General features: G+C 41.3%; 2 protein-coding genes and 1 long non-coding RNA gene across 5 annotated transcripts in view; 1 reads left to right on the top strand and 2 right to left on the bottom strand.

Annotated features, from left to right (window-relative positions):
* akap1b (A kinase (PRKA) anchor protein 1b) overlaps nucleotides 1-2877 on the bottom strand; it is a 15256-nt gene extending 12379 nt beyond the window's left edge. The window contains exon 1 of the mRNA XM_041047142.1: nucleotides 2757-2877. The gene's annotated coding sequence lies outside the window, so the exon portion shown is untranslated. The remainder of the gene's footprint in view (nucleotides 1-2756) is intronic.
* Nucleotides 2878-5923: 3046 nt separating this feature from the next.
* LOC121187144 (ATP-binding cassette sub-family G member 4-like) lies at nucleotides 5924-23585 on the bottom strand. The gene is made up of 15 exons (XM_041046273.1): nucleotides 23455-23585; nucleotides 17359-17633; nucleotides 14622-14739; nucleotides 14275-14407; nucleotides 13992-14042; nucleotides 11676-11821; nucleotides 9912-10035; nucleotides 9633-9747; nucleotides 9393-9535; nucleotides 8960-9058; nucleotides 8663-8831; nucleotides 8410-8510; nucleotides 7741-7899; nucleotides 7534-7652; nucleotides 5924-7231 (listed from the first exon to the last, which is right to left on the bottom strand). Exons 2-15 carry the CDS (start codon nucleotides 17618-17620, stop codon nucleotides 7006-7008), a joined length of 1965 nt encoding a protein of 654 aa, XP_040902207.1. The 5' UTR covers nucleotides 17621-17633; nucleotides 23455-23585; the 3' UTR covers nucleotides 5924-7005.
* A 19002-nt stretch (nucleotides 23586-42587) lies between these two features.
* LOC121187776 lies at nucleotides 42588-141702 on the top strand. 3 transcript variants are annotated; one of them, XR_005894626.1, is made up of 6 exons: nucleotides 42588-42907; nucleotides 81344-81395; nucleotides 104141-104200; nucleotides 122237-122326; nucleotides 133324-133374; nucleotides 141457-141702. It is a non-coding gene; the product is annotated as an uncharacterized LOC121187776 (long non-coding RNA). The 3 variants fall into 3 exon arrangements; XR_005894625.1 differs by having other exon boundaries at nucleotides 138196-141702; XR_005894627.1 differs by lacking the exon at nucleotides 133324-133374 and having other exon boundaries at nucleotides 138196-141702.
* Nucleotides 141703-142483: the final 781 nt, after the last annotated feature.

Genomic DNA, 142483 nt, shown 5'->3' with positions numbered 1-142483 from the left:
AAAGCTTTTCTTAAATTAAGAAAGGCAGCTTTTGTGAAAAGTGGACCTGGGCTTATTCTTCAACTTCTGTGCACTACGTAGAGAAACAAAATCATATTGGAGTTCAGCCGCCAACAACAAGTGAACTGGGTCTCAACAGGAGGTGCAGGGGTCCTCTAACACCATATTTAGTAAAAACTATTTCTTTAAGGATGTTTAAAAATTGAATGCAGTGTCCAATGCACAATACAATTCAATGCTAAATCAGCAACTGAAATGGGCACCTAAACTAAAACAGAAAGCTGGTGCCGATAAGCCTGTTTATGTATGTGCCTATGAAATGGTGGCCCACACCACATTCACCTTGGACAAGGTTAAAACAGAAGTTACAAGCAGTCAAACCAATCTAGAGCACTCTTAACAGGACAGACTGGTGTTCTTTGGTGCTTTTCTTGACCTTACAGTCAAGACTCAGACTGTGACCTTGGCGGTTCAGATAGAGGAGTGGTCAGGCTGTATATTTACGTTGGAAACCCTGCAACATGCTGAGTACAGGCAACATAAGAAGCTTGCGCAATAGATACTGCCCTAGTCTGCCGTACATTCTAGCAGCTCCCTGTCACTCAGTACTAACATGACATACAGTCACTCAGTCTCTACCTGTGTTTTATGTCCTCAACGCTTTTCTGTACAACTCGCGATTTCATTTCCTCGTACCCATCAGTACACGCGCGTTGCTAATCGCACAGCATGACTTATGATTTAACGTTATCAGCATTGGGTCAATCGCTGATTAGTTAAATCTGACATATGAACAACTCTGGGTACGGTATATCTGTGAAACTCGACTTTGTTATTATTCGCACACGCCGTTTGCTGGCAGAGGCGTGTGGTGTTTTACGGACACCCAATCACATTTTATAACCACTAACAAAAATGTGTGAATTGCCTGTAAGCCGATAAGGCATCGGCACCCCGTCTAATTTAGCATGCTGTCTGTCCAAGAGGTTACAGTGCTCCTCTGCTACAGTCAAGTTTCAACTTAACCAGCCTTAATGTTAGCTACAACAACAAGCTAATCCTTCAATTTAGTTGACAGAGAACCAAAGCCCAACGAAAATGTTATTATTGCCGTTTACAATCCACTGACGCGATGGGAAATTGCACAGTGACTTTACATGAGGGTCAGAAAATCTACTTTCTGCGACGGCTTAGCTAATGCTGCCCGTTTCAGCTAGCTACGTGCTGATAATACCGACAATGGGACTATTTGTGGCTCGCAATGAATAATCCCGTTGGCGTTGTCTCGTGCCGTGTGTAGCTCAATACTATCTTGAAAAACCCGTCGTGTACGACTATCCCACCACAACACAGACCGGCTAATGGAATTAGCTAGCCAGCAAGTATGAGGAGAACAACGTGGAACTGCACTTAGAAAGCTGCCAGTTTAATGTTACCTTGCAGAGAGGTAGGGAAGGCGACGTTAAGAAAATCAAAATAAGACTAAAGACATTCCCCTCGCAACCCACGAGTCTCTTCACCTTTTCGTGTCTCAATACACCAACTCTGCTGCAAAACTGTGTGCCTTAGCTAACCTAGTGATGTACAGCGCAACTTTGGGAGAAAATAAACAAAACTGTTGTGCGGCAAGTAAACAGGCAATGAAAGCAATTTTTAGAAACTAGAACTTAATATGTGCCGCTGCCGCTAGGTGACTAATTTGAATGCCGAATTTATCAGAAGACAATGCACATCCACACAAGAACGCATGTCAAGTGATAACATGCGCTATGTTTTGCCAGTAAGATGCTAAAAGTTAAATGACAGATGCATGAAGGGAGTTCGGCGAAATATTGTATGGAATGAAATCCGGTACAAGAGGTGGCTGTGACCTAAAGCTAACGTTACACTACTGGGAATAAAGCATGGCTGGTTGGGAGGCCGCGGTGGAGGATAATAAGTATTGAGTTAGCAGGCTACCCCAGTATAATTGTTATAATGCCACAACGTCTATGACCATAAACCCGAAATAAAATGTCAAGGCAGTTGAGCGCACATGTCCTCCACCGCATTATTTTTGGCCCAATGACCATGACCATTGGTTGGTTACACGATTAAAGCCTCGTGTTTTAGACGACTTTAGAGTTTCATTTTGCCAACTGACCACCGCGGTAGGCCACAACATAAAGGAATTGCATAACGCAGCTTTAAAAGCAACCAAATGCACCACCGAGGGCAAGTACCAGACTGACGCAGGGTTAAAGGACATTTTAAGCCAAAGAGTGCTTCTGTCCTGCCTGGGCCTCAGACCTCCACGTTAGCTTGCTAGCCGGCCTGGGGTAAATGATAGCCAAGTGCATTCTAACTGCTGACAACCTATAAGTATTTGTTACTATTCAAGATACACGACCGTGTTGTTAGTAAGTGCATGGAGACCACGGTAGAGAAGGAATTGGGGTAATTTAAGTTACACAACAGGAGCAGAGGCTAGCTGGAGTGTGCTGACTGTTAAGTTGGAGAAAGATGTGTAGGCTAGTTGTTCAATGACATGGGATTACTGCACTCATTTGGTGACACGGTAAGCTGCAGAAAGCTCACAGAGACGCGTGGAAATGTCCATAGATGGGTGTTTTACACTGTGCTTGTGTTAGACCCCTGTGAATGGATTTGAACTAAGTCATACTGTGTGAACATGGTGCAGATGGCTACAGGCTAGCATGCTCTTCCCCCTTAGTTGCTAAATGCGCTCTTACCTCGCGAGGATTTTGTTTACTTACAGTATTTTAGGTTCCTCGGTGCCGCCACGATGAGAGCGATGCTGATAATGTGAGTTTTTCAAACGTGTTCCCGTGAAAAGTCAATCTCTCCTCCCCACGTGTTGACCGACTAGCATCAGTCTAAAAAAAACACACAGACTAAACAGCTGGTCAAATCTCGCGATACTCGCGACGTTCAAGATGTCTGTGGTCTCGCGTTAGCTGAGAATGCAGCAAAGAAACCTATTTCAGACATGCACCCATTTGTGTTTACACTATGGTAATCTAACATGTAGGTCTCATGCATGAATAAGCAGCCTGCTAACTTTTACGTGAAAGTCTTGTCGGCAGTCATACTTGGTTACTTGGACTAAGTAACATGTAATGTTGGCATGACACAAATCTGAACTCAATACTGTCTGATTAACAAAGAGCAGCAGGAGGTTAAACATGCAGAATGATAACTGTAAATAATGGAATATTTCAATCATCAACTCTTATGCACAAAATTAGAAAAAGATACCAGAAAACACTATTAATGAGCAAATTTTAAGTTGGTGATGAGACTAATATCTTCTAATACCTAATCAGTCAGTAAGAACAATTTTCATCTTCCTTTTGGGCTGTGACTGGAGCAGAAGAGATTTTTTAAGCCTTCTTTCAATTCCGTTTCTTCAAATCAATTACATCTTATATATTTGGCTCCAAATCATAATATGCATTATCTCAAGGCACTTTACAGAGTAAGTTCTAGACCTTACAATGTTATAGAGAGAAATCAAACAGTTCCCACCATGGGCAAGCACTTGGCGACAGTAGAGAGGAAAATCTCCCCTTTAACAGGAAGAAACCTCCAAAGGAACCAGACTGAGGGCGGGCCGCCGTCTGCCCTGCTTTGACCGGTTGGGTTGAGAGGCGAGAGATATGGGGGAGAAAGGAAAAAGAGAGAGGGGCAGAGAAGAGAAGAGAGGAGAAGAGAAGAGATAGAAACTACCAGTAACCCAGAGATCAACTAACTCTGGGCTGGATCAGCATTAATAATAACAGATGCATGTTACAGTCACATCTGTTTTACTACACAGTTCCAGACACGGCCGGGTGCAGGCTGTGCGTAACATTTGGACCTCACAGTCAGTCAGCAGAATCAAAATAGATGTGAGCCAGGCTCGTGGGAACTAATACAAAATAATCCGCATCCATTTTGCCTCTGGTCCAAAAACACTTGTTTTCATCTGTTTTAACCCGTTGGGCCAAAAGACACCAGGCAAAGATTTCACCTGTATTGTCCAGAACTTATGGGGACTCTAGGACTGATTCGGCCATGTGATTTTGGCTGTCAGTGAAGTAGACCAGCACGCCCTCTTTAAATGTTCAAATACCATTCAAGTCAAATGTTTAACAAATGAATATCCAGCAAAACCCTTTATGCAGCATATGAACATATTACAAATTAAAGGAGGACCCCACCTGTTATCTTAGGATGGGAGGAAGGCAGTGTGTAAGTGAGAGCTTGGGGCCACAGGTCTTGTGTTCCACTTGGTAAATCTTATTTTTTTTGACACCCCAGGCCCTATCAAAGAATACTACCTGTATCTGTCCAACAGGTGGCAGTAGTGTAGGCCTACCATAACAGAACTCTGATATATATTTCTCAGATGAATCTAAATATAAACAGAGGAATCTCTGTCTGTCCATTTGTATTGCAGTTTTTTCCACAACCACTCATCTGCTCAACTTCAGACTTGGCATGTGTATATTGCTCAGGACTCCAGGAAGTGTAGTGTTGACTACAAGTTTTTTTTTGGACAAGTGTCGAAAATCTTGGTCTCATCAATAAGACATAAATGAATGAACTACTAAATCAGGTGGAAATGTCCTTGATTTGCGGCTGAAAGAGGGAAGTGTGGTCACTCACTCGCTCACCCACACCCTGGGCTTTATCTGATAAGAATGCCATGAAATGTCAGTGAATTTTATTAAAGCTGCATGTCATGTAATTTCTGAAAGTCCATGTCTTGTGTACATGAAAAGACCCTGGGAACCCTTGTAATGTAATGAAATGAATTTCAAACAAGGCCAGCTGGTGCAAAAACAAGTTTATTAGTGAACTGTGAAAAAAGCTAACATTTGCAAATAAAAACCAGCTATTTTTGTGTGTGGTGGTGAAAGAGGAGTAACCCAGAGGGGAAGCTAAAAAACAATGGAGAATGACATGGTTGCTTGTGTCAGTTTCTGAGAGGAAGGCTTTGACCATTGTCTGTGCTTATGCACTGAACACAACATCTGAGTATTCAGCCTTCTTGCAGCCTCTGGATGGGTCTAAGAGGGAGAGCCACTTGAGGATTTCATTGCTCTTCAAGGGCATGTGTTTGGGAGGAACAGTGTGCATAATTTGAAGGACTTTCAGTCGGCATCTGAACTTTTGGCAAACTGTCGGATGACAGGGGGAAGCAAGGTTGAGGGTGTTTGTAGGAGGTGGATGCTTTGAGGAACCGCTGACCTTGACTGAGGTCATTAATGCATGCCAATAGGCAGTGCCCTCCTTAAAGGTGGTAGAAGCCTCAGAGGAAGCCTCATTGACATCTTCATGAGGTTTCACTGAGGTAGTCAATAAGCTCTGCAGTGGCAGGACACCTGTAGTAGATGAGTGAGATTTGTCCTGAGATGCTGAAGGGTCTGGACACTGTTTGACTGTCTTGGTTAATACGCCTCTTCATTTTCACATAGGTTTCATGTTGCTCAGCCTCTCCAGGAAAGCTTATACCAGGGTGGGGGTTCATCCAACCTCAGATTCAGAAGGAGCAACGAGGATTCCATTTTGATCATGGAACAATGGACCAGCTCTTCACCTCGCAAATTGCTGGCTGGATCATGACAGTTTTGCCAATGAGTCTACATTTATTTTGTGGACTTGGAGCAGGCTTGTGACGAGGTAAGTTGTGGTAGGCACTACTAGACTCTGGGGCAAGACCATTACTTCTAGCCATTTGGTCCTTGTACAAACAAGAAGAGAGTTTTTTTGTGAATTCCCCAAATGTTGATGCCTACATGTGGAGTTGTTCCAGAAATCTCCAAGTGGGAGGAGCCAACAGTGGTTTCACTTAACAGTAATAAACAGAATTGGTTAGAATAAGTGTTTATTGGAATATCTTTACCCCCACCCCCTACTCACACACACACACACGCACAAACACCATACCTCCTTACATTTCATTCTCTTTGGTTATTCTCCAAGTGCCCAGTATTCTTTTTATGTGCAGTCCACAAGCAGACATTTTTTTTCATAATAATACATAATTCAAATAAAAGATGAAACTTCAGATAGCACCAAAAATGACTGCATGAACCTGTCGTGTCCATGTGGCATTACTGGATGTAGTGTGGAAACAAAAGGATAATGATACAGTAATTTATCTATTTTCTTAAATACATTTATATTGCATAAGCATATAATACTAAAGATAATACAACACAGTATAAAATGATTCAGGTTGAACAATTAGTATTCCAACTAAGATATTTAAGATTTTAGATTATATTATAGAAGTAGAAAAAAATACCAAATTTTGGTAGACAATCATAACAGAGCTTAATTTACAACTATCAGTAAGTTTAAAAATAAAACGCTGTCTACTCAAAGGATGATTGGAGTTATACACAGCAAATAAATGTTTTGACTCCAAATTCAGTCATAAGACAACAACAAAAAGAACAAAACCTGTCAGACAGACTGCTCTCATCCAGTGTAAAGATATAATGATCCCACAGTTATCCCCGAAAAACTGCAATTTCACTCTTTCAGGCACAATACATCACACTTATTCCCCAGTGCAACAGTTTATCCTCAGATTTTTTTTGGCTAATAGAGGAATGTAAACACTGTATGTGCACATCCGCCTTGTTGTCACAACGTTTCTGTCCTGCAGGAATATGAACTATGTGCTGCTGAATGTGGCTCAGTGTCTTTACCCTCCTCATGACTGATCTGGCTTTGTGTGCAGAGGTGAAGTTCTGATATCTGAGGTAAAACAGGTATGTGTTGATTTATAGGATAACTCTTCACTGCTGTGTACTGTCAGTCACTGCCCTCCACGGTTGCTGACAGTAAAACAGATCAGAATTGTTCTGCCCTTTTAGCAGCAACGGGTAAAATGAAACAAAACAAATTCTCACGTGACCGAGGTTGTTTTTTGTGTATAGAAAAAAAGACCAGGTCTGCAGTGACATTATAGGGAGGGCTTTTAGCTTTGGAAGATAAGCCAAATGAAACCTATCGCTCAGACTTGATTTTGTAGCGAAGGACAAGGTAGGTGGTCAGTCGTAGGATGATGAAGAAAATGCCTAGGACAATGAAATCAATGTAGAGCTTTGCATCTTCCACATCCAACAACTGCAGAACCTCCTCAGGCTGTTGGAACTTACACACCTTCCCAGGGCACTCCAGCTCTGAACGGTTCATTCCATAGATGGACAGGATCACTCCTTCAAACCCATACCTGTGGCAACACAGTGACATTGATGAGTGCCCCTCATGTGTCAGAGTGCAGACCACCTGACAGGCTGCAAGCAAGCTAACAGTTTAGTCAGACTATCCAAACCACTTAATTGGGAGTAAAATTGAAAGTAATCCCTGATTGCACAGGAAAAGTGTGTGTGTGTGCACACAACTGCAGTAAGTACAGTAAGATCAAAGCTGAATGAGTCAGTTGGTCTATAAACTCTGATGCATGTTCACAGTGGACAGTAATAATTGTTGTTCTTGTGAATTGATAATGCGTAGTGCCGTCATGGTACTCACCTAACATAAGACACATAAGAGCTCCACTGCAGATACTTGGGGATTGTGTCGAAGTTGACAAAGAATCCAGAGAAAAGCAGCACAGGGATGGCGGTGACAGGTCCAACAAATGTGGCTACCTGTATGAGGATGCAAAAAACATGATTTGTCTTATGTGTGTAACAGCAGCCAAGAAATTCTATATTTAACAATGCAAACCTGCAGTACCTGTAGTGAGGTGGAAGCTGCTCCAACCAGCAGGCCCAGGGATTGGGCTACCAGGGCAGTACAGGTGGACAGGGCTATGAAGAGTAGGTAGCGGCTGGCCTCAGGAGGCTGTTCTGTCATCCAGTACACTATGCTGCAGTACATGATGGGGCAGATAACCTAAAATAACACTTTCATTAACCTTTATTTAGTGAAAGAATTCTTCATCCCAAAACCTTTACCCTCATGTGGAAACTGGAGCTGGTACCACAACCACACACAAAGGGTTATGCCCTGATCTTCCATCTCAGCTGAATTACAAACAACTGAAGTAAATTGGCATTTTTTTCTATTAAATTCCAATAAAGGCATGTTAGAAATTTGCTTCTGATGTTTTGCAGTAGATCAATGTTTGATGGAGCTTTCTCATTTTGAAAAAGCGGGCACTGCCATCTACAGTACAGTGTAAGGTGCTAAATACACAGTAGGCTTTTGTTCTTATTATATAGTCTTATAATCAATGTGGAGAAATCAAATCTTGCAGAAATGCTCGATGAGTTCACTGCAACAAGTAAATACAACTAACACTAGAGTGCAGTGGTGCGCCATGTAGTTGCCATGTGTAGTTTGTCAGCACTCAGGTCCACAGTGAGCCAACCCACCCCTCCAACCCCAACACTGCCAGCTCACCTGGAATGGGATATCAGCCATGGTCTTGGCCAGGTAGTAGGCTTTCAGGCTGTACCAGTAGTTAAGATGCTCCCTCAGGAACACAGACATCTCCAGAGGAACTGACAGATATTGTAGAGAAACATTTACATACATCTGTAAATATCAGATCACAACATTTCAGATTTTGAAACTGGCCCTTGCTGGCACAATAGTATCAACATAGAAACATAAAGTAAATATGAGCCAATTCCCACCCCTAGATCATACTTACAAGTTAGCACAGTTGGCATGAGAGCACCAAACATGAGGAAGAGCATGGAGAAGAAGAGGAACCCAGTGTTGTTAAAGACCTTGCTGGCATCATTGCCAATGTTCAGATAGAGCAAGCCTATTAACACACCTATGGAGATGTGGGACATCAGTCTGAGGTGGGTCAAAACCTGACAACAGGACAAAAGAAGAAAAAAAAAAACTCAGTTACAGACTTGAATGATTAAACGGTCTGTTGGTTATGGACAACACAACTTTATTTTTTTTTCTGTTTCTTTAAACAGATGCTGTCACCTACCTGGTCTCGACATATTGTTATGAAGGTTCTCTTGAAGAGGATACAGAACTGTGTTAGTGTGCTTGTGGCAAAAGAATGGCTCTCTGCGTGTCCAGCATCCTGTGGAAAGTGGAAGCAGGTAATCTCATAACAGTGAAAAAAATGTCCATAATTGTACCTCATTTCTTGAAAATGCAGCATACTACAGTCAGGGCTGGATTAACCCCTAAACATGTTCACCTTGAACATTTTGCTAATCATTTTATTCTGTGCATTGGTGGTGCATGTCACCAAACAAACTAACAATTAATCAGGCAACTACAAAGTAATTACCACGCAGTGAAAATGTGGGGCCCCTGAGGGTCCGAGGAACTTGCCTAAACAGTTGTCTGCTTTCCCCCACTGACTCATCCAGCCCTGACTGCTGTGTAGCAGCACATTATCTACCACACACCATGGGGTACTTTGCCGCACAGACTGATGTGCCATTGTTACCACACTGGTTCTTCTTCTCCTCTAATGCACACATTCCTCCTTGGACTGCCTCAAACAGCACAGGGTTCAAGTCTCCATACTCTCCTGATGCCACTTCAATGACTGAATTAGAGGCAAAAGCAGAAAGATATAAACATAATGTTTGAAGTCATCCTCAGCAAGCGTAGCATATACATGAGTAACTGTGAAGCAAACGTACTGAAGTCTGCAGGATTGTGGTAGGTAGGACAGTAAAGGCCCAGATTCTTCAAATAGGGGATGAGGTACGGGACTGTGCCTTTGTAGATACACTGTCCCTGACTGAGAATGTAAAGCTGTGGAGGGACAAGATTATTCAAGGCTGACAAGAAAAAATAAGTTTGCAATTGACAGAAAATGTTATAGTACTGACAGGTAGCACAGCTTTAAAAATACAAATAAATGGAAACAGGCACCTCCACACAAATATTAATTTCCTCTTTTATTGGCAGATACATACCTTGTCAAACATCTCAAACAGTTTGGCACTAGGCTGGTGGATGGTGCAGATGATGGTCCGTCCTCCCAGAGCCAGAGAGCGCATTAGTGACACCACCTGATAGCATGACGCACTGTCTAAGCCACTGAACAGAGAGAGAGGGAGAAAGAGAGAGAGAGAGACACTGTTAAGGAGCAGTTGGGAAGTAATCTGAGAAGGCGCAGAAGAGTAAGGACCAAGCTGTTATGATAGTGAGGCCCTTAACCTGAATGGATTTGTTTTCATTCTGCTGCATCGATTTTGATCGTTTCGTTTTTTGAAACAGGGACGCGATGCTACATCTTTTTAAAGCATAATTCTATGTTATTACATGGGTCTGTATATATATAACTTTGTACTCACTAAGGCGTAGTACCGGGAAAGGTACTCAGAGCGTGTGCTGACCAGCTAACAGGGATCCTCACTAAGATCTATATCAACCTATCCCTGACCCTTGCAACCATCCTGGTCTGCCTGAAATCCCAGCAGATGGTATCAGCCATAGAAAGTGTCCTCTCCTACTGCATCACAGTGTGGTATGCTGGGAGCCCGGCTGCAGACAGGAAGGCTCTGCAGAGAGTGGTAGACACTGCACAAAACATCACTGGCTGTCCCCTGCCCTCCTTGGCAGAGATCTCCTCCTCCCGCTGCTGCAGCAGAACCACATCCATCATCAGAGACTTCTCTCACCCAGTCTACCACCTGTTTGACCTATTGCCCTCTGACAGGCGATACAGGTCAATAAAAGCCCGCACAACCAGACTGACAAACAGTTTCTTTCCTTGGGCCATTCGGACACTGAATGAATGTCCAACTGTTATTCTGAGCACCTTACCTTGAGTAGCATTGTACATTTCGTTCTATTAATATGATGACAGTAAAAGCTTCTAATTCTAATTCTGAAAAAAAAAGAGTTTGTTACAGCAAAGTCTGACAGGGAAGTCAACTTTTGTATTGTCTTCCAAATGTCTGGTTAACCTGAGAGTTGTTTTACAACCTGTTTGATCATCTCACTGCTTGTGTTTTCTTCTTTCTAGTGACGTCACTGTGTTTCCAGATGTCAGCAGTTAATTTGGTAAGTTCAGTGTTATCATAGGTGATTAAAAAAAACGTGGCTAAACCTGTGAAAGTTAGATCAAAGTTGTAATTAACATAAAACTGTCCTTTGAAAAAGAGTGAGGGTTTCGACAGACAGCCTGTGAGCACACAGTGAGTTGGTGGCCATCTTGTCAAGGACTGAGGCTTTGATCCTGAAGCCCATATTGACAATTTATCCATTTACTAACAAACTTGAAAAAGTATTTTGTTAGTGGAGGCTAGAAAAACTGGAACTTAAGTTTTGTATTAACATTAAATCTGAGCTGGGACCCACTGACTCCTCTGGATGCAGCCTGCCAACTACATATGAACATGGAATATTAAATTCTACTGTACATAGCATTTCCAATGCTGCATATCTATTTGATTGAAGCACATCTCACACAGCTCAGGTTAGCTCAGTTGGTAGAGCATAAGACCTAATCTCTCAGGGTTGTGGGTTTAAACCCCTCTCTGGATGGCACCGCCTCCCATAGGCATAGTGCATTGTGGACTGGGTGGCAGTCGCCCCCGCGACCTGGACCCAGTAAGTGGCAGATGATGACATGACATGACATCTCACACAGTTGAAATGTAACATGTTTTAAATAGTTTCTAAATCTAAATTTCACCCTCATCTGCACACCAGAGTCTGTCTGTCTGTCTCACCTGGTGGGCTCATCAAAGAACATGACCGGAGGATTGTTGACCAGTTCCAGGGCGATGGCCAGTCGTTTACACTGGCCTCCTGACAGAGAGCTGGTGCGAGTGTGAGCACAGTCAAGGAGCCCTAAGGCAGTCAGAATCTCATTCACCTGAGAAAGAGGGACAGAGGAGGGTTTAACAATCTGTCAGTTTGCAAAAGCACTTTCTTCTTCCATTTGTATCTACAAAAGTATGTATGTGGACCTGTAAGGCGAAAAATGAACATGTAAGATTTTGTTCCAGAAAAAAGTACAGACAGGAAAATGAGTCTTGATACCTGGAAATTAATTAATCACCGAGTCATTAATACTGTTGAACAAACTCACTTTGCCCAGATACGTGGTCATTTTGAGCAACGGAAAACAGTCATATTAAAAAAAGTATGTTCTCTGTGTGCGTTAGGCTCCACCAGGATATTAATGCACAGAATCTCAAGGTGCAGCTGAGGGACATCCTCATGAGAACGCAATCTCTGAGTGGGTTCTCAGCTGAGGGACAAGCTCTCGGGATTAGAATCAGCACCTCCAAGTCTGAGGCCGTGGTACTCTGCCAGAAAACAGAGGATCCTTCTCCTTGGTGAGTGAGACACTGCCCAAAGTGAAGGGGTTCAGGTATCATGGGGTTTTGTTCCTGAGTGAGGGTAAGATGCAACGCAGGCACTATACTGGACTGTCATGGTGAAGAGGGAGTTGAAGTGGACTGAGGTGAAGAAGCATTTTGGGATCATGAGTGAAGTAAGACAAACCAGGGGATCGACTGATGAGACTGGTGCAGAATCTGCGGTAATTCAAGTGTTGTACTAGTTGTACTGAATAGTGTTGTAGAAGAGGAAGCATGGGCTGAAGGTGAAGATCTCAATTAACCAGTCGATCAACACACCAACCCTCACATATGATAATGGCCTGTGGGTGCTGACCAAAAGAGTGAGATCACAAATGAGCCCAAGGGAGTCTTGCAGGGTGTCAGAGCTGCACCTGCTTGACACCACGTTTTTGATGTGAGTGATTATCATATTTGAATTGACAAGATTTCCATTTGCATTTAAAATGATCCTGTTGAAAACAAAGGATTTACAATCATACAATTATCCATAAACATTTCAATTAATGATATAGGCCAATTATATGTTTCTAGGAAAGTTACTGTGCAAATAATGTGAGAAAACAAATAATGATGGCACTCATCTGCTGTAGTTAAAAATTACAAAATGTGACTCTGGTACAATAGGTACAGTACAGTACCTCCTCCCTTTTAAAGTCCATGTAGTATCTGCCCCTGTTGTTTTAAAAAGTAAGCAAAATAAGGCTTTGGCATCACAGCATCCAGCCTTCAGCTGCTGTCTGACAATGTCAAGGACAAACTTCTTTTACCTCTACTTTCTCTGCCAAAGTTCTCTGACATGGATTCTGGAGCAGAGATTTTATTGAGTGAGGGGGAGGCTGAAGTCCTGAGCCTCAGATAGCTCCATTTGTCACTGTCAATAGTGACAAGTGTCATTACTCCATTGCTGTATAACTCTACCTGAGGCGATTAAACAATCGCCCTTTTTTTGCATCAGACTGGAGAAGGTTGACTAAATTTATGTGACTGTGACTATCTTCAGTCAGCAGTTGGCTACACTGCTTCACTGTTTCTGTTGCACACAGGGGAGAGACAAGATTCTATGTACGTACATGGTCTCAGGCTCCCAGGCCAACCAAGTGCCCAATTTGCTGTAGTGAAGTCTCACCATGCTCACCCTTGTTTACTTTGTTTGCCTTGAAACGAAGCAAAGCCCTCAGTTCTAGCTACAAGTAACCTTAAACACTGTGTCTTCAATGTGGAGGCTGCTCATGAAGATAATTATTGTCCAGACACTAATCAAATGTGTTTCTAGTAAAGACAGGACCACAGTTAACTTGTGTTCATATTGTTACTAGTTTTGGTTTGCACACTGTCCTGTCTGTAACAGAAACTGGGCCTGATAAATACTCTTGAACATGTCAACTGTTGATATATTTTGGAGAGAAAATGCTTGAATTTTTTTTTATAGACTTGCATCATTCAAAGAGCAATGACAGCCCTGTAACACTGATCCAAAGTAGGTAGGTAGGTGTGTCCACAGACTGAAGAAAGCGGACAGTCCTCCACATTTACTGTCATTGGCTGGTTATGTTTAGATATGAGTTTGTTGTGTTTAAGGTCGGGATTCAGAAATCAAGTATGTGAAGTGAAGTATTATTATTAATACCTTGTTTTTCTGTGTATGTTAAGCTAGTAGATGCTATTTGTTTAGCTCACCAGTGCTTTCTTCACATCTATGGTTTCGTCCAGCTTCAAGTTTGCTGAAACCTGCAGTAAAGACAAATGCAAACAATCATGTAATGCAACAGGTAGGTACAGTCCAGTGGAAGCTATAGGTGGCATTCACAAATTACAGCCCTGCAGCACCTTGGCACAATGAACAGAGAGAATAAACATATATTTCTTTTATATGTTAACACATATTTAGTCTCTAAATCAATCACAGTCCCTGAATTCAAATTTTCCTGGCTATGCTATGAGCCTGTCAGGACCGGCTCACCATCATGGCCTCCCGCGCAGTGAGGTGTGGCAGCAGCATGTCTTCCTGCATGATGTAGCAGGACATTTTCCTGAATGTCCTCAGGTCCCTGGGTTTACCGTTTACCAGGATCTGACCCTTCATCCCTTTTTCCCTGGGCAGCAGCAAGGACACACACATACACAAATAATGAACAATTCAATTACATACATAAAAGCATGACTCACAAACACATGGGCTGCTACAGGTGTAGAAGACCTTTCTCCTAATTGTGCTGTTCAATTGCTTTTGACTGTTTGACTGCACCAGAAATTACTTTGTCTCAAATAAGGACAAGATTACTGCAGATGGGATTTTTGTTCTCTCACCTGTATCCAGCCAAAATGTTCATTAAGGTGGACTTTCCCGCCCCCGAGGGCCCCATGATACCGATCAGCTCCCGACTGCAGAACCTCCCAGACAGGCACTTCAATAAAGCCTTGAAACCTGACAACAATAGAGAGGGCAACAAGAACAACAAGAAAACTTACTGCATGTCCAGGTAATAAAGTTTCTTCTATTTGTGTTGATACACTAACTGACTTTGGCTGTGGCATGATTGTTGATACCCAACAGAGGCTGGTTTGAGTATTTCTGAAATGTGCACTAAAGAATTGAGGCTGTTCTGAGAGCAAAGAGAGGCTGTACCCAGTATTAATATGATGTTACCAGCAGAAAGTACCAGTGGAGAAGATCAGTTCATTAAGTCAGCTGTGTTACAAACCAATTCAAATTAGTTCTGACTTGATTTTTTTAAAAGTGACAGTCCTACATGGTGATATTGTGAAAAAATACTGAGAAAGTTGACTGGGTGCTTCATTTACATGCTGGTTTGATTCACTTTGTACTGTGGCTGTGTTAAAACACAGAGTGGTTTAGGTAGCTGTACTGTGTAACTACTGAAAAAGAGACTTAAAACAAGTTCAAACACATGAATGAAATCTCTCACTGAGATTGACTCAAACTGAGCAGCTCATCAATAAGAAGTTAACTGTATTTGTAAAAGTAAATCGCTTTGATTTGTATGGACCAACATGGAAATGATTGGAAAAAGAAAGATCAACAGGGTATAGACATGCTGCAGCAACTCAGTATCTCAGCGAGCATCAGCTCAGCCCTCACTGCTGGAGGCCTCCACAGAAGACACACAGTGAGGATGAGGATTTTTCTCACTCTGACTGCCCCGTGCAGAGAACAGAGCTGCTACAAGGCCAAATGGACGTGAATTATTAACCTTGCTGTGGCTGCTGAGCCACATGGAAGCATGAAGCTACCACTTTTACGAGATGTCTGTACAACAAATATGACCTCTAAACTGTCCTGTCTGATCCACATCTCACACAACTGAACTGACTGTGAACAGAGCAGACATCCCATTCACCTCCTCCAGCTGTGGATTTCTATGTCTTGCATTGCAGAGGCACAAAAATTTGAATGTAATAATAATGAAAAGGTGAATTTCTTATTTAAATTGAGCAGGTAAAAATTGTGCAGCATTGGATTATTTTATTCTACCTTTTGTACAATTTGAGATTCTGATTTACCCTGACAAAATATTTGGCTACATTTTAATGTTTTAGCACCTTTTCTACACCAAGTCTTGTGGAGGTGGATGGTGGATCCCAACTTTACAAAGCCGTTTGTAGAAATTGTTCTAGGGTGGACAAATGGTGGACAAACACTGTACTAAGACACTTCCTGTTAGTTCTGACTTTCATTTGTGACCCATCTGTAGGTTTCTTAGTGGATTATTCCTTTGAAAGCTTGGCACACACAGTGTTGTGTCTTTGTCCTAGTAATTTATAGGATATATCAGAACTGAGTACACTCCTGTGCAAAATCAATTTTAGAGTGTTGTTAATTGTATCATTTTCAAATTTAATTTTAGTGTATTTGATATCATGTATAATTAGAAACAAACAGATGAGATAGATCAACTCAAAAACATGGGCCCATAGTACAACCTCAGTGCAACAAATGTGAGCACATCTGTTACCACTGCAAAGACAAGTTTGCTTTTCTAATTAAGGCTAATTAAATGAGAGAGGCTACATGAGCATGAGTAGACTGCTAAGCATGACACAGTTGCAGCAGTGGTTAGGAGGAACAGGAGCCACCACTCTACTAATAAAAGATGGTTCAGTGACCATGCTCAAAAAACGATGAATCATAAGAGTTTGTAAAGAGGAAAAAAGTGAAAATCATGACCTGGGCCCTGACTTGAATCCAATACAACAACATGGGAGTATTTTAAAGTAGAAGGTGGAACAACCAAACTGCTGCAGCAGCTGTTCCTCACAGAATCATCTGTGAAGAACAGCTCTCCACAGAATTGTGTTAGACTGGTATCACCCGTGTAATATTTCATAGATGTGTTTAAATGTTTAACAGATTGTTTTGTATTGCATTGTGTTAGATTGCTACATGTCACAAGACCTGAAATGATCAGCCGAGACTGTGGATGAATCAGTGGTGTAAGTGAGAATAATGATGACCTGATTTATTGATTCATTTAATCTTTTATGTAACCTATAAGCTCTACTGTATAATCTTAACTGAAAATCACCCATGTATCTGTTCATCACTCCTCAACTGATGATGAATATAAGGGCCACACAGACAAAACCACAAAGGTGCTTGTGAGCCACAGTCCCACGGCCGAGGAGGACCCAGCAGACGGGTCCACTATGACAGAGGGCATCCAAGTGCTGAATGGCTGTAGGAGAATAAGGATCTGATCTTTACTTTGGTGGTGATGATGAACTGGTGTCCTCCATCTTTAGCATCTGGTCAGGAGCATGTCGACTGAACCAGATGTAACTTCTGCTCTGACTGTGACAAACCACTGTTTGATTTTCTGTTAACTTAAAAAAAAAAAGTTCCAAAAATGTACCTCATAGTCTATGCTGAAGTATGTATCTCTGCTCTCTAAAGTCATCATAGCATAAGCATAGGTTTGTTTATACAGTGTCTTTCCAGTGCTACACAGTACAACTCCACAATAACGTCAAACCTCCTCCCTTCACAGACTGATTACTGTAGACATGATGGGTAGATGTGCGTTACCTCTCCTCCTCCAGCACGGTCCCTCCTGGATGGTGTAGGAGAGGTCGATGAACTCCAGGTCCACGGCCGAGCGTTTGGGTAGGTGGGAGAAACGCTGCGCATCAGTGATCTCGTTCTCAACCTTCTTCAGGTGAGTCAGCATGGATGGCTCCTGCTGCTGCTGAGGCTGAAGCTGGGCCAGAGGCTGGCCGTCTCCGTTACACATGATGGCCTCCTCCATGGGGATACCCACCGAATCAGGTTCCAATGCCTTATTGTCCATACCAGCTCTCTGTCTGTGGGGGGAGGGATAAGGACAGACAGCCAGGAAAGAGAAAGGTAGAGGAAAGTAATGCTCAATTATTTGCTGGCATGTCTAATTTTACAGCCACAGCTGGGGATCTAGGGTCGTGCTAGCATTTTTGGAGGTCATTTAATAACATTTTTTCATCCAAAATGAAACAGCAAAACAGCAGTTGTTAGATTTCACCTCACTGACTATGGCATGTATGTCCACAATCAGATCAGTGGGCTAGGTTGGAATGAATAGTTTTTAAACTGGGGTGGGGGTTGGGGGCTGTTTGTAGGCAAGTGTGACTGAGCAGAAACTCATTTCCCGGTAAGCAGAGACAGCCCAGTACCACTTCTGATAAGAACATTTATAGGTGTGAACAAATCAACCATATCTCATATGAACTACAATCCAGTTTGGAGGAAATGTGCTGGCTGGTTGGATTACATTCACTGGCAAGGTTTTGTTTCAGTGCACAAAGTACTGTGATGTATTTATACTGCAGCGAAAAGTCATAAGGAAGAGATACATTGCAAGCAGTGGATGGTTGGGTGTACAAAGCATTTTAGCAGCAGAGACCAGAGTTTGCATTTTGTCTCCTATGTCAAGTCAGTGTTGCCTTTTTCAATATTTAAGTAAGATGACAATCCCTATTCTTTAAGGAGAGAGTGGAGTTCCTTAAAATTACCAAACATATTCATTTTCAACTTTAGTTACCAGGAGATTATGTTGAAAAATAACCAACAAAGTAGATTAACAGTGAACATTTTGCACTTTATGTTCAGTATTTTATGGCTGTGCTTAACACAATTATTCTTCTCAGGTTTTTATGTGCTAATCGAAACTGTACCTAAAAACAGGTGGATCGCAACCCACCTACTGATTCAGTCCGTGACACTGATGATGTAGAACATGATGTAATGTTGAAGATTTGCATGTACGTGCACAAGACACATCTACTGGTCAAAGTTCGTTTCAAGTCCGGCCTCGATGTTAAATTACATACGTTTCCTGGGAAAAGATAGCTGAGGTATGACCACCATCAGACAAAATCCATGACCATTGTCCAGGCAGGACTCTAAGCAGCAGAAATATGCAATCCTCCCTGTGATCGCAAGGTGATTAATGATCATCGAAATGGAGATACGTCTAATCTACTTTGTTCAGCGCTGACCACTGTAAAAACGGTTCCCAAGTCTGAGGTGGTACAGTAATTTGTACTTTTTGAGACAGAAGTCTCATTTAATCACTCATGGGGTTCATAATCTCCTTGGGGATTAAAATCAACTTTCTTTTCTACCCTTGATCTGCTCAGAGCAGGAGGGGGCTGGAGTTACCAGCTTGGGAAAAAACTCTGCAGACTCAGGTACACTACCAAGCACGAAGCCAACTTAATGTATGGGAAATGCATGCTCCTTCACTTGCCCTCCAGCTCGTACCTCCATGCAGACACATTTCAGTGCCAACATGGAGAGAGGAGCCAGAGAAAAGTCTTTTCCGGGATGTCAAAGGGTGCTCAGGAGAAGGAGGCAGGGAAATGGAGAGATATGTTATGTATGCCAACATGTCACGAGTCAACGGCACTGTACTGGATGAGAGGCGAGGTCCACAGAGGCGAGAGAGGAGAGGCAGAGAACTCAGTGACCTGGGATCATACCACTTCAGATTATCTACAGTTCCACTGTTACACTTGTATCTGACTCTAAGACGTGATGCCCCAAATACAGCTTGATTAAAGGCTCATTAAAATCAAATAAAGTGGTCAGGTCAACACGGCTAAATGGAGACATCAAAGTGATGATAAAACATCATGTCACTTGCCTGATTTAACTGGAATGAACTCAGAGCAAAAAGTCTCATCTGAAGATTTGATGTACTATAGATCTCTCTGAAAATAAATGTTGAAAAAGACCCACACACATATGTGCTTTGGTGAGACCATCCCCCTGAAAAAACTGATCCTTTAGGTCCTCTGTGTAAGCAGCTTATTACAACCCATAGTTAGGTTTCATTGTTAGGTGACTTATGACCGGAGCAAAGAAGGAAGTTGTAGATGTTAGTAGTTAGTAGGTTAGTTAGTAGGTGAGTGACAGAGCCTGCCCTAGGTGTGTGGTATGTGCTCTGTCTTGACAGAACACAGGACTTTCAAACAGGAGACAGCTGCTAAGTTTCTCGTGTAACCTTAACCGTGTTTATTACTGTAACCACGCTGACAAAGGTCGTCTAACCTTAACCAACATAACCAAACCCTGACCGCTCCACAGCCTCAATCGCATCCGAGGGTAGGGACAGAGTCGTAAATTGATTGTTTGGTTTTTTGCTGGGAACTACTTGGAAATGGACTTTATTCACCCTGATGCATTGTGTAAACAATAAACTGACTACTGTCCTGCAAATCAAAGACCTTTCTTTAGATTCTTTAATGAATGCAACACAGCATGTTCTGTAACAACAAAGTTGGGCAAGCATGTCAACCAGGTCAATCTTGGGTTAGAAATCAGAGTAGCCTGCAGCAGGTGTATGTTCTGTTCTTTACCTTTATCTGAGAAGAACCATTTGTCAGTCATATCCACATAAAAAAAGCAGTGTGGAAAAATATTTTCTCTTTATTCTTTTACTTTTTCAGTTACTTACTACTGAAGTCAGTTAGGTGTAGATACATTTGCACTCTAACTCAAGTAGGGATTTTTGACTTCTACTCGAGTGATTACTTTTACTAGTACGGTCAGTGCAGTGTTTCTGTAGGTGGTGTTTCTTTTTTTACTTTATTTAGCCATAGTGTATATATATTGCTGTTGTTGGTGAGAATCTCCTGAAATACCGTTGGTACAGCAGTTGTGTATTTGACCTTCGTCATCAAATCTACTTGGTTAGGTTTAGAAAAGTTAAAATAGGTACTTCCTTAAATTTTATCATGGTTATTACAATGAACACAAAGTTAAAGTTGTGTAACGGTCGTGGCTAACAGAAACAATAATGATTTAGTTTTGAATGGGAAAAGAACAGCAGTCTCTCATGTCCTCTGTTTTGTGAAACCATCCATCAGTCCAAACCCCCTCCTTTGTCGCTCTCTCTACAACATTACCTGACTCCCTCCTTTGCTGCCATCATAATTACTACGATTGCTAAAGGTCACCTAACAATAAAATGTTAATTGTATAAGCTGTTTGCACACACAACCTATGGGCTCACTTCACAGGAGGACCTTAACATGCATGGAGAGGGACAGTCAGTTGCTGTCCATGGAACAGTGGACCGACTCTTTACCCTTGCAAGGCTACTTGACAGGTCATGCGAGTTTCCCCATCCAGTCCACATGTGCATTTTGGACTCGGTTAAGGTCTACAACTGGGCCCCTCACAGGATCTTGTCGGGGGTACTGCAGGAATATAGAGTTCCAGGACCTTTATTATGAGCCAATTGGTCCCTATATAACCAGAGTGAGAGCTGTATCTGTATTCTCGCCATAAAATCAAAGATATTTTCAGTTGGTTTTGGTCTCCGCCAGGCTTGTCCCTCGTCACCAGGCTTGTCCCTTGTCACCAGGCTTGTCCCTCGTCACCAGGCTTGTCCCTCGTCACCAGGCTTGTCCCTTGTCACCAGTCTAGTTTGTGATTGTCACTGACAGGATTTCAGGAGGAGTTGAGGGGGAAGGAGAATGTCCAGTTCGGGTGTTTCAGTAAATTAACAGTTTGATCTATGTTCTGACCCTCACTTATGGTCATGAGCTTTGGGAAGTGACTCAAAGAATGAGATTGAGGATATAAGTGGCTGAAATTAGTTATGTGTGTTGTGTGTCTAAAGGAGCCAGTTTCGGTGATTTGGGCATCTGACAACGATGCGACCTGGACGTGTAGCATCGGAGGTTTTCCAGGCACAGCCAATTGTTAGGAGAACCAGGGGTAGACTCAAGAATGTATGTTCTCTATAGGCTGCAGGTAGAGGTAATGAGTGCCTCTAAATAGTGGAAAAATGACTCACAGGCTGCTGTTAGTCTCGTTTAAGTACTGTATGCACTGCAAAATTAGTACTGTGGTGTTACAGCTGGATGCTTTCATTTCAGCTGACAAAACAGTGTGTTGAACAGCTTTAAACATTAATTTAAACACATAATTATGGTCTGATTGTTCTGCTAGTGAATATATGCAGCCTCAAAGTAAGACTGGCTGTTCTTACACAACATGAGAAGACTGAACATAAGGATATTAGGATCAGGCCAGTAGGTTAACAGTGCTGGTCTCCCATGACTTTGCCAGGGTGAGAGCTAATTTGCTGAAGAGGCTTTGACAGAAAAAAAAAAACAAACCCTAGCCTGAGCTACAGCATGTACAGGTTCCATAAGCTACCACAGCACTTTTACACATATGAGTAAGTTAAAAACAGAAGCATTTACAGTGACATTCTCATTCTTAAATAAAACAAAACAAAGCAAAACGGTTAATCAGTGATTGAGAAAAGGATAAATTACTAGTATCATGTCAGTGATTGATATAAATAATAGGTAGTGTTGTTTGGGCAGTGATTTGTTTTCTTTCACTCTTACATGGTTATTTAATGTTAATTGTGTTGTAGCTGAACTTAGTGTAAAAAACAGTGACATTGTGTTTATAATACACACACACACACACACACACACACACACACGTATATATGTTTTTTGTTTTACAGTATATGGGAGCTGCACTAATTTCTTTCAGGACTTCCACTTCATCTTCCACTTTCAGTTTTCAGATTTCAATATATCACCTACACTTAAATTGAAACTTCAGAGTCATTCAGTGCTGACACTTAAACTATAACTTCCATTTTCCTTCAGTATTTTTTTTTCCACTGTGACTCCAGCGAGAACTTCATCTATTTTAGTATTTCAACAATTTCAAATGTTTCAACGACAGAATTTCCACCATGAGCTCACAGAAATTTTCCTCATTTTTAGTTCATGTTAGTAAACCTGTGTCTAACCTGTGTATCTCTTCTGGACTAAACCACTAACACTATATCATATGACAACAAATAATAGCTAGTAAGGAAAAAAATCAGTTGTTTTTGGATTGTTCTTTCACTCTTAAACAGCCAGTAAATGCTGGACTGTGACTGGATATACATTTAGTGTCGCTAAACAGTGAATTGAAGAAAAAAAAAAGAATTTAGAAGCATTTGTTTTCCCTTTCTATGAGTCAGATATTACTTATATTACACAAAAAACAAACAAACAAATAAATAAATATAATATTTCATGAGCCTGTGAGACAAAGGGCGATGAGTCATTTGATCATTTGATGGCATTCATTTCTATTTGCCAAAATCGAAATATTTTTCCTCAGTGACACAACTTCACAAAGTCACTCTTTAACTTGAGCAGAATAAGAAGATTGATTCTTTATCACATGATTAATAACTATCTTAAACATCACCTCAATATTATTGATAATATTGTTAATTAAAAGTTATTGAGAGATATACTATCTTAAGCATGATGAAAGCATTCATTTTGAGCTACGTTTAAAATACATTGTCATTTTTGGAGCAAAAGTAAAAGTATTCTAATCTATTTTCTCTCATGTTTTTGCTGCACTTGAATTCAATAAATTACACTTTACTGTATGTTAGCAGTAAGTACTTGATCTGCTTTGAAAGCTTGTCAAAAGGACTGCGTACACCCACAGAATATGCCTTAAGACAGAGTTATATGAGTGGACAAGGGACAGGCTGAACGTTGACACATCCTCTGTAGGGACAGATGAGTCATATAAGATCATCAAAGTAGGAACCTTGTTAGGAAAAGATAAAGGAGAGAGAAGAACAAAGTGAAACAAAGAGCTTACGTTGGCCGATGTATCGTTGTCCTCCTCGGTGTCTGTCAGGATGTTATCCTCTCCGCCTGCTGCATTCAGTATCAAACAGTGTCTGTCCCAGTCTGCTGCATCTACAGCATCGCTGCATGCCAGAGCACAGCACAGCACAGCAGAGCACAGCAGAGAGGGCGGATCAGGAATGGGGGGGGTTGAAACGTAACAGGACGGATTGAGAAAGGACACTGAACTACTGTACAGACCCTGCTGTCAAGGGCTGGGTCACATGGGGGGAGACATGACTCCTCTACTTCATAGAAATGTGGATTTCTGCCTTTATAATCTTCATCATGGGTGACAGGTGTAGGCTTATATTTATGTAACCCACATTTCTTCACTGGGAAGGACTTGATTTCCCACATTTTAAAAGTGGCACAAAAGAGATGCAGTGTATGAGCAATATCGGCTCAGAATTTCATTTATTTAAACTATTGATTGATTTAGTCAAATCAATGTGTTGGCAGTTCAGAATAATAATAATAATAAACATAAAATAATACAAATAATTCTGAACAATACTGAAATGATCCTACAGACTCCAAAATGGTTCAGCTATTCAAGAATTCTTCTAATTTCTTCTCATTTCTTTGTAATTTCATTGATTTAAATTTATTGAAATTATCTGTAAACATAATACCAGCATCCAGTCTTCCTCCAAGCTGAATGGCAGTTTCTTATAGAAACCTGAAATTGTAGATGTCCATAGAGACACATCCTGTGGAAGTTGAATTCCTCACAGTCTTTGTGGATGTGACAAATTTACCAACAAGTCACAACAAGACCTGCATATCTCAGAGACCAAGTCCACCTCTGAACGTGAACCTGACAAGTTCTGACCTGAAAAAATACACAAGCCCACACATTGTTGTACACATACACACGGTTCTCTACGTCAGTCGTCACCCTAACGAACCCCCTCTTGTCTCTCATCCATCTCTGACTCTCCCTCTAACTTGCCAAAGGGGAGGAATTCTCCAGTGAACACACCTGGTGTCAAACAGGGATGATGGGCCACTTCAGACTGGTTGCCTCACACCCACAGTGATGCGTACCATGGATGGGGATCTGAATGGGATGAAGAAAGCTTGTTTACAAAGCCTCGATTTACTATGTAAAAACTTCGAGGCTTCTATTCAGTTTGTCAGTTTCCATAGTAAAACACTGAATTGCCAAATCATAGGAAGCAGAGGTTTGTAAAGTAACCCCACCCCTGAAATCTGAGAGGAGGATGTCAGGGCTCGAGTGTGTTCTAAGATGAGAGCATACAGTCATTCATATTGAAGAAAATTTGGAAAGAAGCTAGAAATTTAAAATACATTTTAATAACTAAAATGAAAATAAATGGGTAAATAAGTGTGAGACACAAAATAAAAGCTATCATAATGTCATTTTAATAACTATTCAAACTCAAAAGCAGTCATGAAAGGATGGGCATTAAGGGCAAGCTAAACTAAAGGAGGGTAAAATGTTCCACAGTCTGGGACTGGAAGGCTCATTCACCATCAGTCAAACATAACCTATGGTAAGACTGAAAATCTGTCACACTGACTTTGTAAGAAAAACAAAATACTAAAATGAACAAATTCCCAAAAGCCAAAATAAAGCAGAACTGGTACAGAGCTTGAGAGGGTGATTGTACCTGTGAGGCACAATGCAGGGCCAAGGATGCCCCACACAGCTCCTGCAAAGCAAGCTTTAATATACTATTAGAAGATATGATATGTGTTATCATGTCAGCAAATTGGTTTGCACATAACCACAAGGCATTTCCTCACAACATCACAGAGCCACTATAACAGAGTCACCAATGGCACACTCATAAATCTTCTCACACACAGACCTACAAAGAGTCAGCAACAGGCAGGCAGACTCACACACATGCTCATAGCCATGGTTTGCTCTTGGCACAAGAAAAGGCTGATGGAGAGACCAGCTGGAGATCCTGCTTGATTATTATGTGAATTGCTTGTTTAAAAACTTAATTAAAGTTTGGATCTGTTTTTGGTGAATAGAGGGGGACAGTGTCATTACCCAGATAGTAACAGGTCAAGTGAAGAGGCGAGGGGGTGCCTCTTCTCACCCACAGTGTAGTTCACCTTATTTATCACTCTGTGTCTGTAAATCCATTCCATACTTGGTAAGCTGTCCCTGACAGTTTACTGGCTGTTGTTGAAATACTCGCCTTTGGCCTTTATTATATGTAGAACTACACTGTATATTCCTGCTGTTACAGCATGGTATTAGCAGGTAATCACATCTAAGCTTGCACAATGCAACAGTTTTTTAGAGACTATTAGGCCATAGTGGCAGCATAAAGCCCTTTAAAGGGAGAGTGCATGATGCCTGGTCTGAGTCATGTTCTAGCAGGATGTTTAGATTAATTAACAGAGGGTTAATCACTGATGCAGCTCTTTTAGATTGCACTTCAAATAAATGAATACTGTTAGAAAAGCAGAGCCTGTTCAGTATATACATCATACGCTGGTGTGACTGTGCTTATAATTGAAGTGTGTGTGTATCTTAAGTCAAACACATACTGACGTCACCCTTCACTGTGTGCTTTACAAGGAACAGCTGATAATTCATGCAATTACCCAATGAGCCAATCATGTGGCAGCAGAGTAATGCATACAGTCAAGCAGATACAGGTCAGGAGCTTCAGCTAATTAAATCATTCTCTAGAGTTTAACTCAGAATGCAGCCAAAAACAAACAAAAAAAGTCTTCTGAGTGACAGTTCTGAGGAGGGAAAGAGGTCAGAGGTCAGACTGCTTGGAGCTGACAGAAAGGCTATGCTAACTCAGGTAACCACTCTGTACAACTGTGGTGAGAAGAAAACCTTCTCAGAGTGAACAGCACGTCCAACCTTGAGGTGGATGGACTACAACAGCAGAGTCAGGTTCCAGTCCTGTCAGCCAAGAACATAGATCTGAGGCTGCAGTGGACACAGGTTCACTGGAACTGGACAGTTGAAGACTGGAAAAATGTAGCCTGGTCTGATGGATCTGGATTTCTGAGGTCTGCGTATTGTTGCTGACCATGTTCATCCCTTCATGGCCACAGTTCACCATCTTCTATTTCCAGCAGGAAAATGCTCCATGTCAGAAGGCTAAAGTCATCTCAAACTGGTTTCATGGAATCTCATGGAAACCACACCACAATAAAATGAATCAGTTGTAGAGCAAATAGAGGTCTTACCCAGTGGTGTTTCTAATAAATGTAACAACCTGAACACCACAGGTGAGAGGATCTGAATGTCCAGCTCCGGGACAGGCACTGGGTTCACAGTCTTGCCAAAAGGGGTCAGTGCACAGGCAGGTAGTCAAAAGATAAGGCAAACAAATCTGACAAGGAGTAGGCAAAGGCAAGGTCAGATAACCTATCAAGAATAAAAAACCAGGAATGACAGACACTGGGAGAGCTGGTGAATGTCACCAAAATAAAACAGGAAACCAGGAATGACATGAAGATAACCTAAGACTAAGAGCAGAGTATGAAAGTAAAGTGCTCAGTGAGAGTATTACAGTGTTTTTGGCTAATGAAGAAATGTTTACCTGTTCTCTGTGAGAGCCTGCTGAATATTACAGCAAAGCAGATAGAGAAAAGAACACGGGTAAGCTAATAAGATAAAAGCCTGTTTATATTTCATGGGAACAAAGACGCTAATAAAAAAAAAAAAATACCATGATATAAAACAGTTTTTGTGTTGATTATAGTTACTACAGACAGAATCCAAAGTGGACTCACACAACCTTGTTTTTTAATCTACATTTATTATTATATTGTGCTATAATGTCACCTTCTCTTAGCATAAAGAGAAAAGAACATTGTAGTTTATGCTGCTACATCAACCATAAGAACAATAAAATACAGGTGTATTATATAGAATAGCCTTGTAGTTTATAAATAAGTTCAGAGACACATGTTGTACAGTAACTGCCTTTAGATTTCCTCAGGTCATAATGACTTATCCTGGAGGTCTGCAGAGACCCCTGCTGGAAACTTAGTGATAAACTGCTCATAGTCTGGTTTAAACAACAAAATATTTACTTGGAGATGCAGTGCCAAATAAACATAAACACAAACGTACTGTAATCTATAGAACTGCAATGTGTTCAGTGTTAAATATATGAGTAGATAATTATGAAATAAATAATCCCATGGATGAATTTTGTGAAATACACAAATGAAACAAATTTTAAAAATTCCTAAAGCACGACTCATCAGTATAAAATGTCCCATCATCCGTCTTCATTTCAGAATAGCAGAGTGTCATAGGGCTTCATTTTTATTTCATGACTGTACACGTTTATTTCATTATGTCATGTTTTATTTTGTGTCAGCAAATCACATCCCCTGCCTCTTAAGTTTGCATTTTTATTTTTATTAATTCATTTTATTTATTTAGCATAACAAGGCTGCACATGCTACTTACCTAGACCTAACAGGCTAATGACCTGGGTGAGCTTGTGAAAAAAAAAAAGGATCAGTATCAATTATAACATGAAAAGTTTGTTGTTATGACGATGTTTTTTCTAACGTTATAATTAGGTATTTTCACATTCTGACATACAAACTTACCACTTTATAACCTGATAATTTATCTTGCTATAACATGAATCGTTTCATGTTGTAACATGATGATTTAGTCTATACTGTTATAACTCATGTTTGAATGAGGAAATGTATAGGGAGGACAGATAAATAGAGGAATGATTTGTTGAAGTTCTTCTTCATGCTTGGGTTGAGACATGTTATTGATGACATATGTGTCCACTAATGAGTCCAGGAATGATGGAAGAGTGCAATAAAAACACTGAGCCTCAAAATGATAAGTGGTATGACTAAAGCATGGATGGATTTTACCTAATTCACTCACATGATTTTTTTAAATATCATAATATCTTTATTTTGTTTAATGCTGAACATTTTGGGTGCTCGACGGTAATCATCTGGGCATCAATTTGCCTAATTAAAATACTTGTCCAGAGAGGGGAGAGTAAGCTGATCTTGGTACATGACGCAATATATTTGTATGTCATTGTTCATTGTTCACTGTGCAGTTTAGAAAATGTACCTTTGTAAACATTATTTCATAACAACCTCAGGGTGACATCTGAGCTGGTTCAGTGGAAAGCATTATCAGCTTTTTCAAACTCAAAGATCAACAAAGTTCAGTCCACTCCAGTGTGTAAACACTGATGACTGGAATAAAACACAGACTGAGAGCTTACAGTGAGCTGAGTCCACCATCCAACAGCCCGGACGACGATGATGATGATGCCTGCTCTCCGCTGTGCAGCCCTGCTGCTGCTGCTGCTGCTTCCTGCGACTCTGACTGAAAGTAAGCTTCGGAATAATTCACAACATGTTGTTTCAAATGATTTTCATCATGACTGAATATCACAAAAGAAAAGAAAAAATCTCTTTCACAAAGTTTCTTCTGCTGTGTTTGTCGTCCATCGTTCAGACAGTGATCCAGTTCCCTTTGATGTGGTGGTGGAGAACAGCTTACTAGACACTCCTCCACTGACCTACACCACTCATGTGGTTTACAGAGGGATCCTGCTGGGTGCGCTGAAGAGACTCATGGACTCCAATGCAAACTTCAAGTAAGATCATAACATCAGCTGTCACCTGAGACTGAGTCTAAGGTTTGAAACAAGTTCTATTTCTTTAAGGCAGTGGACATGGTTATCAACAATCATGGATCTAAAATACTCAGAAAGATCTGCTATGCAAATGTTTAATGAGGAAGAAAATGTAGGTGACCTCAGGGATATATACATTGCTTTTTGGTGAATAACACTGGGTGCAAACAGAACTATTGAGAAAACTCCACAGGGCTGTAAGGTGGCATTGATATTTGCTCAGTGGAAAAAAAAACACTGAGTGGAAAATATATATATTTGAGCATTAAGCATATTTTAAAAAATTGAGAAATATCTCTCCTTATGTTGTCTGTGCAGGATTTTCCAATGTGATGGAGCACTTGAAGTGCCACCACAAATATCAATAAAGTTCTCCATTTTGTTTGTTACATAATGTCATGTCATGTCATGTCATCATCTGCCGCTTATTTGGGTCCAGGCCCAGGTCGCGGGGGCGAGTGCTTCCCAGCCCACAATGCACCGAAGTCCTACGGCACCTCGCACGGGTGGTGGCAGCTGTTGCTCATGCACTATTAGAGTTTAATTTTCTGTCTTTCCAAGAACCTACTTAGCTGGATGAGAATTAACAAGATCATTTTAACCTGTGAAAGCGTGTTTGCCAAATTAGTTAAGCCGCATTTGAATAAAAGGACCCTGGTGTATCTTTATGTTTGGTCCTGCAGGTTTACCTACAAAGAGACTCTAAACTATGGCCCGTACCTGGAGAGTGTGAATGGTGTGGCAGGAAGCGATAAAGACCGCACATACTGGGAGCTCCTGGTCAAGACTCCAGATGGTGAAATCACAAGACCTAATATTGGTGAGTCTGCTATGAAAATGTGTGTTGCTCAGACCTTCTTCATGTAAACTGACTGTAAATTAGATTCAATTAAATTCTAATACACTGTGTGGATCTTGTTTGTAGGTATTGGGTGTTACATTCCCAGTGCAAATGAGAAAATCATTCTGAAATTTACAAAGTGGTGAAGATTCAGCTACTAATGTCCATCGACATGGGATCAGACGCTGCGCTGGAGTTGGCTGTATGACAACGTACTTCATAAATGGACAATCAGACAATGCTGTGTGATAATAACATCTGAATGCATTATCCTTCCTTGTGTTGATTTTAATGGTGTGCAAAGGGAAAAACTCACAAGAGAATAAACATTATTGACATTCTTGACATTTTAATGTGTGATGTTCATTGTGTTTCAGAGGTCTAAGTCTGACTGAAGGCCAAACAACTTTTTAAATGTCACTTTTTTTTTTAATGCTGTGGAGGTGCATGACATTTCGTTCTTTGTGGTGCACAAATGAAATGTCATGCACCTCCATACAACTCAAAACCTGGACAAACCAAATCAAATCTATCTGCATGACTAAACTCCACTAGAACTATGAGACAAAGTGTTTTTTTTTTTAATTTATTTTTTTATTTTGGTGAACTGACTCTTTAAAGATTCCTGGCAAGGATCTACACAGCCAGCAGTATGCTGACTTTTATGGGTCACTGAGTGCCTGCAGATTTTTGGGAGCTTGCTGATAATGGAAACATCCTCTTTCAGCTGATCAGTATCACTTTCAAATGCCAAGATTGCTGGAGCAAACTGATCAGTATGAGAGAGGACACCTGAAGGCCCTAACACAGGTGTGGCTAATGGATAATAGGGACATATCCCTACCAATGTTAAGGTGTTGCTGAATTGTCCCTACTTCCTATTTCTACTGATCTTTAATGATCTTAGCATTTTAGCTCCACAGTGTTACTATAAAATCTGTGCAGAGTTGCCAGATCCGTGTGTTTTCTTCATAACTCTGTGTTTTATGATAAAGAGTGAAAGAGTGGGGTAATGGGTATACTATACTATTGTTATGTAGGCTTTAAAGTCTCGTCTGGCATAGGTTGTTATTTAGGCTGTGATCAGTGTAGGGCATTGGAAAGAATACACATCTAGTCTTTCTGGCCCCAACTCCACCAATGAATGAAAGTTTTCCTGTACACTTGTGGGAGTGTATGTGGTTCTAAAAGAGAGAGAGAAAAAAAGGTCACGTCCGCAGTCCAGCAAAACTAGACAAATTTCTACACTAGACTCTTTCTACACTGATAAAATATTTAAAATATAAGGCTTGACAGGTGTACGCAGCAGATAAATGCAAAGCACTCAACCAAATTAGTGCTATTAGTTAACCAAATTAAACTACTCCATAATATGGACACAATCCTTCTTTGTTTAAAGCTTTAATGCTTCTGCATTTCTAACACACTCAGTAAGACCCCAAACTCCTTAAATAATAAAATCAATCCTTCACTTCCAACTATAAGAAAAATGGGGCCCTTACCCTCAGCTGCATGCATAATATACACAAGATCCAAGCCCATTAATCTCCCGCAGACCCTCAAAACACCCAAACCATGTGAAGGAAAAGTCAGTCAGCAGACAGAGCAGGAAGCTGTGCTGCCACTGAACAAGCTGTTTAAGCTCAGAGTGGGGCCTCTAACCTCAGCATATACTATTCAGAACAACTATAATCTTGTTGACTAGTAGCAGTAGTAATAAAAAGTAAAAAGTAAAATGGCCCGTGGACAGCAGTGGACTTTGCAAGTCCCCTGCATCCATCTGCAGTGGTGGGTGCAGGGGACCTGCAAAGTCTATTGTAGACTTAATATAATAGCTAATATTTCACAATATAAACTTACCAACCTTCAGAGGTTTTGCTGTTAGTTTATCCATTAAAAGTTTCTCAGCTACTTTCTTTAATACCAGAGTCTTCTTTAATACCACAGCTATCGATAGTCACGTGACCTGCAGGATCTCAGGTGAGCTCTGATGTGACATCCCGGACCATCCCGGCGACGAGGCAGGCTCAATGGTACGCGCATCACCAGGTGAGCGATGATTGCATGTGCATGCGAGGCCCACGCAGTGATCACCTTTAGCAGGTGAGGGGCATCAGTGTTAACAGAGGCTGGTTTACCTCACTCCCCCGTCAGGTGCCGGAGAGAGCTCGCAGGCCATTGGCTAATACCTTGGAAGATTTTAGAGGGCTGTCTTGGAGAGATGCACGTGGGGCGGAAGCCAGATGAAAATGCGGCGAGGAGAACGCGATGGCTGCAAGCTGCTCTGCTCTGGAGATCTGTGATCTGTAGCTGCGTTTGTTTTCGACTTTTTCTGACGTCCATTGACTTGATGGTCAGCGTGAACAGCAGCTGAATGAAAGGGTGGAGTCGGATACACGGATTTGCTTCCCACAGGTGAGTGAGCTCGCAGCAATGGTTGAACTCACCTAAAGACATGTTGTAAAACATTTTCAGGGCAGACACAAGTTTGCAAGTTTTAGTCTGCTGACACACATGGAATTAAATCTAAGTAATGTTATCTGAAAACATCTAGGTCGGTGGGATAAGGTGTACACTTCCAGAGAGAGAATATTTTTTTCTTTTTATTGATAACAATAAAGTTGGGAATGTCATAAAAAAAATCTTGATTACTTAACCTTAACAAAGTAGTTGTAAGAATTTCAGTTGATGAAATCCTATAAAATATCCATCACACATATAGACACAATAAATCAATGGTTTCCATGTCAGTAGTGTGTATTTCTGTACATGAAGGGCCATGTGTTCAACTGTTAATTCTCACTATACAGCAAAGACTAATGCATCTTAGTTGATAAATAATTCTGAAACATATAATCATATAAACATATTTCTTTAAACCAGAGATCCCACTTTGAATGTTCTGTTGTGTTAAACGTAAGTTTTGGGCAGACAGATGGAGAAATGATTGCGATATAGAGACTGAACTAATCAGAACCTTTACTTCCTGGTCAGTTGACAATGGGTCCTCTAAAGCCACACTCATTACCTGTCTGTCCCCGTCCCAGGGCCAGCTAGCCTCCTGGCTGATTATGACCCTGAAGACCTTTCACCGGGACTCGCTTTGCTTTTGCAGGGAGATATCTAAGGGTCAGAGCCCCAGGAGGAAGTGTCAGTCTCCCAAACCATCAGTTGGCCACTGTCTCAGCTGCCTTTGATGATCCTGTTCCTGATGCCGACGTCTCAGCCGACAGAGCTGAACCGAACCAGACCATCAGGCTGCACTGTCCGATGCTCCAGTTGTCAGCTTCTGTTGCGTCTGGTTCTCAACTGTTTCTTCAACTGTCAGCCAGTCTGGGCCTCCTGTCACCAGCCGTCTCCTCTGGACCCCAGTATCCTGCTTGGTCTCCAGAGTAGACCTGACTCACCAACAGGTGAGGTCTGATCATTGTGTTGCTTGTTGTTTTGACCAGCAGTGCGCAGTAGGAACGTTCTTCAGGCACAAACCACACGGATGCCTTATAAATGATATTTATAAGTATTTGCATAGCACTTTATGAAAATAAGTTTCACACTGCTTTATGAAGCCTTAAAATACGCCAGTGACAAAAACACAACATACTGAAGTGAAAAAAAAATGTGCGTGAACTAGAAATGAAAACATAAAAATACAATAAAGACTAAAAACTAAAGTTTGTAAAGTTCTAACTAAAATCAGTAAAACCTTGATGTTATCATTTTGTTGCAGCTGAAGGTGTGAAATGGTTTTTAACTGATCTGAGAACAGGAAGTTGGCTTTTTTTTTTTTTTTGGCTGTGATGAGATGAAAGCCTGGATTCAATTTTAAAGGTCAGCAAAAGACAAACATCTCCGTTTGACTAAATGTTGTCCAACTGGAAAAAATGTGTACAAGATTAGTCATTTGACAATCAAAGAAAAGCTCAGAGTCATACCCAAATACATGAAATGCCAATTAGAAACACAAAATGACAGGACGAGAGGAAATGGACAGTACCCTCTGTGACTGTATAGTTCCAACTCGTGAAAAAGTAAATTGAAAGGTTTTAATTTATGTACAAAAGTTGCATGATATTACTTTCTGCTGGTGATTTGGCTTAAAGAAAAGTAACAGTTGCTGTGATGTGATCTTGCATAAAGTCTGCTGGAGTCTTACAGTCTCCTCAGTCCACCCAGTAAGATCCCTCTGTAAACCACATGCTGCTTTTGTGGTTGGGAGGGTTTGTTACAGAGTTTGTCACTAGTACACTGAAGGAAAGTTAGAGTTATTACACAAGATAAAATAAGGAGCAGAAAAACAAAACACACTGTCACCTGTCAATGGTCGACACCCCCCCTCTTTGCGCTGGAATGTTGACTGGGTCTTGAAGGATAAAACAGGAAAATAAAACCATTACTCTTTTTTTGGCCAGAGTTTTTTAATATTCAGCAGTAATGAAAGGAGTTACTCTGAAGCTTAGACTTACTTACAGCTGGAATCCCAATAACGAGCAGCAGCAGCAGGAGGAGGGCTGCTGAAAGGAGAGCAGCCATCTTCATTATGACTGCTGGAAACCAGTCTCTGAACCTGAAGGGTTAGCTCAACAGATATGAACACTAATATACATCAAGAACCAAAATAGATTTATTTCCCCAAAGCTGGTATAGGTTAGCTTAGGTTCATATAAGAGCGGAGTGTCTGAAACGTCTGTATTTTAACTAGGAATCCATCCATAAATACAAGACTCTAGGCTTGTTATTGTCACTCCACTGGCATCTCTGCTGACTGGTATAAAGACACATCATGAAGCTGCTTCCATTATTCAGGTAAAGTAGCAAATGCATAGAGTGTGCATGAAGTACAGAAGTGTACTTTTATTGCTTGCTCTTATTTATCACCTCAGATGTCTTTTACATCTCCACAAAGCATCTAAAAAAACATTTGTTTAAATGTAATGTTTATCCACTAAATACTATAAACAGTATATGGCCAGTGAAACTTTTGGTTGTGCTTGCTTTGCACACCAGTTTCAACTTAAAGCTTCATTCATTGTTTTTTTTGACCACATGAGGGCAGCAGAACAAACTGTTTACACATGAATGTCAGTTCAGTACTTGCTTTTAGCTGCATCTGTCTTATTAGAGCTTTTCCTCTGAAAACAGCTGACTGCTGCAGCTGGAAACAGAGTTTATGAGAGTGGTGATACTGAAATGAAACAGTAAAGCTGTGGACTGTAAAACCAAAACCATGAGCTGAATGGAGCTAAAAAGGGAGAGGCCTGAGTCGGGTGATAATTCACCAAAAGTTTCTTTTATTTAGCTCTGTGTTGCTCCAGTGTTGACAGACCTACAAAACCTTTGTGAATCAACAACATGAAAAATATTTTCAGTCTCTGAAGATACATCCTACAAAACTGGGTCTGCACATTAGAACCTCTGCTGTAATTAAATATCCTTGTACTTCCAGTTTGCGATGCAGTGCACCTCAGAGACATGATCACTGACCCAAATATCCTCAGATAACTCGCAATACAACAGAAACACCCAGTCTGACAGTAAACACTTTAAATTCATGCAGTGCCTTCTACCACTGTTTTAGACTAAGATAATTTTATATATATTGGTTCTTTGGTATATATTGTAAAAAGACCCGTTCTCACCTAACCTGAGTTTAATTTCTTGTGTGAATTTTTTTATTATTTATATTTTATAGTTACTTTTGACAGGTTTGGGCAAGGTTTTTGTCTGAGTTTCAATGACTTTTGTCAAAAATAAATCAGCAAAGAAATAAAAATAATAATAATAATAATGAACAGGCTCTGCACCATTATCTCATAATTTTGACCCTGCAATGAGTACTTTTATTTTTTATCATTCTTTTACTCTTTTTTTTTTTTTTTTTTTGGTCTTTTCTTGGTTGCAGGGAGCTCATGTGTTGAGGTTAATAGTGCTTGGTTGTTGCTGTTCATAATCTGTGACTATGTGCATGTAAATTAGGCTACAGATCTCCTCAGTCTGACTCAGGTGTGTTCATTAACATCCACTGACCCATCAATCAAATAACTAAGCAAACAAAGAAGTGAATTTTGCTCAGGACTCATGCTGGGACACTCTGGATCCTCCTCAGATCTAGTTTATGGGAGTGATAGGACACTGTGATAAACAAACAGGAGGACCTCCTTTTCCCCGTAAAAATCCAAAGCAATTATTGGAGAGCAGTGAATCATCACAATCTAATAGTGCTCTTCGCTCTTGGTGTTCTTTTCGAGCTTTTAAACTAATTTGTGATTGATCACTAATTATCGGTGACAGGGCCTCAGGAGACAGCTGGGCCCCTTCTTCCTTTTCACAGCGTGAAAGCAGCTATAACTTTCAAACAGTCGACTATGCGCCTTGTTCTGACAGCTCAATAGGCCTCAAGACGTTTGAATAATCATCATGGCCTTTTTTCAATAAAGAAGGTGGAGCTTCCCAACAATAAAGCACTGGAAACCCAATATTATCTTGTGGACGGTGTAATAGTCTGAGGCTCAGGTAAATAGCCTTAATGATCAAAAGTTCTTTGATTACATCATAATTTTCAGGAACATGTCCATACCATACTTTAATCCTCAAGCCCAACATCAAATAACTCCAGTTGTACTTTTTCATGTTATTGACTCTGGTGTTGAGTCAAAATGGTTGGACTGATAACCTTCTCTGCGTAATGGCAGGAGTGTCTCTTAATAGAGCACCGATTGATGTTGGCTGTTTGGATGTGAATCACTCTCGGGCCTTGCCAACAAAAGCATTAACAAAGAGCGTCATCGATGACAATGTATTTATTTTTTTTTCAAGGTCGGATCAATTGAAGTGTGGGTTTTGTCTTGGAAATCTATTCACTCAATTTGTGTTCTGCTGCAGAATCCGCACTATAAAAGTGGAGCTGATGTGGTGTTGCTGCTCAGAGCTGCTGCCCTGGTTTGAGGAGAGGAAGCCTCCAGGACCTCCTGCTGGACTACTGGAAATGGCCCAAGTTGAGGTGGGTAGGTCCTAACTGCTAAGATGAATGACCTCACTTTAAGAATAATAGTATATTTATGATTAGATCACAGTCTATCACCTGTGATAGACAGCAGTGTAACATCCAGTTCATATTACAACAACAGTCTCACTGAGAGTAGCTACTCACTTGAAACAGCTGATTGATCAGTCAGTTGCAGCTATGTTAATAATGGATTCATCCTTGAAGTAATTTTTTCAGAAAAAGCCATAAATCTGCTCGTTCCATCTTCTTGAATGTGAGGATTTACATTGTGCGGCATCTTTGGGTATTGGGCTGTTGATCAAACAAAACCAGTAAATGTAAGGTGTCACTTTGAATGGTGAAAAACTGAAAGACTTAAACAGCTTTTTGGCAATTAATAGACCAATCATTTAGGAAACGATTGGTCTATTCATTTAGAAAATGACACGTGATGATGAAAACAGTTGTTAATTACTGGACAAATAGCTCTCATTATCAATATGAAGCTGTTTTTGCTGTTGATGCTATTGAAGCTACAAAGGCTCCTCAGGGATATTGTGTATATCTTTCCTTTTTCCTTTTTTAATTTTTTTTGCTCAAAGTATTTATTTTTGTAAAGATCGTATCAAGCGATTTTACACAGAAAGTAGGTGCTGTCTTTCAAAGGTGGGAGACTTGTAAACATTAGTGAGAGGCCTTAATGAGCGTTTTCCACAGCACATTTTGTCGTTTGTCGTTGCAGAAAAGACACAGCTAATAACATTAATGATAATGTTGAGCTCAGTGTGTTGCCTGTTGAGGCATATACAACAACAGCGTGAAAGGTTAGTAGCTCAGCAGCTGCCTGTTTGTAAAATGAACTCTGTTGCTTTCAAGGGTCTTTGAACTTTTAGCCAAGTTACATTATAAGGGAAAAGCTACTGGTCTGTGACAATGATTCATTATAATCAGTTAAGAGTGTTAATGATTTGTTTCTACATTAGCTGAACACCTCTAATACCAGCTCACTGCAAAGGCTGGCGGGCACTCTAAATAAAACCAATTAATCCTTAATATCATTAACAGCGCCTGTGCTTTTCCTCTATGATATGTCAAAAGCTGTTTATCTAATTCCATATGACATACTAATTTATATATACTTTATGTCATAGTATACTGTTTCTGCAGTTAACCTTCAGAAAAAGAAAGCTAAATGATTGTGAGCAGCTCTGTTTCCTTTGTGCTGAATGGTTTTAGTATACACACTGACTTCTTCTCACACTTCCAGTGTGAACATACTGTATACCTGCTGAGTTACAGTCTTTGGTGTGGAGCTGGGACACAGTTAATATGCCTGCACACAGACACTTTAATCAAAGGATTTTGAAAGTTATTGACTTGCACTATGATTTTTGTGCAAAAGGTGGCGCTAGTGCTGCATGTGTGGGCTCACTGTACAAGCACCGGCTGTTAAACAGCCACTGCAGAGCAGGAGAGGGAAGTCTTGAGCAACCATCCTGTCTCGCCGTCCTGTCTCAGTAGTTCTCAGACTCTGCAGCCTTGTTTCATAGCCTGCGACACGTTTTATCTCCAACAGTTTTTCTCAGGCCTCTGCTGTCAGCGGACATGCTCTGTCCCACACACTGCCTCTGTTTATAAGCCTGTCTTCAGAAGGGCCCTGTGTTATGTGTTGTTATAGTTGGCCGTTGAGGATAAAGAAGAAGGTGTTACGACATTTGTTGCTAATGATGCTGTGAGTGTTTTGTCAATGTGATAGCTTATAACCACGTCTTTCAACGCCTGGCAAGACGAGATCAATAGTTTTGCAAAATCAATTAATTGTTTTATCAATGGGTGAAAGTGAGTGAGAGAGGGATTATGTACGTTTCATGTCCACTCATAATTAGCCAGGTCTGGATGATTGTCACTGCTCTTTGTCCTTCCTCTGCTCGGTTTTTGTTCGGCCTGTCTCCAAAGCTGAAAAATACATTTCAAAACCTGCTCTGATCGTAGTCCCAGGCTTACAGGTTTAATTAAATGAACAGTCTGCTAAAATCCATAGATTGCACAACTACATTTAACAGTATGTTTTATTGGTGTGGTGATGGAGGTCTGAATGGATGTCCTACTTTGCCTAAATTGATCCTAGGGGCTGGAAGATACACTGTATGTCTGCTCTTTAATAGTTTGAAATTTGCCTGCCATGACTTGAGGAGCCTCTCAGGACACATTAAAGACATTAGAAGAATACAAAAGAATACACTACCTCTGCTGGTACAGTAGCCACTGGTTGAAAATGAAAAACAACTCTGTGATTTCTAGGCTGATAGTGCTGTTCTGATAACGGTGAAATAAATATTTAAATTGATTCTGATTGCTTTATATTTTCATATCCATTAGAAATTAGATCACGATGAGCTAATTCTCAACACGGATCCATTTCTTATCTTACATCAGTCAGTGAGGATCAATAGAAGGCAGCATCATGCTTGCATTCAGGCACCACACTGCTTAGCAAGTTCAACATGTCTGTGTGTTCTTTAGCTACTTGTTATTGGTTTATTGACTGAGAGAATGAGAAAACAAAACACCTGCCTTGCCACCATTATTGCTTTCCACCAACCCTCACTACGCGCTTAGTGTTGGCTTGCTGCAGTTCACCAATACAGCTCACACATCTGTGTTTGCTCAGGAGCAGGTGGACGGACACTGTTCATCTATTGCCTGTAAATAGCATGTCATTCCCTGCCCTCTTGAGATGGCAGGTCGTCGGGGTGGTGGTCGTCAGCGGGGTTAAAGCTGATGAACGGTGCGTCGTGTTTGTCTGACCCACTTCATCCCAGACAGGCTGCCGGGGGCTGCACGTTGTGGCTGAGGGGGCAGCCAAGCCAGAGTTAATGAAAAGGCTTTGTTCAGTGCTGGGGCTCTCATCAGGATAGGCCCAAACCAGACAATAGCTGGGGTCACAGGTCCTCAGAGGCCGGGATGAGACGGCTAATGAGTCAGTATTGAGCTAAGAGGAGCAGGCCAGTGTGGTCTGCAGCCGCAGGCTCAGATGGTTCTGACACGGCCAAGGCCAATTTGTCAGTGTTGTTCATGACAGTGGAGCCACCTGACAGGCGGCTGCAGAGCTGCCATGTTACAGTCTTATCACCAAGCATTTGACATATAAGACATTTTCCTACAAATCTTGATTTTTTTTAGGACCTATTCTTTGTAGTTACCAACACTAATCTAAAAAGCTGAACTGTAGGAATAATGTTTAACACTGTCTGAAGGCTGGAACTAGAAGTCTAGTCCAAGACTGTCCAATCAGAACCTGTGGAAAACTATAATATGGACCCAAGAACAGTTTGGTCAAAATAACAGGAATACTGATTGAAAACCCTCAGCACAATACCTGTCCAACTGGACAGGAATGAATGCAGTATGGATGGGAGTCTTGGTTACTTGGAACCAAGAGGACCCATATAGAACCTGGGTGTTGGTGTGATTCGGACCTATTGGTTGGCTGTTTTCATGCACAAATTTCACGTATAACATTAATGTATCCATATTGAGCCCTGACCATCAAGAGCAAGGTGAATCAGTGTTGAGATCTGGGAAGTCTTTGCTTCAGTGACTTTCCCGGCCTCTGTGACCTGTAGTTACCTATAAGACCCTACAATAGATGCACTGTAGCTCCACAGACACTGACATGCATCTCTGCAGTGCAAAGTGAAACCCCTTTATATATATACCTGAATCTCTCTCTTTTATATGCTGCACACTTCCGTCACTTTGCGTGTGCACACTGTGAATACTGCAACACTGTGAATACCTTCAAGGCGAGACAGTGGGAAAATGTGTGTCCTCATCCGCATTTTTTGAACAATTTGTTGCCTCAGGACTACAAAGACTCACAAAAACACAGAGTTCTGGAGAGAGATCAGAGGCAGTGGCATGCAGCCAGGAAGAGGTTATGACGGCAGGCTTTTTTCCCGCCTCAAAGTGTGGAGGTATAAACACTTTTGCCGCACAACACATTGTACAAACTGCCTTGTTTTAGGCAGGCTAATCACTTGATTCCTGCTAAAAAAATTCTGTGGTCCTGAAATTTGTTCCGTGTTTACTCTCCCACACTTAAATCAGCACGGGCAATATTTCTGAAAGATGCTTGATGTGACTCCCTCAAGCTTGACTGGTCTGTCTCCCCCTTTGTTCGACTTTGTAGCTTTTAATTTTGACCTCTTTACACTTTCCTGCCACTCCCCATCGCTCCATCAACCTCTGCGACCTGGACACATGCGGCTCTGGCTTATCCAGCAGTGGCATTGACCTCTCATCTTCGTATTGACCTGCTGTTTCCCATGACCTCTGACCTCTCAGGGTCAAGCCTCCAGCCGTCTGGACCTCTTCCTCCTTGACCTGGCCCCTATCTCCACCCTCTAGATGGTCCAGATGGATTACTCTCTGCTCAGGATGTCTACAGGATTACATTGTTGTCTCAACAGAGAGGAGCCACAAAGCTGCAGGTCTGAGCAGCAGTTCTGGCTACACAGTTATATTTGTGATTATACAGGCAGGATTTGTCTTATTTCAAAGCATTTCCTTGAATTTGAATTGTCCACGTGTCACTTTAAATGGCGTTTATGATGTGCGTTTTTTTTTTTTTTGAGTAGGACAATACAGATGCCAGGGGAACTTTCTGTGCCTGTATCTCTTTCTCTCTGTCCCTGTCTGTCGCTCTGTGAACTTGCTGTCCTCATTCCATAGCCTGGTTTTGATACATAGTGTCCTGATAGTGTGCTGTGGGGAGAATCTGGGTCAGCGTGGGGAGCCTGAGATAGCACAGACACAAGGCTGATTCGCTAAACAAATACGTCACACATCGCTGTGCAAAGACTACCAAAAAAAACAAAAAAAAAACAATCCTTGGATGTATCTGCTTGAGTTTTAAACGATATCACCATTGTGTATTGATGGGATCAGTAATAAGGCACAGACTTTAAATAGGATGCCACATAAGATTCAGAAAATATTTTTTATCTTGCTCAAGCAGAAGTGAAGCAGGAAATTGTTCACATGAGCACATTTCATTATCAAAATTGATTGCGTTGCCATTTGAAGTGACATATCCATTCATTTTGGATTAAATTTGACATCACTGAAGTCTGGACATCTAAAATGCATCCAATGAATTGGAATTGCTTGAGTTGGAAATCCTGCTGCAAACCAGTAATATTGGTATTTGTGGCAGTTTGGGATTGGAACAGAATTGTTCTGTTTTTATTTTTTATTTATTTATTTTTTTTTGTTTTCACACAGTGCTCCTTGGAGCCAAGTGAACTTAGGTCCGAGCAGCATTCTTGATCCCTGCTGTACTGAGACCTGTAAGGGAGGGAGGGAGGTAGGGAGGGAGAACACAAGAACAAGAGAGGAAGTGAGTGTTCATTACAAAGTGTGCCTCACAGTTGTGGGCATGCCCAGTAGAGTTTGCCTTGCAGCCTGAAATCCAGCCTCTAAATTTGAACAGGAGGGAGACAAGGTGACTGAGCAGACTTTTGTTGCTGCTCCCTCTCTCTCTCTCTCTCTCTCCCTCTCTCTCTCTGTCTCTCTCTCTCTCTCTCTCCCTTTCTCTCTCTCTCTCTCTCTCTCTCTCTCTCTCTCTCTCTCTCAATGTTCTTTTCCTTGTCCTCTCTCAGCACTGAGTGTGTTTTTTGCTATGGAAGAGCAAGAGGAGGTGCAGATTTCAGCTAGTGAAAAATACAAGGGGAAGTAAAGAAAATAAGAAGAGGAGGAGGAGAGAGAGAGACAGACTTCACCCCCATCTCCCTCTTCCTCTCCCTCATTCTCGCCTCTGCCAACGACTTCTACCTCAGAAATAGCGGAGGGACCAACTTCAAAAGGCAGTCAGGAGGGAGCTGGAGTGCGAAATCTGAGAAGAGAAGCAAGATGAGAGGCTGACCGGCGCTGTGTTTGCTATTCTGTCCAGGTCAGTGCCCAGGAAAGACCAAACAACTGCTCCCTCTTTTCCTTTTACTTTCACGTTTTTCTGCCTCCAAACTCCTGCTTAGTTAGTGTACATTGTGCTTTGCTTCTGCTTGTTTTCTGAATTTAACAAAAATAGTGTGTGTACTGGTGGGGGATTGTGTAACAAGACTGACTGACACACTGAATGACACGCTGTACATCATCTGCTCTCAGCACCATCCGACTGTTGTCACCCATACAGCGGAGTGAAAGTACTGAAACTCCAGCTGCTCCCTTCAGCGCTACATATGGAAACTGTTTAGCTGATCCGCTCAGATGCTCATGTGCGTACATGTGTTGAGGGAGGACGAGCTCGATGAATGCAGACACGTGGTAACGATCAGGGAGAAATCATGGAGACGTACCGTAGGCTGGTCGTTCACTCTCACTCACGTGTGTGTGTGGTGGTGGGGGCGGGTGGGGTGTGTGGAGGTACAAAGACATGATTAAATTTCAAGTTTTGTGAAGAGAGTTTTTGGATGCATTTGTCACAGAACTTCTTTCTAGTATGTGCACAGAAAATGGGCTGTGGATGAAATCGCTCTGATGGGAACATGATGAGTTGGAGGAGTGAGGATGTCCACTCATTTGGTTTCATACGTTCTTTATATTTTCAATATCATGCTGTAAACTGTGTTTCAGTTTGAGGTTTATTGCCGTACATTTATGGAGCCTTGGCTTTAAACTTAAATCTCTGCAATCTATTAGTGTTATTGTTTTTTTTTTTTAATCAGCAGATTTACAATCATGCAGTAACAACATTAGTGCGGTTTTTACAGCAGATGCCAGTTGTGATTTTAACAAAGTCAACAAAGGCAGTCAGATTATTATTGATGACTATTTATTTTATATTAAACCTGTCAGAAAGCTCACCTGTCCTCCATCTGAGGCCGCCCTGAGGGCCTGTCCCATTAGCTATCCCAGCATGCCTTGCCACTGACAACTAAGTGTCAGCAGTAGCCTCCCAGGAGACTCGTTGTTGACAGGTTTATTATTCCTGGGCTGTGGAAGTGGGACACACCACAGATACTATGACACTACAAGGGAGTGAAGGGTTTATTTTGTATTATTATTATTATTATTTTATTATCAAGAGTTATTCAATTTTGTTTTGTGCGTTTGTGCGTGTGTGTATGTATGTGATATACTTTGTCAGATATTTCTTTCCCCACTGTTACCGTGACAATCAGTGCTGAGCTAGAGTTGCATTTACCAATAATTCTAATATTTCTATTCTGATTAATCTGCTGATTTTCTTCGTTAATGTTTTTTTTTTTTTTTTTTAAATCAGAAAATTACAAAAAATACCCATTATAATTCCCTGAAACCTATGATGTATTAAAATAGACAGGTTTCATTTATTTATTTTTTTTATTCATATAATATGAACTGTACGAAACTCAGAGAAATTTATTTTACAGTAAAAAAAAAATGACAAAGAGCAGCAGCAGATTCTGAGAACGTGGAACCAAAGAATTCTTGGTGGGTTCGCCTGAAAAATTATTCAAATTATTAACTGATAGAATAGTTTTGAATAGAAATAGAATTGAATAGTTTCAAATTCCATTAATTTACAAATTCTGATTAAGCTGACTTTAAAGATATATCTCACACATAAATGTACTTTCAATATATAAATGGTGGCCAACCAGTAATATACAGATAGTTTTACTTGTTGAATTTGCAGAGATAAAAAGGATAAATGTTTTGTCAGCATTACATTCCTGCCTCCTCCTCCTGCGTTTTTCCGGGATAGGCCGTACTTTCATATGTTTACAGTAGTGATGGCTGTTGTCGTCATCTCTGGCATACCAGACATACTGTAGCTGACCCTCTCTGCTTGATCGTCACGCTTGTCATCGTGACAGTGGGGGTTTCCCACAGTTTCCCAGTTTCATGCACTTGTGCACACTACCTCTAACATTTTAAGGATGGACTGGACTTCATTTTTACCTTTAGTGTTACCACTTTATGAAAGCCCCTCTACTACTAGTACTACTACTGTTAAGGTCTCTGTGGCAAGAAAAGGCTCTGTCTTGGTGGTTTAGGTGTTTAGGTGAATTTCACAACATATTTATTCTGTAATGATTTACTGGGCACACTTTAACAAAATATCCTACACTTGTCATGAAGAAGTTCTTGTTAGAAATGTAATGTCATTTGTCAGAATTTGATGTTCTTCAGTATGTTCCATTATTTCTGATGTCTTATACTTTTTTCTCATTACTTTTTGACACAGTAAATAACAGTAAGTACAGTAGTACCAGTAATAAGTAAGTACGAGAGAGCACATTTTCATCTGCTTACATTGTTCATCACAAATGTTCAATAGAAATAATAATGAAGTGTGATGTGAGTTTAAAAGTTTAGTCTTCAGCTTGGAAGTAAGAGTCTGCACCCTCTACCTGTGTGTGTGTGTGTGTGTGTGAGAGAGATTTGTTTTAGAGATTAAATTCAGACTTATTTCATTTTTGAAAAAGGATTCATTTTTTTATTCACGTAGTTCCAGACTTACTAAAACAAGCACATCACAATTCGGCCTCTGCAGTAAAGAATTATGGATTTTTTTTCATATCACAACATTTAAAGGAGCACCGATTTTTACACATGCAGTGTCACGGTTTGTCCTATTCAGCTTGTAAAAATCATTTGTATAACAGTTGTGTGGTGTTTTCTGTGGCTTTGGAGGAGCTTCCTGAAGTAAAAACAACCTCTCTGATGTCATCAGGGTTATCTTCAAATTTTGTGAAAGAAATCTGCATGACAAACATGAAATTAGAAAAGGCTTTAGATAAAAATTAGATAAAAAGTCTAATCAAAGATGATGTCTGAAGTCAGGATATATCTCAACCTCTGCTGCTTTAATTTGACCACTGCCTTTCTGGAAGCCCAACATTAAATTGCTGGAGCACCTCTTTAAAGTGAAAAGCCTCCACTTATTTGGTTTAATAAAAGGATCTGTCAGCTACAGTTGAGGTCCACTATTGTGAGGTCTCCACGTTTCTTTCTTTTTTTTTTTTCAGTAATCACCTTTTCAATTCAGCTGCATTCATTTGCAAGCATCATTCAGGACATTTTTCCTGACCTCTATTTTAAGAATAAATACACAAAAATGTAATGAATCAGTCTTTGTGGTGGGCACAGGCGTGCTTGTCAGAAGCATCAGTCTTGTGGCTCCATATGGGGGAAGCGCCGAAAGCTGTTGGAGCTGCTTATATCCCAACCATCAGGAGTTCATTTGTTTAACTGTCAGGATGACTCCCCTCTTCCTGGGAGACTGGCTTTCCATGCGTTCTTCGCTGAGTCCCCACCCCTGACGGCCCATCTGAGGCTCCGTGATCCATCACACAGCAGGCAGCCATGTTTTCTGAAAGGGCTGTGAACTTGTTACCTCCCTCGGCCTACCCGACTGAATGTCAAACCCATTTTTCTTTTCTTGCGTCCTCTTTCCCAGGATTGCTGCTGTATTGAAATAATTGGACTGCATTCAGTGCGACCAGGTTGTCAGTCCACCTTTTGAATAGAGATATCAAGTCTGGTGCCACGATTTCCCTCTGACCTCCCTTTCACAGCTCCTTCCTCTGCCTCTGCCCACTTCCCTCTGAGGTTGCGATGGGTCATCATCATGACTCCAGCCCCTCAGTACAAATGACACAACATCCATGGTACATTATCTACAGTGGGTCAGCTGGTCTGGAGCTCTGTCTATAGACTATTCTTCCGTGCGCCATTGTCTCTGAGATCTCGGGATCAGGCCTGTTCAACATGGCACACATTCAAAATGGCAACCTCAAGGGGCTTTTATTCCTTCACCAGAATTCAATCACTTTTCTCTCTCTTCTTTCTGCCTCTCTGCTGAGTTATTCAGAGTTTAATGAGGGAGGGAAATAAAGGGAAGCTTATGGTTTGCTGGATGATGGAGAGGCTGCCATTTTGTTTTTGTTGGAGGAGCCACACAGCAAGTGTTCATGTGAAATGAGTTTTTTTTTTTTTTCTTTCAGCAGAGAGGAAGGTGATTGAGATGTCTGAGAAAGAGCCGGGGAGTCTGGAGAAGCTGGGGTCATTAAAGTGTCAGAGAAGCTGCAGCTCCTCAAATATTCTTCTGCATTTTCAGATAACAGTCCAGGGTGTGTGGGGGGGTTATGTTACAAAGAGGAGTTTTATGTATGGAGGTATAATCTGCAGCGAGGTATTACGATTATCAAACATTAATGCACTGATTTCACCATAGGCATCAAATAGTTATGTGCCCGTATACCTCCAGTGCCGTGCATCATTTTAACGACTACAGAGGATTATCCCCTTACATAACCGAGTGTGGGCGGTTTGGAGACAGCTCCTGACAAGAGTGGGAGGGCATGAGACCGGACCGGAGGAAGTGCCGGGCTGACGCTGGATGACGGGGCTGTTGTTGTGAGGTTCAGCTCGGGTCACAGTCCACGCTATGTATCAGCTGTCAGAGACTGTGGACGGTTTACCGCCTGCACCGGCGTCAGCAGTGATGCAAGGTTCGTCTGTCTGACATCAGACATGGCGCTCAGGGTGGAGAGGCAGAGGAGTTCAGCTGGCTTACACAGTGTGTGTGTGTGTCTCTCTCTCTCTCTCTCGCTCTCTCTCTCTCTCTCTCTCTAGCTCGCTCACATATACGCACATAAACCTTGTGTCACAGAGGTCAGCGCTGGTCTGTCTCTCTGGAGCTGTTTGTTACTTTTCCCCCGAGCAGTTGTACCAGCCAGCAGCTGTCGGTGTGTGGTTCCTATAACAAAATCACATGTTACACTATAAAAGGACAGTATGAGTACATCCTTAAAGGGATTTTGACAGGGGAGACAGGTTTTTTGGGACATAGATTATTATCACATCTCACAACATCACTCTCCAAGAATGTTTTTGTACAGCGATTAAGATTAGGTGGAATGGGCCTGTGCAGCAGGAAGCAGGCGTTAAAAAAAACAAAGGAAAAAAAAATACTAAAAATACTTAAAGAGGACTTAGAGTCACTATCAGCAGGGCTGGCACAAGTCTTTCTGGGGGCCCAGGGCAGAACTTGACCCTCAACCATTGTCCAATGTACAGTATTTAGCCCATGTTCTTTTTGTGCATTTGTTGCAATGAAGTGCTACGGAACTGAGTTTTTATGAACTGATGTCCATGGCAATGGTCTCATCATAAAAAAGCTTTTATTTATGCTATAAAATGCTTATAAGATAACAGGACAACATTGTGTTTAACAGCCAAAATCTGAAGTACATGTACAGTACACACAGTCCGCTGCAACCATGTGGAGGGAACAAATGAAATAAAACGTCAATCAATTCAAGTAAGGGAATCAATTAAGTAATTTAACAGCACAGTTTAGTCATCTGAGAGCATAAATATTTTAATTTCAAGGAACTAATCAAGTAATTGAGGGTACAAATTACTAAAGACTAGAAGTATGTTGAATGTTGTAGGGTGGGTGTATAATCTTTCTGTGTCTCTCTTTTTAACCCTCTACATCTCTGCCTGTCTCTCTCCAGCTTTCCCTCCACCAATTTCATGCCCCTCTGTTCTCTCTCGACAGGGGTGAGAGGTGCAGGTTGACAGCCTCGCAGGTCTCCTCATTACTCTGTATCTGAGCCAGCAGAGATTTATAGAGATGATAAAAGCAGTCTGGAGGGCAATAATGACCACAGGCTCTGATGCAGTGGGAGGGAGGGGAGAGGCAGGGCTGTGTCTGGCCGCCCGCTCTGCCTCTGATCACTCACTGTGCTGCCTAAATGACTTTGCCTTGTACGAAATGAAACAGCAGAAAAAGTTTGCCTCAGTGTCGACTGCTGAATATATTCATATATTCAAATCTATACATTCTTTTTTTTTCCAATTTACTCTGTTTCCCAGCATCTTATGTGGCCTCCAGGCAGTCTGTAACATAAAGCAAACCACTTAATTTAATTCATATTTTCATAAAAATTGTTTTTTTCCCTAAAAGTCCCTGTCCTTATAACTTCACTGACTTAGTGATACTTACTCTGAAATGATACACTGATTTCAGAAATAAATGTAGCCCCGAGGGCAAATTAATATGAATCAGCCTGCTGCCACTCCATTTCATCACAGTATGCAACATTAGGACACTGACTGCTGTTGTGAGTAGAGCAAAAGGCATGTATTGTTCATGACCACCACATTCCCCCAGCATTGACCAGACCTGCAGCAGGAGGCAAAGTGCAATTTGAAGGTGCTATAGAAATGAATTAAATTTTTTTTAGGTATTTTATTTGGCTTACTGTTAACAAAAGGCACATGAAGGGTACTTTAAGATGTGACATTAACAGTAAAACATGAAGGTTAAAGGAAAATTAAGATTTGTTGCGTGAATTAGTGGATAATAGCTATTTTAATTGTGTGTATAATTATGTCAAAGGTCATTTGACTGCCATTTTATTGGTTTGCTGTTAGTTTTTTTGCAAACCTTTAGCTAATTATCGTTATAAATATCTTTCATTGATATATCTATTTTTTTTGGGGGTGGGGACTTAGTTAGGATTTCTGTTAGATACTGAGATAAACGTAATGAAGCCAATGGGGAGGAAATAGTTGTTGGTTCATTCAGCCTAAGCTGCACTCTTGAAGTGGGAATAAGAGTTCAATTAAACTACATGAAGGAATTAAGTTTCCAAACTCAGGGCACTACCTGTAGGACAGAGTGTAGAGAGCACTACACAAAAATGGAGGCACCGGTGGGATTTGTCCCACTTCAGTATTTTTGATTTTTCCCTGTTTAAGAAGTATTTGGTTTTCTGAGTCCAGGGAGCTTGACTCTGTTGGAAAAAGTTCAGTCCACACCCCTCAGCTTGGTTGCATACTATAAGGGCTGGATGTCCTGTCAGTGATGGCCGATGTAAAAGTGGAAGGACAACCATGCAGAGCACATTTAGGTAGTGGCTCCAGAATCACCATCAGATTTGACAGCTGGTGTGCTACCTCTCCAACATAACCCTTCTCCCATTTACAGATTTTGCTATATCAGGTCTGACTGACTCCAACTATCTATACAATGGTTATGTACCAGTTGACCTGAGGCTCCCCACTAACTTCAAGTGAGATGGAAAGGTCTCTATGTTGGTTCTACTACGCCCAAATCCAGAGAGCCCCGATTCAGTTTCTGTCATCATCCGCACCAACTCTAAGAATCTATGTTCCTTATTGAACCAGTGCAAGAGATTTTAAAGCAATGATGAAGTTCATGCTTTGAGAATATACGCCATCACTCCAGAACAAAGAGCAGCATGTGGGTCTGGCAAAGTGTGTGACACACCACATATTAACATAGTCTAAACCATTCAAAGTGAGAATGTGCATTGTGTCAAGGAGGGAGGGCTCAGACAGGGACTCAAATGCACGGCTCGAGTACACAGGAATAAGAGGCAATACTGGTCTTTAATCCAAACAGGGTCGGTACACAGAATGGCAGTCCAAAATCAGGCAGAGGTATCAAAATCATCAGGCAAAGGCAAAAACTGCAAGGAGAACAAACCAGGTCAAATCACACAGGGAGTAACTCAAGGAACAAATGCTGGAATGCTCTATACAGACAAAGACGATCTGGCAGAGAACAAAGGAGAGACCAAGACTTAAATACACTAGGAGGCGGGGAAACAATTAGACATAGGTGCAGCACATTAGGGGTGGGACAGGTAATCACTGAGGCGGGAAACAAAGGAGGACAGGAAGTGAATCTACAAAAAAGACAAAGGGGTTAGTAATTTCAAAATAAAACAGGAAACTAACTAAACTGGTAACAGGGAACAAACAGACAAACAGGACCTGACTCAGGAGCTGGATGTGACAGTACCCCTCCTCCACAGCCGACTCCAGACGGCCCAGGCTCTTCAGGATGGTCCCTGTGAAAATCACGAATGAGAGCAGGATCCAGAATGTTGCTTGCAGAGACCCAAGACCTCTCTTCTGGGCCATATCCCTCCCAGTCCACCAGATACTGGCACCCCCGGCCCCGACGTTGCACCGCTAATAGCCGCCGAACTGCGTAGGCTGGTTCTCCATCAATTATTTGGGGAGGGGGAGGGGGCTTGGAGGCGGGAACCAGTGGGCTCTCCAGAGCAGGCTTGATACGGCTGACATGAAAGGTGGGGTGTATTCTCATGGACCTGGGGAGCTTAAGTCTGACGGCCAGGGGGTTAATGACTTTGGAGACTGGAAAGGGGCCAATAAAGCGAGGTGCCAACTTACGGGATTCTACTCTCAGTGGGAGGTCACAGGTAGACAGCCAAACTCGATGGCCGGGTCTGTAGGCTGGAGTGGGTGTTCTGCCGGCGATCAGCAGCTTTCTTGTAGCGCTCAGAGTTCCGCAACAGAACTTGTCGGGCCCGGGTACAGGTGCGCCTACACCGGCGAATCAAGGCCCAAGCAGAGGGCACCTTGATTTCTTTCTCCAGGGATGGGAACAGAGGGGGTTGGTACCCATAGACACACTGAAACGGAGATAAACCAGTGGAGGAGCAAAGTAAGGTGTTGTGAGCATACTCAACCCAAATCAACTGCTTACTCCACGATGAAGGGTTCTGGGAAGTGAGGCAGCGCAGGACCGTCTCAAGCTCCTGGTTGAGACTGTCCATTGGTTTGTGGATGCCTGAGCATCCACCTCTGGCCTGAGCCAGAGGAGAGACTGACCGAGGCTCCTAGCAATGAGCAGAACTCCCTCCAGAACTTAGAGATGAACTGGGGTCCTTGGTCAGAAACCACATCCCTGGGGAAACCATGAAGATGAAAAACATGGCAAAGTACTGCCTCTGTCGTTTCATTGGCAGAGGGGAGCTTAGGCAGAGGAATGAACCATCTTAGAAAACCTGTCAACCACGGTGAGTATAGTAGTGTTACCTTCAGAGAAGGGAAGTCCGGTAACAAAATCCATGGAAACGTGGGACCAGGGACAATTTGGCACTGGGAGAGGACACAGGAGACCTGCCATGGGGTGTCTGGAGGTTTTGTTGCTGGAACATATGGGACAAGCTGAAACATACTCTTTCACCTCCTTTTCCATAGAGGGCCACCAGAACCGTTGCTGGATAACAAACATCGTTTGCTTGGTGCCAGGGTGACAGGATAGAAGAGAGGTGTGTGCCCAGTGGATAACCTGTGAACGAAGGTTGGAGGGAACAAACAACCGGTTCGGGGGGCACCCGTCCGGTACTTGGACAGTCTGTAAGGCATCTCTAACCTGACTCTCTATCGCCCAAGTAACAGCCCCAACCACACATGGGAGAGGCAAAATAGTAGTGGGCACCTTAGGGTCAGGGTCTGGGTCAAAAATGCTAGACAGGGCATCTGGCTCGGTGTTCTTTGACCCGGGGCGATAAGATAGGGTGAACTGGAATCTATTGAAGAACAACGCCCACCTGGCTTGACGAGCATTCAGTCTCTTGGCTGTGCGAATGTACTCCAGGTTCTTGTGGTCTGTCCACACTAAGAATGGTTGCTCTGCCCCCTCCAGCCAATGTCTCCATTCCTCCAAGGCTACCTTGATGGCAAGCAGCTCCCGATCCCCGACATCATAATTTCTCTCTGAGGAGGACAGTTTGCGAGACAAGAATGCACATGGGTGAACTCGGTTATCTTTGACTGACTTTGAGAGAGAACGGCTCCAATACCAACATCAGAGGCATCCACCTCGACCACAAACTGGAGCTTAGGATCTGGGAGGGTCAGCACTGGGGCAGAGGTGAAGTTCTCTTTGAGTCTCCTAAAAGCTTCATCTGCTTTGGGAGACCACAGAAACTTAATTTTGGGAGAGATTAGTTCATGCAGGGGAGCTGCCACCACACTGAAGTTTCTGATGAACTTTCTGTAGAAGTTGGCAAAGCCAAGAAAATGCTGAACCTGTTTTCTATTTGAGGGTGTAGGCCAATCTGAGACTGCGCTGACCTTTGCAGGATCCATCTGAATCTCCCCCTCTGAGATGATGAACCCCAGGAAGGACACCTTAGGAACGTGGAATTCACAATTCTCCGCCTTAATGTACAGCTGGTGGTCCAAAAGACGCTGGAGGACCTCCCGGACATGCTGCACATAAGTCTCCTTTTCCGGGGAGAAGATGAGGATGTTGTCCAGATAAACGAAGACAAATAGGTTCAACATTTCCCTGAGAACGTCGTTTACCAAAGCCTGAAAGACAGCTGGGGCATTTGTCAATCCAAATGGCATTACCAAGTACTCATAATGTCCACTAGGGGTGTTGAAAGCGGTTTTCCACTCATCCCCCTCCTTAATCCTTACTAGGTGATAAGCATTTCGTAGGTCTAACTTGGTAAAAACCTTGGCTCCTCTTAACAGGTCAAAAGCTGAGGAAATAAGAGGAAGGGGGTACCTGTTCTTTATGGTTATGTCATTAAGTCCACGGTAGTCAATGCAGGGCCGAAGAGTCTTGTCCTTCTTATCCACGAAGAAAAATCCAGCTCCAGCCGGGGAGGAGGAAGGCCGAATGATTCCAGCAGCTAGTGAAGAATCAATGTACTCCTTCATAGCCTGCTGTTCTGGTCCTGACAAGGAGTAGAGACGTCCCTTGGGAGGGGAGGTTCCAGGGAGGAGGTCAATAGCACAGTCATAGGGGCGATGAGGAGGGAGGGAAATAGCCTTGGTCTTGCTAAAGACCTCCTTCAGGTCTGAGGGCACAGGAAAGTCTGTCTCTGTGGGGCTTTGAGGAACCTGAGTGTATAGGAGCTCACAAGACGAGGCAGTCTTCTCACTGGGGAAACAATTCTTTTGACAGTTCTCCCCCCAAGAAACAACAGCACCCTTAGTCCTGTCAATGAGTGGGTTGTGTTTCCGCAGCCAAGAGTAACCAAAAATTAAAGGGTATTGTGGTGCTCGGAATAAATGGAAGCTTATGGTCTTTGTGTGGTGGTCGGGGAAGGTTAAAGAAATCAGTTGGGTGATATGGGTTACCCGGCAGAGTAGACGACCATCCAGGGCACTGGCTTCCAAGGGAGTAGAGAGTGGAGAAGTGGACAGCCCCAGTCTCTCTGCCAGGTTGTAGTCCATAAAGTCTGCATCCGACCCCGAATACCACCAACACTGCCTGCTTGAGAGAGAGGAATGGAGAGGTGAGAGTGACTTGCGGCAAAGGACGAGAGGGACAGAAAGGGAATGTGGTTCGGCTCACCAGTGCCCTCTCCCTCACTGATGAGCCCGGTCTTTTACTGGGCAGGTAGCCAAGATGTGCCCCCGTTGCGCACAGTAGATGCACCGCCCCTCCCGAAAGCGGCGCTGTCGTTCTTCTGGTGTAAGCCTGGTCTGACCCAACTGCATGGGCTCCTCCGGTGCAACAGGGGGTGCTGGAGAGACTGCTTGTTGCCGCCAGGGAAAAGGCTCCGGCCTAGCAGGCTGCTGCCTCCAGGCTGGCGGGGAATCACACTGCTTTTCCCGTTCCCTCTCCCACATTCTCTTGTCAATCCTGATAGCCAAAGCGATGAGTGAGTCCAGATCTGCAGGGAGCTCGAGAGGAGCTAGTTGATCCTTCATGGAGCTAGACAGTCCGTGGATGAACGCGTCGAATAACGCTGCCTGATTCCAGCCGCTCTCCGCTGCCTGATTCCAGCTGCTCTCCGCTGCGAAACTGGATGGCGTAGTCAGCAACCCGGCTCTTCCCTTGCTGGAGCCCGACGAGTGCATGGGCTGCCTCACGACCTGGGGTGACTTGTTGGAAGATCTGCGTGAATGTTCAGGTGAACAGAGAGAAGGAAGAGCATACCGGAGACTTCCGACTCCACTCTGCAGTGGCCCAGGCTTTGGCTCTGCCGGTAAGGTGGGAAATGATGTAGGCGATCTTAGCTCGGTCAGAAGGGAAAGCAGCAGCTTGTAACTCAAAGTGCAGGTCACACTGGGTCAGGAACCCTTGGCAGTCTCCAGAATCGCCGGAGAACTTCTCTGGTTGGGACAGGTGAGGAGACAACATGTTGTAAGGAACCAGAGGAGCCGGGTCAGTAGCAGGCGCCACCGGAGGAGAGACAGGACCGACGTGGTCCGCTGTGGGTTGACTCACAGTCATTTGGGCCTGCTCAAGCAGAAGATTAAGGGATCCTCCGATTGCTGCCATCATGTTCTCCTGCCGGTCCACAATTTCCTCTCCTCTCAGGAGGTCTATCTTCTCATCCTGATGACGAATCTTCTCCTCTTGGGCTTGGAGGGTAATGCACACCTGGTCTGAGTCGGCTGAGTCCATTCTGGCCAGATTGTACTGTCAAGGAGGGAGGGCTCAGACAGGGACTCAAATGCACGACTCGAGTACACAGGAATAAGAGGCAATACTGGTCTTTAATCCAAACAGGGTCGGTACACAGAATGGCAGAGGTATCAAAATCGTCAGCCAAAGGCAAAAACCGCAAGGAGAACAAACCAGGTCAAATCACACAGGGAGTAACTCAAGGAACAAATGCTGGAATGCTCTATACAGACAAAGATGATCTGGCAGAGAACAAAGGAGAGACCAAGACTTAAATACACTAGGAGGCGGGGAAACAATTAGACATAGGTGCAACATTAGGGGTGGGACAGGTAATCACTGAGGCGGGAAACAAAGGAGGACAGGAAGTGAATCTAGAAAAAAGACAAAGGGGTTAGTAATTTCAAAATAAAACAGGAAACTAACTAAACTGGTATCAGGGAACAGACAAACATGACCTGACTCAGGAGCTGGATGTGACACATTGACTGTTGTGTACTGAACTCCAGAACCAATTCAGTTGTACACCATTCTGCACATAGTGTGCTTGACTGTCTTAGCAATTGTTTCTCTGTGCTGGTTCTGAGAAGTAAATTCTAACAGGTGAAAATATTGGAGAAGGAAAAGACACACTTCTTTAGGCGTTTTGCAGTTTTCCCCGAGGTAACCCTGGCAGTCCTGCAACCTTTCAGAGGTTGATGGAGGACCACGAGGAACTTTTCCTTCCAGCCACTGAAAGAAATCCACTGACTTAAAATCTCTGAAATCTGTTCTAGGATTTTGCAGAACTAACCAAAGCTTACACCCCTGCCTACCAGAAAAAAGAACACAGCCATAAAAGAAAAGAGACCGATAAGGTTTCAGAGCCTTTTGGCAGCTGTTGGGCCCCAGCTTGTGATGACGCCTTTCACCACATCATTGACAAGCTCACACAGGCACCCACCTTGGATTTTTCCAACCAAGCCCTACATCCTGCATGTAAATGCAAGCCTGAATGATTTGGAGGCCATACTGAATCAAGAGAATTCTGAGGGACTTTACTCAGTTCTTGCTTTGAAAGGGGCAGTTGTCCATAAGGTCCATTACTACTTGTATGGTGACAAATTCACTTTGAGAGCATATAATAATCTGCTTGCATATGTCTTGCCAGCCAGTTGCTTTGTGCCCGACTAACCAGAAGAAGAGGCAAGTGAACTTCCTCCAGTAACAGCACAAATGGAAGAACATCTACAGCCACAATGAGACTCTGTGTTGGACACAGAGACCAAAGACTTTAGCACTAGCAACCTTCATTTACAAGGTCATTTATGTAGTCCTCAGGCAACTTTAAGCAGGTAGTAGTTAGCGTACTGTTAATAGATCTGACAGGAAGATTCAGATTAAGAAGGGGGAGGGTGCAACCTTTAGGGCAATTTATAATCATGTCATGTCATTTTTCCTGTAATGTGATTGGCTGTGGGACAGGAGCTTGAAAGGTGCGGTGGTTGAGAAATGGTGGTGAGCAAGCGAAGGCAACAAGTAGAGTTAAGCAAGTGAGAAAAGAAAACGAGAGTAGTCAGTTGAGGTTTGTGATATTGCTGTAGAAACTAGAGCGTGTTATGACTGCAAACCATGGCAGAGCTGTATGTGTGTGTGTGTGTGTGTGTGTGTGCACTGTGAGTAGTTCAGTAAATATCGACGCAGTAGCTGATATTGTGTAACTAGTCTTTCCAGTTAACCAACTTAGCTGGGTATGAGGGACATCCTGCACTGCACACTCCACTACACTGATGAGATTTTTCTTGTAGTCCGACATAGTCAGGCATCAATCTGCCCCCACTCAGTTTCACAATGCTTGGAGGTGCAACATCAGGACTCTGTAACACTGACACTGACTCTGCTGTTGTGAGTGCTCAGACTTTTATTCTTGCTCAGTTAGAGTGAAGCGACTTGCACCGTTTATGACCACCACGTTCCCCAACATTTGTGATTGCCAGCTTGTGGGTGTGTGGGGCCCACAAGGTGTAGTGTAATATAAAGGTGCGATAGGAATTCAATTCAATTTTCAGTTTATTCATATAGCTCGTTCCACAATCAAAATTGTCTCAAAGCGCTTTACAGAGACCCAGAGCCTGTCCCCAGAGCAAGCACTCTGGGGACAGTGGCAAGAAAAAAACTCCCTTTTGAATTGTCAACAAAAGCTATTTAAAAGGTACACAGGAAGGTTAAGGAACATAACTAAAATGTATATTAATATTTGTGTGAAAAAAATTTATTTAATTTGTTCATTTACTTATTCCTTCATTTATTTTGTTTTGTGTAAATATATATTTTTCTAAGTTCCATTTATGCCACTACTTCCCTGTTTAGTTAAATTGAGTTTGAGTTCATTAAATTAAATTTGAGTTCATTTTTGGGGACATAGTTGTATTGTGACTTCTCTTTAGATACTCTGACAAAAGACCTGTGGTGTTCCCCATCTTTATTGGAGCAGGCTGCTTGCACATCTATCAGTAGACATCGCTCTGCTGTTTATCCAGCTTTAGAAATCTGAACCATTCCCAGATCACCAATGTCGTGTGACCTCTTTTGCCACAATTTCCTCGTGGACGTCTGACTCTACTCATGGTCCCTCATTGTTATGTTTCCAGCAACGTGTGTGTGTGTGTGTTTTTCCCCCCTTGTTTTGGCCCTAAATGTGTTAGCTGCAAGTCCCAGCTGCTATTAGTAGATACACATTTATCGTAAATTATTCATCTCTTTATCTTGCTTATTGTTCGAATTTTTTTTGTGACAGTTGTTGAGATTTATATTCCCAGTCCTAGCTTCAAACAATCTAAATCTAAAAAGAGTTTAACTAAACAACATTTTGCATTTAAGTTTACAAACTCGGGGTGCTGTCTGGGAACAGAGTGAGAAATATGAATAATCTCAAATGAAACTGTTTATATTAGGGCTGCAAATTTCAACAGCAATCGACAATCAATAGTTAAGTGTTAATGATTTATGAAATACAGTGGTCTCTCTCCATAATAAAAACTGTTTTTTAGCCACCTATGTGACCTGTGGCTGCAAAAATAAATAAAGCAGGAATCGAAGAACAGATTCACTAAACCGAATTATTTAAATTATAAACCAAATGACCCAAAATAATGAGGGGGGGGGGGGGGGGGGTGTTGAACACTTTTGCAGGGCAGAGCATGCATGTCACATTCTCACACACACATTGACAGACACACAACGAGATCTTTTCCTTTCCATTTGAACTTTTAAGAAACTCTGTTCATCTATGTGATATTAATACAAAGACTTTCTTCTTTCACAGTTTCAAAGGATTTTATTGACAGTGCATCGTTTTGCCTTTCAGCTGTTTCAGTGACATGTTTTAGCTCTCATCTCCTGACTCTTGTTTTACATTTCAGCTTCCAAGTTTTCAGAGCAGTGCGTTTAAGTTGATATCAGCTGTTTTTCTAACAATCTTCAGCTTTGCTTCAGTAATTCTCTTCAGCTTTCGGTTTCCAGTTTCTTTGAGGCTTCAGCTTCCGAGTTTTGCTTCTGCCTTTCAGCTGTTTTTTCAGCCACCTTCAGTTATTTTCAGTGTCGCATCAGTAATATCCTGAAGCTTTTAGCTTCCATGCTTTGCTTCTGTATTTCAGCTATTTTCAGCAATGCTTGGCAAATGATTTCAGCTTTCAGCAGTCACACTGCATTTTCAGCAGGACATGCGTGTTTTCTTGTATTATTTATTCATCATTAATAGTATTAGATTTTTTTTGGCATGGTCAGTTTAAATTAATTTAATATTTGTGCTAGATTTCTGTGGATTTTTTTCTTATTTTTAATAAAAAGAATATTTGTGTTGTCCTTTACAAACCAATACTTCATGGTCAAATCCCCTGACAGGTACCATTTATTTCACTTCAGTTCATCTCTACATGTGCAGTCTATTCACTTTTGATCATCCTCTTGTTCTGTTTCTAATTTTTCACTAATTGTAACTGCAAGCCCTCCTCACGCCGCCTCTATCAATCAGTAGTAAGGTTAGAGAGCGTGCCCAGTTCTTCCTGGGCGTGGCCGCAGCTGCTAACGGTGCTGACTGTTCCTGTCTCTTCTTACTGCTTGTCGGCACTGAACCCAACCACCCCCACCACACCATCACCTTTTTTCTTCTTTGCACCTGCTGTTGTGATTGAGCCACGTAAAGAAATGGCTTAAACCACATTGAAGGAGGTTAACACAGTTTCTAACAGTAATGAACTGCTGTTTGGATTAAAGTTGTAAATAAAAGCACTTTTAAAATGTTTACTAACAGGATACCACTGTTCACTATCTTTTAATTTGTCATACTGTCAAAACGGGCAGGAAAATATTAGAGCCCCTAAAACCTTGGCTTCAAATCTGAATTATTTCTCAGTAACATAAAATATTTGTACAATAATACAATACAATAATACATACGCAACAGTAAATGTTAAAAAAACTTTTATAAAATGGCACGACTTACCCTTTGCTCTTGTCTAATTTTGAATTTAAAAGTGGAATTATTCCATCTGACAAGACTGCGTACATTGTGTGGCTTTTTATTCTTTGTCCATTTGCCAGAAGGAGCTTGTGATGTTTGAATATAGAAGAGTAACCTAAAGAAAACACGAAGCGTACTGACACACTCTGAGGTGATATGAGGAGTCAGAGCCCATTTAATCAGACACAAAGCTGATGTTTCTTGAACTGTTTTCCTGTAGTTTTCAACAAATCCAGTATAGAACTGTAGAGATCAAGAGATTTTTTTGCCAAGAAGCGGTAACACTGAGCAACTATACCAGAGTGACCCTTCAGGTGAGCTCTGTACATGCATGTTTTTGTCACAGTGCACCACAAAGAGACAAATTCCTCCTCTCAGCGAGTGGGAAAGGTAAACCAAGCGCTCTGAAATGAGCCATTTTGCCTCAACTCACTCACTCCTGTCTCTTTCTCTTTGCTCCCAGTTCCATTTTCTGGTCAATTGTTATGGTAATAGGGGTCAGGAGATGAGGGGGTTCTCACGTTCAATGTGAAACTTAGCCCTTTGTGTTGCTGTGGCTCAAGCTGCCGCGACAGAGGCCAGAGGTGAAATTGAATTCAGCTGAAATTCCCCAGTGAGTCTGGCCTTGGGCTGGACTGTGCTACGCTGCACTGGAGTGGCTTTGGTGCAGGGTGCAAACCACTGCTCTGTGTTAAGCCAGAGTTCCTGGGTGTTAGAGGATGTTGGCTTTGGTAAACCTGAGAATGAGCAAAGACTGAGGGGAGTTATTCCACATCTAGCCTGTCCTAAAGATTTGATTGGTGTGTTCAAAGGCTTTTGAATTCAAAGCAGCCTGTACTTTAATATTTTTGCACCATTATTAGTGTCTTTAATTTAGGCCTTGTAGTCCCCAAAACACAATCATTTCATGTTTATTTAACTTTGCCAGAAGCAAACATGGATATTAGATGATTCCTTAAAAGCCTGGATTACGTTTTTCTGTCTTTAATATCTGGATATGGCAATTATGTTATGGTTAAAGCTGGGCCAATGTTGTGGTTATGGCCAGTACGTTGGTTGTGACCTATGAGCTGCCTGTCTGACAGCGTGGAAAGGTGCATTGTGAATAACAGCCATTGTATGTGCCGATACAGCACTTTTTATTTTCAAATAGAACTTTTCTGTTTTTCCATTCACCACAAACCATATGCTCTAATGTCCAGGTGAGCTTCAGCCAATATTTTATTTACCTTAGAGACACACACTTGCTCTCAACCATACAGTTGGCGAAGAGGGTTGTGGTGACCATTTGATACCTAGCAACAGGCTCGGGATACAACACCGTATCCCACTTTTTCCGCCCATGTAGTTGTTGGATGTGGATTGACAACGCAGTTGCATTTACACTTGTGTTCATTGTTGTCACGCAGCGTCCTTGACCACCTCAGGAGGAGGTTGGCCCTTTGGATCACAATCTGTGCTCACTGCGTCTCGGGTGCATTTACATTTTGCATTTGCATTTACATCTGTACTTTCATGGGGTCGAGCACTACCCGATAGCAATCCAATCACCCAAAACGCACTTTAATGCCAGGTGTAAAGGGGGTATTATTGTGCTCTGGGGTAAAAATTCTCCATGTTATCTTTTTTCTACTGCACACTTACTATACGACACAACACTGACCTTTTACTGCTTTATGCACTTGCTTGCAGAAATTGCCAGAAGTTCAGAAAATAGTTGATATAGTGGGCAACCTTGCTGCTGATTAGAGACATACCTCACTGGTTGACATGCTTGCAATTTAGAGCTTGAAAAGGCTTGTCAGTTCAGAGCTAGAGCTCTAATATTACCCTCCAGCTCCATCCAGCACGACTTGGTAAATATGATTAAACACTTTTTCCCTGTCCTGCAGTCTAAGGCAATTTTCATGAATTATGTCATAATTATGCATCTCTATTCATATAGTTTGTTATTCTTTTCACCAATGCCTGGAAAAGACAAATTACATATGAAATCTCAAGCCAAGTAATTGTGCAGGAGTGATCAGATACTGAAGGTTGCGGGTAGATAATTTAGAGGTAATTTTGGGAATGACCTTGTTAAGCTAACGCTGGACTTTTATGAATAGACTCCATTCTGTGTGTATAACCTTGAGTAGCAGTGAGAGTATTTTCTCTTCAGAGGGATGTGAATTCAACCCTGCCATCCTCTCTCAAAAACATGTATTTGTGTCCTTGGGGCCTTCTACAAGCATGAGTCAGAGCTGGATTGGTCACATTTCTAAAAGATGTTAGCAACACTAACATCGTTCAATAAAACCTTGTTTTTCCGACACGTGCAGTGATAAAGGAATGTTGGTTTTAATTGGTATGTAAATGCAGCTGCACAGGAAATCAAAACAAAATTTCGCTACCATGTTAGCAGCAGAAAAAGTTTCAAAACCCTGACTGAGGCATACACATAAGCAGTTACTCTACTTAGCTATGCCACATTTTCCTGTTCAGTGTCCTGTTTCAGGAAAGACAAAGAAATGAGGGGTACTTTTCAAACTGCTTTCAACATCCACCCACAGCGGTAATTCTGGGAAAGAGGAGACTGCTATTTCCAGCTAAACTAATGTTGTTCAAGGCCTCAGAGGGAATAGCAACATGCCCTCAGACTGATAAAAAAAGACTCAAGACCAAAGTGTGTTGGAAAATTCATCGGCGCCTTGCATCATAATTCAATCATATTTGTTTACTTCTTAGTAAAGGGAGTTGTGGCGTGGGTAGAATCCATCAAGCCTCTCAGAGCATTCCTCAGAGAGACACACACACGCACACACACACATACACACACACAGGTTTATTAGGTGTTGGGGAGGGAGTGTGGAGGGTGCATGGGTTTCAAACAAAAATCCTGTTTACAATAGGAGCCTGTGTTTCCTCTATAGGAGGAGTCTGAGCTACCTGCACATATTTACACTTGTACAGTGCAGGGCGAGTATGGAAGCAATTACAGGGTGGTCACATTTAGTTCCTGGTGGAAAGAAAAGCGAACTAGCAGTATTGTTAAATATGATTAAACCACCCTGAATCCCAAAGTTGGTGTGGGAACAGTGATATGCAGGCTGGGGGGAGGCCCAAGGCTAGTTCCCATGTACCACCTGCACCAGCATGGGTTTGATACATGGGTCCATTGTGTTTAGATATATGCTGCTTATTAATTTATGAGAAGTACAAAACATGCACCTTAAATTTGTACATTTCAATGACAACAAAATCCAAAAATTGGGAAGTATCAGTAGTTTACAAGTTGTCAGGATGAAACATTAAAACTCTCCACTGAATGTGGAGCTTACAAAAGAAGAACAAGAATATAATGAATGTTGCTTACAGTATGTGGAATATAATTATTTTGATCAGGTTAACAGCTTCCCACATGCAATCCAAGAAATGCCCTAATGCCTTGACACTTTTGGAGTAAACACACTGTGTTGATACAGGTGACTATGCTGTATTTGATGGTTAGTAAATGGTTTCGTGCTGGGTGATGCTTGACTGATAGATGTGACAGGCCCTAAGCAGCAGCATGATGGAGAGAGATGGATTTCTTTATTTTTCCTTGCTGTTTCTCCTTGAATGCGTGTGGCACAGACAGTGTACTGTACATTTTGTCATGAAGCTTGTGAGGGGTGCATTTGAGTCCCCCCCACCTACCACTGCTCAGTCTGTCAGTCAGCAGGACTCAGTTTTTACAGCTCAGGAACGCTGCTATTGATTTGTGATATTTTGTCGAAAGAACATTTGGTTGGATTTTTTCACTAAATTTTGCAGTGTGAATGAAATGTATATTTTAAGCTTTTGGATTTTGTGCCAATCAATATTTTAAATTTAAGGTGTGTGTTTTTTTTTTTTTTTTTTTATAAACCAAAGAAATCTGTCTTTAAGATTCTTAGTCACAAGAAACACTCAGAATTCCAAAAAGTTTTACTAGTGCTATTTCTCTACTGGCATATACTGTATCAGTTTTTCTCATTTTAGTATTGTAAGTTTAAATGTTAAACTAAAAGTTTTTTCCTCCTAAGAACTGGTTAAGCTAGCAGAGATATTATGTTACTTAAATGCAAGATGCTTCTTGTAAGGCCAGTAGCATTAAGTCGTCCCCATCTTCTGCATATTTGATTAATCTTGTTTTAATTGATTAAAATTATTGTATTATTATATAGTTATTTTAAGTCTGACATTACAGTAATAAAAATTAAACAGTATCAAAGACAGAAGTGGAAGTGTGACGGTTATTTCAAATTACACAAGACACTTGAAGCATTTATCTGGCCATTCTGCGTCCTATTTTGCTTCTCGTTCATCTTACTTGTTGCCCGTAGTTGCTTGAGCGTTTCATGTGTAAGCCTTCCGGGCTCGGACAGATGATTGACAGTTGGTAATGAATTGTGGGGAAATGTGAGAGAGCGGCGCAGCAAGAGGAAGTGCAATGAGGGAAGATAGGTGAATGAGAGTGCAGTAAATTAAAGCAGAGTTAGAAAAGGGGGATAAGCAGACTATCCCCAAGACTACTTTATTTCATGGTGTAAAAATGTCCGCTTCTCACCACAAACTATTGCCCCGTGTGACAGGTAATTATTTTGGCAACCAGAAAACCTCCCCAAAGCTTCCCTGCCAACCCGATATCTCGACCTCTCTCAGGGGGCCATCTGTGCTCAGCTACCCCAGATAAGTGAGAGGAATGTAGGGCAGCCATGCTGTGATGTGAGGGGCTTGCCTGGAGCTCAGATCCTGGAGGCTGGGGCTCCACCCGGACTTTGTACATAATGGCACAATGGAGGGAGAGGGGTTTAGGAGGGCGTGGCGGACAGCAGGAGGTCTTTGGAGAGGCTGGATGCAGGTGGTCGGTGAGTGTGGGGTTGCGTTCACTCAATACAGTCTGACAAAATGTGTGAAATAAGCACCAGCTCGGAAATGCAGATTTTTGCTTAAGATTACGTTTGTTTGCAACAAAAGCATTTCCTGACAATAGCATTAAGTTGACAGATCATTTTACCTATTGTTACAGGATCAGGATCAGTTATGTTAAGGAAGGTAACTTTGGTTTAAGAGATTTAGCGCTAAATTTAATTCAATTTTGTCACGTTTAGGAAAGACCTTTTTTTCCCCCTCAGAATTTTAGATTTCTCTTATCTGTAAAAATCCAATATACCATGTATCTCATTACTGACCATGTCATTTTTCCATCTGGCAGCCATTCTGGCAACTGGCCTTTTTAGGTCATGGTAACACTTTTGCAATATGTTATGCAAGGCTCAAGTGTAAATTAAGCTGAGTTTGCCAGATGTACAGAAGTCTGCAAACCACATGGGTAATCTGCAAACCAATCGTAACATGTTTACCGTTGGTCATCCTTTAGCGCAGAAGCTGAGCTTTGATCATAGAGAGCAGTTTGTTGCAGAAAATTTGATGCAGAAAAAGAAGAGACTTTTATAGGCTATGTTATCTGCACTTGTTTGGTGAAAATAGAATTTTTGTGACAGTCTAGAAACAATGTCTGAGCAGAGAGAGGAAGCTGATCTGTAAATACAAAGGTTGTGTCTATATTTTCATATCTACATTACATATATCTTGTGAACACATAGAAACACACACACAGGCTGGATAAAGGCATTCTTCAACACCTGCAGCCAGCCTCTGTGTTTTTATTTTATGGTATTGATTGTTTGTCACAGCTAGATACAGGTGAACCCTGCATGGAGTCAGCACTCGATGGCCACCTCAGTGGTTTCTCATGCTAATTATTAAAGTGCTTTAGTCCCCTTGCAGCAAGACAGCCATGTGGCTTTTTGTGTTGAACAACATACTGTAGAGCTGGCCTGAACGTTAATGGTACAAGAATCGGATACTCAAAAGTTTCTATACCTAAACTGTCAAACAGGGAAAACAAGACACAAACACAAGTGCAAGAAGAAGAAAGTGTGTAAGCAAAGATGAAACGTGACAGTGATCTGTTTGGAAATGAATGAATATACATTGGGGCCAAGTGTAGAACAGCAGAAAGTACTTCTGAACACTGTGGGGAAAAGTAAAGCATAAAGCAGGTGGTTCACATCAGTCCTGTCACTTTTTGAAGAAGTAAATCTTAATCTGTGTTTGGAGATGTCAAGGGATTTTTCAGTCCTGTTGAAGTTCCACTCCAGAAGAGCCGAAAGAGAAAAGTAGTGTCATTTTCCCAAAAAGCATCTCCTCATTCGCAAATTAAGTTTTCTTTTTTAATCCCATGAGTCCCAAGCTGTAGACTTACAAATGTGTGGAGTATTTAGAGTTTTCCAATATGCAGAGTTGCACACTTTAGAGGCCACAAGAGTGCAGGGCACACTAACATGAAATACTGGTACTGAATGGAGATTAAACAATAGGAGGATAATATATCATCCTTCCAAAGGATCAAGCTGTCGGCTACATACAGCTGATAACTTACGAAATCAGTGGGTTTTTACTGAACCTGCTGTGGTGATTGGGTTGTTGCTGCATGCAAATTATATTTACAAAAATCTACACACTTGTATGTAGTTGCAAATCTCTCCAAAGATTCGCCTTGGAGAGATTTGCAGTAGGAATCAAGAGTAATATCTGCAGGCAAGCAAGCTGATAGGCTGACTGGCTAACAAGCCGCCTGACCCCCCGTGTATGAACGAATGTGGCGAGCCCTGAAACGCAGGTGTACGAGCTGTAGTTCAGCAGGTGTGGGAACTGTCGAGGGCAGCGAGTCTATATGAGAGCTGGTATCAGCAGTGTAGAGTTTACGGGTGTGTATATGTTTGTAGTACTGAACAGTCTCAGCAGTGAACGCATCGAGCTACAGTAAGGACTGAGGGGAAAACGTGTCAGTCACCAAGCGTACTGTTGCTTGCTAAACTTTGCCACACACTAAGTGAATTTGTTACACTATTCAGAATTATAATGCCTCCATTTATATGGCTGACAGTTTGCTAACATATACAGCAGAGTTGGTGGGAGAAGCTTTTGTCAGCGTCAAACTTTAGAGTGTGAGGGTATGGCTTTGTCCCGGAGGGAGTACATACGAGTGTGAACTTGATTTGTATCAACTTTGCGAAGAGTGCTTGTGAAAAAGTGCTTACTCTCCTGCTGTATGTTCAAAACTGCAAAAAAAAAAGAAAAAAAAGAAAGGTCAGATCTGTGCTGTGAAGGCTTATTGAGTTTATGTTTCTTCTTTTCAGAAATGACACATTTTATATAACAGTAGTGTCCCTGGCGGTACTCAGGTTCTGTCAACAAATGTTTGCAGTGGACCATCACTGTCTTCCTTTTTTTTTTAGTCTGCACTCTGACTTTTTCATTTTCTCAGTCTCTTCCATGCATTTCATGAACTATTCATATCCACTTTTAGGAGTTAATTGGATGAGATGTGGGGCGTGCTGACCAAAAGACAAATAATAGCGGTCCATCTGTACTGAAAGGCATATGCATACTTGATAATGATGTTTTTATTCTTTTATTCTGTCACCGTGTCTGCAGTCTGCAGCTTTAAAGCCCCTGATCATCTGTCTACAGTTTGATAATCCCAGCTCTTGCCTTAATGGAACAGCATTTGTTTAAGTGTTCTACAGCTTTAATTACCTATTCTGGAAGAATCTCATGGATTAGTTTGGGTGACGACTGCTATATTAAAAGGAAAAATGTTGCAGCTGAAAACTGTGCTTTGGAAAACATGGAAAGAAAATGATGCTGTGGCTCAAAATCTGTTCTTCTGATTTGAACTATTCTGGATGTTCTAAGACTTTTTCTTACAACATCAGGATACAGTATGCATGCATGAGCAATAACTGTTGCTCCTTCAATACACTTAGACGGTTTGCTGCAACACCCTTACTGGGTCTGGTATAACCACGGAAGCTAATGTTAGAAACCTTTAGTTAAATACTACTGTATAACAGACATTATAGTCAGTTGTCTCACTTGGTAACAACCCCTTGCAAACCCCTGACTAACGTGTACAATCTGTGTTGTGTTTGTTGGTCGATTGGATCTATTTTTTTTAATGAGGTCTCCATATTTTCAACTCTCAGTAATTACATTTGTATGTTAGTAGTAGTACTAGAACTGGTGGGACTGAAGGCCAAGGCTATAAAAAAAATAAAACCCAAGTTGTTGTTGAGATCCAAAGTCATGGCGTCACATCTGGAATAGGTCTCTGTTTCTCTGGTTTCTGTAGCTCAGTGCAGTCTCTTGTTCAACATTTCATCAGTCTCTCCAAAAAAATTCTTGTTCCTGGGGTTTACTTTCCATGTTCTAAGACAGATCTGCATCCACGACAGGCGCTATAAATATACCTGCTATAACACATTTAAAACTCTGTGATTTTGTCAGCACAGAAAAACCTATAGCTTCTATTTAAAAAACTACAAGTGCACTGACACAGGAATTTCCCTCATTGTAACTTGGTTTCATCCATATCCATAAAATTAACCAAAGCTCTTGCCTAAAGTCATTTTCCGGCTTTCTAGTTATAACCTCTGTTGTCTAAACACAACAGAAAAACACCCACGACCCCTCAACTCGCCTGTTCTGTGGAGACGTGATGTTTCGCTGTCAAACTTCTAACTCTGAAAAGAGCGACACAGCGTACTGTTTGGAAAGGCGCTCTTCCAAAGCTGTATTTTTAGTCATCAGCGTAGTGATTAGCATAGTTCTTAATGGGATTTTGAATGAGGTTTTATTATTTCTGGAACCGAGCCTGGTTTTACTGTGGCTTTCTATATTTCTTATCCTTTAAAGATGGTGCAAGAGAGAGTGTTAAACCTCCACAGAGGTCCTTCTATGGTACAAATGGTACAAGCCCACTTAAGTATTTTCCACTGCTATACAGTACAAACACTTTGAGTGCATAATAAGGATGAAAGTGAAACACTGTAAGAAGGTACAAAAACATGATGGAATATAATGTCCAGAAAGTTTAAAAATGCAGACCTCAACAAAAACGAGTTGTTTGTTAACTTCCTGTGTCTTCAGAAGCCAACAAAACACCTTTTCTTTCACTGTGAGTCAGTGTGAGACAGACATCAGTCCAACACATCAGTCAGTCAGTCAGTCAGGGCAGCCAACCAGTCAGTCAGTGTTTCATCTGTTCAGTCGGCCAGGAGTGATCCATCCAGCCTGGCAGGCAGCAGCAGCAGCAGCAGCAGAACATATAAATGATACATACTGTACAAGTGAAGGCTTTAGAAGTATCAAGCTCTCCAGTTCCTCTGGGGACTAGACAACTCATTTTCTCTCTCCTTCTCTCACTTTTGTTGTCTTTAAGACAACTTACTCCAACTGCACTACTCTACCTTTGCTCCACTCTTATTCTGCACCATATAGAGAAGTGGTTTTTTTTTTTTTTTTTTTTTTTTTTTTTTTTAGGTTTAAAGGCAGTGAGTATAACATTCATTGATTTCTTTTGTTAAATCCTGTCAATTGAGTTCAATATTCTAATTTTCTATAATCTTAGATGTCATATTCTAGATCATATATTGTAGAAATCCATTTTCCACTCAAAGTTCACTGGGCTCATTCTGTCATGTTGCTCGGCTTTCTCTCCTCGGCTGCCACCCCTATTTATTTAATCACTTTCAGTGGAAAACGTCCTCTCTCTTGTCCGTATGCTTGTGTTCACACACACTTCCTCTCAGCTTCCTCTCTCTGCTGAGCCGTTGAAAAACACTGACTGCGTTGCTGATTATGTGCCCCAGCAGAAGGTGCAGTATACTGTGGTGACTATAGCAACTTATGAGTTATAGCCCTGCAAGGGAGCCTGGAGCTGGAACACACTCAAAGGACGGGCGGGGGGAGGGTGTGTCTTCTGTCAGTGGTGTACTAGAGGAGGTGACACTGCACTATGTGTGAGTGTGGGTGGGTACAGGGTGCAGCATTGCTTTGTAGGTCCCAGGTAAAAACATGTCTCCCCACCTCAGTTCACAGTAATGTAGGCTTTATTTTTATATGACAAAGTGTTATGATGATTTTTGAGACATATCCGTCCACCTCCTGCTTACACCACTTTTTTTTTTTCCTCTACCTCTTGTTTTGGTCTCAACCAACATCCGGCTTTAGCTGCTGGATGTTCCACTTTCTCTCTTGCAGTGTTGGGTGACACAGTATCTGTGTGGGTCCATTATTGTGAACATGCCAGTCACATTACACAGTGTGATTTGGTTCACTGTTCATATAAAACCATGATAACATTCGGCAACAATCAACAAAAGTTGATTTCAGTACAGCTTCCTTCTACAATATTTATCATTGTGTGCCAAGTGCTGTTAGATATCCTTTGAATAATACATAATATACCTTCTATACTGTTCTCCAGGAACACACTGAGCCATGCTGATGCACTCAGCTCCATATGCTACAGTAGATCCAACTTTGACCTCAGACTGTTGTACTTGTGGAAGTGGAAGTAAGCACCCAGAGTAGGAAGGCTGGATGAGAGAGAGGGAACTTTTGATGATCTAACTGGGTGGTAAAGCACAAAGACGAGTACTGAAACCAACAACTGAACAACATCACCTGACTCCTCTCCTCTCCTCTCACCTACTAGGACTGGAGTATACCGCACTGGACACAGCAGATGGTGTTCAGGAGGAGGGAGGAAAGAAAAATACTTTGCAGTTGTGGCATAATGAAAATACAAACTTAATCATCATCACGCTGTGGGAGTTTGCTGCCGTCAGTTTCAAAAGAAAAAAAAAAAATTTTGTCGCTGCATTACCGTGCAAAAAAATCGGAACATGAATGACACACACACACACAGACAGTGAGAGGGAGAGTGTCGGACAAAAGGTGAGCACAATTTGCCGATCTTACCCCTTCCATTCATCTATCCCTCCCTTTATCACCCCCCTGCATCGTCCCCTCTGTTCGCTCTGTCATGCTCTGTCCCTTCTGTGCACTTGCCTTTGTCTGGGTCCAGCCAGAGTCTGGCGGCCACAGACAAAAGAATGCCGCCTGTCATGGAGAAAGAGCAAAGGTTTTGGCTCTCTGGAGGGGAGGTGGGGGTCGAAGGGGGGGGGGGGGGGGTGGGGGGGCTGGGTCTCAGGGTTGGAAAGGCATTGTAAAAGCTGCGGCTGTCCATTGTTGTTTCTGGGCTCACTCCTGATCCGACACCTACCTCACCCATCTCCTCTGTCCCCGATTTCCTTCTCCTTGTCTGTCCACTTTTACCCTGGACCTCTGTCTTTCAGCAGAGTGAGGGATGGGAATGTAGAAAAAGGGCTAAATGCAACAGATGTCTGACGTGAAGCTGTTTATCGGCATGGCTGCTTCGAGCTCGGTGGCGTATCACGCTGTCTGCTCCTGCTCTTGCGGTGCTGGTTGTCAGTACCCCACAGGAGGTGCTGGTGCCTCCTGTGAAGGTGCAAATTTTGGAAAAGTTCAGTGTTATTGCCCCAGTGCCTTCCTACACTCTGCTGGTACATTAAGACTGACATGAAGTGGAGGATAGATTCTGTAGTTGGTGTTTCTCTGTTTTTGAGTGATGTAACGTTGTGTCATTGTGTGGAAAGAAGCAGAGTACACTTACACAAGTACTGTACCTAAGTACCACATTAAGATACCTGTAAAGTATTAGTACACTTGAATATTTTCATTGTGTTACTTTACACTACTGTGCTACTACATTTCAGAGAGTAAATATTAAGTATGAGTCAATTTTTTAACTAACTAACTTTTATGGCTTGTGACCCTTGTGCAGAAAGCTCTGTCTACTTGGTACCTTCACATTTTAAAGAGAGATTTCTTCTCTAAACTTCTAAGATGGGTCCATTTAGATAACTGCTCAAAGTAAAATAATTTAATATTTTACAAAAAAAAGAAAGAAAAAGCACCAGTTATAGAAAAGACTGAGTATAAATTTGGGTTGGAGAAGATTATTTTTCTTCTTTCCTGTCCCATTATTCATCTCACACTTTTATTTTGTCATCCATTAGAGGGAACCAACTGCTAAACTGGAAATGACTGGACTAAACTACTTAACTGTTATGAAGTAGTTAAAACTATCTTCACCTCAGCTTTCTACAGAAGCAAAATGCTGCTTTGATGCTTAAGTAACAATCCAATAATTTTATAATAATAGTCAAAGTAATATATCAGTAACAGAGAATCAGAACCAGTACTTATGACATTTTAAGTACATTTTGTTGATGATGTCTGTAATTTTTGAGTATTTAAGAAAAAAAAAGATTTCACATTTAATTTGTATAAATCTTCAGTTCTGTAAATACTACATAGATCCAAGTACAATGCATCTACGAAAGAAAAAAAAATGAAACCACAGTCTCACTGTCTCAAAATAAAATGAACTGAATCAGGTCGCACCATAAAGCCTTTGTCCTCGGACAGTGATGATTGAAAACCTTAACATTTATTATTTATTATGAGATAATTTTAATAATTGTGAGATAGTAAGTCATAATTATAAGATGTAAGAGTCATGATTATGAGATATATTTACCACATTTTTTTTCTTTTGTAAATGTAATGCATTTCTGTATATGAAAAAGTAATCTTAACTGGGGTCAGTATCTTACTAGTTGGAGCAGCTGCATCATGGTAACGAATGAACTTGAAAGAAAGACAAAGTCTTGTGATGTCTAAAAAAACAAAAAAACAAAACACCATATAGAAGTCATTTTACTTTGACAAGGTTACAGAAACACAACTTCCTGCTTTCAGTGTTCAGTTGTGTAACAGTTTTGGGAAATCCTGGTCAGATGTCAGTCAGCCTGTTGTCAAATGACCGGCAGCTCTCAGAGACTGAGACTCAAAGTTCAAGCCGTGACTCAGCCTGTCTGTGATTTGACTGGAGAAATACAAAACCAGAGCTGGCAACTCACGTCCAACTGTAGTTGATCTGCTCTCTGTTTGAATGATTAATAGAATATCGAACGTGAAGCTGTTGCCGTACAATTACAGTTTTCAGAAATAAGATGCCTGCTGTGTCGGGACGTGGGATGCAACACGTGGAGCAGAGGCCAAAGGTTTCAGATTTTAATCGACTTAAAGATTCTCACATCCCTAAACTTTAGTCTGTTGCTTCTGCATATTTTGCTCTTTTGCTACGAGTGTTGCTATGCAGCAGTCTGGGGACAAATTGATTATTCAGTCTGGAGCCCAGACAGCCAATTGTCTCCTGCTTTGCTTTGATTCACTGAAATGTCACTCTGACTGATGCCACCGTTGATAATTTCCTCAATGACACAGTAAACACTCAATATTTACTAAGGCTGAATAGGCACTGGCTAAATCTGATTCAAATGGTAATATTTATATCAAAGTGCTCTGGGAAATAACGGCCTGGTACATACTGTGGCATGCAAATGGAAAAAAAAAAAACTCTCTTCTCTGTTTAGTAGTTAGGAAGGAAACCTGGTTTCTGTAGCTTTGAACTGACAGAGGAACCAGTTTAAAGAGCCACTTTGATAACTGGGTTTGCTGCATTGTTACAGATCATTACAAACCTCTCATCATCAACCTTAATCCGCAGCTTTAGAACAAACCAGGTAATGTACATTACAGATAGTAAATTTCACATTTTTATTTAATATTATAGGGTATATGGTATAAATACTTAAGAGTTGGGATTAAGTGGTGATTTTGAAATGTCTCTCACAGCAGAGTCTGCGTGCTGTGTGTCCGGTCACTGCATGCACTGTAGTTTCTCTGTTATACCAGCAGATGGGGAAAGGAAACGTCTTTATGGGATGAATGAAAGAATGTGCAGCAGCATAGTGGGAGATGATTGCAGGGCTCACAGCCTCTGCTGTCAGCGATCGCCGGTTTGCTGTTATTTGATGAGACCAAATTTTTGTCGGTGTGGTTCACGTCGAAAGTGAGGATATGGAAATCTTTAGAAAAGTATCGGTGCTTTTCGTTTTTCTGTAATTTCTGTAATTCAGCTGCAGTTACAGGTGTTTTTTTTTTCGTATGTTTTCAGTGAAGAAAAAATAGAATTAACATGTAATTTGCTTTCGTTTTAAAAGTAAAAGACTGTAAATACTTTGTTGAACGGGGTCTCTACAAAACATTTTCGATTTTTACAGGTGAAGAAATTGTTTTCTTTGTTTTTTTTGTTTACATCTGCATATATTTAGCTTTATTTTAAATGTAAAACCAAATGACAATTAAAGGCTTCATAACTTACTAATTAAAATTCTGACAAAAAGTAAATGGCTAATTTAGTAAATTGCAACAGTCTACAAACTTCTTTCTAAACATTTAAAGAGCAGCACTGACTAAAAATAAAGTTTTTACAATAAAGAGTTGCATTATATTGGCTATGAAATAGACTCGATATGATAAACAACACTGTAATTGTCATATATTCACTATTTCCTAATGTCCCTAATTAAACCAAAATTTGAGTCAACTTCTTAAAGTATTTTTGATTATTATTTGATTTAAATCTTGCATTAATTCTTAAGTTACGCAAGCAGATAGACGACAAAATCATTTTCTGGTCTTTTTCCTTTGATTTTAAAAAGCATCAAACCCCAGATACACAGTCAAAAAAAAAAGAAGAAGAAGAAATGTGGATTTTAGATTTATTAATCTCTCTCCATATTTTTAAAGAATTGGAAATAACAGAGGCCACATGACTGATGCAGGTCCAGTTACACCCGGTGTGATTTCAGGTTGATGATGGACGTGGCACATGCCGTCAGTCGTATGTAGATGATGTTTAAGGTTGATTTAAATAGCTTCGGCTGGACGGAGGGTCGGGGGACGGTGGTGGGGGAGGCAGGGAGGGGAGTTTGGAATCAAGTTACTGTGATACTTAAGAAACGCTCTATACAGCTACAGGATAAGCGACACACACACACACACACACACACACACACTCACACTCTCACTCACTCACTCACACACACACTCCCTCCCTGAAAGGAGTGTCTCCGGGAGATGATTTCCTTCCCTGCGCGTCGTCCCCCTCGCATCCCCCCACCCCCCTCCCCACCCCCACCCCCTTCGCTGCTACGCAGTGTAAACACAGTGTTCCAGAGGAATGTTGGACTCCCTGACCTCCACTGCAGTTCACTCGGTTCAGCCTGGCCGCGCTGTGCTCCGGCATCAGCAGCAGCACCACCCACCTCCCCTCCCCCTCACCCCCAAGAGCCCCTTCTCTCCACTCACTCTATATTTCCCCCGCCTCGCCTCACTCCTTCTCCTCGTCTCGCCTCTCCTCCTCCTCCTCCCCTTCTTTTTTTCCTTTTTTTCCTCACCCCCTTTTTCTTTTCTTTACTTCCCCATCTCCCAGCTCCGCCATCCTCTCCCCCTCTTTTTTTTTCCTTCCCCTTGTTCCCTCCTGTTTTTATTTTCTCCTTACTCACTCACTGTCCCCCTTTATTTCTTTTGAATCATCTTTTGGGTTAATTGACTCTAACTTTACGAACACACACTCAGTGAGGTGCAGACCACTGTGAGCTTCAGTGGAAGCAAAGAATCTTTCACATCTTTTACTTAAGGAAAATTAGCAACACTGTAGATTTGCTAATGTAAGCAAAGTCCTGCAATCACAATTAGTAAAAAAAAGTAATGCTAATCATACACTATATCATCTGACTTTTATTACTGATGTATTGCATGTAAGCATTATTCATGTATTTTAATGTTGCAGGTTGAGGTAGGGTTCATTTTTAACTGCTGTGCTTGGAAATACTCAAAGTAAAAGTCCCTGAAAAGCGTACTTAGCTTCCGAGTAAAAATCCATCTAAATGAAAACACACTTCACAGCTCTTCTCCAGTGCATCGTGTTTTGTTCACTTCCTCCAACTCAAAAAATAGCAGAACATAAGTCCATTAAGACGTGAAAAAGATACCTATCCAGTTGCAGCACTTGTCATGGAAATGGATCATTCAGCCTCTTAATTTAAGTGTACAGAAACTGAGTGGATATGTTTGTCAGAGAGGTGAGATGATTTACAGTTACTCCTCAAGAGCAAGGCATCATCCTTGATTTCTAAATCTGTTACTTTAAGGCTGAGAGGGTGAAACGAGGAATTTCTGTATTATTGGGAGTCCACTGGATTATATTTACTCTCAAAGACCAGAAGGTTTTTTTTTTTTTTTTAGATCAGCTGGATGTGTTAAAACCAGCCACTGATTGACTGTGAAATTAATTAGGGTTATCCACACACTAAATATCACTTGGTTTGAAATATAGTTGTTTTGACCTAGTGTTACACTTAACAAGCTCAAGTTATTCCTTAAAGCAGCCGAGTGGTTCGGACACATACCACATGGGTGTAATGCACAGAGCAGTGGGTCCCTGGTTTGACTCCCAGACAGCTGGACCCTACTCTGTCTCCTCACATGAAAAAGAAAAAAAAGCCAATAAAAAAAAAACAAAACTCAAATTTATTAGGACGTTTTAAACAATCATCATCAAAAAGTGACAGGTAAGTAAGTAAGCGTTCACAACAACAGTGTATGGTTCCAGTGGGGACTGGGTAAAGTTAACCCAGTATTGGGTTGGTACTACAGTGACTCAAATTTTGACTTGTACTGAAAAGGGGAAATATGATCCTGTAGCCCCTGGAGGAGTTGAGACTAAAAGATTGTGTGTGTGTTTTTTTTTTAAAGGATGATTATCTTGTTTTGTAAATTTGGTATTCATAGTGATCTACAGGTCACATGACTGATCAATGGACTGTGTGCAAGGGCACAACCTCAAATTGAATTTGACTTGTGTAGAAAATGGCCACTCATCGGCCCAGAGTTCAGTCTTCATTTTGTCTGTTCCTTCATGGCTTTAAAAAAAAAAAAAAGCAACAACAAAATATCATCTTTTTTTATTTCTGAGTATTTTATCTGAAACTTTTCTGTCCTCCTCCTCTTCCTCATCATCATCTGCTTCACCAGCCTGACTTAACTCTCTCTCTCGTCATCTTCCATCCAGTAACATTAACCTGTGCTGGAGCTCTTCCCTGTCTGTGCGTCTGTCTGCTGCCTCCTCCATCTTGCCTTCTGCTCAGTGGTTTGAGACCATCCCTATGTTCGCCCCAGCTGTTTTTATCTGCTTACATAAATCCTGCTGGCCGCGCAATCAGCCAGTTCCTATATATGTAATTATGTATTCGTTTTCATTTAGATTGTGATCCCTGCACTGTTTCTGCGAGCATGGGAGGATCATCAGTTACTCGGGCTGTGTAAATGCTGCAGACAGATGATGGAAACGATGCTGGTGGAGGAACACGTGGTCGCTTTGCTCATTATGCTGACAGGAAAGAGGAACTTGGCTGACCTCTGCTGGGCTCTGACAGGCAGTGTTGCAGATGTTGATCTGTTAATGATTTGACCCAGGATGTATATGTATTCTCAAGGCTTCCTCTGGCTCCTATTAACCGCAGCACGGCTTTGGGAGAGTCACTGGTGCACCCCGCTGTTGGGGTATCAGCTGGGGTACCAGTTCAACAACAGTAAATCTGTGATAAAACAAAGAAATGCTCACATATCCTCAGATTACAAACTCCTATGCAAATAAATATTCTGACCTGATTTTGGTGACTGTTAATGTATAATTAGACAGTGTAATGATCGACTCTGTAGCAGCCAAAACAACAGTGGCAAGAGGTGAAAGCTTAAAAATACGTTTTTGCACATTTTCCAAATGGGATTTTATATGTGGAACTCCATCACAGACCAGAAGAAAGAGAGCAGAATCTGAACTGAGGGACTTAACCGAGGGAGGAAAAGAAGAATGATGGAGGGAGAGCAAGTGAGCGAGCGTGTGAATGAGTGAGAGAGGGAAGCAGATGGCTGGAAATATAGCCTTCTAAATTATTCAACTAGGCTGGAGTCTGGAGATAGATAGATGGATAGGAGCTGGCATGGACACTTTTATTAGGATTCCGAGAGCTGTGAGGAGAGTGGTTCAAAACACCGTGATTGCCTTTTGAGACTAAGAAAAGTAATTGCATCAGGTCTGGGAACAGCTATTTGCTGGAGGAATTAAATCTAAGTCTTAAATTAAACTGTGAAATAAGGACAGATCTCTGCGTGTACCAAACTTGTGAAGCATAAAAATAAGTTTTAGCCTTCTTTAGATGTGATTGTCACAACTGCAGTATTTTTAGAGTACCCTAATTATTCATTTTCGCCAATACCGCCTCCGTATAAGGGGATTCGGGACGCCGTGTGTTGGCTGAAAAAAATGCCGGGAGCCTGAGCATCCCAGCTGCCATCGACGGTTTGGGTTTCAGAACTAGTTGTCTTAACAGTGAGATCGAATAAAAATGAAAAACTGCTAAGAGGGGAAATGACCCGGTTCGTAAAATAAGATTTGTGGTAGGCATATGTAGTAAAGGTCTGCTGTGGGAAGTCCAGGGGTCCTTGAGTGGGTTCCAAGGTGTCCGATCATACTGAGGAATGGACGGAGTCCACTATAATTCACCAGAATGTCCTCCTTTAAAGAGGATGTAGGAATGAAACTACTCTAACAGAAATGTCCAATCTTAACGCTGTTGTAGACATGGACCTGAATATTTGCATTGAAAACCTTTATTTGAAGTAAAACAGGTGTTGTTTGCTTTATTTCCCCCTCGGTTCCACATGTAGAGACAGTAAATACGCTCTCTCCGTGTTCTATTTTTCCATTTAGCTTTGTGCATCATATATGACTCTCCCAGATTCATAGACACTCACATACACAGATGCACACATAGTCCTGAGTGGAGGGCTCCGGGGAAATAGAGCAGAGAGGAAACTACGTGCCTTCGCCAAGCAAGGGCTGTCTGGTGTCATGGCAACCGGTGCAGATTACCCCACCCTCCATCAGTCAGAGAGAGAGAGAGAGGGAGAGAGGAGAGGAGGGGAATGAGGGATGGGCACACACACGCTTAAACGCATACACGTCTGGAGACACACATGAAATAGTTACACAACATGCAAAATGCTCTTATAGGGTTTTAAATTATTTAATATTCAAAATAATCAGCTTATATATGAAAACTGTTGCTTGTCAGCTTATTAAAATCTAAAATGCCGTTTTCTGCAATGGCAATGTTTGTCTGCAGCCGCAGTAGTGAACACACACACGCACGCACACACGCACACACACAAAAAAACCCTGACTCGACAGGTAAGCACAAGGTGGCAGAGAGAAAGAAAATGAGGAAGGCGGGAGGGAAGTGGAAGGCGAACGCTGATGAGAGTGGTGCAGGGAGAGGCTGAGATGTGTGAAGGGGCCGTAAACCTATAGTAGCGCTGAATGCGTCTGGGGGATATACCGTTATTAAAAGCGGTATAGGTTAACCAGAGAGCAGCTTTACTGTGGAGGTGGACAGTTTGCAACGTGCTAACACGTTTCACGCTTCCAGAGCCCCAGCGAGGTGAATTTAGCTGGAGATATTGTTGTGTATGTGTGTGAAGGTTAGTGCTGCAGCCTGAGAGAGGAGGGATGCTTGGCAGGAGGAGAGCAGAGGCAGTGATGCATGGACGAGCTGACACCGAGAGAGAGGGAAGAGACGGGAAAGAAGAGGAGAAGAGATAATATTAGAGCCTGCATGAGGGTATGAAAGGATAGTTGCAGATTTTGGTAGCAGAAAAAAAAAAAAAAAGAAGGCGAGACAGATAGGGTGTGGAGGAGATAAATGGCATCATCATGAGGAGAGGAGAAAGAAGAGAGAGGAGAGAGAGGGAGGGAGAGGAAGGAGTGAGGAAGGAGGAGGGGGGAGGGAGGCTGAGGTCGTTTGAGGACATTGAATCCTAAATTGACTGCGGCACAGCCATCGTCCACAGTTACATCACAGCTGAGCTCAAACTCAGGATGAACCTCTCTCTCTCTCTCTGCCCACCTTAAAGCGCCTCACAGCCAACTTTTGGTTGTATGGCAATTAAGCAGAGTAGACTGAGCGTGTGCGATGGGGTGTATCACGTTTTAATGGGATACGTTGGGGCAGGATCCCACCGAAAACCGTTTTCTTCCTTGGTCTTTGTGCTGCAGTCATCAGCAGCTACATGGTCGTAATCAGCCTCATTAAGGCTCTTGTATATATTGTAAACAAGGCACCACACTCATTTGAACGGCTGCGTGTCCTCCGCAGAGGAGCGGTCTGTGATTAGAAATCAGTTAGCATCACCGCCATGAATTATCAAAGTCGTCAAACGCCTGTGACTCTGAACATGAGTAATAATATTTCTTATTAGGACTAAATGTCCTGCTCTTTGTCAGCAGCTCCACTCCTGTATCTTCACACACTCAGACTGGGAGCTGCCCACTACAGCCACAGTCTGCACTGCTGGGTGTTCAGAGTCTGGCTGAAGGGCACCTTGAAAGCACATGTCAACGTATAGAAGTGTACTAATACACCGTCCTGACTCAAACTTACATCCAATTTGGGGATTTAAACCTCAGCCGTGAGCTCACTTGTCTTCACCTGTAATCTTAAAATAATTCCTCTTGAAGCCTTATTTCCCTTCAGTGGTTTGCTATCTTTAATCTCAAGGAGGCAGCAGAGAATGTCTATCTCTGGTTTTTGCGTTCAATAGCAAGGGATGCACCTGATATCGATTCCAGTATCTCAGCTCAAGGTGCTGATCCAGTAGCAGCACTGGCTTCTCCCCAGATTCTGTGTAGCTCACTGTGTGGAACACACTGGGATCTTTTTATGTAAGTCAAGATGTTGTAATGACACTGAAAAGGAAACTGTATTTAGCTGCAGATGAGTCACATATGGCTGATACACAGCGCGCTTAATAAAGTAATAAAATACAAATAAAGGATCAAAGTGTCCCTATGTCTTTGCAGCTATCAATCTCGTCTCACAGCTTTACCCCATTTACACTTTTTACTAACATTCAGTTTGTATCTGGATATCTCATGATATCACTTTAGGAAAAGTGCATATTAGTTCAGTTGTGAACGCACACACACCACACATTGCGATCGAAATGCTAGCATCCGGAGGCGATCTGGCTCCCAGTGTGATCAGATCTTAGCTTTGCTAGGTGTAAATGTGATCTGTGGTCGCATTTCTTACGACAAACAACCTGAAAGGTCACATAACTCTCAGGGCTCTTGGTTCCTTTTAATCCCCCATGACTCCGCCATTGTCTGTTTTTTAAGCTGGAATACTACACAACCACAGATTTGCTATCTGCTAATCTGGTTCAACACAATCATTCAAAAAAAATATACAACATGCAAACACAAAACTCTAATAACAAAGCTCTTAAAATTCTATTTAAAAGTGAAGAAAGCAGGAACCACCACTGTGCAGTTTACGTCTTTTGCTTTAGTGGTGCAAGTGTCTGAACAAATGTTCAGTTAAATTCATTAAAGCTGTAACGATTTTAGTTGATTAACTGATCAGTTGATCAACAGAAAATAAATTGGCAGCTATTATGAAAATGGATTCATGGATTTAATTGTTTGAAAAAAAGTGAGGAACAAGACATTTGATGACTCTGGGATCCTGAGGCAGTGGCCCACTTTGCTCAGTTGGTAATCCAGCCTTGGTGATTCTCTCAGCACTCCCTTGAGAGTACACCACGTCGCTTCCCTTCACCCGGGAAGCACCATGTTTGTTCACACCTCCATTCAGGTGTGAACAAACACCTGAATGAACCATCAGATTATTCCTTCCAGTTGGCTCGGTATAATCTCTGTACTCATGTAGATATTAACTCGCTTTATCTCTTCCTGCCCTCAGGAGCTGCCAGGACAGCAGACGGGAACCTACGGATGACACCTGGCATAAATCTGTAAGTACTGATACTGCACACGCTGTAGATGGTGGTGAAGGTAAAAGTAAGAGTGTGGGAGGGAGTTAGAGTTTGTTATTGAGACTATTGACTCTGTGGGGCAGGAATACAGTGTGTGAAGAGAGTTAGATCATACAGATGGCTCTCTCGTCTTATGAAGTGCAAAGGGCTTCAAGCACAGAAAGTGACAGGGATGGATTTTTGTGAGGAGGATAAATACAAAAAGCTGAAATAGTAACCGATTTTTTTTCCTGTAACTTTTTCCGTGCTGTCAACACTCTCCAGGAAGGAAAGTGAACTGAAATGTCTGAAGATGCACCATTTGTTAAGTGTGATTTATCGACAAGTTGACAGACAAAAATCAGACAAAGCCGAACTCTGCATAGTTTCAGCCTCTCAGTTGTGAGGATCTGATTCTTTTCTTTTCTTATGCGATAGTGAACTATCTTTAAAGGCCGTACACACATCCACCCACACTGAGGTTTCCACATATTTTGGCTGATCAGACCTCGTCTGACGATTGTGTGGGAGTGTACAGACTCTCCGTGACCCTCCTATTAGTTGTGTTGCACCTGCTGGGTGGGAGTGGGTGCACATCATTGTTATTGATTTATGAACTTTGGTGACCTCACATAAATCCAACAAAGCTCCGTACACCTTCAGCCTGAGCAGAGGTCTAATTAGGGGGGACACCTGTGTAGGTGGAGGACATAAACAAACACATGTCTTTGCCATGTGCTTTAGGCAGTAACTTTTGCATTCTTGCTATTTTCTGAATTTTTTATTGACCAAAATAAAATTTTTCAATACAATTCAATTTTATCTATATAGCTCCTTCCACAATCAAAATCGTGTCAAAGGGCTTTACAGAGACCCAGAGCCTGACCCCAGAGCAAGCACTTAAGGCGACAGTGGCAAGAAAAAACCTTAATTAAGATAAGAGAAATAAGAGAAAAGAATCAGTTCATAGAGAAAGCACCAGATGAAAATAACCATTAGTTGTATAGAGTGTTGAAATACTACATATCTGAATTCAGAGGACACGTTCAGCCCTTCAAGCAGATTAAAATCTTTCTTTCTCCACACAGGAAATGTGCCAAGTTGACACTAAAATCAGCTGATTTATTGAACTGAGTTTCCCTGTAACCTTAAATTTAAGTGTTCTGTTTTTTTGGGCCTAACTAAGTACTGCTCAGGTTTACAGGATGAGAAGCTTTTTTTTTTTTTTATTCCAGTTTCTGAAGTTTGGCTGTGGGGAAATTTCTATTTCTCTTGGAATTGATGTTCATTTTGCTAAACTGGTTGTAGCTTTGTTGCGGATGATCTTTAAGTTGCTTTTTTAGAATCATGATTACAGATTACGCTTGTTTACGCACTAAATGCTTAGTTTCATGCAGGACTCAGTTACAATACTCATATCACCGTTTTTTGCTTTTTACCATCTCTTTTTTCTTTTTTTTTTTTTTTTCCACAAACTGCCGTGGTAACCTTAGAGACTGCTCTACTAACATACCCATGCACTGACCCATGTAAAGATGTAAAGGAAGTAAGCAAAAATGTGTTTCACAGTAAAAGCCTAATTCAGGATTAGTGGCTTTTACAGTATAGCATTTCAAACAATTATTATTATTATTTTCATTTTTATTTGCAAAGGACACCTTATCCTCCTCAGTTTTGGGGTGGACATGTCCCATATGTCCCTTCTGTTGTCTCTGTCTTTAATTTGCTGGCAGGATGTTGTTTGAAATCCTGTACATTTTGAGCATTTTGGCAGAATTGAAGAGGTGAGCGTGGAACATGTCAGGTTCCCGTGTCCTCTCTGTCTCACTTTCTGTCTCTGTCCCTGTGTGATGCAGCTGTTATCCTTCTATAATCATCAGCCTATAAATACAGCAGCTGACTGATGGATCCTGCAGCAGCTGTCTGCTGTCCCATGGAACATGGACACATAATTTATACACAGATACAAATGTGCAAAACACATATGGCGTGTTTGTCGTTGTTGTTGTTAAAACATTTTGCACACTCCTTTTGAGTAGAGAGAGCTGACATTAGCCCAGCATCAGAATCTGTCTTTTCCCTCTGTCATCTTTTAATTTTGTTTTTTTCTTTCTTTTCCTTCTGTCTTTCCTTTTCCTTTTGTTGGAAAGCATCACTGTGATGCAGTCTGTGTAACAAAAACATTTTTACCTGTCTTATTATTGATTTAATGTCTCTCTGTTCCTGAGTCAAAATAATCCTGAGATTCAGGGTGCTGTGATGACTTAAAATCCACTGAAAATCCTCAAGAACTGTGTCCTCATCAAGATGAAAAGATCCATATAAAGTCATTAAACAAGTTTACTGCAAAAATATTTTTATATTTGAGATTGTTTAAATGTACAAATAATAATAATAATAATAATAATAATAATAATAATAATGAAACCGTATCGTATCCAGCAAATTAAGGAGAAAGCTGATATCAGAGTTTAAAAAAAATCCTGAAATCAATCTGAGCCAATTATCAGCATTTTGAAATGAAATGGTCATGGATGGAGACATCCAACCAGAGCATTTCCCTTCTCTGTCTAACACACATGGCAGCAGAGAGTGGCAGTCAAACAATGATGTGGATGTTGAGGATCCCAGATTTATCCTTCCCATTCAGTGCTGCAGCAGCTGCACAGACATAAGGAGAGGCATCATTACAGCGAACCGAGGCCTGTTAATAGGCCGGCGACGTAGGGGGCCTGTCGGCTCTGCACGGGGCTCACAGGAGGAGAGGGGAGAGGCGAGGCAGGCGGGGGAGCAAGGGGAGGTCAGGGGTTAGGGAGGAGGGCAATATATAGGGGGAGTGTTGGAGACAGGAGGATGAGAAGGGAGGGAGAAGGAGTGGAAATGAGTTTGTGTATGTAGGGGGTATTTTTATCTCTCTTGACTGAAAGAGCACGAATTGATCTGGGACTGTCTGACAGTTTCTTTTAGATATTGAATACATGTTGATATGATGGCAGCCACATTGAAAACCTGTGTAAGTACAGGTTCAAAATGAAAGCTACCTGAGCCTGATCCCAGGGGCATTTATTCTTTCTACATGAATAGATGCACAATTTATGGCTGGCCATATTTTCTATTGCCAGGACCTTAAAGCCTGAAACCAACAATAACATGATCTAATTAGCAAATATTAACTAGGTACTCAAAACCCACATTCATTTAATGTGTGGAAGACTCCAAAACAGCAACAACTAATGAGCATTGATGTTGTCAAGATGGTTATATGATCATTGCATGTTCTACTGCAGTGAACATGAGGGGCACTGTAGTTTATTTTGACTTGATAAACCATCCTGCTGCTGTAAATACTCTAAGTACCAAATCTGTATCAATCCACAGCTGAAAATAGTCCCCAACAAATGTGCTATTGTCTCAGTTTGAGAAAGGTTTGGTAAAAACTACAGAGGCCAGATGTTTAACTAAATCAATGAGCCTTTTTCATAAAATGAAACTATATGTTTGGTGTTTTATAGGCCTTCAAACCCAGCCTGCATATTATTTACATCTTCTCAATAATACCTATAGCAGTACACCCTCGATCAGCCCCGTACATTTTTTGTAATGGGACACTGTCTGAATACCTGATAAAGCAGTGTTTGTTTTGGTCTCTTCATGGGATTCGTCAGGGTCTTTTGTTGTTAGTTCCATCCTAAATATCATATGAATTCAGTTTAAAACTGTTTGCAGTTTGTTTTTCCTCGTAGCAGTTTCATGCATCTGGCAGCCTCTGCAGCCTGGGTTTGTGGGTGTGTGTATGTGTGTGTGTATGTGTGTGTGTATGTGTGCACGTGTTATCTGAGCTTCTCCCCGACCTTCAAAAGTGTCTACTTGCCATGCTTACGGACCCATTGTGAGAAGTTGAGCATTGTCCTTTGCAGAGGAAAGACAGAGTTATGCGGACACTTTGAGAAAGAACGTGCTTTGCAAGGAAAATGCACGCGCCTCATATGTGTATGTGTTTGTTTGTCTTTCTCCCGCTGGTCCCGGCCGTCTGAAGGTCATGCCATCCCCATGCTCAGCTTCATGGAGAGCTGCCAATGCTGACGGCTGCAGCTACTACTGCTGCACTGTGTGTCTGGCACTTGCTTCCCTCACTGCAGGGCATTGATTAAGTGGCACAGCTATGCCTCACCTGCTGGAACCAGCCAATACCAATTCAGCAGATGCTCCAGTCAGCCAATACCAAAGCAGGGAAAGGTTTAGAGAGGCTGGAGACAAACTGGCAGCCAGAAGACAAGTGTTTTTTTTTTTCTCTGGTGAAAAAAAAACAGAGAAAGTATCATGGAGGAGGAGTAGAAGAAGAGTAATAAGATGGAGGGTTAAGGAGGGGGGATTCGGGAATTCGGGAGCGAGGAAAAAAAAGAAAAACAGCTTTTGAAATAGCGACAAGGATGAGCAGACTTGAGGGAAACAGGCGAGGAGACCGTATTCGTTTTCACACACATACTGGCGCATACACACAAATATTTTGAGCCTTTTCAGGCTGCTTTAGTGAAGCTGTCAAGATGAAAAATGAGCTAGTCAAATCTAATAACATGAGAAGTTAAGAAGCAAACTTTTAATGCAGAGCTGTGGAGGAAAGTGTTGATGAGCGTAAGCAGAGGAGATGTGCAGCATTTGTCAAGAGCTGAAGCATTGATCATATTGCTTTAGTGCAGTAAAATGCATGAAAGGGTTCACCACAGCGTCGATTGATTTGCTGTCTAAACTGTTAGACACAGCTAGAAGTCGTCATTGAACTGCAGCAATTTGCACAATTAACTGAATGAATCATTGACTGACATGCAGATCCTAAATGATGGAGTGCAAATTACACAATGAAATGAATGCTGTCTTGTTTTTGCAGTGAAAAACTAACTGCTACAACTGCTAATATAATAACTGCATCTACTAACTATAAAAAATTCTGTCATACATTGTGAGTCCAACCTCAGTGTTAGATTCAGAAGTGTTCATGAACAGCAGTGGTTATACCCAGACTGCCAAATAAAACACTAAAAATGGAAATAGAGTCATTTTGAAGTAAACGTAACAATAGATTGGCTTCAGCTGTACTTCATGTTTGTATTACTTTCAATAACCATAATAGACACATTTGTCATTATCAGCGTTATAACTTAAAGCTGCATTGACTGATTTTTTTGGCCACTTGGGGGCAGCAGAACACTGACATATTATCTTGTTAGAAAACACGTTTATTTACACATCCAGCAGACGTGGAGCAACATTAGCATTCATTTGGATTTGTTAGTCATCACCTGGTGAGTGTAAGTCCAGTATTCACTGCCTTTTAGCTCTGATTTTGGTCACCACCAACTCCCGAAAAAGGAAATGTCTGACTCTTTAGCGACTTAATGTCCCACTATGCTCACCAGCTAGATGCTGACTTAGTCTGTCAGCTGTCTGCTGGTGCTGGCCAAGTAGTAAACAGTGTGTTTACTAGGGCTTTTCACAGAAAATGGCTGCCTGCTGCGGCTGTCCAGCAGAGTGGGGTGGTAATCCACCCTTTTCACAGTGGACGTTTTGACCTATCATAGCAGGAAAAAGCACAGGTGGAACTATTGACATTAACAGTAGCTCTGTTCCATTTGGTGTCCCAGGAAGCCTCCACAGTGAGCCAACGTGTACAATACCAAACCCTGGAAATGATTCAGCTAAACAGCCGTCATCTATTTTCTTAATTTCACCTCTGTTTTCTGTCCCTATGGGTGATCCATTGTTAGCACGAGAATATTGATTAGTGCAGCTTAAAATAAACGAATGAATACCACTTTTTGACAGATATAAAATTATATAAAGAACAATAAACAGTAACAGAAACTATAGTTATTGACCTAGATTTTTAATTAGATTTCAGTCATGGTTTATTTGGTGGTAAGAGCAAATGAGTTCTGTTAATACAGGTCCCAGACTTTTTTTCAAAGTGGCACTTGTATCGACCACTGGGGGCAGCAAACACAGAATGAGCGGCTGCTCTATCAGGAACACATCAGAAATAGAACAATTTGCGTATATGTAAACAGTGTCGCCTGTTTACAAATCAACCAAATGTTGTTTTCTGCCTTATGCAAAATGTATGCATGCACTACTGTCACCCAGGACATGCATGCATAATGTGCTATGAATACTTTGCATGTGGGTGTGCAGTTTGAATCCTTCATAGTAAAGGCTGAATCCATCAGTGACATTTAAAAGACTGTATAAAGGCAATTACAGATTATAAATGCACTGCTTTTGCTGGAAAAGTACTGGCCATACAAAGTGTGAAAAATGGGGAGTGATAAAATTTAAATATTAACATAAGAGCATGCATATAAACACAGAGTGCCACTACATTTTATTTTAAAGGGAACCAGTCTTAACCAACAGTAAAATCTTAATTCATTAATGATAATTAAATCCAGCTGTTTACTTTTAATGACCTGCCTCTGTCTGGAGCTGGTAAAATAAACCGAGGGTGGATTCAAGGTTGCTGTGTGTGTGTGTGTGTGTGTGTGTGTGTGTGTGTGTGTGTGTGTGTGTGTGTGTGTGTATGTGTGTGTGTGTGTTTGCATGTTTGTGTGTGTAAGAGTGTTAATTTGTGCGTGCACCTTTGGTCTGATGCATATGGGTTTGTTGCTTGTGTGTTTGTGTGGGTGGGTGTGAATGCATGCAAGCAAATGCCATCTACTGAGTGTCAGATAAGGTAATTACAGACCACGAATGGGCACATCCATAAACGTGCATATATACATGTTTTTTTTTGTTTTGTTTTTTTTGTTTATTTGATTGTGTGTAAACGGGGTGGTGTTAGCAGCAGATGAATAAGACAGAGGAGCAGACAGGGTCAGACAGACAATCTGACAGAGAGGTGTTACGCCACTCTTATTTGTAAATGTTCTGTCTTTGATTGTCAGTGACTCACATTCCCAGATGTATTATCTCATTTAAATTATTAGTAACACAGGCTCATTTTGATGCGTCAACAGGGAATAAAAGCTCCAGTGATTTGATTTGTTTCTCTTTCTAAAACACTCACATTGCTTGTGTATATACAGTATGTTTGAGCAGTGATTCAGTGTGTTTGTTTTATGAGTCTGTGGTGGCTAGCGCCATTTTCTCTGCTGTCGTCTATAGCCCGAGGGTGGCCGACACCAACAGACTTAACAAACTGATTCAGAAGGCCGGCTCGGTCCTGGAGGGTGGAGCTGGACCCTCTGCATGTAGTTGCGGAGGGTAGGATGTTGTCAAAACTCCTCTCCATCATGGACAACGTCTCCCACCCTCTACACAGTGTTGTGGTGAGCCAGAGGAGGAGCACGTTCAGCCAGAGACGCAGACTGACTGAGTGCTCTGCTACTGCTGTTAAACTACTGATAATTTACTGTTGACCCTCATTAGACTTTTTTCAGTTTAACTTTGCACATTCCGGTTAATTTACTGTTAAATTACAGTTAAATTACTGTTACTGAGTATTGAGAAATAGTAAAGCAACTGCCCTGCAGGGATCAATAAAGTTTTTCTGATTCTGACTATGACGACTCTGTGGTGGTACACAGACAACATGTAGTATCATTAGTCTGTGCTGGTATAGAGCATCTTAAAATTAAATATTTTCTCTGAGTGTTTTGTTCTTATCAGGGAGGTGAAGCAGCTTTAGACATCACACTCTCCATTAGAAGCCAGATGAATGACATTCTTTTAGATTTGGTAGCTCTTGAAGAGATAATGAGACGTCTGCAATATACAAGAGCAGTATTTTAAATGAGTACTGTAGTTAAAAAGATCTTGACATCGCTGGTTGGTAAAAGGTGTTTAAAACATAATGCATTTTCAGGGGTTTTCCTAAGGTATACTTCTAAACAGCAGCGATGAGTTGGAATACAAACTAAAAGTGGATCTGGAGTCATTTCCACAGTGCTGTGAGTTCATTATACTCTCACTGAGCCCTTCATCAGGAACACATTTGATGCCAAATTCTGACTCAGGAGAAATCCCGATGCATCAGACCAGGTTACGTTTTCCAGTCTTTAACTGTCCAGTCTTGGAGAGTCTGTGTCCACTGTTGCCCAGCTGCCACATGTGTTCGTGTGTTCATAATAAAGCAGGTCATTCTTGTCACTCAGTCCTTCTATTCTTGTACCGACTAATGCTCAGCATGATGCATAGCTTTGCAACTGCACCGGTTGATTTGCTGTAAATGAAGGTCCTTCTCCTTTCAGACAAGGTGGACAAAAGCAGTTTTTTGTTAATTTTGTTGCCTGTAATGATGACTGTGACGGGCAAAGTTTATCAGCCACGGACAGCTAACTAAACTAATTAAGCATGAGTTGGTTGAAAATGCTGTCACTGATGCTTCAGTTTCCAGCTGACTCACTTTAAAAGGAAAATCGATAATATCATCAGTAACTGACAATAAATACTGAAGAACAAGTGGTTCATGTAGCTGAACTGAACTTGGACTGAACGTCGGTTTTACTGTTTTCACAGCCTTATAAGTTGTGTGGCTGAAAATGTAAAAGGAAAGTTCCTGGGTTCATACAAATTAAGATTTTATTTTCTATGGAGAATTGAAGCATAGTATATTTTATGGCACACTGCCCAGTACACTCAGAAATGCACTGGTTAAAACTTTGGTGGCTCAGGTCAGGGGGTCAGCAAACACATTAGAATCCAGCCTCTCAGATGTGTGAATGTCCACAGAAAATATTGTGAATAATTAGCCAACAAGTTTTGAGACACCTTGTCACTGAGCAAAGTGTTGGTCAAAACGAAGTTGTGATCTGGTGCTGGTGATATATGGAAATATACGAAAATCGCTGCTGGTCCTAGATGCAATTGCTGTTGCACCCTCTGTGCTGACTAAAAACGGTGTTCCCCATCCTTGGTCCTGTTCTCATCCAGATGTCAAACCATTTTCCTGCATTTAACTTTACTTTTAGCTTAACTACAATAAATAAAACAGGTCTTCTTCTTGTTGTCAGGAGGTTGCCATCCATCTGCACAGGCACAACCCTGATTGCAGTGCATATGTATACAAGCCCAGATGCGTCTTACTGTCCATTCCTGCAAATTTCTGTGAAATCGCTGTATGAGATGTCAGAAGGGTGGAGGAGGGGCCAGAGGGGCTGTCAGACTGAGACCCTGACACAGAAAGACATTTCTCTCCTAACACTTCATCTTCACCTCCTCACAGAAGCTGCTGGTGAAGATGACCCGATGCACATACAGCATGCGCTTACAGTCTCTTTTTCTCAGTGTACACACACACACACACACTCTAACTTGAAACACTAGATGCATGGGCAAGATGATAGGAACTGTATCTGTACTCGAGTGAGACAACACAGATGTAGGAGACAGATGCAACTTTCAGACTTCAACAGTCCCCAACAGCCTTGAACCTGCAGCCTCTTTCTGCTCTGCCTGGTATGCAAGGAGCACTCATGTTTTGTTGGCGTGTGTGTGTGTGTGTATATATGTGTGTACTGTATGTATGTGTGTTGCAGTAATAGAACAAAGGATCCTTTTGTACAACAGGCCCGTGGCTGCAATGTCTTCCACAAACACATTGTGTGCTGCATGTATTTTCATGTATGCTCATGTGTGCTGCCCACATGTGTGTTTTCTTGCTCGCTGTTTATCAAGAGAGACCTGAGCTTCAGTTCAGTGTGTTTGTGTCCCTGTGGAGTGCAGCATGCGCCCCGGGCTGAGCTGACTTTAGGCCTCCTGCTTTTTGTCAGACCCCACTCGCCTTTCTCTCCTCTGGCTATGATCTACCAGACTTCTGCTGCAGCTAATGGTAATCCTTATCCTGACAGCTCCTTAAAACAGCTACACCAGTGTTGTCGTGAAGGCAACATTTTCAGCTTTATTCCAATAGTCAAAGATGCACAAAGAAAGGATTGTTATGGGCTGACAGATCAAAAGTTGAGTTTAAAATATAGACTGTCTCTTGAACAACAAAGGAAAACATCAGTAATGAGTCTTCATACTTTACTTGGATTTGATTCGATTCCACCAGCCTAAATGGGCTGGATCCATTTCATGCAGCAGTGCTGTTGTCATTTTTCAGGTTTGTGTACCAAGAGGATGGAAAAAAGTGCCCATTAAAAATGTATATGATCACACCCACAGTTTTAAATCAGTGCTCTGCCTGTAGAGTTGCAAAGTTGGAGTATGTTGTAAAGCCTCGTACAGAAATGTAGTCGATTCACCTCAGCTTTTTTTTTTTTTTACTTTGTTTTTAAAAATTACTTTATTGACAAATTACTCTCTGCATTCTCTGCACACCAAGTGAACAAAACACACACACACACACAAGCATGCACATGCACTGGAGATGCTGGGGCAGGGGGCTTCCTAGTGAGGCGCATGGGGAGCTGGGGTGGATCGGTGCCTTGCTCAGGGGCACCACAGCCATGGTCGCAGAGGCAGGGGGGGCACGTCTCCTTCACCACCACCGTATCCGTTTTTTGCATCGAGGGATCGAACCCACGACCCCCCGATCTCAGGCTGGTCCAGAGTCCAAAGCCGCACTCTTAACTTGCTGCACCACGGCTGCCCTCATTAGTCATGTAAATAAGTAAGTAAATTCAGCTTAGAATGTCCAGTTTCAATTTTCATACAACTTTAGAACATCAGTCTTTTAATTTGAAATTATGAGTTAAATTAAAAATTATCAGTTTACTCTACTCATTAAATGAAGAACATTAAGAAACAAAACTAGTATATTAACACTTCCCAGCATGCATTGTTTGAGAAGTAACACTCTCTAGAGACCCATATTTTGAAGTTTAAAGAAAACAGACATGATGTAAACTTAACTGTAAACTGTGGGAGGATGTTTTTTTTTTGTTTGTTTTTTTCTTTTTGCTACAATAACTGAAACACGACAGCATTGAATTCAGTCCTTACCCCCCTGGCAGCTTTGGAGTTTTTAAACTGAGAAATGTAAAAGAAAAATATGTCTGTGATGATTGTCTCCGTGACTAAATAATCGAGTCAACTTAAAATCCTTAAGTTTACTGAACTTGTTTTTTCAAGTTCGCTTAGCTTGACTCAGTTTGACATTTTCAAAACTAATAAAATGATGCTGAACCAACAATTTCACCTGAGGTCACTTAACTCATATTTTTAAACAGCAGGGGAACATAAGTTTCTAAGTTGTACCAATTTAAATTGATTAAATGTAATTACAGTAAATGTGATTATTCAGTTCAAAGATCCCAAAGTAAAAGTTCCATCCTTTTTCTGCACAGATTGGTAGGTGATTTCCACAGCTTGGACCAACAGGAGACTCTCCCAGTTGAATCCTGAGTCATCATCTTCAGTTTAAAAGTCATCAGGTTTTGGATGAATTTGGCAAACATGGCATGTAATTCTGTTCCAAACTGCAACAATAAATAACAGCTACAGCTCTGACTGCACCTCTCCACATCAGTGGAAGCTGAGGCTCATCTGTATTTACATAAGGCTGCAAGGCAAGTTTAAGGCATTTGTAAAGCAGTTTGTAACAACAAGGCAATTCAAAATGCTTTACTTGAGACATACATTTCAGTAACCATAGCAACTATACTGACATTATAAATAAACAGCTGAAGAGTTTTCTTGTAAACAAGCAGTGTTTCTGACCGTTTTTCTTTGCTCTGGTAATTGCTGTGGTCTATTAAGATAATACACACAGAGGTGTGCTAATTTAGTCAGTACTGTAATGAACTTGTCAGAGAAGCATCACCTCAACTTGTATCATGTCTTTTTTTTTCTCTCTCTCTGCCTTGTCCATTATTTTCTCATGCCTGGACACTTCACTTTGCATTAGGACTTTGATGCTGACAGCTACATTTTAAATGTCATGAGTCATGGGCGAATATGTCTGTCACTCTCATTAATATCATACCTGTCCGTACCCATGTGCTTATGATCTGTAGAAGTGACACTGTAATGGAATTTCTGCTGAAAGTATCCAGTGGTGGAAGTTGAATTCAGCCTTTATTTTTTTTTAAAACAATCAAAATGGTGACATTTGGTGCTGAAACTATAAGCTGCATATGTTCAGCTGGACACACATGCCATGCAATACAGAAACATGCACCTATCACCACGCAGCATCAAGAAAATGTACACACAGACTCACACAGTATACAGCCTATGTAATCCCATCGTCTGTGTCTGCCCGTCCCTGTGTCCCGTGTTTGTTTGTGTTGTATCTAGTTCCCAGTGCCATATGATATTCGTAGCCATTGGTATCACACTCTGCAGCAAGCCCTAATAGCCTGCTGTTCTCAGGGCTCGGCTCTTCTTGTCCAAACAAAGACTGCACTGACAAACACAGTAAAGTATTAGAGTTCATGATGAAAGTTTCAGAGCGGAGGCTCACATGTTGTTTTACTGATCCACTTTCCCTACAGATCTGCACCTCCATCACAGTAGACCCTCACTCATTGTTTAAAATTAAATAGTCAAAATTGAAGCAATGAGGCAGAGGTTTTCTGACTTTTAGTTCCAAGTAGGAGTCACACCCCTAAAACCCCTATGATAAAGCAAACTGTATCATAGTAACCTAATGTTTGTCCCATCTGTATTATTGAATTTGACACTGAATTCACTTACTCGTTGGCTATGCTCAACATTTAGCAAACGTCTCTTTTCAAAATAAATGTTTTCTGCATTCAAAATTGCAATTATTTTAATATTTATGAGACTGTGCATAGATACTTAAATAAGTGCAGATTACAATTTAATTCATTTCACTAAATTAGGTGTAGGTAGGCTTCAGAGAAACAACACACTTAAAAGACTGTATTTTTGGCATTTTTGCCTTTTATTAGATAGTTTATTAGATAGATAGATAGTAGTAGATAGATTAGATGACATGCAACAAAGGCCCCTGGATTGAATCAAACATGGGATGTTCCCGTTGTATGGTATGCATATTAACCACTAAACCATCAGGAAAACCCAGTAGGAGGTCATGCTGATGTTTATGGACTATGATATAAAGTTAAAAAAAAAAATTTGTTACACAAGTTAACAGGCCTTTATCATTTTGTAATGCAGCCTCAGAACAGTCTTTCTCAACAGTATTGTTGTGTGTCTCACTTCATACATGTTTTACTTTTTAATATAGCAATCTAATATTGTTGTTTACTTAATATTACTTTTTTTCCAGTGGCCATTAATGAGCACCATTTCCGAAAATCCCTACACATTCAGGGGCTGAAGGCCATGGCCCGACAGAAGAGGCGAGTCCCTGAGCGAGTCATGGAGTCTCGCTAGATCCGAGTTGTCTGTAATAACAACAGACCAAGTTGTTTTTAGGCAGCAGGGGTTACAACTAGAACGTTCTGAGTGATTTTATGGAAAAAAAATTAATTACACTGATGTAAGTACACTTGTAAATTTTCATGGAACTGTAGTTTTCTTCTGAGCCCACAAAGTAATTGTTGTTTAACTTTGTAAATATCACGGAGGTTTCAATTTCTAGTAGAAGCTGCTGTAGTGGATCCTTATTTGTCTTAGAACATGGAAAGTAAACCTCAGGAACACTCAGAAAGACTGATGAAAGAAGAGATGGCTCTCAGGGTTGGTTGGCGTTCTCGAGCTCATGCCACTCAGGGTTTCTGTATGTTCCAGCGTTATCCAACTGCTCTGGGTCGTAGTTACAGTTTGCTAGTTGTATGACGAAGGCAATTACTTAGAGCAAAAATAGTCCCTCACAGGGAGGGAGCGCTCTCATGCATGAACACTCCATGGCTTTTCAAGCATAAAGACGTTTCCCTGTCATTCTCAGCCCGTCTCTCCCTCTCACGTCACAATCGTGGCGCTCTTTTATTACATTGGATTCTTTTCGTAATTGACCAGTCTATGCTGCTACCCAAGCCTGACAGCCAGTAATCAGTGTGAAGAGGTGCCGTGACAGTAGACTGGACGTGACCTCATGACTTCAGCTCTCTGTTTTTTTCTTTAAATGCTGATTTAATTTTCTAAGTCTTTAAAATTTCCAATCCTTATACACTGCGACGAACAAGGATTCTTTGGAAGTTTTCACAGGATGATGACATTATGTGAAAAATAAGACCCAAGACTTTGACCTGTATGTCTGGCTATAATATAGGCCCACGCTCCACTGCGCTACTCATTGGAAAAGTGTCATTAACCCTAAATAAAACATAGGAGCCTCTATCATAGGGCGAATGGAGCTCTTGTCTGCTGACTTGTAATCCTGCAGTGGCAGCAGTGTCTGCTTTTCCTCACATTTTAGTCAGTTACAACCACATTTGGCAACAAGAACTAAGAACTTTGTACTTACTGTAACAAGAAACTCAAAATGCAGCTCTGCCAGGTTTTCAGGCCAATCCAACAGATTTCTTTTTCATTTCACCTCCGCTGATTCCATTTGTGTCTGTATGTGTTTTTCTTCCTAAACTACATTCAAATGTTGCTTAGGAAAGGTGGCCAGTGTACTCTGTGTCATGTCATGGCATATTCTGATTGCTTGGTTTGTAGATGTGGATGTGGGCTGCAGCAGCAGTCACATTTGTTGAGTTTGTTTCCTGAATTTCTGACACCGTCAGAGTTTTGCAGCAGTTTCTCGATCGAGGACCATTGATCTGAGGTTATGACCAAAGATTTTATTTCATCTCAGACAGCCTGACACTGTACAGTGTGTAAGAGCTTTGATGGAGTGTTTTTACAGACCTGCTTGAGTTTGAAGACACAGATAGAGGAGAGTAAGGCATAGTATATATGTATCTAAATGATGTGTCTTCTGGGCTCCGCATGTTGACATGGCCATGTTGTACATTTGGAAACTTGCTGCTTCCAGGGGCTAAGAAACACAACATGGCTGCCAGACGCTGCATTACATCATCTGAAAGCCTTCTGCGTTGGATGGCTTTTGACACTGGCCTTGGGTAACTTCAAATCCATGCCTACAAAATAAATTAGTGAAATGCATCCCTCCCCTTGACTTGATTTATTTGACTTCACGAAGACATGATTGGCATGGCTGCTCTTCTTGACTCTCCTCCTCTCCTCTCCTCTCTGCTGAAGTTTCTTTTTAATATTTTTGGCAACTCTGATGATTGTCCTGAAACCAACCTGTAATCATTTAACTCACTGTACTTGTGTAGCATTAAAAAAAATGACACACACTCACACTGCTGTCCTAGAAATTTTCTTCTAACTGCTGTTGTGTATTCTGTTTGAAGCCCGGGCTTGACAGCTTCATTTGTGAAGTGTCTCAATTAGGCAGAATATTTCTGCTGACATATCTCGACGCCCAGACTGTCTGACTAGAACATGAAAGCCCAGACTTAAGGAAGTCATCACACACCTCAGCACAGAGAGCGAGAGAAAGACACACACACACTGTCATGCGTGAACACACACACACACACACACACACACAAACATATGCAAACACTAAAAATAGAGGCAGCTATCCTGCTAACGCTAGTTAATGCTCCTCACCCCAGACAGCTGGATTTGCATATCTTTAATGTGCTTTTTTTCCCCCTCCTCTCTCCTTCCCTTCTCCGCGTTTCTCCTTTTTCTCTGTCCGTCCTTCTGTTTTGTGTGAAACAGTCTGGTCTCTTATAGGAATTCTCTGGAGGGTTTGCAGTGCATGTTGGGAGGGAGCAGTTTGTGTCAGAAAAGCAAGAAAAAAGCAGGCTGAAAAGAAAGATTTCAACAATTGTGGTAATTAGATATCCCCCCCCAACTCCCACACACTAACACACACACACACGCGCACACACTCCCCACCACCACCTACTCCAGTGCTCTCTCTCTTGCAGGTCTTTCAGGCCACTGTAATGGTCTCCATCTGGTCTGTGAGGAGGGAAAAGAAAGATATTAAGTCCCTGTGCTGTATAGGACGGCCATCTGGGCGGGGCCACTCCCAGCACTCTGAGGCCACCTCTCCACTGTCCCAACCGACCAGCGGACCAGCCCACTGGCTCCGGCTACACACCATGACCCCATGTCTGTAACAATAACAACAATAGATCCTAGCCTGCTTGTCCCATTAAGCCCATGTGATTCTTCCAATAGTCAGTTTTGCAGTCAGTAAATAGGCTGTGTCACTCTGCTAGCATGCTGGAGCAGCGCCAGTTGGAGTTCAGCCAATGTACAGTGTATTTATCAAGCTCAGGGGACATTTGTCCTCTTCCTGTCAGGCCTCCTTCACCAGGATTGGCAGATTTTAAATCCAACCATGACCCTAACGTCAACTATCTATATCCTAAAGCATTTGATTGGTAGAGCCTCTGGGTGCAGCCTGGAGTAAGTGCTGGCTGGAAGGTTTATTTCAGGGAAAAAATATCCCAAAAAGATACCAGTGTTACCGTATTAGCATACTACTAGCAGTCATTTTTAGAATGAATTTCAAATATCATACATCGGCTTAAGATTTGCAGCTCAAAATCAACAAGTCTGACAAAGATGACGTCATTTATCAGTGTGGTATATACAAAAAAGCCTTATCAGGGGTTAAAAAAGATTTATGGTTTATGTTAAAATTGCTACCTCATTAAGATATGGCACCCTCCATTGTCAAAATAATAACTGTGTGGTTAAGGTCAGGGAATGATCATTGTTGACTGTCAGCAAGAAACACTCACGTTTTGCTTTACAATACATTCATTTCCAGACATACACTCATTTGCATGTTAAGTCTTAGTAAATACTACTACTACAATGCGTCGTACATAAAAGAAACTGTAGCAAACACCAAGGTACTTTTTTTTAGTTGGTTATTCTTGTTTTGTTATATTTTGTTGAAAAACCTGTGCAGCATTAATATTGTTAATGAAAATTAAGGCAAAATACATTTGCTACAAACATTTGATAGCCAGGTCTCGTTGAATTTGAATGGCTCCATGCCAGCAAAAAGTCGACCTGCGACATCTGTTGGTTATTAAAACACACAGCATTTTAGGTGGCAAATTAGTTTTGGGCTTGAGTAACATATGCTGGGCAGTCCACTACAAAGTGTTTGTTATATGCAGACTATTATAAACACTTATGAATATGAGACAGTTTACTACAACCCTACCACCTAAAGGCCTAAAAAATGACATAATTAAGTTGTCTGCTGTCGTTGTTGACTGTCTTTATATATATATATATATATATATATGTGTGTGTGTGTATGTGTGTGTGGACCTCAGTATATCGCTGTTGTTCAGATTATTATTATTCTCTGCACATTAACACAGCTAGTACAGATTGGGCTTGTGTTTCTATCTAGTAAGCAGACTCTCAAGATGAGGGTTTATAATAATATATGGTAAATGCTTGACCAGACCACTCAGATGATGTTGAACTAAACACAAAACAGAACCTAAGACCCAGAGCCTCCTCTGTTTATTTATTGAATAACCCGCAGTAGTTGAAATGTCTGCTAATCTAAACACAGCTTGACTTCCCTAAAAGCTCTTCAAATATAAATAGTCCATCCACCTAGAGCTAGCTGTATACAGTATATTTTTCCAAAGTGTTGTGCTGATTGGTCGGTCATTAGAAAATAATTTTAAATAAAGCTGAGTCCTGGTATTTGTGGAAGAGGGTATCATCAGGCTGAACCCCCCAACCCCCCCCCCCCCCACTGTCAGTGGAGGGAACCTCCACCAAAATCAGAGAATAAGAATCTCTTGTTGTGGTTACAGTAATCCCTTTTGGATCACACAGATAAATAAATCAGACCATGATATCCAGTGCTTCAGTATCCAACTCAAAGAAGATTATTATTCTTTCCATTGACTATTCTCAATAACAAATACTGAATATTCTGGTTGATAATATTTTTATTTTTTTTAAGACTGTTATCGATATACTACTTAAAGATACACCATACAATATTTTTATATAATGAGTGTATAATGTGTGAGTGTATAATGTGAGAGCCCTTCAGCCTCACTTAGGTCATTGTTTTGATCTCTGGCCTCCCTCTAATCATTTTTATTTCGAAGCCCAGCAGGCAGCTGTTAAATCAACTGGAAACTACCTGCCCGGCACCAAACAGCAGAAAGACACCGTTAACAATTAGCGGGTGAGCACAGTGGAGTATCTATCAGTTATACAGCAGACATTTTTCCCAGGAGATGGTGGTGACCAAACCAAACCTAAAAGAAGAATCAGTATTAGGTCATTTTTAATTAAAAATATATTCGTAATTCCTTCAATCCTCCTTTGGCCCCTCAGACCCCCAGACTGGAACCCACTGGTTTGAGGTAAACTACAGTCCACAACAGAATTTGCTGATGAATAATTTGTTAATATACAGAAGACTACAGCAGTTTTACCGGCGTAAAACTTTTGGTTTCTCTCTTTTCCTTTGTGTTCACTGATGCTCTCAGTAGGTATGCTCAACTGGTCTCGAGCTGGTCTCTTTTAATCCAAGAAGGTCTCGGGCTTGTGGGCGGTGGTGTTCTGTTCATGTGTGCTGTAAAGAGAAAAAAATAATTAAACAACAAGATTATAGATTATATAAATTTAGAAATATATTATCCTTATCTAAGCGTATGGACTACACTGTTGAACAACGTCAGAAGCTGGATTTCTAGTAATTTAATACAAATGTTATTAGGACTTTGGATGAGAGTTTCTTACATCTGGAAGTACATCTTGTCCCATTTTCAGTGTTCGCACTTTCCATTCTAGTCCAAACACATCTGACTAGATTCAGAATAAAAAAATAGTACTGTGATGCTGGTTCTGACCTCTAAGTTCAGGCAGAGACCAGTTTGTACTAATTAAGATAAGTACTGGACCATAAAGAACTTTCATATCGCTGCTGGACAAGAACTGAAATGTTTGACATTGCTGCAGTCATAACCTTACTGGTTCATCTTTCTAAACTGGAATTCTAATCTCTCCAATCTGCATCTCCCTCCCATTTTTTCCCCGTTTTGTTATTTCAGTCTGCAGCTCAAGGCTGACCGAGCACATTCACACTGAGATCTTCCAGGAGACTGAAACTGTAGCTTTCTTCAGAATCGTCAGGCTCTCAAATGGAAAACAAGAAAATGGATTGTGGCTTGTTTGCTGCAGTGATGAAACGGTAAACAAAAAAGATGGATATGTCATAGCAGATAAGAAAGTGTCAAGCATGGTTCAACTTCTGTATCGGGACATCTTGGAGGTTGGCATCAGCTGAGTAATACACTATACATAGTCCTGTTTTACCAACCTGGCTATTCTGGGTGTAACTGAATACAAATACATTATTCAGATATGAACAGATAATGCGCTCTGAACAGATATGAACAGCATACCAGTTTCAACAACGTTTTCTTTCCCCAGGCAGAAAACCCGCTGAACCAGAACGCCACAGATAGTATCCTGTCAATTTCCTCAAAGCCTCTACAAACAATAACAGAGTGTATAGTGCAGGACCTGTAATAGGTTACCTGCTAGAAGTGGTTGCAGGGCAGAAGGTGATGTGTTGGCAGAAAAGAAAAAAAAAAACATAAAAAATAAATAATATCTGGCGTTGTTATCTCTTTGTGAATTCATCTGGAGCAGTTTATTTTTTTCTGTTCTAACATTCAGTGGGAAAAACAACTATCTGTGCACTTCTCTTCAAACGGAGTTTGGAGTCTAGCTGACCCTACATGAAAGAGACAGATCAGATCAGGATATATTATATATATTATATATTGCTAATTAAATATGCACAAGCACAGCAGAAGTGGGTAATAAAGGTGGGAAAAGTAAAATAAAAAGTCTGAGGGAAATGTAAGGGCTGGAATTCTCCAGCACCTTTAATCTGTCTCAAGTGATTGGATACGTCCTACTTAGGACATATTCACCCATCTGGGGTGATTTATTTATTTATCTTCATGTTTAGTTTACTTTTTCACATTGACTTAAATTTTCAAAAAATTAAAAATAACAAGTCCAGAAGGTAAGAATTTAGTTGTTTGTTTTTTTGTAAGTTTTTCAAACAGGTCACTCAAACATATGTGAGCAGAGTAAAAATAAAATGGAAATGAAAAGCAGTTTAAAACAGAAAATAAGGAAATGTCTGGTTTTCCACAGCTTCCAGATTAGACCCTGCCCACCTGATGTAAATACAAATACAGATACAAATGCCAATATTGTTGTGAGGCTCACAATTACAGTTCATATAATAGCTTTGTGTTACAGTTTTACTCTATGGTGCCTTTTTTTTCCCAAATAGACATGAGAAGTCAAACATTAGGCCCCATGTGACTTCAGTCTGATGTTATAAACGAGCTCTGTGATGCATCAGTTTACCTCATAGCTCGTTTAAAATCTCCATGCACTGGGTTTAGGTATGTGTCCCTCACTACATTCCAACCGGTTTGTTTATCAGTGATTCTCCTCATCCCTAGTCTGTCTTTGCCTTTGGCCTCTGTGTGTCCTGTGTGTGTTTGAGGCTGCCCCTGTCTGTCTGCGGTCTGTCTGTCACCCCTGACTTTCCCTCTCTGTCTCACAACAGTCATCCAAGCAATACAGCCGCTCAGCCAGTGGAAGAACGCTGGGCAGGGTGCCAGCCAGCCAGGGCGCCAGTTGGGCAGTCCATCAGTAGCATTAAAGACATGTTATCCACCCGAGTGTATCCGCCTGGCCCTGATCACCTGCCCCCCCCACCCCCCACCCCACTCCCACCATACCCCTTGCAGCCACCCTATGCTGCCCCCCCTTACTCACTCAGGGGCTCTGGATAAAGTGCACACAGTCCCCCCTTCTTGCTTTATCAGCATGGCACCCAGGCATCCAGCCTGCTGCTTTAGGTCTCTTAAAACACGTACGCAAATAAATGAGGAGGGTGCTGGAAATAACTACTTTCTCATCTCCAGCCAAGGTGCCCCGCTGGTCAGGTCATTGTCTTTAAAGAGACAGGGGCCCAGAGACAGCAGACCACTGCTGACCTCCACTCATTTTTTTTTTGTACTTAAAGAATAAAAAGTCAGCAAAGTTAATTTAGCCCCCCTGTAATATAAAATAGATAAAAGGTTCCACAGAGGTTTTAAAGGACTGTTTGTTTCCTGTCGTGACTTGATGCTTTTATCATCATAGCTAAAAATATTGCTGTGGCTCTTTTGATTCAAAATATAGGCTACAGGATTTGTTCTGTGTCTTGTCCTCATTCAATCTCCTTTAATATAATAGTCAGTGCTTTATGGATCTGCTGATATTATTGCTGCTGAATGGTTTGGAGCATCACTTTAAAGGTCAGTTACGAAGCACTATCGTAGCAGTCATTAAAGGTGGAATAAGCAATTCTCTAGAAAGATTGTTGATAATTGAAGTCAACAGACAAACAAACACACCCCTCCCTTCAGTGCTTATCACAAGCTTCACCCCCGAAACTCATGGATGCAATTTGCCAAGTTAACGACAAAGTGGTGAAGTTCATTCACAGTGGTCTTACTTGGTGTGGAAGTCATACTCTCTTTCTCATAGCTGAAGCAAATCAAACCTTATGATATTAAACATCATCAAACAAACATGATGCTTTTTGCCTCTCTGAGGTCTGTCTACCATAGTTGGGCTGGCCATTGGGACTACATGGACCAATCCTAGAGGTGCTCAAATACTCCATGGTAAAGCTTTGACTACCCCACGAAATCACGAAAAACGAAGTTTAGTGTAGTACTTCCTACCACTTTGAGTGGTCTTTAAACCACCACTTCTCCTACATCTTGTGCTCATCCCCTGGTATTTATTGACAGAACTCTGGGACTGTTAAGTCTGTTTATATGCTGGACATTGCTAATAGCTGTATTAATTTTTAATTGTTTAATTTGAATAACCCAAAATTATTATATTGAAATTAAAACTGAGACATGAGTGGTAAAACCCATTAGAAACACATTAGTTCATTTATATTGCACATCAGTCTTGAGATTGTGAGATTGTGTTTTTTACAGCTGCACACCGCTGATGAAAACGGGAAGCGTTTTTGACTTGAATGAATTTTGAATAATCTGAGCGAGTCTGCAAAAGACATCTGAGTGCTGTAAACCACCAAAATAAGTTTCTGTTTGATTTGAACCAAAGATGTAAACTCTGTATGCAGAGCAACTAAACCATGCAACGCAGGGCTACAATACAAAACAAGACTGATGTCTTAAGCTGACTTTTGTCATTCCAGTGCTATTACATGTATTTGCTCTTTTCATTTCTTTGCCAACTTTGTGAATCTCCTCACTCTACCATACAGTATCACCCTCTCCAGTTCTGTCCAGAATGAATATGAAGTGTATTCTTAATAATAGACCTGCCTGCCTGACCCACAGCAGCAGCAGAAAGAAGAGCAGACCCTGTGAGGTACTTAAAGCACTGAAGAGTTTCTCTGGTGTCATTATAGGTGGCAGCTGAATGAGCTTTGATGAAATAGTGTCTGCAGGTCTGTTGAACCTGTTGAGAAATGATCAAGCCAATAGTACCATATGAATGGTGAGCTGCAGCTCTGTGGAGTGACTGAAGGTCAAGTACTTTTAAACAGATTTAAGGAGTTTCAATCCAAGGAACCAAAGTCAAAATCGTTGCCTTTCTCAACCACCCAGAACTTCTTTTCCCACTCTTTCTACTACTGTCCTAATTTTCTTTTCATACTCATATGTCTTGACATGATTGAGTGTCTGGATTTTAAAATGAACCAGGGTGAGATTGTTTGTCCTGTCAGAGTTGTGAGTTTCAGGTGTGGCCTCTTCTTCAGGTGCTCTAACTGCAGTTGTTTCTGTTCACAGCTGTAATCATGGAAGACTCCACTGCTGAAGCCTGAAGGCCTTCGATGGGATATGCACAAGGTAAGGCAATTACCGTCACCTTACTGAATGGCTGTGAATCTCTTTGTTTGTTTGTTTTATCCCAGTCTCTGTTGCCTTCTGATATGGATGTGACACTTGCAGCAGAGTCATCCTTGACGGCTTGCACGTGATCCGCCAACATGTAGGCGTTTAGCTGTGGAAGTTCAGTATTCATTGATTTTGAATACTGGCTCACACAAACATGTGAAAATCAATGGCTTTCTTACTTCAGTTGAACCACCCACACAGCTTTCCAATCAGAGGTTTCACAAAGATATGTAAGACTGGTCTCTAGAGTGAAACCAGTTTTAATTTTGCTTTTAGACGGATGTAAAGTGAGGACGTTGGACAAAAATAATGACACATTTTGAGCCCAGCCTCAGGATATGTCTGGACCAAGAGCAACAGTCAAACCTGCTGACAACTCACAGTCAGTAACACCTGCTGACATTTGACATAAAAGGAGAAAATAGCTCAATTTGTGGTTTGTTAACAATTGTGTTGACTAAGCAATAATAGGGCACAATTAAAGAGGCAGCAGTAGCCACTTGGAGTTTTTTTTATCTGTTACTGCTTCACTCATTACCAAATTTATGTAGTAAAACGTCCTTGTAAATGTTAAAATTCTTCCACAGAGCACACATTTTCAGCTGGAGAGGCTGGAGCTCAGCAACTTGAAGCTGGAGCTCATTCGGCCGCGTTTGTAGATCGAAAAGTCCTAATTTACCCAGAATGAGTAGCAAATTAGTCACAGATACAGTGAAGCCATGGGTCAACTTCTGTCTGCAGTTTGTCAGATCAAGCCACATTATCCGTAATTTCTTCGGCTTGTTTCTGAAACCAGCCTAAGATTTGTGTATACCGTTGAAACCTCTCTTTTAATCTGATCTGTGTGTGGTTATGTGTGTGTTTTTATGTGCGTGTGGTCCAAAGGTGCTGTACAGCACTCACTGAGAGAAAGCACAGAGGCAGTGTAGGACATTAAGACCCCACACTCTCTTGGGGGAGCAATAAGAGTCCAGCATTAGTCACATTTAAAACATTAAACCGTCCATGCAGAGGCTGGATGGAGGTAGGATTTTGTTTGGACCATGTTGGATCATGTTGGATGTACTGTAACTGCAAAATGTGCCCTTTTGTATATGCCAACCAGTTCATGTTTTGGTATCTGGGAAACCAGTTTTCCAAATTAATTTAGTAATGGGAACATGGGTAGAGCTACTCAAATTGCTGTTAACTAAAAGTAGCAGACTGGGTTAGAAGATGAGTCCCACATTAAGCACTTGGTATGGTCCTGTTTGAGACATTTTAGGATTTAATTCTATAGTTTTGTTGCTTCCCATGTACCAGGAGAACTCTGTCAATTTGTCATTTGTTCAAATGCCTGTATTTACCAGACAAGAACCTGTAGCAGCCATGTGAATTATGAGTCTTGTCTGGTACAAAAGCAAGGCAGTGTGACATTGTTACAGTGCTACAAAGCCCCTGAGGCAGGAGGCTGGGGCGGGTGGATAGGTCAGGCAAGTGTGTGACACGGGGCACCACTTTTGGTTTTCCATTTCGTACCAACACTCAGTGTTGGTTTCTTTTCATTATGATCACGATCACTTGTCTTAACCTTAACCAAATATGTTTTTATGACAACAGAATTTAATCTGAACAAAACAAATCAGGTGAGCCTTTATTTACTGGGCATGAGATGTTGTTCTGCCTCATTTTGTTATTTAGGTCAGTCAGTGGTTCTCAAGTGCTGCGCACTGAGCAGATAGCTGTCTTTCCACGCAGCCCTTTCTGTGAAAGTTAATGTGTTCGGCAACACGTTGGGGTATACTTCCTCCGTCTTTCCTTGCCAAACACCTCTCAGTGATATTGTCTGTGCTGGAGTGCTGCAGCAGTTTCAGAGGAAGAAATCATTGTTCTTCTTGAGGGCTTAAAGAGCTGGAGGAAGTCATAGACAGCACTGTTCTCCCTCCTCCTTCCTGTCTCCTCCTTCTTCCCTCAATGCTATCATCAGTCTGTGAAATAAAGTGCATCACAATGTTCCCATATGGCCAAATACACCAGAGAACTCAAGTACTTTGCATGATAAATGATTCACAGTTGGCGAACAAGTACAGTTGTAGAGTGCTCTCCTGTGATAAATTGGGTTTCTATTATAAAGGGCTGATATCGACCTTTTCTAAAAGCGCATATCATCCAGTTAGTGTTGCTCACTTTTAAAATGATAGGTGTGATGCAGCTTTACTGATTACATATTTATTGTAGAATTGATAACTGTTTGTCTATAGGATCAGAATGATGCATCGCATCACTTTGTCTGTTAGAGTGAAACTGGTGCATCGTTTCGGCCGGATTCCCCTGGCTCACACAAGTGCTGGACTCCCACTTTGCTGACAGCTCTGGTCAGCCAGCTTGCATGTAGAAACAATACCCAAGCCAAAGCAGCTTGTTTACAAAGGTTGGCTGTTCAGACCTCTCATTTTACAACGTGTATTCCCATGGAGAAAATGGCAGGGCATTGCTGTAGAGGGGTAAGGGTTTTGTTTCATTAAATGAAAACTGTCTATCCAATACTAATAAAGTCTGCAAACATCTTATTACTGTGGGTTTGACAGCATTTAAAAGGAACCTCTCCAGTCATGTCAGCCAGGTTAAAGCTTGTATACATGAACGTTCTTCAGTAGAAGGAGCTGCTAACATTGCAACTAATATCTCAAGTAGTTTCAGCTAAAGTGTTGAAGGAAAAAAATGTATCACAGCTTTATTTTATTTTTGTAGCTCCATCCATCAGTTCACCAAAAAACCTTACCATCAGGCAAGTCTGCTAGCTTTGAATGATTCAGCAAAATTTTGGATTATATTTAATAACCCGCTCATTGTTTTTCCCTTTCCACTGCAAAATTTGTCCAATTCTCACTTTTTGGCAGTGTTGGTATGGTGAAGCGAAATGGAAAGATTGTAGTTACAGTTGATAGTTAAAGGCAAACATTAATTGTAGGTCTATGACTGAACGTAAAGTCTGGTCTAATGCATGAATGTCCCACATGCCCATCTTTTCCCCATCCTTCCTTTCAACTTCACTACATATAGGGCGCGCTACTTCCTGCGTACACTGACAGTTGAACATAAATCGTAGATATTAATATTAATGGAACACTTAAAACACTAAAAATACATCTAATGAAATAAGAAACCGAATCAGATCAGAGTAAAACAAAGCTGGGTGCAGTCATGTTGCTAGTAATCTCTGCTTGCTCAGAAAAAATGTGATTGCATTAAAAAATCCCAGACCACAAGCACAACAGAGTCAACGATAACAAAACCCCCAAAAACTGGGGTCAAAAAATAGTGGGAAGGAAGAATCAAGCAGACGGGCAAAAAGACAAGGCTTTTGGCTGTATGCATGAAAACAGTCTGGGAAATGGTGAGTGAAACAGGCAGGTATATATACAGAGGGGACTAATTAGGGAAGTGGAGACAGGTGTGTGATGAGGCGGAGGGAAGGTCAGGTGGGAAAGAAGGCAGGAGGGAGTGGCCATTAGAGTTAGAGCAAGCACAAAACATGGAGACTGGCAGAAAAAGACTGGAATGGGCAAAACGTGAAACATGCATAAATACAGTAGAGTTCAACAAGAAATACAGTTCATAAACTGTAATCAATGTTAAAACAGACAAAAACCCAAGTTTTGTTCTTTTAAGAAAGGCATTGCCTGGAATTATTTGGAATAAACATATTCAAATATACCATATATAGATCATCCAAACTATTCCTGAAAGCCTTAAAGAACTGTATTTCCCAGGGAGGTCTCTACCTCCCTGCATTAATCCCTCTCTTTATTGCTCCTCCATGTCTCTCCTCTTCGCCTCCCTCCTCCCGTCCTCTAGTCTGCAATGCCCCTTTTACTATTCCCTCCTCTTCTCCCCTCCTCTACCCCCCTGCCCCCCTGCTGCATCTCACTTGCAGTTTGCCCTTCTCTTTCAGTCTCTGTCTCCCTTCCTCTCCATTTCTGTCCTCTGTTCCATTCATAACAGAAAGCATCCTGATTCCATCCTCCTTTTAGGTCCCTATACTCCTTTTTCTATAACTAATGCAGCCTCTCGCTCTGCCTATACATCTGGAGCCATCTTCTAAAATTCCTGGCATGTTTCTTCCCTGGGCCAAGGCATCTTCCAACTGGCTGTCTCCGTTTACGATCCAGCGGCATAAATTACACTGTGTCCTTGCACAACCTATGCACATAGTTATATTCTGAGGCACACACTATATTCATTGAACTTCTGTGAGCCAGTATTGTAGAACAAAAAGGGCAATTCAGGACATGCCAGCTTTATTGTCTTAAGTGCAGGTTTATTAGAACCTGGAGGACTGATGTTCTCTCAACCACTGCCATTTATGTGTTCATTACATTATAACTGCAAATAGAAGGTTTAAGAGGTTTTGGCAGACAAATATTATATTTCACCAATAATCTTTTAACCCAATCTCTTCCACTGAGTTATGCAGATGTGCACCGTCCTCGCATTGTGTTTCTGCTCAGGCCCACAGCATGCAAAGTTCATTACTAAATATGTGTCAATTATTTGCTTCGCTGACCTCTCCTTTGTTTTATTTAGCAAAGGCCACCCTTTGGCTGTAATGACAGACTGCTAGCTCATTCTGTGGAATCTGCCATTCAGATCTGCAGGGAGGGATTTCTGGCAAGGCTTGAGTCAAATCTCATACAGGATTGAGCCGTACCACGGTTTGATTAAAGCAGACCTGATCTGGATACACCAGCGAGGCCATTCACAGACACTGCACTCATTATGACAGAGTTTACAATTAATAATGCACCATTAACAATCAAACTGTGATTTAACAACTTCAGTGATTATGTCTGCACTCGGAGAGCCATTTGTTGTGTGGTAGGCTGTGTAATGTAGACTGTGCATTGTGTATGTACAGGATTTGTAACACAGGAATAGACACAGTGAACAACATCTTGTTCCCGTCCATTTGAGTTTAAAGTCCATCAAGCGAAATAGGAAACACGGGTCTCTTCTGCAGTCAATCTTTGACACATGTCCACACCTATGGCCCCATCTTCAGGCTTCTGTCGCTGTTAATAGAAGGAACATCATAAAGCAGGTAGAGTTGATGGTATTGACGTGGCTATAACTAGGCCTAATTTGGGCTGAAATATACTAAACTGGTACCTGTGATAAAGTGGTATGTTATATACAACTGATGGGAATTTCCACATATAGTTTCAATAGTTAATCTTCTGCATACTGCAGTCTGGGGTTAAACTCCCGCTAAATTCCCAGCTGGGTTACTGGTTCAATAAATAAAGAAACAACAATGGCTGATAGCCCCACCAAACCTCCAGTACATTTTATCAGAGTCTGGCTTCTTAATCAATCTCATGTTGACGCACACAGATTTCCTCACAGATAAATTTGCGATGGATTAACATTCTTGATATTTTTAAGGAATGTTTCAGAAACAAATACCACTGAGACAAAAAGTACTTTTGCAAAATCAGCATGTTACCAACTTCTGCATTGTTTGCTCTTTATAAACTAATCTCATAAATGCATTGTTACACTTGCCAACTGGTAAATGGCTGCGTTTATGTAGTGATTTTATCTAAAGCACTCATTCACCCATTCATACACACACTAATGACTCTAGGCTAGCATGCAAAGTGCTGGTCTGACCATCAGGACCTTGTTTGGGTTTCAATGTCTTGCCCAAGCACACTTTGACTTTGACATGTTAATCAGAGGACAGCATCCTGAGCCACAGCTGCCAACATCTAACATCTATCTGGAAGAACAAGTTATTTAAGTGGTCAGTGTGCTTCAGAGGAAGGTCCTGTCCACGTACACCTTCCTGGTGTCAGAACTGGGGGAGTGCTTGACAATTTTTGTAGCTTTCCAAAACCAACAACTTTGCAAGCACCTGCCTCACACAGTGATTGGCCAGGTGTGCAGAGATGAGAAAGTAGGCACTGCCAAGCTCTCTGTTTTTACCTCTGCAACTTTTGGAGTGTGCACCATGAATTCCTTTGAGGAGGGACTGTCAGAAAGTCTCCCCTGTCTCTATGACGACAGGTTTATCACCGTGCCATCAGGTGTGGCCATTCTGAACAGCTAGAAACAGTTGTGCCTTCAGAGATGTTCTGAAGACACGTTGTACAAACTAGTTCATTTCGAGCATACCCATTTTATTTTATTTTTATTTTTATTGTCACAGAGCGATGTGACAAGTAATGTGATTGGTTGAGAAGATAATGTGTGATCATCACATAGCTCCAAAATAGCAGGTGCTCTCAGGCACCAACACAGTCCATGTGCCTGAGACCTACCACAGCTAGCTGTTCCAGTTCCAGGTAGCTGCAACATTTTGTTCACTATAGCTGCACCCAACTATCAAATGTTTGCTAACTGCATTCAGAACATTTAAGCTATTTGCACAGCAAAAATACTGTAGTGACTGTAGTGAATTATATCTCAATTTAGAATAGGATGTATTTTTATGTTGGGTGACTGGTGTGTGGTGCAATTTATGTCTGATTTAAAGAAAGAAAGAAAAACTCTGTCATTTAATGTAAAACAGGGTTTGGAAACATTCAGATCTGGTGAGAGACTGAGTAGGAATGGAGACTGGGGAGGACAGGGAAGTTGAAAAGGGTCATTTGACACTTTGGCACACCTTGCAGAAAAGAGCCTAGCATCTATTTAATTCTGAAGTATAGTCCTAAGAAGCTATGGACAAGAATAGTCCAAAATATCCTGAACTACACCCATAAGTACGAGTAGGAATAAGGGTTATCATCTTCCACAGTGGAAATATCTCCTTGGCCTTCATCTTGATCATTCTGTGGGGTGATTGCGCGCAAGGATTGCCTCCTTTTCTGAAAAGCTTGTCTCTGGCTTTGCTTTATTCTGGCCTTGAAATAACCCAGATGTCTCCTTGCTGACGATCAGACATTTCTCTTTGTGTTTTTGTCTCTGGGTCAATGCCAGACTCCCCTGCTGCCGGCTCTCTGGAATTTTTGTCAGCATACTTGTAGGGCAAATTCACATTGTATTTTCTGAGGAATGCCAATGCCACTGATAGTTGGTGGTATTTTTCTATTTTCTATCATGAGATGGATTTAAGATGCTTTTATAATCTGGGGTGTAGCAGTAAATCAGATTTATTGCTACACCCGGCTTTTGAACTCATTTCGGGTATGTGCAGTTCCTTTGGTACAAAGCTCTAAAGCAAGAAACGAATCTCATCTTAAAACGACGCGATGAACAAAACCACAGATTTTCTCTCTTGAATTCATGTCACAGCTCTGCAGAAGCAGCAGCAGCAACAGCAACAGCAGCCCAGACAGTGTCTGACAAATGCATGATGGGTATTGGTCGACTGGCAGAGTAACGAATGGCAGGCAGCCAGGTTGTCAGCTCACAGCAGCTGTCCTTCATGGGGGACTGGTACATGAAAACAACAGAAAGAGAGAAGGAGCAAGAGAGGAAGAAAGAGAAGGACAGCAAAAGGGCAGGGTTACTTCAAGTGCTCTACAAAGCAACCAGGTCAGATACATAAACAGTTGTTAGAGAAAAGACAATGACCTACGTCACTTTTGAATGGCCATCAGTTTGTCCTTCAAACTTTGTTGCCAGAATTACAACAATTTGTAGTCACAGTGCATTCAAGGTCTTTTCTTCCGAAATACAAAAGCTTGTGATTTTATTGACTAATAATTCAGTTTGAATGATGACTTTCATCTTTTTGCCTGCATTTTGTTTGAAAACTGCTCAGCATAGCTTTCAGTGATACCTGAGTTTTGCTACCAAAAACCGTTCATCTAATAAAATAAACTGAAATTCTCCAATGCAACACTGTTCATATGCTTTGCTAAAAAAAACAATGCAGCATTGAATGAACACTGTGGCTTAGATTCCCTGAAAACCCAAAGACAGGTGACAAATTAAAGGAAAAAACTTGAGTAAATGAGGGGAGAAACATAACAAATGCAGAGGCATCCACACAGGTGCACTGAATCGTACCATTAAGCAGTTAACATCCAGTCATGCTCTGTGGCATATATAAAACTGCTGAGCAGGTTCAGCTGATTCTGACTTTGTACCAAGATGGTGAGAGGAAAAGATCTAAATGACTTTGACTGAGAGATTGTTGTTGGGCAGGAGCTTCAGTCATAAAGACTAGTGTTTCAATAGGAACAGTGACTAAAGTGACATCTGCAGTTAGATCTATAGGAGAGATGTCACTAAGTAAGGTCAGAGACTGAGCACATTTGATGATTCTCTCTGCAAATCAAGGCAAAGTTGTTCTGAGTGATCAACTTTATCCTATGAGGAAACATTTCCATCCTGTCATACTTGACAGTATGACAGGATGACAGTGCCCCCATCCATAGCACTCGAGGAGTCACTGAATGGCTTGATGAGTAGGAAAATGATATGAATCTAATGCTGTGGCCAGAGCTCTACCCAGTTGAACACCTATGGCGTGTTAGACAGTGCTCTGCACCACCATCATCCAAACACCAACTGAGGGAATATCTTTTGGAGGAATGGTGTTCATCCCTCCAGGTAGAGACACCTGAATTTGTCATGTTTCTTTTAATGTTTGCTTCTGTCCTCATCTCACTGTTTTGCAGTGGGCGGGGCTCTGTTGGAAAAATGGTGGTGTCACAAGTGTCACATCACAAGTGTTCTTCTTCTTTAGTCTTAAGATTAAGTGTAATACAAAAAACTGATGCAGATATGCACATCGTGTAGTTACTATATTTTATACTAAGCATGTTCCCATGTGTTTTTTCTATTTCTTTTTTTTAAACTTTTTTTAATTATTTTTTTATTCTTTTATTTACAAGAGTGTTCAGCTGAAACAGTTTGTCAGTTTGATGATCAACTGTAAATTAATGAGCAACAATTTCAATCAAATAAGTTAAATGAAATGAACTGCAGATTAATCAGTGATGAAAATAATCACTGACTGGAGACTGGCACATAGAAAAGTATTGGCTTATTACAACCTATAGTTTACATTGTAGGTGACCTCTAGGTGTAGTGTGTCAGCATCAGTCTTTTCAACATATTCCCCAAATGGGCGCTAATTCAGGAAACACTCCTGTGGGTCGTATCAGACAGCAGGAACAAATAACCTGTAAGGTTGGAGGACTTGTGGGTTATCTCAGTCAAATCAGTCATATCAACACACCAGTGATGATCAACACCAACAAGTCATTTCTGACCTTTTTGCTGTACTTTACATCAGAAGGCAATGAACATGATCCAGCTACTCTCAGAGTAACATCCAGTACCTTGCAACTCTGTTCCTCCAATCAACTGGAGCTGCTCACCTACTGTAGCACACAAAGTTTTTACTGAATGGGCAATCAAGATGAAGTCTAATTAAACAATGTGTTTTGGTGCACTGGGGCCCAAGTCGTAACAACATGCTGATTGCCTCTGCTTTCAGAAACTGCTGTTCATGAGAATTACAGGTTTGTGCAATTGGACCTACTGTTACAGTACGATACATGCAGGATGTGAAATAACTGTCACCAGCGTAACCAGCAGCAAATAGTCAAAGTGGAAGGGTCAAAGAGAACGGTTTCAGACAAAAGGCGCCGGCTTAAAAAGTTGTTCTGTGGAATTATAATTAAGAAATGCTGTGTGAAAAGAACAATGGCAGGGGGGAGAGATATAACAACGTATGGTGAATGGAGCAGAGGAGGTGAGAACAGTGTTTAAATGGAAATGAAAAGAGCCTGGAAATGGCTGCAGGAGAAAAAAAATACATCTATTCTGAATTCACCATTTCCTACATTGTGAGGAAAAGTTGGTGTTGTGCATGCACAAGGTGGAGCTCACACCCTCAGCTTTCATGACTTTGTGAGCACGAATCCATAATTTACAAACACACAAATGAACAACTACAGAAGTAGAGATGTATTAAAGTTACATTATTTTATGTGCTCACCTTAGCAGCCTCAAGGAGTTTCAGAGTTGTTTTTCCCATTTATTTACCTACTTTACCTGCATGGGTTTATTTAGTTTATTCAGCCTTACATTTACTTGACTCTATAACCTGCAGTAAACCTGCAGTACTGACACCACTGACATGTAAGGTATTATTATATTTCCTCTTAGAGACTTGGTCGGGTAAATTGGCCACAGTTTAAAATGCTAAAAATATACTAAAGAGATTAAATATGTTGGACACTGATGAAGAGACAAACCCTACTTTTCAAGTTAATTGCCTTTGTTGTTTAATTGGCTTTAAAGAAGAACAGTCATCAATGTCTAGAGAAATTTTAATTGCTACCAACGATGTAATTAACTTGCTCAAATCTTGTTTCTCTCCATGTCCTCCATGGCTGAAGTAAATGTTGTGTGGTCAACATGGACAGCCTGACATTACAGGCGTATCACCCAACAGCAACAGTGGATGTGGTAGATGATGATCTCTCTTTGATCAGAGAGACAATTTTATTTCGTTCCAAAAAAATTAATATTTTGATTGGAACAAAGTTTTGGCATAAAATTTGAATGTCAAGCAGACAGCAGCAGCACACCTCAGGTCTCTGGCAGGGACCAACTGTGGACCTTCAGGGACAGTACTGTGCTGTACATCCATTTCACAATGAAGCATGCACTTTGTTACACTACCCTCAGGATCACAAAGCATTTAACTGCATCCCACTACTTTAACCTCCAACTGCTTCCACACTTGATTGAAATCCTCCCGTCTGATTGGATAGTGCCAAAAATTCTGCCTGGAATCTGATTGGTTACATGCGGCTGCCTGAATGACTCTGTTCACAGACAGATCAGTCCACAGGGCTGTGGGTTTTTTATGCCAATCACAGTTTAAAAAAAAAATACAACAAAACCTTGGAGCAACATATCTGTTGTTATGGGTCATTTGTGAGTTTGCAGCTCACTAATATGGGCTGAGTGTCTGATTAAAAACATGGTAGCTCCTGCTTCCAAACCTTAGTTTCATCTACAAGAGGCTGCAGCTCTGCAGGCTAAAAATAAAAACATATTAAGCTAATTGTATGAGTTTGCTGTCATATGGAGCATGCCATTAAATTATGCAGGCTCTTTTTTTAATATCACACATTATACAGTCAGTGTTGTCCACCTCTGGTAGGCAATGCAAAATACTGTGATCTGTAAACACTGTCAAGGTGTTTTAACCTTTTCTTTCTTTTGTCTTTTTTGTTTTTAAGGACGAGTTTCTTTAATATTTAATAAACGGGGTGTTCCACCTGCCTGCCTTCTGCTGCTCACCAACATTTTAAAAAATATATATTCATATAGTGTTTCAGAGGAGAGTTTTTGGTGTAACATATTGGTAAAAAGACTTTTCCATTCTGAATAGATTCTCATTCTGAAGAGAACCCTTGAATCTGTTTAGATATGTTTCAGTGATAATTTTTTTTTTTTTGTAAACCAATGTAAAAAGATTCTATTTAGCTTTTCAGCTTATTGTGACCTTCCCATTCCTGTCAGTCTCATGTATCTAACAAAATGTTAATATCAGAGTCGCCCCCCCAAAACCAATGTGCTTTATTATTCACCAAAATGCCTCGCAGAGAAAATCAGCAATTCACCATTTAATGTTTCAGTGTTAACACTTTACATGCAAAGATCATTTTGTAATCAACATAAAACTCGACAATAGAGCAATAAAATTACTCACAAGGCAAAAACCATATAAATGTATAAAATTTCAGGTATTACATTTTCAATGTTCCATAATATTTCTAATCTGATTAAAACCTGAGTTGTGTTAGATTTTACACAGAAATAATAACCTCTGTCTTTACCTGTTGTTTAATTCTGGTGCACAGTAACAAACACCTGCGTCATGCTGTAGGTATCCATACCAGCCAGCCAATCAGAAGAGAGGATTCTTTCTGACTGTGGTATAGAGAAATAGCTTCTTTGACAAAGTTTCTTTGAATAAATATCACAAAATTCAAAAAGTCAAAAATTCCAAAATGTTTATCATTTTATTCTGAGACTGAATTAATGTTATTAAAAAACAGAAAACTGACCCATAAGTGAGATTTATCCACACTAACATCAAATCAGAGTTCAGTGCTGCTCTCACCTTTGAAATGATTTTTATTTCCCTTATTCCTTTTATTTATTATTATTTTTTCTTTTTTCCTCTAAAGGCCACCAAGGAGGAGGTCAAACTCAAAACGGGATGATCCAGTTCATGTTATGAAAGCCTTGATCCCGGTTTCATGCCTTAAACACTGAGCTCAGTGTATCATAATTCCCCGTGCAATGTTGCAAAAAAAATCATAATTTTTCACCCCCCAAGCCTCCTTAAGCCCTGCAGCTCCTTTGGTTGTCATAATAATGAAAGTCATTGTAATTTACAAGCATCCTTTTCATATTTTCTACATGTGATACAAAAGCTCTGCAGACTGGAGCTATTGATGCTTCCTGACAGGCATGGCTGAGCACCAAATGAAGACTGGTGAGCGTTTAGTGCAGCAGCAGCTTTTATTGTCATCAGGAATACCACCAATTCCAACACCACTTCCTTTGAGAATACGAACAATCTTCAAACATCATAATCCCGTTACGAGCACAGAGTAATGCTTTACAATTTAATCACCTGTGTCATTAACTTTACACATGCTCTATTAAATATTACATTTGATAATAACAATTAGAATATACTTATCCTTCTTATCAGGTACTTATGAGCACTGCTTCGAACAAATGTTATCAGAGCTTCTTGCTCGCTCTCTGCTCTTCACAGGCGCCTTTGATTTTGCTCCTTTGCTTTCACTAAGTTTATTGGCAGCTGACACAAAGTGAGCCATCGCTGTCCAGTCAGCTGCAAAGTCACACTCTCCACTTCCTGGTTTCTACTGACCCATAATTAGATTGTGAGGAGCACAAATGCCCCCTTCCACTCATCCATGCTTTGTATGGTCCTCTTCTGAAAAGGCTGACATGTTTATGTTTATTCATCGTATCTTAATATGTGTTTATTTTTGTAATTTCTCCCCATTTTCTGAATGGCAGTCCAAATAAGATAAAAATTTAAATGATCCCCCTGGATGAGGGAAATAAAAAGGACACAATAGAAAATAAAGAACATGCAGGAGTGAGTGAAATTAGGGAATTAAAACTATAAAAATCTGAGAAATAGGGCTAATATCGTTAGGAAGATGTGTCTCTCAGACACACAGGCAGACAGAACAGACAGTAGACAGCGGCGGTAATGGCATTCGGCTTTCAGCAGCAGCACCAGCTGTGCCCGATCCAAATGGGCACCAACAGCAATTCAGGCCAAGCAGGGTCAGATGAGGACACAAACACAGAGGAGGGAGGGGGGAGGAGGGTGGCGGACCGTGGAGAGAGATGGAAAGAGGAGGAAGAAAGGCGAGGAAGGCAAAAGTGATTGTGAGGAGAGAACGAGGGAGCATTTGGCACAATGGAGGAAACAAAAGGGCAGCAAGAAAGGCAAACAAAAGACTGGGCGTCGGGTTAGACCGATGAATTTGTTTGCCGATATACAAGAGCCACAATGACTTTTTAGTAAACACTGATGTCATGAAGTCATCATCCACCTCCAATGTGGTAGATATGATTCATAAGCCTTATATTACATTACAAGTGACTAAGTATAAATGAATATTTTTTGTGCAATGAGTGAAAAAACTACAAAGCTGTTTTTTATTTAGAAGACTAAAAACTCGATGTCGGATCTTAAGTATTTGTGTAGAATGTTAAATATTCACAACTAAATGAGCAAGAATCAAAGCTAAAGACCAAGGGAAAGGCATCCTTAGGTTTTATTTATTTAGAGTTTAACTCTCAGCTGATCTGCTTTATCGGGCAAACAGCCCTATATGTCATCACAATGACATGGCAGAAATTTGGCAGAAATCTTTGTGTTCATATAGGATCCCATCTCTTATAGTAACAACCTGATTGATGCAGAGACTTAAATAAAATCAGCCCAGTATCCACAGGAATGAGCTCCATGTAATACCAATGCAGGAGGCAGTGTGCACTTTATGTGGAAAGGTGGGCAGCATGGGTGAATAGGTCAGGGTTTACGTTTGTGTTCCCTCAACCATGCTGTAACTTGCTGTGTGCAGATTTCCAAAGTGAGAATTTTAAAAACGCTGGCACTGAATAAGCTGGAGTTTTGCAGAATCAATTAATATCACTGTTCTTGTCAGCTGCCATGGAGGATTTATGAAACTAAGAACAAAACTTAGTAGTAAAAAAAGGAAAGACACTGACAGTTAGACATTGACAGTTTTTACTGCATGCTACAAACACATCTTGGACAGTTGGATGTAATAAAGATAGAGGTTCAGTACTCAGCCCTAGACCTTTACCTGGTCTGGATTCTGTTTCTGAGCCTTTGCCAACCTGAAAAGAATAAATATTTGTTTTTGGTTTTTTTTAACATCCTTTGCTGGCATTTAAATAATTCTTGATTGCAACAACATCAAACCCATGGCAACTACAGTACAGGTCAGGTGAGGGAAAGATCATACTTACGGGAAAAACAACAGTTAAGGTATGGTTAGGGTAAAGTGACTAACATATATAGTTAAGATTAAGTAAAGATCATGGTCAACTTGTAAGGGACTGAATGTACAGTCTATGTGGGTGGGAGGGAGGCGGACATCCCCTCATAATCACGTCTCATTGAAATAAAACTCATTCCTTATTAGCTGTGTCTTTGATGAACCTTTATCTACCAGGAGGACTCTCTTATTCCACTTTCTATCTACACTTCCCATCATGTCTGCCTGCAGCTCTGAATTCAATCCTCTTAGCTTTGTCTTTTCCCAGCACAACAGAAAGATTCCCAAGATCGGAGCCAAGCTAGATCACAGATAAACGTTAAAACCCTTATGAGGAAAACACTGTCAGAGGGGAGACTACAAGTCCAAGCCAACAGATACTGATTAGTGGCTTTTGCAGAGGGTCTTTTCTTTCCTAGGAGTTGATTGCCAAAGAATAAATTAGTCAGCATGCAATAAATTAGTGGCCGTGCAGTACAAGAATGTTAAGGAGCTTGGCATCCCCCAGTGAAGATTAGGTAAACAATTGATGAGTTCATTCTGTGGTGGTCCCCAGCAGGTGCCCTTCTGCTTTTATGACTTCCTTCTGTGAACCTTATTTAATAAATATTTGAGTGGTATTTCTTCCTTGTTGTAGTTGAATCATTACAATACTGCACTCACTGTGCACTTTATAAGGAACACCGTGCTAATACTACTGTACATGTTCCGTACTTCTGCTGTACATCCCTTTGGGATGTGGTAGAGCCTGTCCAGTTTTGGTGAGTCTGTGTTCACTGCAGCCTCAGATCTCTGTTCTTGGCTGGCAGAACTGGAACCTGACGTGGTCTCTGCTGTTGTAGTCCATCCACCTCAAGGTTGGATGTGTTGTTCATTCTCAGCACAGTTGTACAGAGTGGTTATCTGAGTTAGTGTGGCCTTTCTATCAGCTCCAACCAGTCTGACCTCTGACCTCTCTCATCAACAAGGCTTTGCTGGATGTTGTTTTTTTTTTTCTTTTTGGCTCCATTCTGAGTTAAACTCTTGGAAACAGTTGTTGGTGGATTTTGTACTTTGCATTGCTGCCACGTGATTGGCTTGATTGTAATTGAGTAAGCAGGTATATAAAGATGTATAAAAAGATGTTCCTAATAAAGTGCTCAGTGAGTGCATATGTGCTGAATAGCATAATAAAGTATTGTATGTATTGTTTTTTTTTTTTTTTACTTAACCTGCCTTATCTATTTCCGTCTTACTGTACCTTTTGCAGAGTGATCCCCAGGTCTTTACTGTCTGCATCACATTCTGGTCTATTGAGGTTACTGTGGTGAAGATATTGGTTTGGTTGCTTCCTGTAGGATTTTTGTTGAATGTCAGCACAAAATGGAAAAAAAGAAAAAAAAAAACCCTTATTTCTTTAGAGATAGACACAAAAGCAGCAGCATTACCACTGATGTTTTAGCTCATGCAAAAAAATTCTATCAAACTGTTGCAGCTGTGTCGGAAAACTCTTGAAGTAATGTTATAATGTCTACAACACAATTATATGTAATGAAATCGGGGTAAATAAAAATAAAAAATAATTTGGGGGTATATGGAAAATGATCAGCCAAACAAGATCCAGATGCAGAAATATGTGGCTAAAACCTGTTTTCTAATGATCAGAATTGCAGACTTTAAGAGACTGAGGTTTTGAACCCCGGGTTTGCACATATCTTGATGAATGGGATCCGGGACTTTACTATAGCAGGGGTCCTGCGACTTGAAAATGTTTGAACAATTCTCATCTAAAATGAGAGCAGCGCTACTCTCCAGTGTTCGAAGAACAGTCAGTATTGGTCGGTTGTGGTGCCGCCATTTTATGTCAAATGGGCTCTGAGCAAGATTAGGAGATACTTTTGTCAGACAGGCCATGGCTGAATAGAAAGAAAGAAAGGGGCAGAGCAAATGAAACTGGACGATGAAGAGCCATGGGGAGACCGAGTGAAAGAAAAGGGGCTGAAGAGGGAGGGAGAGGTAAGCGATAGAGAGAAGGCCAAATGTGTCTGGGAAAGTTTTGGAGCTGAGGTACATTGTAGGAGACCAGACTGTGTGTCTGGGGGGTCTGAGGTGTGGATTAATGCCAGCGATTGGAGGAGGGCTGCCGCAGTTGTGCGTGACCAGAATATCAGACAGAGGGAGAAGAGAGAGAAGAGAGGAGAGAAGATGGAAAGAGTACAGACGCTGAATTTTGGAGAGGGGTGATATTCTGTGCCTGAAGAAAATAAAAGACAAGCCACTCATACTGCATGAAAGAAAGTGCAAGAAAACTTCAACAAAATGTAAAACAGCACACGTATGGAGACCTTATTTGCGTTGTGTTTAGTTAATAAGGAGCTGTTTGAATTAAAAGTTGGACGAGATTTAATCTGAGGATTAATCAAGTCTCAAAGTAGGAGGACAGCACTCTGGCTTGACTAATTGTTCTATAATATTTCATGTCAAAGCAGCATGTAGTTAGCCTGCAGAGAGCGGCTACAGTCAGACCCATCAGCCATGGTTACAGTCCAACACAGTAAAACTCAAGTCCAGGTTCATCAGGTGTGTCTGAGGCAGAACCCATGATCTTTGAAATGGCGTACTACACCTTTCATTTCTGTATGAGAAGCAGCTTTAAGGGATTATGAAGACTGCAGCAAACACATAACTCGAAAAGCTTGAATAGTAAATGTTTGTTCAGGCACTTGTTCGTTTTTTGCTCCCTGAAGGAAACTTTATGCTAGCTATCTTTGTGCAAGAGGTTGTACTGGAACCAGTATCAAAGCCAGGGCCAGGGACGTATCATTAGATCACACAAAAATAGACAGATCAAATGAGGTTTTGTCTTTTGCTCCTCATTCAGAGCAGAGAATAAGACATAAGTCATCAGGCGTTTGTCTGGTTTGATATTTGGTATATTTGTGCTTGCTTGCTTTTGTAGTTGGATTATTTAGAGATTGTGTTGGTAAAAATAAAAAGAGACAAAAGTTTGGAAACTCTGTAGGGAAAAGTTTGCCCAGGTACATGGACTGAATGAGTGCTCACCTTCAGTGGAAACACTAGAGAAGTTTGTATGTTCACGTAGGACCTATAGCACGTAGCAGCACGTTAGCTAGAACAGCAGCATGTGGCATTCCCCCACACCTGTTCTTCCAGAAAGCAAAGTAAGGGGCTGTTAAACACACCCAAAGTGACAAATGATTGCAGTGTATACCCAAAAGTCTAATGTTTACCTAATTATCTATCAGGATTTCACAAAGCTCTGCTGGAACCACATTCTCGTGGTTCCTTTTGAGCTCCTTAAAACTTCTATATCTGAATCTGAAAATTGCTAATTCAAAACGGAGAAGAAGAATATTTTCAAAGGTAGTCCTACTTTGTGCTCATTTTCTTAATTCATGAACATTGAGATTGGTTCTAACTGAGTATATTTGTGATCTAATATTCACAGGCTCTACATTCACCTAATGGCTTGTTTCTGAAGCTCGGGAGTGAATTCTTCATCCTTTTACAGCGTAAGAACAGAACTTTGGATGATCAAGTGAGTGAACCTTGAGTTAAGAGTTAAGAATATTCTTAATCTGTCATTCAGTGTTTATTTACCTGAGCATGTGCGACATTTAAAGGTTGATTGAGACAAATTACATAAGGTTATGCGAGCACATTTTGCCATGTTGATGTAAGCATACTAACTTCACTGAATGTTCCTTTGTCTCCTAGAATTTACATTTTTAAATAGTGTGAAAGTCAATAAGTATAATGGAAATTCAGGGTATGTGGTTGCAGGTGTTGGAAAATAGTATTGCATGCCTTTAATGGTGGTGTTCTTGGGTTGTGTGCTTTCTCAAGCTAGTTCTCACAGTTGAGTACTGTTGTGGACTTTATACAGACTATATGGACCCTCTTGGTCACATCCTGATCCTGAAGTATTATCTGATGAAGGCCTAATGTGAAAACATCATTACAATACTGAATAAATATTTTTTGGAGCATCTATTAAATGTGCAGGTGCTTTTTTCTCGATATAATCTTTTCTGATTTGCTGATGTACCTGTTGCAGTATTGTGATTTGCATGCATTTTTTTTTTTTTTTTTTAGGATTCTGGTTATAACTTCAAAACAACGCTAAAGTTCAAAGTTTGGGCAGATTTATCTGTCAGAGAAAAAGATGCCAGTGGAATGATGATAGATGATAATGGGGAGGATAGGCACACACTAGTTTCAGTTTTCAGAATGATATGCAACCGTGTGGCGAAATGTTGTGATTTTCCGACCTAACTGGGAGTTTGGGATTTGACATACGGTTAAAAAAAGGCTGTGTATGGTCAAAACCTTGACACAGTTAAGTTTAAATATAAAATTGAATACAGTACAGTTAGATATGGCTGTGGTTTGGTAAAGGTTTGGTGTTGTTAAAATTAGGCTAAGAATGCGGGATTGTTTTTGGTCTCTGCCTATAACTGCAGTGGGTTCCATAATTATCCAGATGAGTACTGTAGATACATTTTATTTTTGGGCGATCCATTCCTCACACTTGAATACACAAAATTCCTGTAATGTGATGTCAGTGAGCAGTGTGCCCCTGTTTACCAAACCACCCAGTTTGTGATGCCTCGTACGAAGAATACCATCGAGATGAGAGAGGAAAAGAGCATGTTTTAGTGAGTCTCCCTCTCCGTGGATGTTAGTGCTCATTCACTACTGTAAGCAGACAGCTTGTGTTATACTCTTAAGATTGATATTTTTTTTTTTTAGAAAATATCTCTGCCTTCCTCCTGAATTTAATTTGGGAAAAGAGGGTAAACTTTGCAGCACCTTGGTGGAGCATGTGTATCTATCATCTTAAATTGAAGCTGTCTCTCTGTCTCTGAGCGCTGTATTGATTCACTTGGCACCCACTTATGTCCTATAATGGAACAGAGCTTGTGTGCTGTCACCAGCATTTGAGGAACGCACGACCCTGCGTGTTAATTCTGACAAGCAAGTCCAGCATTTCTGGTTTGCCCGATATCGGCTACTCTCACGGTGCTATTATTGAAGCTAGATGTTTTCAAAAGATATCAGTGACAGAGGATGTTTTTCACAGTATTATGATACAGTCAAATCTGGAGCTGCTCCCGAGCTGTGAAAGGCAGGCATATGGGGAAATGGTCTGTATCTGTTCCTCGGTAAACCAGAGCCAAGTCCCAAAATGACTCCTTCTTTTCTATTCGCAGCTGAGGCTAACTAAAGATTGGTATTTGTTTTGGTGCAGGGAATCTTTCCAAGAAATGTGTGTGTGCATGTGTGTGTGTATTTCTGTATATGCACTTTTGTTAGTGCATCCATGAGTGTGTACGTGCAAGCCAGTCAGTCTGCTTCTGGCTGTGTGGGACGCTCTGGGAGACGAGGATACAAGTGCGTGTGTCCAAGTGTTTATGTGTCGGAGTAATGGGGCGTTTTGGGAAGAGAAGGACTCAGCGAGTAGTAGCTATACCTGGACTGGACTGTCCCTCTTGCATTTGTAGGAAGAGAGGGGGGGGTGGCAGAAGAAGAAGAGGAGGAAGAGGGAGTGTGCAGGGAGTGGGGTAGGTGGGGGGGGGGGAGAAGGGAAGGGGAGAGGTTCAGGGGTGACAGGAGGACGGCTTCATGGCTGCATTTTCTCTTCGCTGAATTTCCTCACTCCCCTTTCTCTCTTCTGTTTTGCCTTATTCAGCTGAGCGAGTGAGGGAGTCAAACAGACAAGGAGAGTTTGCAGTTCAAGACTGAAAAAGAGAGAAAAATCAAGCCAATTTTTTCCGTTTTTTTTTTTTTTTGAGGCTGGGATTTTGGGTGTCTTACAAACAGATGTTGCTTGTCATTTGCTCGTAGTGCAGGGAAGCAGCTTGTAGAATGCAGAGGTTCTGAAAGATTACCTCTCGTTTATTTATAGTTATTAGTACTACTAGCGCGCGGTAAACCAAAATTGTAAAAACACCGAAAAAACTAGCCTGTTTTTCTGTTATCATTTACTTTTTTCCCCTCCTTCTCTTTCCCCCACCAGTTTCTCTCCCTCTTCCCTTTGCTTTTTTCTTTTGTCTCACTCTTTCCCATTCGAGCTGCCTTTCGGGGTGATTTTGTTACTGTAGTTGCATGTTTGAGCTGTGTTTTTTGATGGGCCACAGTGGACATGACTGCCTGTACCTTCTGCCAAGCACCGTAGGCCCTGCAGAGTAGAAAAAAGAAAGATTTGGAAACTAAACATAAAGACAAATCGGTAAGTCATCATGCTACCAATGTGCTCTGAGCTTTGCTTCTTTTTCCACTTCTTTTCTTTGCTTTGTGGCTCTTAATGTTCAACAGTGCGGTTGTTGTTTTCGTTCTGTGGCGGAGTTTTTCTGATGTTTACTCTGTATTCGCTGCGGTGAAAGGGGCCTAAACCGAACGCTACCTGTTGGTTGGCTGAGGCTATCTGTTTACACTGCATGATATTATGAAGTGCTAATGACATGTCACTTCCTCAACTCTCACTTCTTCACCTCTTTTGAACCCCTCCTCCCTTTTTCTACACACACATGCACACACACACACACACCACCTCTGTTGCTGGGTAGATTTGGGCGAGCAGGGTGGGTAGAGCTGCTGGGTTTGGCCGCTGGCGCTGTTCAATGCCGAACAATGCAGGTGGTGGCCTTTAGCTGGTCTTAGTTTTGTCGGTGCTTTCTAAGTCTTCCTCGCGCACACACACACACACACATGCTGGTGCAGCGGTGGCGGCATTGGCTGGCAGGGTGCTGTGGACCCCGCTGACCTCTTTGTTCAGCCAATCTCAAGGTGTCTTTCAGCTCACTGGCAAAGACCCACTGACATACTTTAAGCAACTTGGCAACAGCTTCAAAGTCAGACATCTCATTTAAATTCAGGCAGAGGGAAGAGAAGGAGAAAGAGAACTTCAGATGGAGTCTGAAAGTTGAAATTGGACCACTCACTTTCTTTTTCATCTCTGAGTTTTACAAGTTTTACTTTGTTGCTTGTTCTGCAGAGCAACAGCTCCATTCACATTAAACAGGAATGTGCTGAAAGTAGATTTGAACTTTTTGTGCTTTTAAAAATTGATAAAAAAAAAAATGAGTGTGGATTGGTGACTTTTACCCTCAGTGAAAGGCCTGAAAAATAAGGGGTGTAATGATAGAATTATTTAAATACACAATTTCTAAAAATGACTTTATTATTATTTTAAAGATTTAAAGATTTTTACAATAATAGTTGTGTGTTATATTTGTGGTTATTTTAATGAATTATTTTATATTGTGAATGTAGTTCTGTTAAGGAATCCAAAAATAATACTAAGAAATAATAATATTAAAGACCCATGCCATGATTCTGAACTGAAAGTTTTAATCTGTAATTGAGTTCAAACAAAAGATGAAATTTGGCTAACCTAAACACAAACCTAACAGCACATACAGAGCCACTTAATTATTATTTCAAGTCTACATTAGTCTTATAGTATTCACTGTGAGGTCAGGCCTCTCTGTGTTATCACTAAGTCATGCTAAATATCCACAGGTATTTATGAACTCCTACACACTGCTTTATGACAACAATCTTCCTCCACTTTATTTCAAACATTTTCTTATTGCTTATGTTTCATTTGAGCTCAGCCACATGCCTCTTAAAATACCATTTGAATTTCTCTGCTTATATTTCACTGAGACGACCCTTCCGCCGTGAACAGAGTGATATGCAAGTGTTGGTGTGATAATAAACTGGAAAGAAGAAAATAAAGTACAACATGGAGTTCAGTGGGCACTCAGAAACAGAACATTGTGGGATCAGGAGTTTCTGGAGTTCTTGTGGAGTCTTGGGGAGTGACACATGAGTAAAAAAATATAATTGAACTTTGTTATCATTGTGTCAAATTCCACCTCTTTTCATTTTGGTTTTTAAAAAATTGATTTTTCTGTTGCTGCCTAAATGGCAGGTAGGTAAATTGTGAAATCCTCTGGAAGACTTCATAATTTTTGTTGAACGTTAGGCTAATTAACTGCATATAATTTTAAATTGATAGAGTAAACGTAAACTTTTTTTTTAACTGGCATTAGAAATTATTCCTGTCGTCCTTGGTGAGACAGTGAGGCTTGCTGCACACACACAGACACACACAAAGACAGGTACTTCAAGTATAAAAGGTTTTACTGAATAAAGAGGCTTATTTCTCGCGTCTCATCATGCTGATGGATGTATGAAGTCATCTGCTCGCAGCCCCGAACCCGTAGATCCGAACTTGTGTTAACACTCACCACAAGCTTGTATCTACAGGTCTGCGTCTGTGCAGCTCCAACAACCAGAGCAGCATCAGCAAAATACAGCAGGGGCTGCTGCTCACCAGCTCCTCCCAACTTTATTAACCATTTCTGTGTCACAGCTAGTAGCACGGCTTTATTCTGCTCAAGAAAACAGGCATCACCACGAGAATGTTTTATTCCCTGGGATCAAACAGCTGCTTAGGTTGGGTTAGGCTTCACAATCAAACTCTGAATCCAGCAGAACATATTTTCTCCACCTTTTGAAACTGACTTCAAATCTATTGAAAAATGAACATATCTGTCTCAGGAAACAGAACCCCAGAGTTGAGAAAAGTTAGGTTTGAGTCACCCAAGGGTCCTTGACAATTTCCACACAGTTCCTCTCCAAAAGTAATTGGACTGTGAGGGGTTTAAAGAAGGCCAATGCGGTGTCAATTAAAAGGGAAAATATGAGTATAGATACCACTTCATTGTGTGTATTTCTAATGTTGGTTTACAGAAAACTCACGAGGAGACAGAGCTGTTTCAGCGAGCAGTCAATTAGCTGCAGCTTGGCCTCTCTCGTGTTCATGAAGTAGACACAGGCCCAATTAGAGAATGCATAGGACTGACAGTTGTAATGCTTGTTTTCTCACAAACACCCACTGTGTTGAGGGGTCAGTGACATATAGAGTTTGGAGAAGCTTTGGAGTAAGACATGTTTATCTGCATTGAGTATAGAGACTGTCTATATACACAGCTCTTTAAATGTTACGATCACTTGGGAGATTGGATAAAAGTATGCCAAAAACAAGTTTAACAAATAAATAGCTTTTTGACCAGTGGCTTCCTTTTCTGCTTCAAATATTTGCACCCTCACTCAGTTTGAATCCCCCCCCCCCCAACAAAGCCCTGGTGTCCAGGTCTGCTTGCTCCCAGGTTGAGGTAGTAGGTTGTATAGTTGAGAATTACACCCCAGGAGATAACTGTACAACCTCCTAGCTTTCCCTGAGGTATGCATGGCACTCTGCACAGCTGGATCAGAACAATCCAATCTTACTACTGTACGAGTCACACCAAAAAAAAAAAAAAAAAAATCTAGCTTTCTGCTTGGTACTGTACGTGGTCAGTAACAATCCAGACTGTTTGCTGATGGAGCGGCAGAAGAGACTGAGCTCTGCTTTCCACTTTTGGGCCTGTGACGCCAGTCTGTTAGTCTGTATGTGTGTTTGTGCGTTGAGGGTTGATCCCTGACTCATTTGATATTTTTGGACTTATATATAAATATTACACATATTAAATACGACCTCTTTACAAATCCAAATATTATTTTAAAAGAGATGTTGTCAGAATTAAACATTTTGTTAAAATGAATCTATTTGTGTTTTTGTTGATAAAATGTCACTGAATAGTGAAGAATGTCCGTCACAGTTTCCCAGTGTCCAAGGTGATGTCTTCATGTAGTTTTTTTTATATTCAGTTTACTCATAGAGAAGATCTGTAATATTCACACATGAGAAGCTGGAACTAGAAACATGAAAACTGACTTTAACTATTTATTATCAGAATTGTAGCAGATTCATTTTCTGACACTGAAACATGTTCATATATATTATTATTGCATTACTATGATGTAGGACCTGTGTCATAAAAGCGGATGACTGTGGTTGGTTGATGTCTGATTATTAAATAATTAAAATAATTTCGTTTGTATTTTGACGTGTAGGATGCGTGTTTATGTGTCTGAGAGTTGCCCGCAGTATTTTGTGCGTTGGTTGATTTTAGGCCAGGATTGTTGGTCTGTGCGCAGCAGCCAGGTAGAGAAGCTCTGCACTCTTGTACAGAGCTGATGGCACTGACGTGAGAGCTTTTGAAAGCACGCTGCGGTTTGGAAACATCAGTTCATTTCCATTCTGAGGTGACGTTTTATTATTTGCTCGGTGATAACCTTGTGGATGCAGATGGCTGTGTGAAAGAAGCCCCCCCGCCCCTGCTTCAGTCTTGTTTGTGGGATGACAGATAGCTGTTGTAAAGGATATCAGACACAAAGGAAAGAAAGTGTGAGAATGGAGCACGAGCCTCAGACAGCACCATACCAGTCCGTTTACGAGCACTAAAATCAGTTGTCATCATGAACAATTATTGTCATAATATTTCCAATCAGCAGACGCAGACTGCGCAGAAACCACTGCTGTCAAAATATCTGACGTGAAATATTGTGACACTCAGGGAGGAATAGGATATTTACTGAAGATGAACAACTCAAGCAACTCACACTAAATTCCTCAAATAATACAGCATGGCACTGGGTTCCTGCTCATGGGCAGTTCCCGCTCGGCCCCTTCCCTCTACATCTTTCTTCCATTACCAGCTGACATTTTACTATCAAAGAGAACCCTTTCATTTCTTCTACTACTCTGTACGAGGACTCTGTATTTTGGTGTAAATCTGCTGGCAGCAGTGAGGGGAGCTGCCTCTGCTCGGTTTGTAGCTTCTAACACTCCCAGTGCAGCCGTGGCATGTGTGTATTAGCCTTCACACTGTACTGTATACACTGAGAATATACTGAGGCCTGGCAGTCGTCTGCCTCCACATCTTCCAGTATGTGTGTGTATTGTTGCACAGCTGAGGTAATAGATAGAGGAGCAAAAGACTGCCCCCTGTTGGATAACTCTGTGAGGTGTCCAGCTGTGGGAGGCTCTGATTTGGTGACTTTGCAAATGGTGGAACATGAAGCAAGTGATTTCACAGGGTAATATGGTTTTACTGAAGTGAAATGTATACTTTTCAGTGATTGTGTGTGTGCACACACGTGTACTCCTGTGAGTGTGTGTGTGTGTGTTTGTGCATGTGTGGTACGATGCATTAATTCAAACCAGAACAGAAAGTGAGAGCTCCGTGAGTTTCATGTGGTCTGTCTTCTCCTTCATTTCCCTCCTTCTTCACCTCTGTTCTCTCTCTCCATCATATAATATTGTTCATGTTTGTGTTACCAACAGTCTGCGTGATATTCCAAGACTGTTTTTCACCTCAGTTTATATATTTTCCCACTTGTTTTCTGTATTTCAGTGTCAAATTTCATTGTTATAGAATCTAATTATATCAGCATTTAATAATGCTAAAATATAATGTATCTGATAATTTTATGAAGTGATGTCATTGCATGTTTTGATGAGCTTTGCTCGTGCACTTTATTTTGCACATTTCATTTGTTTCATTTTGATGGATATTAGTTGATTCATCTCAATTTCAATTCAGAAACAGAAGTCTATTACAAAAGAAAACAGAATAAAGTAAAAGCAATTATAAAATACCACTAATTAAACTACTATTACTACTATTACTACTACTACTAATAAAAATAATAATAATAATAATGATAGCAGAAAAATTACAGAAACATCCCCTTCTTGAATCTTTCTTTTCATTATCACTGTTGCCATAGCAATGACCTCAGTGAGCCATCAATCAATTGTGACAAGCTGCCAGTCAATCACTCAGGCCAACTGTGCAGCTGCTTTAGCCATCCAGCGAGTGTGTCCTGCTCATCACCTTGCCCTGCCAGTGTACAAACACACACACACACACACACACACACAACATCCACAGTGTTTTCTCGGATGTGTGGGCTAACATGACAGATCTGGGTCTCTCTTGATGTACTACTTGGCTAGCTGGGGCTGATTCCTGGCCATTACCAGCAGATAATACTTAAGGAGATTGAAATGGGTTCGGTAAATCAATGGCAATGAGCCGTCATTTAAATTAATACAAAGTTTATCATTCACCTTGTGCAAAGATCTTGTTTTACTCCCTTTTGCAGTGAAATTCATTTAAGTATTTCAGTTTCATAGCCATATGTATTTTCTGTGTTTGGGCATAGCTGCTGTACTTCTGCACCTGTCTCTGCATGTTCACGTGTGTGCATAGTATGTACGTGTGTGTGTGCAGGCGTGTGTGAGCCTTTGTCTTCTTGCTGCAGGCTCTCACCATCAAAGCGGGCTAATATTAGCGCCTTGCCGAAGACTGTCTCTATCTGGACACAAAGCAGGTGATAAATGAGGATATCTGTACTCTCTCCCTCTCTCGCACTGTGTGTGTGTGTGTGTGTGTGTGTACATATACATGTCAACAGGGAGATTTTAAAATTGGTAGCATCAGTGTTTTTTTTTTTTTTTTTTAGGGGGGGAGTAAACCGAGGAGCGTGCTGTAGATCCAGATGCATGGTTTTCTCCCGCAACTGCAGCTGTATAGAGATAGAAAAACAGCACAATGCGCCGTCTGCCAGACAGCAGTCAAAGAGGATTGGAGATTAGCCGGGCTGCAGACACAGTTGGTCGATCAGTCAGTCAAGGAGGGAGGGAGCAAAAGAAAAGCAAGAGGGCAGTGTGGTCTCAGAGATTTTTCTTTTTTTTTTTTCCTTCCCCTTCACAGTCTCTCTGGGCCCCGTCGCTGATTTGAGCCTACAGTCGGTTGTACGTCGTCACTCTCCTTCTCTACTCCATCTGTTCCTCCCCCCTCCATCTCTCCTCTTTCTCTCCTTCCTCCCTCCCTGTCTCTCAGTCTCTCTCTCACTCACTCACAAAGCCTGGGGGAGCAGTGGAGATTAAATGTAGCCTCTATAAGCCAAATCACATCATATAGCAATGTTTCTATGGCCCCTTCTCTCTCACACTCTTTCTCTCTCTCAATCTTACTCTGTCTCTGTCTGTCTCTCCTTGTCTTTCTGAAGGGATAGTATGAATGATGGCGGCCCGTGTGAGACACAGAATAAGATGAAAGAAAGAGACTGGAAAAGTGGATTTTTTTTTTTTGCATGCACACAGAAGAGAGAGACAGAGAGAAGAGAACACAGGATTTGTTTTATGGGTGGAAAACGGACAGCGGCAAGGTGGAAAAAACAACGCAAGGAGGACTACTTTCTCGCGCTACCCCCCCCACCCCCACCCCCCACCCCCAAACTCTCTCCCTCTCTTTCTCCCTCTCTCGCCTGATACAGACGAAAAGAGGGCCTCTGGCTGTAAGCGAATACAGCTGTGAGGCAAATTAATGGATGATATTTCTCTCCCCCCTTCTCCTTTTTTTCTTTTTTTTTTGTTTTTCCTCCTGCCTATCAACACGGGAAGGACAATGAGCCAGTGGGGGGAAAAAAGAAAGAGTACAGGAAAGACAGAGAAAAGGGAAGAGTACTAATATTGGAGAGAAGGAAAGGGGTGAGAAGAAGGGAGAAGGGGGATGTGGGGGGGGTCATGTTTTTTTCCTGCCTTCCCTCCTTTCCAGCTCTGCATGTGATTGAAAGAGAGAGAAACAATGTGAGGGAAAAGGGCAAAGAAGAGAGAAAGCGGAGCGAGACAAGAGATCAGCAGGCGCATTCGTTTTAACTTGGATTTGTGCGTGTGTGTGTGAGAGTGAGAGAGAGAGAGAGAGACAGTGTGTGTGTGTGTGACAAAGTGTATGTGAAGGTGTGTGTGTGCATTTTTTCTCTTTCTCACCAACCTGCCGCAAACCTGCAGGTTTGGATTTAATGTAAGTAGAGGCTAAGGAAAGGCAAATGAGTGTGTCACTGTTTTGTGTATGCAATGCTTACGTGTGTGTTGTGTGTCTGTGAGGGTGTGTGTGTGTGTGTGTGTGTGTGAGAGAGAGAGTATGTGTGTGTGTGTGCACCCCCCCCCCCCCCCCCCCCCCCCACCACCCTCTCTCCCTTCGGTGAGGCAGCATACTGGTATGCTTCACTGGCACTATGGCCCTGGCTGCAAGCACTGATTCTGTGGCTCGATGCTCGCTCTTTTAATTTCCCTCTCCCTGCGTCTCGCCTTTTCCCGCTCTCTCTCTGTATGTCTCTCATTTGCTGTCTTGCCACCTACCTGTTCTATCCAACCTTTAAGTATCACTTCCTTTCAGCGTTTCGTTTTCTGGGAAGACGAATCGTCTCGCTGACTCTCTCTCGCGACTCTTCTCCCCAGACTGCTCACTCTCGCTCTGCGTTTGTGTGTGTGTATGTGTGAGTGAAAGAGAGAGAGAGAGGGAGAGAGAGCGACAGATAGAGGGAAAGAGAGCGTGCACATGGTTCATTACAGCTTGGTCCTACCACCCATCCTCATGCCTCTTTTTCTTTTCTCTGTCCATCTCTCTCTCTTGCCATTTATTTCGCCTGACTTTGAGCAGCTTGCCAGACGGACCAGCCTTGTCCTCGTGTCGTGAGCATAACAGGAATCTTGTTGGTGTGCTGTAAGTTTAAATCTGAGCTTTCTGTTTCTCTTTCTGTCTCCTTTTTTCTACCCCTCCTGAGCAGGCAGCAAGATAGAAGAACGAGTGAGGGGACATCCTGGATCCAAAGGGGAGGGTGAGTCGGTACCAACAAATACTCTTCCTCTCCACTCCCCTCTAAGCTCCCCATCTGTTTCCTAAGCTTTAGACCACCATGGTAGCATGAAGGAGCCGTAGAGCTTTGTTATCTGGCTCTTCTTTTTCTCTGTGCAGCCTCTCCAGAGGATTCACAAACCACGCTGAATGGGAATCTGCGCTAGTAATGATCGAGCAGACACTGAATGATTTTATTAACAGTGCGAGATGTGACAGTCAGACGAGCATGCAAGTCATCATGTCAGATGGATTGTTTGACGCTGTGCGGTCTTAGCCTCAGATTTCGATGGTGTAACCGATGCATCCACACGGGGCTTTTGTCTTGTACGTCCGTGGCAATAATTAGAAATCATCTGCTGATTTTGATTTTCCCTGAGACAGCGGGAGAGCTGTGGGCATACTGTACAGCAGCAGGCTCTGTACCTGATAGCAGGAGGCATTTTTCAAAGTGCTGTATTGTTCAGCTGAGATGGGGGAGGGGGCAAGGGAGAAATAGAGAGAGAGAGAGAGAGAGAGAGAGTTGGGGGGGGGGGGGGGGGGGGGCTGGCCAATGTTGTGTCTGGCTGAGGCTTGCACTTGTATGTTCACGAATATACATGGGGGAAGTGGAGGTTGCAATGAGCGTGCTCAATTAATGTATGTAATTTCAGAGTGTGCATCTGATGTGTAGCTGCATGTCTGTAACCGGCAGACGTGGCTCTGTATAGAGCAGATCCTCAGACACTCTGAGTCCTCATTTGACTTAAAGACAAGTTCAGTACATGGATGCTTTCTTGTTCAGGACCACGTGAGATTTCTTTTAATGCCTACATAGAAAACAAAGAAGGAGTGAAAAATCCAGAGAGGAGCTGAATTCTGCTGTGTGAGGTAGAAAATGTGTCTCTCTCCGTCCCTGAGACCCTAACTTGTGACGTTGTGCTTTCATGTCCACGGGTTAGGCTCTCGGGAGCTGGGAGGGATGCATGGCCAGCACTATCTGCCGCACGTTCCTCATTCGAACAATGGCGATCAGAGGAGGAAGGCCATGGCGCAGTGAGCTAAGGCGTTCACCGCGCACCGTGTTGCACTTTTCAGCGTGGCTCACTCCCTGCTGATGTTGCATGTCACCTTGGCTCGTATCCCTCTGTTGCACCGTGCATATGATGGAATGTGGATTAAGGCGATACCGGGGATGGACTGGTGAATGGTGAAATGTCAGGGGTTGGATGGGGATGTAGCGGCATGAATGATGTTTGAAGGGTCATGTGACAAACACAGCATGAGCTGTAGTGTCTCGATGGGTGACAGGAAGCTGTCATCTTTTAGCTATAGAGCCTTGATTGCATCAGTATTGACCACTGACACAGGGTCTACACTAATAATCGGAATTGGATATTTGCCTGAAATACTGCCTGTTTGGCATCATGCTAATATATCACTTTGATCCAAATTCACTCATCAATGAAGACACACGAATGAACTCTCCACTTCGGAGGGATAACGTTCTCTTGTACTGAATACTTGCAGTTTTTTAGCATCTAAGCTAATCATTTAGCTGTCCGGTTGCAGAACAAAAAAAAACTGTCCAAGCAGAATGCTAACTGGAGACTAATGCTTGTTAGCTGGTAAAAGAGCAGCTAAACAGCTGGTTAGCATCAGTAGCTTATGAGAGATAATGCTAATGCTGAGGTGAGAGCATTAACCTCTTCATACACCAGTGAACACTGTTAAGTAAAGAAGCATCTGTTGGTGAGATAGCTCTTTGTTTCTGCAGCAGGCCTGGCTGTCTCTGTGTGTGTGTGTGTGTGTGCCTTTATGACTTGAGAGCAGCACAGAGTAATGTTGAGCGTGACGATAACAGCTCTGTACATTATGTGCTTGACCTCAGTGAACCCTCGGCGATGTTAAAGTTCACTCACTCATGCTAACACAAACGTAAAGGTGGCAGTGAAGACACACTCACAGAGCGGCAAGTGATGTCCACTGAGAATAACCTGCGGTGCCTTTTGCCACTAGGTGACATGGCTGCGGTCCATGATTCATATTTAAAGTGCTTCTAAATGTGTTGATTTGATTCTGGTGTCTAGCTGCAACTAGAGTGACAGCACACTTTGTCATCGATAGTAACGAGGATCCCACTTGCTGACTTTGCTACTATGACCAATCAAATTGTTGTTCGAAGTAGCACGTGGCGGCTTTTCGGGGTACACGTCCATTTTCGTTTGAATCTTGATGTTCTTTTCTCTTCTTACCGATTGTTTAAGGGTTAGTTTACAATTAAGTCATCCTCCCTTTCACTTTACAGTTTGTTCTGGGGGGGGGGGGGGGGGTCACTCTCCTGAGACCCATTTGCAGAATATATTTTTTAACAGCAGCAGCTCTTTGACAGCATGATTCATCAATATTTGACTTAGCCTCTAATATCTGATTTTAATGGGGCATAGCGTGAATATTGATGATGGTTCGTATTCGTGGATGCTTCCCTTTATTTAAATGGATCCTAAACTCCACGCACTTGTGGATTTTAGCTAGTGCGAATGGTGCTGGGTTCTAGACATTAATCACGTTAGTGGTTGTGGATGAGCCAACTGCATGGCCTTTCAGCTAGTTTGACATGTTCTTTGTTACAGGATTTCTTACATTTGTATACGTTATTTGCTTGAATTGCTGCACGTATATTCAACACCTACAGACTATGGCTGGTGTCTCAGATCACCGCGAGCCTAAAGATTCATTTCATTTGATCAATACATGCCTCGTTTTTTCATCAGCACGACAGTTTGCGTTCAATTTTGACCTTTAAAAGTATATTTAAAATTGTCTATCCTTGAGTGGAATTTATTCAGCCGATAATAGCTGAAAATGATCTGCGTTCAAGGTTCATTTTGTCTTGAGGTATCACCTCTGATCGTGTGGATTCCCTGAGAAGCTTCCGTCCTGTTGTTAATGAACTAATATGGATTTTAACTTGAACCCCCTCTGCGCTGGTAAGCTGCTGCTTTAGCAATTTTTCTTATGTAATGCCTCTGTGAGCCCCGTCTCTCTCTTTTTCTACCATCTCTCTGCCTCAAAATCGTTTTTTATTTGTTCAGCTCGGTGAACAAACACTAACCTGGAGCGAGTTAGTGTCTAGCCGGTAAGCTCGAAAAGGGCTGCAGGCTTGCTCTCCATTGTTCGGCTGCTCCGCACACTGTCTGTACACTGTGTCCCCATGGCTGAGGCAGACGTAGAGGATAGACAGACAGACAGAGAAACTGGTGTTGATTGAATTTTTTACAAAAAGGATCTGGACCAATCAGTGTTATCTTGACATGATACAGATGAGACAGTTTGCATCTGGAAAGCCTCTGAGCGTGATTCTGATCTGGTCTAACATTTCATACAGATTTAAACTCAAAGATGGATGATAATGTTAGTGTTATTCTTTGATTCAGAGGTGATTGTTCAAAATTTATTACAACCTGCTCATATATCAGTAGATCTCAGAGATGTACAAACTTTCGGTTGAAGTCTTCCACAATGTTCAAGCATTTGTGGCTCAAAATGTTGGATCTTCCTGTATTGGTTGACTCTGAATGCCAGCAGACGGCTGTTGACAGTTGTAATCCCTTTTAAGGTGAACCTTTGTTAAGGTGGACTGTGGAAGGTGAAGTGGACAGCCAACAAATGCTTTAAACCTGGTCACCAGGGCAGTTCAGGTGTATGTGTGGAGGCTACAGTATTTTGGGTGGGTTTCTGCAGGGTTACGCCCAAACCGCGTCCAGAAAACGTTTGAGAAATAAACCCATTTAGGTTGAAAAATAAAAGTGAAATTATTTATCTGAAAGATCACCCAACACATTTTGAAAAAGCATCGAACGAGGTGACAGACAGTTGGCGATGAGCCTAGACTCTTTGTGGCAGCAGGGGTGGTTTCTCTCGGTGCTGAGTTTACAGTAACCATTCTGCAGTTTTTTTCTGCCACTCCCTTCAACGCACAGCCTGCTCTCGGCTGCAGGCGGGAGAAACACATGCATCAGTAATCAGAGCTGGTCAGTGTATGTGTGTGTGTGTGTGTGTGCTTCCTACTGTAGCTGTCAAGCATGCCCGCGTGTTTGTGTGTGCATGTGCGTTTAGCAGTGCTTCACACTGCAGAGGGGTTCGCTACCCCTTCCTTCCAGTCAGTTGGTGAATGAATGAAGATGGCGTTGCAGCGCCACCTGGGCCCTCCCACGCTGCCTAATACCCACTACCTATGTCACCGGAAAGCTGAGGGGGTCATTTTTTGAATAGTTGCACACCTGTGGCCTATTTACTTGCCACATAGCTGAAATTGCTGAGGCACTTCTCAGTACTGTAGCTTGGCCGACTTTAAGAGATTTAGAATTTGGGGCAGATCCAGTACTTTCATCATTTTTCTTGTTGGTTTTTTTTTTTTTTTTTCCACTCAGACTTTCGGTCTGTGTATCAGCTGCCAAACTGTATGCTGTTTCGTCTGCAGTCTGAGCGGTTTTAAATGTGCTGGTGGGGCGGATGAGTATGTTTTCAGTATGATTTGTCTACATCTGTGTATGTGTATGTGTATGTGTGTGTGTGTGTGTGTGTGTGTGTGTGTGTGTTTGTCCTTCCTGACTCTGGCTAAGGCCAGTTTAAAGGAGCTTGGGGATTGTGCGCAGCCACATCACACCAGCAGATTAACCAGACTACACACTAACCTCATTAATCTGAGAGAGACTAATGTCACAAACAATGTGTCAGCAGTCACACACACACACACACACACACACACACACACACACACACACACACATTTAAAACCATTCCTTTTGTCTTTATCAAATAGAAAGCCAGGTATTGATGACTGGAGGCCGAGGCAGAGCCCGTCCGCTTTTCTTCCCCAGCGGGCGTCAGTGTCAGTGTTTTCCCGCGCCAGGTCATGTTGGATTTAAAGACAGGCTGGAAATCCCCTGATGAATCAACATTTAACACTTTGCTGCCACATCAACCAAAAAGCTGCAAATGTTTTTTTGGACGTTTGAAGGAAAAGAGCTTAAGCACATTGGCTGCAGTTAATGTTTTGGATAATTTTTTTTTTTTCTCTTTTTTTTACTTCAGCAGCCTTGATACCAGAAAGCTTTGCACATGTATGTTTGCACAGAGGTTTGATTTTGGGGTTTCAGGTTGGTTTCTTTTTGTTTTTAAACTGAGCTGGAAAGATTCTGAAGGACTGTTTGACTGGATGTGAGTTCTGTAGGAAGATGTTAAATCATTTCCAGACGTGCTCTGTGTCTTTCAGAGGGTCCTAAAACACCCATATTTAACATATTGGTCTTTTATCTTACTGTTTTCAATGAGTCTTTGAGTAGAGCTGCAACAATTGGCTTATTAACTGATTAGCTATTTTGATAATTGTTTAATCCTCTCAGTCATTTTATTAAGCAAAACTGCCAATTTTTGCTGCTTCCAGCTCTAATCTGGATATCTTTGGGTTTGGGATTGTTGGTCAGACTAAACAAAAAAACGCAGACATCAGTTTGGACTGTTGGAAATTGTAATGTTTTCAATATTTTCAGACCTTTTACAACAAAACAATTAATGGATTAATTGAGAAAATAATCAACAGATTAGCCGATAATGAAAATTATTGTTATTTTTTTATTCCACACAAGAAAAATGAAGTGTCAGAGCAGAAAAAGTCATGTACAGTATATAAGCAGTGTTTAGGGTGGAAACAATTAATCATCAATTAATTGATTATTCCATAGACAGAAAATAATTGGCAACTATTATGATAATTGATTAATCTTTTCAGTCATTTTTAAACATAAATGCCAAACATTTTCTGTTTTTAGCTCCTCCATTATGTGTGTTGCCTTTCCATGTCTAATGTGTCGACTGGACATCTTTGGGTGTTGGACTAATGAAACACTGGAAGACGTCACCTTGGACTTTATATTAAACAGCTATTTTCTGACATTTTATTGAAATAATTGGTACATTAACAGATGATAAACAGAGGATAATAATCATTATTTGCAACCTGCTTTGGTTATCTTTAAATTTGACAATACGTTGTAAATGGTAGAAGTGAAACATAAAAGATGTAGTATCTGCTCGTGGATAAGATCTAAGGGAACTTTTTTGAGTGTCTTAGGTTCAGAAGAAAGTACAGGAAAGGTTGCATAGTCTTTAAGAATCTTTAAAAAACATAATATAAACATTATTTGCATGTACTATGTATTATTAAATACAGTACTGTACAATATTGCAATCTGAAGACACAAGACACAGCCCTCCATTATTTGTGACTGTTAGCTTCTTGTCCTTGTTTTAGCTTCATGTCTTCTGTATGTGTATCACTGGAAACCCTAGTCAGAGTCCCTGTGTGTCCAAACATGCTTGGCCAATAAAGTTGGTTCCTTTTTTTTAAAGGTCTGTTTTTTCTTTTTGTTAGTATTTTTAGTTTTAGTTGTTTCATGCTTTATTATTGTATAGGGCAGACACTTATAATGTATAGTTTACTACTTTCTTTGTGGGATCAAGTGAAGTTGTCTTATCGCATATGCTATGCAATGCTATGTATACTATGAAGCATTTGTTCAATTTACAAAATTGCTGTCTTCATAATCTGATGTTCATGATATCTGACAAAAGGCAGACAAGGCCAAAGCAGTTGTAAGCCAAGCTACAATACTTATTTCCTGCTTATATTTTAGCATGACACTGCAATATCCATGACCTGTTGTGACCCGCCCAACAACCTCAGATTCAAGGAATCACCTTCAACTTGCTTCTTTCAACCGTCTTTTCTCATTCGTAACTCTACTGCTTTCATTTTCTTCCAGCTCGCTTGTTCTGTATCTCACCTGTCTGCTCTGTGACTTGACTTTGCATATTGGCAGTGTTTTAAATTTCGTACTCTAATAAATTTCCATTTGTCAGTTCTGTTTTATCTATGCAATATGTCATTAACTGATATCCCAATATACTGTTCAGCTCAGTAACACTGAATTGTATGTGTAGTCTATGTTAGTGAAAATAAATGGTCACTTTCATATTATTCCATTGAAAACTTCAAATATATGCAAATGTAACATGTTATATTCTGTTATGAGCAGACAATTTTGTTTGTCCTCGTTTGTCTACACACTTAAAATCATAGATAGTATAGAGTAAACGTTATGTGATGTGATTCAAATGAGACTCGAAGATTTATGTGTTAAATATACCTTTGTATCGCAGTGTTGTGTTTTAATGACTGCAGGTCATATTTTACAACATTGCTGATGATTAAACAACATTATAATATTTTGTAATAAATAAAGCAGTGATGAGGGTAGAACAGTAAGTCCAGTGTTCTCTTCAGATGTGTGGTGTTGAGATAGGGACGTCTTACAGTTGTGTCTAAATAAAGTCTTAACTGTTGTCATTTCACATGATTATCAGTTCCTTCCACTGCGGTGCTTATTAATAGAAGCTCTAAATGAATGCTGAGATTTTGCCATCTGACATGTTTTACATTTTATCTTTGGAGATATTTTTATATCTTCTTAAAAGCTTGAATTTGTCTCAACAAATACCAGTCCCTTGGCATGATGTGTGTTTCTGCAGAGCTGCCAATTTTACGGCCTCTCCCCTGCTGACAATATACATTAAGCAGTAAATGGACCTAAACAAAGATAAAAAGACAACAAACAAGCAGCAGCAAGTTCTCAAAAGTCAGTGCAGAAATTAGTCCACATGATTTGGAATTGGATGTAGGCATTTGTGTATGGTTAGTTGAACAGGTTACAATACCACAATAATACATTATTAATTCATGTGTTGTGGTAATTCTCTACATAAATACTGTAAATATTTAATTAGTAATGCAAATATCCATTTTATTTTAAGTACGCAAATATTCATAAATGTTTCACCTGCCAAAATCAAGAACAAGCTTTATGTGTTTTTAATGTGTTCACACTGATTTTGACAAGAGGAAGAGAAATGTAAACTTCAGTGGTATCACTCTGGTGCTCTGCTAATGTGCTGTAGCCTATAGTGTATGTGAAGTTTGTCCCAATATTGTTGTTCAACAGCTTTGTCTTTCTCTCTCTTCCAGCTTATTAGAACAGGTCAGTACATGTCGGTGAATGGTCCTTGAACATGAGACGGATATGACAACCACACTGAAGCAAGCTTCAACTGCCCATACACACATTTTTGTGAACTACAGGATATCTTGACCGGGACATAAAACCTGTACTGATGTGCAAGCACACACACTCACATCTAGCTAAAAAAAAAAAATGTTAATTTGATTCTAAAATGTTTTCCACAGTAACTTAAATGTCCTTTTTTTGTAATACAAACATGATTTGATTAAAATAAAACATTTATTGAAAATGCCCTTTTGTTGAATTATTTCAAGAAATTCTTCCAAATTTTGTCCTAACTTTTATTATTTACTATTTTTTACCATGCATAATAAGTAATAAGTATGCTAGTATTTGGTATGCTAGTACCAGCTATCTGTTGGCATAACTAGGTGTTAGCATTTGCCATTTCCTAACACCTATTTAATATTCCAATAAATTTCACACATTGTGCTAACACATATGTTTACGTTATGCTGTTACAGTTGGCTCCATGCTAACAATGGAGCATACACTGTGCTAAATAACATTGATGATGGCTCTTAGCGACTTTAGCATGCTCCTTGCCAAGTAATAATGGGCCCCGTGCTAACATTTTAGCACACAGTAACTTATGTTCAGTGATGGTGGACATCACAGTAAGATAATTTACGGTACTATGTGATAGTCCACTGCTTTTTTTTTTTTAAATATTGCCCTATGCTAATATTTTAGCATACATGTTGTTGAGTGGTAAAGGGTTTCATACTAACCCTATATAACATACTTTATGCTAAAGCCATAAAGGCCAAAAGTAGACTTGAATTTTGTTAGTCCCATTGCTTTTATTTTTTTAGCTGTGTAGTTGACAGAGCAAAGCAGGAGCAACAGAATGGTAGGATGTTAACTTTACAGAATGACCTCACCACAAAACCAGCCTTAACCCTAACTGTGATGGAAGTAGGGAAAGACAATAGAAACGGAGAGCAGCTCCAGTGCTGCATGAAGTCGTCT

Source organism: Toxotes jaculatrix, chromosome 9 (genome assembly GCF_017976425.1).
Source record: "Toxotes jaculatrix isolate fToxJac2 chromosome 9, fToxJac2.pri, whole genome shotgun sequence".
Classification (NCBI taxonomy): Eukaryota; Metazoa; Chordata; class Actinopteri; family Toxotidae; genus Toxotes; species Toxotes jaculatrix.
This window is presented reverse-complemented; position numbering and strand designations above follow the sequence as displayed.

Bases quoted from the DNA above. Each gene is read 5' to 3' on its own strand.
- LOC121187144 (XM_041046273.1), bottom strand. From the start codon at position 17,620: ATGGACAATAAGGCATTGGAACCTGATTCGGTGGGTATCCCCATGGAG. The intron at 9,748-9,911 runs GTATGTATCTGC...GTCCCTCCACAG, and splicing joins TGTTTGAGATGTTTGACAAG to CTTTACATTCTCAGTCAGGG. The intron at 9,536-9,632 runs GTACGTTTGCTT...CCTCTAATTCAG, and splicing joins CCACAATCCTGCAGACTTCA to TCATTGAAGTGGCATCAGGA.